This window comes from Ricinus communis, chromosome 10 (genome assembly GCF_019578655.1).
Source record: "Ricinus communis isolate WT05 ecotype wild-type chromosome 10, ASM1957865v1, whole genome shotgun sequence".
In the NCBI taxonomy this organism is placed as follows: domain Eukaryota; kingdom Viridiplantae; phylum Streptophyta; class Magnoliopsida; order Malpighiales; family Euphorbiaceae; genus Ricinus; species Ricinus communis.
The window spans coordinates 2,389,050-2,524,666 of NC_063265.1; the positions used below are offsets into that span (position 1 = coordinate 2,389,050).

A 135,617-nucleotide genomic window follows, 5' to 3' on the forward strand; every position below is an offset into this window, starting at 1 on the left:
CATACTATAATCATACCCTACTATTTCCTTCACATAAAATATTAATCATTCGAATCAAAATATCAACCATGCACGTAAATACAAATCACATTATAATCAAATACCATAATAAATAAATAAATAAAAATATATATTTACTTTTACGGGACGAGTGGCTCGGTAGAACCCTAAACCCCAAAATCTAGTAGCCATTCGGCTCTCTTAATCCAATAAGACTGGCGCCCCGAGAGCAATGCTCGACCAGGGACCTTACCTCCAGTCTGGTCACTTAAGTATCCAAATAAGAAATCTAGTAGCCATTCGGCTCTCTTAATCCAATAAGATCGCCCCCGAGAGCAATGTTCGACCGGGGACCTTACCTCCGGTCACTTAAGTATCCAAATAAGCCGGCCGAGAGCAATGCTCGACCAGGGACCTTACCTCCTAATTTACACAAATCAGCCCAGAGCCATGCTCGATCGGGGCAAACCCATGAAAATCTTATTACATGTCCATGATCATTACCGGTGTGCACACGGTCCTGATGTAACCCATCAGACGGCATGTTCTACAAGCCACATTTTCCAATTCGCAATCATCACATATAATAAATATCATTATCTGATGAACTCATCCAACACATATCGAAATAAAGATTAAATATTTAAGATAAAACAACGTGCAATTTGTGAGAGGAAAAATAATAACGTTTGTCTTATTATAACATACTAATAATAATATTTATATTATTTCAAATATTAATAATCAAGTGAAATCATTTATTTTGCGATACTAATAATCATATTAAGCACAAATTCTAAATAGTATATTAAAATCAGACTAGCAATAGCGCAAAGATTAAATGACTTTAACTCACAGGATTGGGCGACCTCCTAGCTCTGCTCCGGTGCCTCGGTAGGAGCGAGCCGAATGATGATCATCTAATCACGGAAAACAATTTATCAATACGTTGAGACAATCCATCATTAATCCTAGGTCTAGACTCTGCACAGAATCTCGACTCGGGAGAATTCTACCGAAAATCCGGCAGAACCTCCCCTACAACACGAACATTACCCCCCGTAAAAACGGGTCCAGGACCTGCCAGAAGAACACTTCAAATACTTAACGATTCAAACAATAGGAGTCGGGTCCCCAAACTTCACTATTTCCCGACTCCGCCACACAGCACAAAATACGACTATGGCAGGCAAATTGACAGACAAATATTTTTGACTCACAAAAATCATCAAATACTCAATATAATCCAATAGACACAAATTTAAAATCAAGGATTTCTAAGATCAACGGCCAGAGAAAATTACCGAGACACTCGGTCGACTCGCCTCCGGCCGCCGGAGTCCGATCGACGATCCGAACACACCAACGAACTCACAACGACGCGCTGATGACGATCCCCGCTTCCGATTTTCCGATCTGACACCCGATCATCCGGAGAGATTTGCGGACGATCTCGACCGTCGATTCGCAAACGAAGCCCGATCGCCACGAAACCAGTGCCATCGCGAAGCTTGAGCTGAGGAGAGTCGGGATACGTCCTCCGATCGTCCATCCTCCGCCGGATCTCGCCGAAAAAACCCAAAAACGCCGGCTGCCACCATTTTCTCTCTCCACCGGATCTTCCGTTTCCGGCCACCACTGTCGACACCGCCGCCGCCAAAACAAAGCCGAGGCCGAGAGGAGTCGATTGGCACCAAGATCGGCCGACCACCGACGCCGGAAGCCGACGGCAAGGAAGCTTCAGCCATCTTCCTCCTCGTCCGCCCGGTGCCAGCCGCTGCCCGCCACCCGCCCGGACAGACGGCCTCCTTCCTCCGCCTCTCTCTCCCCGACATCTCTCTTCCTCCCTTCTTCTTCCCCGATTTCTTTCCCTTCAATATCGACATTTGACCCCTGAACTTTTCCTTATTGCAATTTGGTCCCTCAACTTTCTTAATTACTTACAATTTCATCCTGCAGAACTCCAATTTAACCCCCAAACTTCTTTTTAGCCTTTCAATTAAGCCCCTAACTATTTAATTTGGGCCAAATCCGAATTATTGAAAATATACAATTACAAAAATACCCCTGACCGACATATTTATTTACGAAAATACCAAACTCACAAATTTCCATTAAAACCCCATAAAAATAAAATTATACTTTTAATCCTTATTCCAAAATAATCCTCCAATTAAATCCTACACACAATTAAATTAAATAATCAATTTCCAACTTAAAATTTAATACTACTAATCAATTATAATACCAATTCTCCTAAAATTCTTTTATAAAAACATCCTTTATAATTTCTTCCAAAATTTTCCAATATATACTTTTTACTTATATAAATATGCATTTGGAAAAAAAAAAAAAAAACAATTTGAATAACCAAAATATAATCATTTCTCAAATAGTTTAATAAAAATAAAGCTAAAATTACTTAAATAAAAACTTACTATTAAATATATATAAAAAAAATTCCCGGTGTTATATTATATAGACAAGGTCCTATCTAAATTTAATCACTTAGGAATTAAGGAAGCAAATACCAATGTTTCAAATAAATTGACAGAAAATTCTAGAAGGCCTGTTGATCAGTTTAGACTATGTTAGTGCTATTGATAGTCTAATGTATGCTATGCATTATACAAGACCTATTATTGCTTTTACTGTCTGTAAACTTTCAAGATTTACTCATAATCCTAGTACTGAATATTGAAGAGCCATTGGAAGAGTTCTTGGTTATCTTAAAAGGACTAAGTCCTTTGCATTGTTTTATAACAAGTTTCCTACAGTTCTAGAAGGTTATATAGATTCTAGTTGGATAACTAGTGTTAATGATAATAAATCAACTTCTAGTTGAATTTTCACTTTATGTGGTGAAGCTATTTCTTCTGCTACTAAGAAAAAGACGTGTATATCTTATTCTATAATGGAATATGAGTTTATTGCTTTAGCAACAGCAGGCAAAGATGCAAAATAACTAAGAAATTTATTGTTGGACATAGATTTGTGTCCAAAAGTAATGCCAACAGTTTCTTGCACTATGATAGTCAAGCAACAATGTCAAGGGCATTTAGCAAAGTTTGACATGCCAAATCTCGATAATAAATCTTAGGATAAGTACTCTGGAGTATGTAGATCTTACATAATCAGAATTACAAATAAAATTAATTACTTTAGGCTTGAAGAAGGAGAAAGTCAGATTGTCAAAAGAGAAGACTGCGGATGACCTAGCTGTCACTTGAAAGATTAAGTTGAGACTGTTAGTCTCGAGAGTTAATTAAAATCATATAATCTGAAAATAAATACAATATCCAAATATATAATTAAATAATTAATATAAATAATTACGAAATAAATAAAACACGTGTCATGTCATAATTCAAAAAAATAAATTTTTTACACATATAGGACGAGTACATCAACAAAACTCTATACTCCAATTCTATCAGCCATTCAGTTCTATTATTCCAATAAGGTTGGCGTCTAGAGAGTAAAGCTCAACCATGATCCTTAAATCCAGTCTGGCCACTTAATTAGCAGTACAACCGGCACCTAGAGAGCAATGCTCGACTAGGGTCTTTTCCACTGGCAAATCAAAATCCCGTAAGTCTAGAGAACTATGCTCGACTAGGGCATATCACATGATTATTCATGTGCTACCTGTCTTTGATTATACCGATGTACATGCAATCCTAATGTATCCCATCATGTGGTATATTCTACTATCGTCTCATCCCCAGATATAATACAATTATAACATCAATAATATTAAAAATAACATAAATCACAGACCATCATAGAATTACTCAATTTATTATTAAATACTAAAATCTTGTAGCATCGTTTAAATGAAATTATAGGTAAATGCAATATTTATAGTAATAATAATAATTGTGATAAAAATAGTGGCAAGTGAGATAATAATAATATTAATAACAAGAACGATGATGATAATAATAAAAATAAAATTAGTAATAATCATAAAAATTATTAATTAAATAATATTGCATTAAATAATGACATTGACACATGCACCGTAAATTATATGATTTTAACTCACAATTCTAACGACTTTTCCAAGCTGCTCCTACGCCTCGGGCGGAGCTGGCTGAACCACCGGATTATCTAATTATAGAAATAATTCAATCAATACAAATATTTCATAGTTAACCCTAGGCCTAAACTCACAGTATTAGACTATCTAAGAATTCCGACTTGAAAATTCAACTGAAAATTTGACAGAATCTCCTCTAAAATATAGACGTTTACCACCCGTAAAACGGCTCCAAGAACCTGCTAAAAACACTTCTAATAATTATTAAATATTTTATAGGAATCGGGTCACCATATCTGCATTAATTTTCCGACTTCGTAACACATCACAACACCATATTCAATAATAATAATTCAACTGGTTTAATTATTAATCTCAATAACCTCGTAATAAATTTATGGTGCTTTAGTTAATTATTTACAGCCAACTATTATTACAATCCAAATAATAATTAATTACATTAATAGATTCATACTATTTACAACTCAACTATTAATTAATTATTTTTAATTAATAATTAATTGAGTTAATATTTTTTAATAATCTCTAAATAATTTATCGGGTCCAAATAAATTATATCGAACCAAAAATTTAAAATCTTATGCGTCCTGGAAACACCAGGGTCCGAAAGCCAGTACAGTCAACTGTTTCGAATATGAAGGTGTCTACGTAAAGCATGAGACATGTAAAACCTGAATATGCAACAACATTCGCCTGAAACTCATCTGAAGCCACTGGATCAAGGCTGGAAAGTTTCAGCTCTGGTGAGGCTATATGGAGGTTGTTGGCAACGATTGAGGCGAGGTAAATTTGGTTCGAAGGCTTTGGAGGGTGAGGATCCTATTTCCTACTTCAGATGGAGTAATGGGCAGGGAGAGGAGGTTGATCCATAGGTGGCAATGAAGAGGAGAGTTTTTCTCCTCTCAAAACACCTCTTCCTCGACAGTTCCAGGTGGAAAGAATGGTAGGGATGGGCTAGTGACATCAAGGGCGGCTCACAACAAGCTTTAGGTGAAAATGGAAGGTGTAGGGGAGAGAGAGGTGATATACGGGGAGAAGAACAAGGGGAAGAGGGAGGAGTCTGATTGCAATTTTACAAAGTAGGAAAAATGTGTTTAGTCCCCCCTCCTAAAATAGATAGCTGCACTAACCCTTATATTTGATTGTTTTATTTGTTTTACACAAATATACATACATATATATACTTATATATAGTATTTAGTTTTAAACATATAATAAATTATAATTACCATCCAAGATAGATAATAAATAATACAATTTAGATCTATTTATATTTTAAGAACAAACATTCGTATTAAAACCACTTTAAATAAAATTTGAATTATTTATTTAAAATCACAAAATTATATTTAAAATTTACCAAATCAATATAATTTAAATATTTGTAACAATACTAATTTATATGGTACTTATAGTAATCAATTATTAAAATAATTATTAAATGCTAAATTTAGTACCGAGAATATTTATTCACATCAATGCCCCAAAACAAATGATTAAACGACAAAAATGCAACTGGTATCACCCTCCCAAAAGCTTTTTTCTTAAAAAAATTGAACCGCTTTTTTTAATTAAAAGAAAGAAAGAAAAGTTTGTCTCTAGGCATTGAGTTTTTTTTTTTTTCATCTAAACATTGAGTTAAATGTATGTTTCATTTTAAATTTTTTTTTATTGAAAATTCTTGTTATAGGTTTAGCACCTCTAAAAATTAAAATGAAATTCCGTCGCTATTGTCACACCCCGTAAGGAGCTTACTTGTTTGAGTGTAGAAAGTAGCTAGTGCCGCACGATTCATTGGTAGAAAGACCAAGTCCGTGACACTAAACATAGTATACACATTTTTGATGATAGACTAAAATTGGTATATATATTAATTAGATTTTCCATTGGACTTCATTTACAACTAGAAAAACTTAAATAGAAAAATACACCGAATTGAAATACTGATATTAGAATCATATAATACATTGGCAATCTATAGATACTATCAAATTTATTAAAATATTATAGCTAACCACCACTACTAAAAATTAAAATAGATAAAAAAGAAATAAATTGAAAAGTAAGATGATCTGTTTGATGGCGTTCATACATATATATCCTTCAACATAATTAGAATGAGAAAATGATTCGCTTAATAAAATTCATACCATGTATCACTAACCACAATTGAAAAGGCAAAATAATTCACTCGAAAATCACATATAAAAGTTTTTAGCATATTAAAATAACATAATTATAAATAAATTTTTCTCTTATTAAAATAGTATGAATAATACTATTTGTCTACATGTTTTGTTATAATATATACATTGCTATAATAAAGGAAAAATTAGAAAAAGATGTACTTTGGGTCATAAGAGATTAACATTATTATTATTTTTCTTGTAGCGTTATTAAATAGTAAGCCCTCTTTCAGTATCAAAAGAAAAAAAAAAAGTGTAAGTAAAAAAGAAATAAAATTTGGTCATAGATGAACAGTTAATTAGAAAATATAATTAGTTAATGAATAGGAGAGAGAATATAGAATGAGAAAAAAATTCATAGTCATTAGATGTGGAGGAAATCAACAGTGGAGAAATTATGTAAAATTATAAAGTTTTACACATGTGTACATGGATGCATTAAAAGTAAATATATATATATATATATTTTAAACAAATTTATCAAACACATTAGGCATATAAATTTTATTTGGCTAATTCATTATCTCATCCATGTCTTTTTCATATTTGATCTTTGTCACCCATGTATTTCTATTTTAACTAATTTCACATCCTAATTTTTTATTTATAATTGATTTCATTCCTGAAAATGCAAAAGAGAAGCATGCAGTGAACACCTGCTATGATATAGACATATTTTAGTAAAAATTAAATAATAACAGTTAAAAGAATATAAATCTCCAAATCACAAATGCTTAAATTGGAATAAAATCATTATAAAAACCTTTAGTCCCTCATTTTTTTGGTTAGAAATAGGATCACCATTCTTCATTATAAGAAAGTGGAGAAAGAGTGTTATATGCACATCACAATTTATAATGCCTTCACATGCTTCTCAGTGTTTAACAATACGCTCTTATTCTCACACTGACAAAAAATAAAATGAGATCGAATGTTAAAAATAATATTTAGGAATAAAATCAATTATAAATAAAAGTTGAAATATGAAATTAATTAAAATAGAAGTACAAGGGTGTCAGAGATCAAACATAAAAAAATATAGAAGTGAAACAATATATTAAGCCTAATTTTTTCCAAATTAGTATATGTAACATGATAAATAGATTTGGATAGAATCCATTCTTAAAAATTAAGTTCAAGAAAGAGGTTGTTCAATTCATACATGTACATCACATAATAACCAAATAACTTAGCGATAGAACTTATTTAAAAGTTAGCTCTAAGAAAGAGGATGTCCAATTGGACATCATAACAATCCAATGAGTGGTACGAATATAATTTCTAATACAATAAAAATTAATTTAATAAACGAATTACATGCACTTTATCATGGATAAACATATCAAAAAAAGTGAAAAGAAATTGAAATTTTTGCCGTTGTGTAAAAGATGAATCAAAAAAGTTAAACAGAAATACCATATAAAATTATGTATAAAAAATTAAAAATCATCTAAATGTAATAATGTAATTCTTTTTTATTTGATGGATATGTATAATAGATAATAATTAAAACTTGACTTGTTGAATCAATTTTTGTTTGATTTGCTCTGAATTGTGATCTGGATGGTAAATTTTTACCTCAAAGCAATGAATCAGGAATATTTAGGCTTCACAAGATAAAATTTGTATAACTTTAAAGCACTAATAATTAATCTCCTATATCAATGCCAATTGTCACCTTATAATTAATTCTTCCAATGCAATGATATAATTAAACTAGTTGTAACTCTTTAAAATATAGACTGATCTCTAATCTAATGTCACCCAAATAAATATTTGATCCCACAAACTGTGAGAGTGCTGCACACTTGCAGAATGATGTTCACATGAATGCCAAGGTTACCTGTTTTTCCTCCATAATCAGAGGCAAAAACTGAAAGTACATTGTTAGGAGTTGCTGAAGTTGGAAAGAAGGCAATCCCAATGTTTCTTACTTCATAGTTTAAATTGGGTCTATTTGACCCTTGGACATAAGTTCAGGGGCAAATTGAGCCTTGTTCATTTGCAAAGTAAAAATAAAAAAGATAAAATATCTCTAAAGGAAACATTTTTATGACTCAATAATAAGCAAATCTTTAAGAGGCATCACATTACATTACATTACAGCAAAGAACAATAAAGGATACAGCACAGCGTCACGTTCATGTGGATTTAGCAATTATGAAGTTTTGAGTAGATTTTGTCTCCTCCAATCTTTCAGCAACTAGAATTGTCAGGGAAATCATAATCCTATTGCATTATCTAATGTATATGTACCTGTTGAACCTGGAATTAATAATAGTGATAATAATTAAGGACTTGTGACAGGAACTTTCTGGCGCCACCTTCTGAGTTCACCTTCAACAACATTTTGTGCAGCTTCTGCCATCTCTGCTGACTTCAAAGCGATTTCAGTTGCTTCTTTAATTTCTTCAATTGACTTCAAATTCTCTTCCATCTTTCTCTCTGCTGCTATTTTTCTTTCATTGCTAGCTTCCACTTCAGTTATGGCATCTATCTCTTTTGCTTCAGCTATATTGTCACATTCCTCCACTTTCTTTTTTAACAACTCAAAATCCTGCAACGACATTTTTATTGTGTTATGATTATCAGAATCAATGTTTTCACTCTTCTGTTTTTCGGATAAGACTTTCATCTCATCGTGAGCTCTCCTTTCTCTTTCTTTGGCTTGTTCAACCATTGCAAGAACAATCTCTAGCTTCCTCTTTCCTTCTTCTACTACTAATCTACCCTTTACAGCTTCTTGCTTCAGTTTCTCAGAATTTTTGTTTATCTCTTCAGCTTCCCTTCTTGCTATTTCTGTTTCTGTTGATAGCTTCTCAAGCATTGATCTTTGCTCATCAGATAACCCGTCAGGATCTTTTCTTTCTTTAACAAGTTCTTTGACTTCTTTCATCTGCAATTCACCTTTCTCCTTCTTCACATCTTCTAGTTCGTTTTTAAGTGAAGTAACTATATTTCTAAGCAAAGCCTCTTGCTCGACAACTTCCTGAAGTGTCTTTGTTGCTTCATTCAGCTCAGTTGTTATAAATTTCACAGCGCTCATTTCGAAAGCATGCGCTTTTCTCATCTCTTCTTGTAAAGCTTCAATCCCCACAGTTGTTTCTACAAGCTTCACTTCAAGATTTCTTGTCATTTCAGGGTCATAGTCTTGCCTCAAAGACTCCAAATTCTTGTCCACTTCTTCTTTAGCTATTTTACAAGCTTGTATACGACCTTCTTTCCCTGCCACAATGCTTGCTATTTGTTCCTGAGCTTGTGCAGAGATAAGCTTTAATTGCTGGTTTGATTCTTGCATAGCTCTAATTTCTTTGGCAAGTTCAGTAACTCGTTGTGCGTTCATATTCGCCAAACGTTGTGCTTCTGCTGCCTGTTGAAACGAAGCCGATTTTGCATCCAAGGCAGCATCAAAATCCTGTCGAACTTTTGTCAGTTCTTGCTTTGCAAGATCAAGTTCAGTTACAATTTTTGTGTATTGCTCTCTTTCCTGATCCAATTCTTGCTTGCGAGCAGCATTTCCCAAGTGTTCCACTTCGAGTTGCTTAGCCTGTTTCTTAACAGCTTCTGCAACTTCAATTGCTGATAACTTAGACCCATTTGCAGAATTGAGCTTGGTGGTCAAAGCATTTAATGCTATCTTTGCCTTTTCAAGTTCAGAATTTGCTCGAGCGTTTACAGTCTCTGCTGTCTGTAATTGGAGCTTGTACTTTTCAAGTTCTCTTTGAGCCAACAAAAGTTGAGTCTCCTTGTCCAACACATTCTGCCACAATTGAGTGCACTTATCAATTGCAGAATTAAATAAGTTTCTTAAAACATATTTATGAATTTTTAATCATCAGGTTATCAGGATATGTTGATTTCCTTGTAAGTAGCAATTATATATATACTATACAAATGATTAACATAACTTGGCATGTCATTTTCTTTCTTCTTTTTCTTTTACCTCTGAAGAAAGCCTGGATTTCCTGGTTGTAGCCTTATCTTTATCCTTGGAGGTAGCTACTTCACCAAACAAACTAACAGCTGCTTTAACAGATTGAAATGGTGCTCTTGTATCAATCTCTCCCACCTCCACCTTCGGAGATCCTAAATTCTTGTTGTGGTCTGTTGAACGGATTTTTACCATTCTTTTTCTCCCTTTCAATTCTCACCTGCAAGAAATTGAACCCATGATTTTTATTCACAATGTTTAGAATATAATTGAAAGAAAAAGTAAGAATAAAAAAAAAAATCTCTCCAAAATAGATTACACATTTTGATGACACAAAATCATATCAAAAGTAAAAATAATAATAATAATAACCAAGTTATCTAACAAATGCTCAATGCAAGATAACCCTATTTGTAATTATGTATCAAGAGTAATAATTATGCACTATAAGACTTGACAATATTGAATTGAAAAATGAATTGAGATTAATTGGATGCATGATAATTTAGCAAACAATATGCAATAGGATTAAGTCACATGTCTCAACCCTATAAGCAGGCAGACTAATTAATAAAATAATTAAAAAGAGTTACAAAAATATTATAGAATCCAAAGAAGTAGCAAACAAGAAATGGTGTTCTATGAAGATCTAATCATAAAAGAATGCACAGGGTAATACCTGAAAGTGACTCAACTCCAATGAATGTGCTAACTAAAGTGAATGGATTTTCAAAAATATATTTTAAAAAAAAAAAAAAGAATTTCTTCAAGAAGCTATGAAAGAAAATAAGAAAAAAGAAAAAGTAAATTTTGCTGTTTTCAGTTTATATCTTCTGTGGTTTTTGTGTAGAAACCCCAAATTCGTTGGAACCAAAAGGAACTCCTCAAAGAGAAAAGGTTGCTTGTTTTGTGGTGTTGGCATTGTAGAATTCTGCTCTTTAGTATTTGCTATTTTGGATGTACAAGTTGCGAGTTTTGTGCAAGTTTTGATGGTCTAGTACAATCCCTACAAAATTTGGATTTTAAAGCAAAACTGACCTTAATTTTTAATTTTATTTATTTTAGTTTACTATTTGATAAAATTCAGATTAATAAATTTCTTATCATCTTACCACTAGACTAAGGGATCATTATTAAATCCTTAATTCAGTTTTTTTTTCTATATGATTGATATGGGAAAAAGAAAAAATTGGATAAAGAACAAGAAAAATGGATAATATTTAAAGGTAGAATATATTATAAGGGTTAAAATTGAAAGTCAGAATTATTATATAATTATTACAGATTCAATCACATTCTAATGAGCGATTAATTACTTTTATTTTAAAATTTAGAATTTCATCTTTTAAAATAGCAATGATTTTTCTTTTTATTTTGTATTTATTAGTTTTAATAAATAAATAATAAACAATTATTTTTTAGAGAGTTAAATGGTTATTTCCTCAAAGGAAAAATGAATTCTCTTTTTATAATAATAGTGATGCGAGTATGGAATTTTCTATGAAAGAGCGATCACAGAAATAAAATAATCGAACACACAGCTATAAAATATAAAATTGATATATAATTTAGCACCATCAATTAAAATATATTTACCACAAATTTTATAATCTCCCATTTTGTTATGACAATTCAAGCAAAACTGCAATATGCTTCTCATTAATAATCAGTTTTTTCTATCATTTTACCAAGATGTATTTATTAATTTCCATGAATGGAATATTTATATTGTTTGCGCTCTAAGAAAAGAAAAGTAGTTTACTGCAGAAAGTCTCTGCCGCTAATTATAAAGAATCCGTTGCTAATTCTGTTTGCCAACAGATTACCAACAACCCTAAAGGATCAGTCATGTGGTGGTTGTGGGTAAACTAAATAGCAACAAAATACTAAATCATTAGCAAATTAACAGAACTTCCAATCAGTAAAATAGTTTATTAAATCATCGGTCAAATGATAATTACTTTAAACATCATACAGTTTGTTGATGTATTTTCAATTGGTAATTTATCTGCAAATTAGGGAAAAAGATTCATTGACGGCTCTATTGCATGTCATTAAGAAAAAAGTTATCGATAATATCTATAAATTAATCAACTTTGAAAAAAATAAATAATTGATAATCAGTTTGTTGATACTTCATACTATAATTTAACAGCCATCATCATTGAAGTAATTCATTGCCAAGCTTTCATCCCTGACTATAAATTCAAAATCACTTCCTTACAAGTTTTCTCTGGCGACTAATTAGTTCTATAGAGACTTTGAAGCTTAAAAACGATTTTATTAATGTGTTGTCCTTCAACTCACATCAGGGAATACCAATCGTTTCACACATATGTTTTTTATTAAAAATTAAAAAGAATTGATTGTCTTAAAATAAAATTTATAAGAATTTGTTTATGATATGTTTAAGTTAGTACTTGTAAGTGCATGAATCGTTTCTATAGTAAAAGTAAGTTCACCACGAGGTCGATATGCCACTTATTATAAAGACTAATTATCAATACAAAATAATAAATGTCACGACCCCACCCGTTGACCCGTGACCGGCACTAGGAAATGGGTAGGCTTAAGGCCACCGAATCTCGTAGTAAGCTTGAAACTCACTAACTCAATCAAATCTCATCTCAAAATTAATATTATTAAAGCCATAAATTATCTTAATAGTTACATTCTACATAAATACTTCGGTCTGCCAGAAAAATTAGGCGAGACCCGAAACTCAGAAAATTTACAACTGATACTTCTACTATTACTACTGCGGAGAATCTAAGATTTACCAATTTACATACCAAATCAAATACATCACCCGATGATGAAGGAGTCGGGTTACTGAATAAGAGTCGCGGGAAGACTAACAGTCATGCATCTGAAAAGAAAAAGTAAATTGAGACTGTCAGTCTCGAGAGTGAGTTAAAATCAAATAATCTGGGGACTATTGCATTCTTCTCAGAAAATATAGATTATTCAAATCAGTATATTAAACCATGCACGTACATATAACCTATATTATAATCATACCCTATTGCTTTCTTCACAGAAAATATTAATCATTCGAATCAATATGTCAACCATGGACGTAAATACAATCTATATTATAATCATACCATAATAAATAAATAAATGAATAAATAAAAATATATTTTTACTTTTATGGGACGAGTGGCTCAGTAGAACTCTAACTCCAAATTCTAGTAGTCTTTCGGCTCTCTTAATTCAACAGGTCTGGCGCCCAGAAAGCAAGCTCGATCAGGGTCCTTACCTCCAGCCTGAACACTTGAATTCCAAATAAGCCGGCGCCCAGAGAGCGTTGCTCGATCAGGGACCTTAACTCTGGCAATCAACTGAACTCAGCCCAGAGAGCAATGCTCGATCAGGGCAAACAAATCCATAATAATCTTATATCCATGATCATTACCGGTGCGCACGCGGTCCTGATGTAACCCACCAGGTGGCATGTTCTACAAAAGCCACATTTCCCAAAATGCAATCATCACATTTAATAAATATCATTGTCTAATGAAATCATTCAACATATACCGAAATAAAGATTAAAAATTTAGGATAAGGAAACGTGCAATTCGTGTGAAAAATAATAATATATGTATTATTATAACGTTACTAATAATAATATTTATATTATTTTCAATAATTAATAATCAAGTGAAATTATTTATTTTGCGATACTAATAATCATATTAAGCACAAATTCTAAAATAGCATATTAAAATCAGACTTAGCAATAGTCCAATGATTAAATGACTTTAACTCACAGAATTTGGGCAACCTCCTAGCTCTGCTCCGGTGCCTCGGTTGGACCGAGCCGAACAAACGGACAATCTAGTCATGGAAAATAATTTATCAAAACGCTGAAACAATCGATCATTAATCCTAGATTTAGACTCCTAGGACTGACTGTCTAAGAATCATGACTCAGGAGAATTCTACCGAAAATCAGGCAGAACCTCCCCTACAACACGAACATGACCCCCCGTAAAAACGGGTCCAGGACCTGCCAGAAAAATACTACAAATATCCAACAATTCAAACAACGGGAGTCGAGTCTCCAGACTTCACTATTTTCCCGACTCCGCCACACAGCACAAAACACAAGGCAGGCAAACCGACAGACAATTATTTTTGACTCACAAATATCATCAAATACTCAATATAATCCAATAGACACACAATTAAACCAAGAATTCCAAAATTAACGGGCCAGAGATAATTACCGAGACGCTCGGTCACTCGGTCGACTCGCCTCCAGCCGCCGGAATCCGATCGACGATCTGAACACATCATCGGACTCACAACGACGCGTTGATGACGATCCCCGCTTCCGATTTTCTGATCCGACACCCGATCATCCAGAGAGATTTTCAGACGATCACAGCCGCCGGTTCGCAAACGGAGCTCGATCGCCACGAAACCGGTGCCATTGCGAAGCTTGAGCTGAGGAGAGTCGGGATACGTCCTCTGATCGCTCGTCCTCCGCCGGAGCTCGCCAGAAAAGCCCAAAAATGCGGTTGCCCCCTACTTTCTCTCTCCACCGGATCTTTCGTCTCCGACCACCACAGGCGTTGCCGCTGCTGCCAAAAGAAAGCTCTCTTCGAGGGGAGCCGATTGCCACAAAGATCGGAAGGCCACCGAATTCGACGCCGACCGCCATGGCCGCTCCGTCTCTCTCTCCCTCTCTCCCTCTCTCTCTTCCTCTCTTCTTCCCCGATTTTCTTTCCTTTCAATATCGACAATAAGCCCCCCAAACTTTTTCTTATTACAATTTAGTCCTTCAACTTCCTTAATTACTTACAATTCCATCCTGCAGAATTTCAATTTAACCCCTAAACTTTCCTTTATCCTTTCAATTAAGCCCTTAACTATTTAATTTGGGCCAAATACGAATTATTGAAAATATAAAATTACAAAAATACCCATGACCGACATATTTATTTACGAAAATACCAAACTCACAAATTTCCATTAAAGCCCCATAAAAATAAAATTATACTTTCAATCCTCATCCAGAAATAAATTTTCAATTTTGTCCTAACACAAAATTAATTTAAATAATAAATTTCCAACTTAAAATTTAATACTACTAATCAATTATAATACAAATTTTCTCCAAAATTCTTTTATAAACATCCTTTACAATTTCTACCATAATTTTTCCAATATATAATTTTACTTATATAAATATGCATTTGGGAAAAATTTGAATAACCAAAAATATATTCTACTCTTCAAATAATTTACTTAATTAATTCTTAAAATTTCTACTAATTGGGTATAGAAAAATAATTCATTTAATTGACTAATATTAAAATTTTCATTAAATCATTTCAAATTAAACCAAATAAAAATAAATTTTAAATTAATTTAAATAAAAACTCATTTATTAAATATATAAAAATTTCGAGTATTACAATAAAAATAAATCTAAACACTCTAAATTAGTATTTTTGAGAGAATAATATTAATAAAATAAAGTAACCAAACAATAAATAAATATGCAATGCAAATGATAATGCTTATGATTTAAAACTATATACTAAAGACAGTATTTAGTCTAACCATTTACTTAGTAATCTCCTTGTTTACTTTAAACCTAGATCTAACGAATGAGATGGTGATGTACATTTTTCTTTAGTCACTCAAACTAATGATGCAACTAAAATTTTTTCTACCAACATAGATTGAAGCAAAGTTGGCGTCTCTAATTCATTCAACTTAAATATGTTCATAACAATTACTATTGCTAAATTAATAGAATGGTTAACTAACAATAATAACTGAAACTAATAAAAATATGAAGGTAAAGAAATCATTTATTAAATAAATAAATAACAAAATTCATACAAAAGTAAAAGGGCTAAACTAAATACTTATGAAAACTAATTTAACATATTTAACCAAATGATTATGGTATTAAATAGAATGGCATAAAACAATAAAGTAAAAGCTTCATCGAGATCCATAATTTCTTCAAGTAGGAAGATAATTGATCATCACTCTCCACTCCTTGAAAAGCTCCTTATATTTTAAAAAAAATAATAAAAACTAAATTAAAGTTTTTATGGAAGAACTATAGACAAAATAATGGTAGACAGATATAGAGAATAGATAGAATAGAGCTCTCCTCCTCCTCCTCCTAGAACTAGATTTGTAGAGATATATATAGAAAAGAATTCTCTTCTAAATAAGTCTTCCTAGAGATAAGTATACCAAACATAAGTCTATCTAATAGATAAAAATATAAGTGTTTTTATCTCTATCAAATACTATTCCATAAATAACTCTTAATTTAAATTCTAATAATTATACAAAATGACTAAAATGTTCATTGTCTTGTAATTTTTAGCCAGACCTTGCAAATAGCAGTTTATGCATTTTAATCTTGGGCCTTGATACGAACATATCTAATTAAATTTTTTTCGAATATTTAGCTTCATATTTTCCTCTTTTTGCTAATATTATCTAAAAATAGACAAGTAAGTTTAAGTGAAATAAAAACACATATTTTTACTATACTATATATAAAAATTATATTATTAAAATTTTAAAATATTTAAAATATCTATATATAATTTCGACCTATCAGTTTACAATTAATAAAATAAATTTTTAATTTAATTTAATTTCAACGTACTTATACCCAACCCATTTATATGAGTTGCATATGAGTTGCAGGAATTGGAGTTTTTCCTAGATAATCCCTAGGTTACCTGTAGTGTGGACCACTCCAATATATGGATATCAAACATAAAATAATGTTTATGTCTACAAATGTGAAACAGTAAAAACTAGGTTTCAAATCATGTGGCAGGAATAAATAGATAAATAGAAATAAAGAAATTCTAGATTTTCTGACTACTTGTGAAATTTATCAAATCTTTTAATTTTAGTAATTCTAGCATATTGAGACATTTGTTTCATTCTTTTTAAAAACAATATATAATTATTCCATTAATAAGAATTCATAAACACATCTATAACATACATATAAAATAGTAGGTCAAGTTTTTTCGTAAAACTTCACTTAACAACATTTTATAAAGTCATATTATATAGAGTTTTAATAAACAAATATATATAACTTTAGTGTGGTTATATAATATTTTATTATATGATATTAAATACTAATCAAATAAAATAATAATAATAATAATAATAAATGCATTCTAATATAAACAAATAAAATGATACAATTAAATAATTATTAAAATAAAATGATAGCTAAATATAATAAATAAATTAGTAATTATATAATTTCTTAATTTATTATATATTTATTTTTTATTATTCTTTTATGACTATTAAATTTTAAAGTAATTAAAGTAAAATAGTAATATTAAGTACTTATTACCCGTGAATTAATAGCTAAATATAATTATTCTCTTATAATATAACATATTTATAATTAAAATAAGATACTTTAAACTAAAAATTTAAATCATAAGATTATTAATAATTATGCAGTACCACAAGTAAATAAAATGATATTACTAAATGTTATTAAAATAAAATGATAACTAAATATAATAAAAAATTAGTGATTATATAATGACACTAATTTATTATATATCTATTATAAATTTTTTAATTATATTTCATAACTATTAAATTTTAAAGTTATATAAATAAAATGATAATATCAAGTTCTAGTAAAATAAAATAATAATAAAGTAAGATTATTTTTAATAATATAATAGTTTTATTAAAATAAGATATTTCAAATTAAAAATTTAAATCATAAATTTATCAATAATTATGCATTAGTACAAACATATTGCTAGTCTTATGTCAATTATATTAATATAACTGTAAATTACAATTGTACATAAAATATTTTCCATAAATTATAATTCTACGTAAAATATATCTCGCTCAATAACGCTAAACATATATCAATATTATAATATTTTTTGATAAATTTAATTATTTGAACATTAGATTTAATTTCTCTATTTTATTCTCTACTCACATTAAAAAAAAAAAAAAACTCAATATCTACCCAATTGCTTTAACCAAATTATATATATGATATTTTAAAAAATATATAATTCTAATACTATATAATAAAAGAACAAAAAGAAAAGAGTATTTCAGATATTTTTCCTTGATATTTATCAAATAGTTGTTCATGTTTGCATCTTAAAGCACTCTTAAAGTTGCTAATCTATATATATATATTAAATTTCTGAAACTTAAATTTTTTTTTTTTTTGATATGTGTACTTAAATTTTGATGCTAATATGTGTACTATTTTTAACACATAAAATTCAAACTTAAATATAATTTTATAATTTTTTATTAATTTATTAACTAATAAATTATATTACTAATTAAATACTGACTAATAAATAATTTTCTAACAAGATAATGATACTAATTATATCCTAAAAAATAACATATTAATTATATTTTAATATTATATTAATTAATATATTAATTTTTAATTAAATAATAATTCTAATTCTAAAAATAACATCTTAAATTATATTTTTAATACTATATCTAATAATAAATTAATTTTTTAATTATATAATAAATTTCAAATTTTAAAAAATAATTAATATTATATTGATAGTATCAATTTATAAAATACTAAAATTAATTAAGAGATATTATTAAAATAATTTTTATATTATTCTAATAATATAAAATCTTAAAAAATTAAAAAAATTAAAATAATTAATTAACTATAATTTTTTAAAATATTATAAATTAATAGATATTAATAAATTTATTAAATTATATTTATCAACTTAATTTTATAACTATCATTAATTTTATAATTGCCGTTACATACCAGATACTAGTAATACATAATTTCAATGGTGCAATGGAAAACGCAAATCGTTCAGTCTCTAAATGTAAAACTATTCATTGCAGGCATGCCACTTAACAAGCATAAGGCCCCTGGGCAGTTTAAACTTTCAGCAGAATTCTGTAGTCATTGGAAATGAAATTAACTATTTATTCATTTGGTTCCTGACAACAAACTAAATGTGTAATGACAAGGAATTGAGACATTGATCATCCTAAGTGCTTCTTTAGAAACATCTCTATCTTCTTTGCTCTTTATATCATATCCATGAACATGATGGTAATATATATATATGTGTGGGAGTGTGTGTGCGCGCGTGTATAAAAGGGTACTCAATACACATTGATATTGCAATTCTTGTGTTCATATCCTCATCATGCAAAGTCTCTGATAAGTTGTATATAGCTTGGACCTATGTTTCAATAAACAATCAAGAATTAGATCCAGAATATCAGATTGACAAACAAGCTGAAAAGGTTCGCAGCTAACAGATGATTGCTTACCTTAGTATGGTAAAATACAGATTCCTTTATTCAGGTAACATGGATAAGAAATTGACAATTTCACAACAATGACCTGATGCGAGAGTATTTCATAACAATGAAGGTCCTATTGTTGCTACTGACCTGCAAAATGAAAGTTGTTCCATAATCACTCGATAATCAGCAAGGGGAGCATGTTTCTCTTTTTAACTTCTGATATTGGTGACGCTTGCATTTACGGAAGATCAAAATCTTTAACAGGGTGCATCCTAAGACCCAATGCCGAGATTTTGAAAAATGGATTGGCAGAATCAAAACATCTAAACTTCTATCTTGTTGCTGGTTCTGGAATAAGCTATTAGGTATCATCAACCAAAACACAACAAAACACATCCAAACCAAATGTCTAACATGCACAATGCTCCTGATTTTACTTGTTTTATTTTCCTTGAACTGAGCCTATATGGTCCCATTTTACATCACTTAGGTTTATATTTCTTGAGAAATAAGCCACTAACTGAGGGTGTAGAGAGCTTCAGCTCAACTTCATTAGAGTCAAGATCGAGCTTGAGTAACTCAAGTAACGAGTCAAATTACTCAACTCAAGTAGCTTGCAAGCATCACAGAGTATTTTGTTTCATTATACATTTACAAATAGTCTATATATTCTAATAATAATTTATAATACCATAAATCTAAAGGATTTAAATGCCAATTCAAGTTCAAACTAGACTCGTTGGAGTTTACTCGAGCTTCAAATCAAATTTGGCAAAGTTTTAATTGCACAGAGTGGAGTAAAGCTTGAGCTTGAGAATCTCACATGGCATATCTAGTTCAGTGAAGTTCGATTTAAGTTTCAAACCTCAAGTTTCCGAGTCAAGTCAGGTGTAAGTAATTCACTATTGACTCCACTCAGCTGGATTACACTCTACTGCCAGCTACTTCTTGAAAGCAGGAGAAACATTTTAATATAGTCATGTCATATTTAAATTTCACAAGGTACATGGATATTATTTTGTTAACACACTTCATCATAAAATGCAATTTTGGTGTCAAAGACACAGTTCAGATGTTTAGAACAAATACTTGAATTAAGTCTACTCGAGCAGTCGAGCTTTAAAACCTACAGGATCAAACCAAACTGATGACTTATCAATTAAGGCTAACCACATATGCTCAAGAAGTCCTGAAATTAACTAAAGAAACTCAGAAGCTACCTGTGCAAGGAAGTTCCAACTTAAGGCACAATCAATATGAAGTAACTGTTGTTAATTACAGATCTGTCTGCAAAGATTTAATGCTTTTATTTTAGAAATTTATGTACAAGTGTAATATGTCTTTCCTAGTTTAGAGTAGCCACCCACTTTTGCCCGGATTCCTAAATGCTAATTTCCTGGATGCTTGGGACTGATTTCCTGATTCTTTGTACTGTTAATTTTTTATTTAGCTAGTTGTATTCGCATAATTTCTAAGCTTTATATAGCAATGCGAGTCATCTGATTTCATCAAAGCACAGTAACATACAACTGCATTATACATAAGCCTTACCAAGTGTAGAGCGCTTACATGAGCTCAAGAACAAGGGCAGATGCCCCTCCTCCTCCATTGCAGATTCCAGCAACCCCATACTTACCATTTTTATGTCTAAGTACCTGCAAGATAATAATTAACCACATGTTAACGTTGGTGCTCCAAAAAATAAGAATCGCAAATCAATGTTTATGGGTCTCCCATCTATTAAAGCAGCTGGACTCTTTCAACAGATGGTTTTAACTTTGAGCGGCAAAGGGAAGGGGTCAGTCTAATAATAAGATAAATAGAAGACTGTTGTGGGTCAGCCTAATAACAAGAAAAGTAGAACACTACTTCACATCTGTAAGTGAGGAGAGAGAAAGAAAACACCAGTATTTAGAGAAATTATAGGAAAACAAAGGCCACCAATGCAGTAAACATAAAAGCAGCCTCTGTAAATTACCCCTAACAATGTGACCAAGATACGAGCCCCACTGCATCCTAATGGATGTCCCAAAGATACAGCACCACCATGAGCATTTACTTTTTCCTGCAATAGTAAGCCCAATAAGCTAATAACATTTCAACAAATTAAACAGTGAAAGCATGAGATGACAAGTGAATAGAACAGCTAAAGTACAACCCAACTTCACGAATCAAAGCACAATGACAATAAACAAAGAATCGAATGACTCACAGGATTAAGACCAAGTAGCTTTTGATTAGCAAGAGCCACCACCTGAAAAGAAGATTTTAGCAGAGTTAGCCAACAAATACAACTCAAATAAGAAACTGACGATAAATCTAAGAGCACAGTTTCTTACAGAAAATGCTTCATTTATTTCATAGTAATCAATCTGGGATTTGTCCAAACCAGCATTTGAAATAGCTTTGGGTATTGCAAGAGCAGGTGCAGTTGTAAATAACTCAGGGGCCTGTCCATGAAATGCTGTTTTAGCAATAAAGTTATCCAAAATTCTTCTCTGCAAAATCAAGAAAATATAGGTACCATTCTTTAAACTACCTGAGCAGCATCACCATATCCTTTTATTCTAGCAATCACTTGCAACCCAAGCTTAATTGCCATTTCTCCACTCACCAAAACTAACGCAGCTGCACCATCACTGTCAACAAATAGCTTTACCAGCAAGTTAAATTGATGATGGTATTTACAGAGTCCATTATGTGTATCTGGTTGTGCCATGAACTTGAAAGAATATACCCTATTTTAATGATATATTGATTCACAAACAAATGTATCGCCACAGACTCATATCCATAAAAATCTCAGACCAGTGGCAAATTCCAAAAACAACAAGCAGAATTACAGATAAAAAAATTGCCTGTAACATGCCAAGTTAATAATGTGTATAACAGAATTAGCCTTTTTGCTTAGAATTTCCACAGTAAGAGAAGATTGCCTTCTCTTTAGAAGACACCTTATAATCTTAATACACATTTCACTTTGTGTTCTGTCTTTATTTCAAAAGTCCTCAGTGTTTTCTCGTAGATATTGGATTCTCCTATGTCATTGGAAGAGGATGGTAGTATGACTCGCAATACATGCACTACATATCCAGTGCTTCACTAATGTGAACAGAATATAGAAGGATAGTTCTATTATATACTCTTATGTGTGTTACTTCTTCAAACCTTTTGCTATGTATTCCCAACTGAATATAGATCAGATCCATCAGATGAGAAACTCAACTCCACACTGCTGCTGAGTCATTGGCCTTATCCACCAAGAGATTCGTAGAATTTGTGTCAATTGTATTGGTAGAAATCCAACAAAACTAGGCAGATAGATGACCCCCTTTTCCTCTGCTAAGGGAGAGCAAGAAACAAAATCATATGATTTGTTTCTAAATCTGCATCCCATTTTAGATATGCTGATACTAAGAGTCCTGTCACGACTAATCAGTAAACATCAGTTGGCTAGGTCTTCCAATTGTGGCACATGCCGGTCTATAAAGACACTTGAAGCTTGTGATATTAGGCTACATTTCTTTGGTATCATTGAAAGAAGAGCATGCTAAAATTGCAAAAATTAACTCCTGCCCTTTCTAGAATTGAGGGTTATATTTCTTTTCCCTGTTCTAAAGGTCTTTCTCTTGCGAAAATCTGGTGTACTAGAGAGATTAGTTTATCAAATTTCTATCTTTGTCACTTAGCAATTTGTGTTATTTTGAGAAAGAATCCTCATACTCCTATCTTTTTACTGATTTTCTCATTCTTTTCTCAAACAAACAATTCCTTTCTTATTAAGGAAGGTAGAGAAAAAGTGGAATACCACTCATAAAATGCTTAGTACAATTTGCTGATCATTTTGCTCATAATGGTGATATTGTCCAAGGACAAGAGACAAGAAGCCGGTCCAGCAGAATGCATAAATTAACATACAGGCTGATAAACACAAAAGTTTTTTTCATCTCTAGATGCACAATGATAACAGAGAGAGATAGAGAGACAGAGAGAGAGAGAGAGAGAGAAAGAGAAGAACCTTATGCTAGAAGCATTTCCAGCAGTAACAGAGCCATCCTTCTCTTTGAAACTCGGTCTAAGCTTCCTCAGTTTTGCAGCATCAAACTAGTAGTTAAATAAGAAAGAAAAACAAAATGGACTTTCAGCTAGAAAAAATTTAAAAAGTCATAAAATTTTATTTACTTGATCAAATATAAATGATACATAAATAAAACATTAACTGTCCGAATTATTCGAGTAGGGAGAAGAAATGTGAATATATTTTAGCCTAAGTAAATATGACAATACAATAATCTGAAGCCATGTTGGCACAAAGGGAACTGGTAGCCTTCAGGGTCTAGACCCAATTAACATTTAAGATAATAGTATTGTTTGTCTTTATAAATTTGTATAATTGTCACAGAAACAAATTTATTGATTCGTAAAAGCAAATAGCTTTGTTTTTGGAAAGAAAGCGGTGTATAATAACAGTTCACACAACTTTGAGGTCTCCTCTGCATTACTAGATATTCAGTTATGCAGAGATAATTTCAGAATTAAATATGGTCTGGATGTCTCTTTACCTTTCCTAAGCCTTCATCCTTATCAATGATGGTTGATAATCTCCCTCGTCCACCAGAAACTTCAACCTAGCATGCAAAAATATTTAAGAGATTAATGCCAAAATTACACAAAAGCAATGATTTCCTCCACATCTAATCAAGATAAAATCATACTGGAACTATTTCCCATGAAAAAAGACCATCATTTTGTGCAGAAATTCCGCGCTCAAAGCTCCGAATGGCATAAGAATCCTGTAGAATTGGTAGACAAAAAAAACATCAAAAATTTACCAAGGTACATGTATACAAGAAAATGTAAAGAGCAATGGATATTTAATGATGTAGAACAGGTTAAGCCATCAGCATACAAAACTTTCATGTTGAGCCATCATGAGATTTAGGGAAGAAAATTTAAGAAGGATGAGTAGGACTAACGGTTTAAATTAGAGCTGATTATAGTGAAAAAAGATAAAGAGAGAGAGAGATTGAACGGCTGTTTCAGAAGCTCAGAGTAGTACCAAGGGAATGGTAGCAACAGAGTGAAAGAAGGGCAAAAGTGAGGAAAAGATTAAGAACACAGGCCCTCAGAGCTAATAAACTCAAAAAAATTTGAGTCTATGGAAAATCTTTAAGAAGATACCAAGTTATTGTATTCCTACTACTATTGTGAGCAGTTGCAATCACCTGTTAAGATATCATAATAAGCAAATACTGAGTAGGAATCAAACTTCTTGAAAATCTGATTTTTCATTTTTCAGTTGAGGTAGAATTTTTAAAGATTATACTGTTGACCTCGACTCATATAACAAGAAAGAAAGAACACCGAGTGAATCATAACACAGATCGGCATTATGAAATTGCCTGTGACCATGATAGAAGGAATATTACAAATGTAGACATGGACGTACTTAGCAATTTCACAGTAGATGTGGAAGTTATGCATATCAACAGGTCAAAAGATGTCAAAAGAACATCTATATGAAATGCAACCAACAATACCTGCTCTTCTCTTGTTATCGTATGCCGATCGGCACATAGTTCTGCACAAACTCCCATTCCAAAGTCATTATAAACATCCCACAGGCCATCCTTGAGCATGCCATCTATTATAGTATCATGTCCAAGCCGAGAACCATTTCTGTTTCGAGAACAGGATAAGAATGGACCATGGAATAGTTCTTACTATAAAATGAACTCGAAGCACTACAATTTAAAATATCCAAAAGCATCTAGCTAGCGCATTATATTATAACAGCAACCATGAAGCAGCAATGCTACAAACATTACCAAATCACTATATAAGAAATACAGCTTGTACAAAAAATGAAAACCTCTTCTTACTCAAACTCAGAGAGCTTTTTTTTATGATTAGGAGTGAACAGTAACATAGCTAAAGAAGAAATATCATATGTGATTAACCCGAGACAACTCCTTGTTAGAGAAAGGGCAGGCTGGAGCCAATTAATAAATCATTCTTAGAGTGCATTCAGAGAATGAAAAAAGCAAACCACATTTAATCTCAAAATACCGCATAAGAAGAGCTTGAAACTGAAAAGGTGAACTTGTTTCTGTTCACGGAAGAGTGTCCTTGAAGGAAAAAGTTGTGAGCTTGATCGCATTTAAGGTACCAAAACAAAAGAATGGATAACATGAAATGAAAATGCAAGATGGACATGATTATATGTGCCAGAACACAAAGAGTAGATTTGACCTGAGATGAATCGCAAAAAGCATGGACTTGAAAAAGGAAGGAAAATGTAGAAAAGGAAAAAAAAAAAAAAAGGTGGACTTAATCTCTTATGAAGTGTGCGAAGGTGGATTTAATACCATTCAGAGAACAAGTAAACTTGAAGTAACAAAAAATGGAATTGGAGTATTACTATTCATATGTGCAAAAAGATGGATTTGAGACACAGATTAACGGGCCTGACCATTATAACCACAATCAACTTCCAAGTAGAACCTAGTTGAAATTAACATGTAAGCTTAGCATTCACAAGGAGCCCCTCTTAAAAGTGCAATTAAACTTCTAACACCATTGGAATATAATTCAACGTGCAACTAACAACAGAAATGCAAACCTTGCTTCTGCAAGATACTTGGGGGCATTAGACATGCTTTCCATCCCACCAGCCACAACAATATCATTGATGCCTGCTTGAATTGTCTGTGCAGCAAGCATTGTCGCTGAGAAAGAATTAAAAATATCATCACTGTTTATCTTGATAACACCATCAGACTATTGTTGAATACAACAACGACATCCTCCAAAAGATAACGAGTCTACCTTTCATCCCAGATGCACAAACTTTATTAATGGTAGTACAAATCACTGAATTAGGTATACCAGCACCTAAGGCAGCCTGCCTTGCAGGAGCTTGTCCTAAATTTGCACTAAGAACATTACCAAAGAAAACCTCTTCCACAAGTGATGGATCAACTCTTGCCCTTTCAAGAGCACCTAAAATTTGCATAAGAGAAAAACATAACAATCGAAGTTCATATATATATAAATAAATAGATGACAATAAAGATTTTGTATTTCTATTACAATGAATAGCAATTGAGCCAAGCTTTGTAGCTGAAAGAGAAGAAAGGGAACCAAGAAAGCCACCCATAGGAGTACGAGCAACACCCACTATGCAAACATCTGCACTCAACAAACCAACAACTTTTCTTTAAAGAAAAACACAAAGATTAATAAAAAAGCAGGTGTTTTGGGAATAATCATGGATAATTGAGATTGAATAGAAGAAGAAGAAGAAAGGACCTCGAGGCTTTAAAGAATCAGTAGGAGCCATATTAGATGTTTTCTTTATATTGAAATAAAGCTGTCAAAATCAAAAACAAACAAAAGGATCATCAGAAATGGAAAGATAGATAGGAATTGAGGAAAAACAAAGTTGATTACCTGAATTTTTAGTGTAGAAAAATTGAAGGAGAATTTTCGCACGTCGTTAACCCAACTGGGTTCTTATATTAGCACAGGAGACAAGAATTGGAGAGGTTGATTTGAATAAATATGTAATAAGACTAATAACGTCATCAATCATATCATGATCAGGCATTGGAATGCGTAGCTCTCTCTCTCTCTCTGTAGCTGTTTCTCTTGATTGCTTTTCCCACTGGGTCAGGTAAAATGGATAAGTTCGTTACAGCATGGAAGAGTTTGCCAAATTTGTTTCATTTTACTGCCGCCTTCCCATATGGATTACATAGTCTTATTTTTATTTTATTTGGAAAAAGCAAATAGTAAAGAAGTGCGTGGGAAAGAACAGCGAGAGGAAAAAGATTAGAGGAGAGAAGAGAGAAAAGACTAGTTTTCAATGTTTTTATTTGGAAATAAGTGAAAACTGAGTTGGAAGAAAATCAAATAGAATAGAATTTAATTATATTTAAATAAATTACAATAAAAGTAAATCTTTAAATTTAAAATTATAAATATGTTCATTTTATATAAAATTTAGATGTAATTACTAAATAAATTCTAAATTTTACACTTTTTAATAATTTTATTTAATTATTTTAAAATTTTAAAATTAAATATCTTATTTTTAAAAATACTTCTCAATAACATTTTTAAAATTTTATAACGAAATAAATAACGTTGCAAGTCAATTCTATTTACTAGCATAAAAATTAGCGAGTCAATATAAAATTTGTTATATTTAAATGTAAAATATATAAAAATGTATGATATTTTTAATGGTCATATTATTAAGTTTAGGATAAATTATTTTTTTTGTTCATAATTATAATTCTTTTAGTAACCATAATTGATCTTATATCATTTTTTTTAGTTTGAAATTTTAAAAATTGTTATCTGAAAATATTTTTAAAATAAATCAAAAGAATGAGTATTTATTTTAAAATTGGATAAAGTTTAAAAACTATCGTATAGTTTGATGCTTTTACATTTGAGGGACGGAAATATATTTTACATCAAAGAAGTATCACATGTTTTATTTTCTTAGTATTTTTTAAGTACATATTTATATTTTTATTATTTTTCACATAATTTTACATATATTTAATATGAATTATTATTAAATTATAATTTTATAAGCAATGTGGCATTTATCAATACATCAAAAATTCCATAAATATATTAAAATTTTATTTTAAAAAATTATTTTTAAATTTGATTAAAATTAAAAATATTTTATCAATTTCTTATTATCATAAAATATCTAATTGGATGCTAAATTAATTAAAAATATTTATTTTATTAAATATTTATATTTTTAATAATATTTATAATCTAAAATATAAAAAAATATTGAATATATCTAAAAAATGCTAAAATAAGAAAATACATGTTACTTCTTTGAAACGAATAATATATTTGTTTCTCAAATATAAAAATGTCAAATTATAAGGTTATTTTTTAAAATTTATCCCTTAATATTTTAAAATAATTAAATAAAATTATTAAAAAATATAAAATTCAGAATTTAATTTTTAATTAGACCTAAAATCTTTAAGTAAAAGAATATAGTTTATCGAGTAAATATGCATATTTGAGAATAATTGTTGTAATAAAATTCTCTTTCCTTTCTCTCCAAATTAAGTTTATTGTATGTCAGTGGACCCAAATGACCACTTTTACAATTTTTCAATTTTTTTTCTCTTGTTTTTTAAATAAGAAAAGATTACAATCATTCTCTCACTTTGTCCTTCCACCCTTTCTCTCTTTATTATCTCTTTCACCTGCTTCCGACATATAGTTAAAAGAGTTCGAAACGTTTTTCAAAATGTAATCTATATACTATATAATAAAAATACTATAATGATGAAAACTGCAAATTCAATTGATTTGAACTGATGAAATTACTCTTGCCCAACACAGCAGCACCACACACCACAACAAAACGGCACCCTTTGTTAGTGGGTTACTTTGTCTTTCTACGGCCAACAAGATGCAACTTAGTAGGAGATGATGTTATTTTCGGCGTCTGGGATTCACAGTCCCTACAAAAACTAAAACGGTGTCGCCTTGGATGCAATCAAATAAAGAAGTGGGTGTAACACTAATGACCGAAATACCCACCAAATATACTAACAAATTGCACCGTTTAAAAAGACCTTAAGGTCATTACATTGGTACCAGGAAAAGACTAAACAACCCCTTCCCTGGAATAAAACACTACCATTTTATACACTTCCCCAAGACAAAGGCCAGTTTCATGCCCTAAATGCCTGAACCCTTCACCTGCCAAAAGAAAACCTAAATCCTTCTACTCCTTCCTTCGTTTTTTTCTTCTCTACTGCCTATACTGATTTACATTCATAGAAACCCTAGCCGTTACTGATGTTTCACACCTAACACCGCCTTCTCCCATTTAGTGTTGGTGAAATCTTAATTTTGGAAAACGGTTGGTAATAACTATTTGTTTTTTTTAACAGCTTTTTTGTGAATGAATGCAAGAATCAAAATGCTCGGCGGACCATATAACTATAATCATGTTTTTCATTTTTTATTTTAAGTTTTATTTATTTTCGGTTCGGTAAGAAATAGTATATTCTTTAAATTTATTATATACTATTTACATTCTAAATATTAAGTAGTTCAAATATTATTATATTTACTAATATGTGTTTTTTTGTATTTGCATACTTACTTTATTTGCAGTGTTCTACTACATCGCATCAATGTTTATATATAAAAGAGTTAATTGAAAAAAATTAAAAATATTTATATATAAACAGAGCTAAATAAATGCATTCAGCAGCAGATCGCGAGCTACGTAACTAAGTCTCTTATAAACTCTTTAAGAATTTTAAAAAGAACGTCCATCACTATAGACTGCTATAGCCCCTTAACTTTCAAAAATTCTTGATGTTTTCTTTAAATTTTTTATTTGATTTTAGCTTTAGCACCAAAAACAATTTCATAAAAAATGTATATTATCCTTTTTCCAAAGTTTTAAAATATAATTGAAAAAAAGAAAAACTAGTTTTGACCTCCACCAGATAGACTTTTTAGCTTCATCACTGTTTGTTGTTCCATTAATCACCTAGTCATTCCTAGCTTGTTGTATTAATTTATTTTGTTCTTTTATTTGATAAGGAAAATAAATAAAAATAAAATATCAATCTCTCAAATTCACCCATAACAATTAAGTACTTTTAAGATCCCGAAAAGTTGTAAATAAAATATGATTTTTTGAATTGATTCGTTAAACAACTATTCATAAGGCATCATTGAATAAATTCTTGATGACTTAAAAATTAGTTAAAATTGATGTTCAACTTAGAAATAGCATCTAAAAAACTGATACGAAATTGACCTTAAGTTCTTATAAATATCATTTAACTTCACATTAACTAGGGTCGGGTGAGAGAAGCCAGCAAATCAAAACAAAGGACAGAATGAAATATAAAAGAAACAATTATTTCTGCCAATGGTTTCATTTGCAGTATTAGTATAGAATCTGTTAGGTTCAAACTAGAACTTCAGATATGGGCTTGGAATAATTTCTTTTTAGCATATAAAGCTAAAATAGTTATGATGATAAAAATGAATGAAATTTTTTAATAATAAATGGTCATTAGTGGATTTATATTTCCCAATTAGGATTGATGGATTAAGTAAAGAGTAATAGATTGATAGTGGAATGTTACTTGAGGTGGCAACATATGTAGAAGATACTTTCTTTTATTATATCGAAGATATATTTTATTTTACAATTATTAGGATAATAGTTTTCATTTAATAGGAGGATAAAAATGAAATATGACATGAATATGCATGTACTCTTGCGTGAGTAAGTTAGAATATAACAATTTAATTTTACCTTTTGTTTGTAAATTTAATATCTCAAGTAATCATTTATATCCTAATTTTTCTCTCTCTACATATTTTTTACAATTTTTACAAATCACCATTACCTTCCTTTAATTATTATCTCTTTGCATATGTTTATAAGAAGACTTCTTTGTTAAAGTCCAATTCACTTGGTCTCCTAGCCACTTTTTAAACTAGCTTAAGATACTAACTTTTTCTTCATTGGCTATTATGACTGAATTGTAAGCTGAAGCTTGTTAGACATGGTCTGTGCTTAAAGATTGGAGCTTGAAGCACATAAGGTTCGCATCGGCATAAGTGATGAAGCTCTTTGTTTAGAGTTTTAGTTGAATAACTGATCATGAGTTGGAAGCTATCAACTTGAAGAGTTAAGTTGCTCTCCTAGCCACTTTTTAAACTAGCTTAAGATACTAACTTTTTGTTCATTAGCTATTATGACTGGATTGGAAGTTAAAGCTTGTTAAAAAGATTTGTGCTTGAAGATTGAAGCTCGAAGAATATAAGGTATGCGTCGGCACAAGTTATAACACCCGGAATTTTTTTTTTATATATTTAATAGTAAGTTTTTATTTAAGTAATTTTAGCTTTATTTTTATTCAAGTAAACTATTTGAGAAATGATTATATTTTGGTTATTCAAATTATTATTATTATTTTTTTTTTTCCAAATGCATATTTATATAAGTAAAAATTATATATTGGAAAATTTTGGAAGAAATTATAAAGGATGTTTTTATAAAAGAATTTTGGGAGAATTGGTATTATAATTGATTAGTAGTATTAAATTTTAAGTTGGAAATTGATTATTTAATTTAATTGTGTGTAGGATTTAATTGGAGGATTATTTTGGAATAAGGATTAAAAGTATAATTTTATTTTTATGGGGTTTTAATGGAAATTTGTGAGTTTGGTATTTTCGTAAATAAATATGTCGGTCAGGGGTATTTTTGTAATTGTATATTTTCAATAATTCGGATTTGGCCCAAATTAAATAGTTAGGGGCTTAATTGAAAGGCTAAAAAGAAGTTTGGGGGTTAAATTGGAGTTCTGCAGGATGAAATTGTAAGTAATTAAGAAAGTTGAGGGACCAAATTGCAATAAGGAAAAGTTCAGGGGTCAAATGTCGATATTGAAGGGAAAAAATCGGGGAAGAAGAAGGGAGGAAGAGAGATGTCGGGGGAGAAAGAGGTAGCGGAGGAAGGAGGCACAGCTGTCGGGGCCGTCCGGGCGCGGTGGCAATGGCGTCAGGGGCGGCAGCCAATGACCAATGGCGAGGAGGAAGATGGCCGAGAAGCTTCGGCCGTCTTGCGCTTCCGCGTCGGTGGTCGGCCGATCTTGGTGCCAATCGACTCCTCTCGGCCTCAGCTTTGTTTTGGCGGCCGGTGTCGGCGTGGTGGTTTGGGAAGCGGAAGATCCGGTGGAGAGAGAAAATGGTGGCGGCCGGCATTTTGGGTTTTTTCGGCGAGATCCGGCCGGAGGATGGACGATCGGAGGACGTATCCCGACTCTCCTCACCAAGCTTCGCGATGGCACTGGTTTCGTGGCGATCGGGCTTCGTTTGCGAATCGACGGTCGAGATCGTCCGCAAATCTCTCCCGGATGATCGGGTGTCGGATCGGAAAATCGGGCGAGGGATCGTCATCGCGACGTCGTTGTGAGTTCGTTGGTGTGTTCGGATCGTCGATCGGACTCCCGTGGCCGGGGCTATCTCGGTAATTTCTCCGGCCGTTGATCTTAGAAATCCTTGATTTTAAATTTGTGTCTATTGGATTATATTGAGTATTTGATGATTTTTGTGAGTCAAAATATTTGTCTGTCAGTTTACTGCCATAGTCGTATTTTGTCTTTGTGTGGCGGAGTCGGAAATAGTGAAGTTCGGGGACCCGACTCCTATTGTTTGAATCGTTAAGTATTTGAAGTGTTCTTCCGGCAGGTCCTGGACCCGCTTTTTACGGGGGGTAATGTTCGTGTTGTAGGGGAGGTTCTCACGGATTTTCGGTAGAATTCTCCGAGTCGAGATTCTTAGGCGAGTCACAATTCCAGGAGTCAGACACAGGATTAATGATGGATTGTCTCGGTATTGATAAATTGTTTTCCGTGATTAGATGATCCGTTCATGCATTCGGCTCGCTCCTACCGAGGCACCGGAGCGAGCTAGGAGGTCGCCCAATCCCTGTGAGTTAAAGTCATTTAATCTTTGCTATTGCTAGTCCGATTTTAATATGCTATTTAGAATTTGTGCTTAATATGATTATTAGTATCGCAAAATAAATGATTTCACTTGATTATTAATATTTGAAATAATATAAATATTATTATTAGTATGTTATAATAAGACAAACGTTATTATTTTTCCTCTCACAAATTGCACGTTGTTTTATCTTAAATATTTAATCTTTATTTCCGATATGTGTTGGATGAGTTCATCGGATAATGATATTTATTATATGTGATGATTGCGAATTGGAAAATGTGGCTTGTAGAACATGCCGTCCGATGGGTTACATCAGACCGTGTACACCGGTAATGATCATGGACATGTAATAAGATTTTCATGGGTTTGCCCCGATCGAGCATGGCTCTCCGGGCTGATTGTGTAAATTGCCGGAGGTAAGGTCCCGGTCGAGCATTGCTCTCGGTATGGCTTATTTGGATACTTAAGTGACTGACCGGAGGTAAGGTCCCCGGTCAAGCATTGCTCTCGGGGCGCCAATCTTATTGGATTAAGAGAGCCGAATGGCTACTAGATTTCTTATTTGGATACTTAAGTGACCAGACTGGAGGTAAGGTCCCTGGTCGAGCATTGCTCTCGGGGCGCCAGTCTTATTGGATTAAGAGAGTCGAATGGCTACTAGATTTTGGGATTTAGGGTTCTACCTGAGCCACTCGTCCCGTGAAAAGTAAATATATATTTTTATTTATTTATTTATTATGGTATTTGATTATAATGTGATTTGTATTTACGTGCATGGTTGATATTTTGATTCGAATGATTAATATTTTATGTGAAGGAAATAGTAGGGTATGATTATAGTATGATTTGAATAATCTATGTTTTCTGAGAAGAAGCAATAGTCCCTAGATTATTTGATTTTAACTCACTCTAGGGCGGAGGGCCTCCCATTTATATTTTTTTCGATTCGTATTTAGTTCTCCATGACTCTTGTTCAAGAATCCGACTCCTTCATCATCGGGTGATGTATTTGATTTGGTATGTAAATTGGTAAATCTTAGATTCTCCGCAGTAGTAATAGTAAATGTATCAGTTGTAAATTTTCTGACCTTCTGGTCTCGCCTAGTTTTTCTGGCAGACCGAAGTATTTATGTAGAATGTAGCTATTAAGATAATTTTTGGTTTTAATAATATTAATTTGAGATGAGATTTGTTTAAATCAGTGAGTGTCAGGCTTACTACGGGTTTCGGTGGCCTTAAGCCTACCCATTCCCTAGTGCCAGTCACGGGCCCACGGGTGGGGTCGTGACAACAAGTGATGAGGCTCTTTATTTAAAGTTTTAATTGAAGAATTGATGATCAGTTAGAAGCTAATACTTGAAAAATTAAGTTGTTTTAAGGTTATTCTTGAGCTAAATATAACTTTTTAATTTTTTAATTTTGTTCACTATTTTAATTTCAATTTCTAAAGTTAGTACCTCTACCACATCTCTAAATAATTCCATGATAGGGTTAGTAGCTAATCTTTAATTTTATTAAGTTGCATGGCGGAGTTACTTCAAAAGTCATGTTGGGTTATCTTAATTTTTTTGTTTGATGTTTGAATTGAATTATTTGTAACATAATCTGATAATTGTTAATTAGAAATATAAAATTTATAAACTCTAATTTGTATATTTGTTATTAGATAACCCGGAGTCATTAAGCGCAACGGATGGAGCTTAGTTTTGGAGCGTCTTACTATGAGTAGTATATTATACATATATGTACGTATATGCATTTTCTCCTCTCCCCTTTGCAATAAACATGCGTTTAAATACGAATGAGATTGATGAGTGTAATGACCCGGAACTAGATCACATGAGATATTTTCTGCTTTGGCCCCCACTGGCCTTACAGTTTTGTCCCTTTGGTGGGTTCGAGAACTTTCCAAGAGGTCCTCCATCCTAGAATTTCTCTAAATTAAGCACGTTTAACTTTGGAGTTCCTACAACTCCACAGCCAAACAATCAAAAAGCACCTCATGTGATTAGTTCCAACTCTTTACAAATATGTTATCAACCATTCCCCACCCCATTTTAATATGCAATTCGATTCATTCATGTACCCCCGTACCTTAGAGTGTTGCCATCCTAGAAGCCTACTAGAAGCCGCTCATTGTCTAGGCATCCTATCTTTGCCTCGGCGTCCACTTCCTGCCCTCGTCAAACCATTTCTTCAGGCCAGGCTATCAAATGCCTATTAGATTCCGCCTAGTTCGTCCTTGAACCATACATCTACTATAGGGGTCCTGCTCTAATACCATTTGTAACGACTCAAAAGTAAATCACATGAGATATTGTCCGCTTTGGCCTCCATTGGCCTTACAGTTTTGTCCCTTTGGCGGGTTTGAGAACTTCCCAAGAGGTCCCCCATCTTGGGATTTCTCTAAACCAAGCACGTTTAACTTTGGAGTTCCTACAACTCCATAGCCAAACAACCAAAAAATGCCTCATGTGATTAGTTCCAACTCTCTACATATATCTTATCAATCATTCCCTATCCTATTTCAATGTGCAATTCGTTTCATTCATGTACCCCCGTACCTTAGAGTGTTGCCATCCTAAAAGCCTACCAGAAGCCGCTCCTTGTCTAGGCATCCTATCTTTGCCTCGGCGTCCACTTCCTGCCCTCGTCAAACCATTTCTTCAGGCCAGGCTATCAAATGCCCATTAGCTTCCGCCTAGTTCGTCCTTGAACCATACATCTACTATAGGGGTCCTGCTCTAATACCATTTGTAATGACTCAAAAGTAAATCACATGAGATATTGTCCGCTTTGGCTTCCATTGGCCTTACAGTTTTGTCCCTTTGGCGGGTTCGAGAACTTTCCAAGAGGTCCCCCATCTTGGGATTTCTCTAAACCAAGCACGTTTAACTTTGGAGTTCCTACAACTCCATAGCCAAACAACCAAAAAATGCCTCATGTGATTAGTTCCAACTCTCTACATATATCTTATCAATCATTCCCCATCCTATTTCAATGTGCAATTCGTTTCATTCATGTACCCCCGTACCTTAGAGTGTTGCCATCCTAGAAGCCTATCAGAAGCCACTCCTTGTTCAGGCATCCTATCTTTGCCTTGACGTCCACTTCCCGCCTCGTCGGACCACTTCTCTAGGCCAGGCTGTCACAATGAGACTTAGTAATTAAGATGATATACGTGCATGCATTATGTGAAAAAGTAGATTTTAACTGCATAATGAGATTGAGTTAGAACCTCCTTGACGATGGGGTAATATTTGGAAATAGGCACATGCTTGACAAGTAATATTAATCTACAAGTGCTTTGCTATTGTTATTTTGATTAGTGTTGCTTGTTGTTTATTGATGTTAATGTGATTGTCTGTGTTTGTACCTTTATTATGATGTTAATCAGTCGTCAGGAAAAAATACTGCTACTATCCAAATAGACTGATTTGACAGCAAAAGTGGGGACCCTCTCAGTTTATTGGAGGATGATATTCTTAGTGGATCTAGAGGGCTCGAAAGTCAGATGTTCAAAGAATTATCATCCACGAGACTTCGAAATGAACTTATAAATTTTCAAAAGTATTATAAACATTTTAAAAAAGATTGAAACTATTTTAGAAATGGTTTTATCATTTTCATAAAATTTTAAACTTTAGCGTTGTGTTTGATAGTCTTTCAGTACACTTCACATACATCGAGTCGCACGTGTTCACTCATGCATCATATAAGTTTCATGTTAAATACGTTGAGTAGCATATCGGACGGTCGGCCTCAGACATAATGCTGTAAGTTTTAAACAAAGCGAAAATGAAAAGTATACTAAAATATATTTTACTGAGAATTATTAAAGTATATTGAATGGTTTGGACAAGACTCGATGGATCAAAGTTCTCTGTATAGATGGCATTCGGCACTCGAGACGTCATAGTAAACTGTATGGTGATTGCGAGTGTAAAATAATATGATTGGTTATCGGTGAATTATTTGTAATTGGTTAGGGAGACTTCAAATAATAATTATTGTGTCACGGTTGTGTGGATGCTCAAAGAGGTTTTAAATAATATAGTGTTAGGGATATTGATGGGTCTAGGGTGTACTCATAGAAGAAATTTATAATAATTTAAATTTTATCATTTAATAATAAATAATAGTTATTTTAAATGATTGTTTTACAAAAAAATTATTAAATAATTCGAGTTTAATTGCAGTAGGCTATACTTTAATATTTAAGAATTTTAGATAAGTTAAATCCTTAAATTTAATTTCTTTTGTACTTAAAATTAGATTGATATTTCTTTATAATAATAAAATTTGGAAGAGGAAGATATTATATGAATTAATTTTTTTTAATGATAAATAGTTGTTAGTAGATTTATGTTTTCCAATTAGGATGGATGGACTAAGTAAATAGTAATGGATTGATTGTGGGATGTTACTTGAGGTGGCAACATATGTAGAGGATCCACTTTCTTTTACTATATTGGAGATATATTTTATTATATAATTATTAAGATAATAGTTTTCATTTAATAGGAGAATAAAAGCGAAATATGGCATAGATATGCATGTATTCTTGCATGAATAAGTTAGAATATAACAATTTAGTTTTACTTTTTGTTTGTAAATTTAATATCTTAAATAATTTTTATATCCTAAATTTACATATTCAAATAAGAGTTATTTTAAAACATAGGAGCAGTGGTTGATTTGGTCCGATACAATATGATTAGTTCTGATACCATTGTTTGCTTTTGAAATCAATATTATTTACAAAATTGTTATCTAAAACACTGCCATCAATATATAGAATGTATTTTTCAAATCCTTATATGTTAAAATCGTTTTCCAAATTGTCTCACTTTTAGATTCTTACGATTCAATGAATAATAGCAATAAAATACATCCTCCCTCCATGATTTATTCAATTATGACATTTCCTCTTTTATGGTGCTCCATTGATTAAGTTTATTTAAAAGACAATTTGAAACATACTTATAATAATATATATAGTGGTGCGAAAAGGAGAGGAACAAATGAGGTTACTGATATGGTCTTATTAAGTATGTAGTTAATTGACTTAATTTAGTCATTATTAATTTAATTTAAAAATAAATTATATTAATAATTCATTGAAGATAAGTGTACTTCTAAAAGTTCAATTCCATTAGAGTTTTCAATCATTAAGTATAATTCAATCTAATTCTAGAATCTTAAAATTGTTATTTTATAATACATGCTTGAACTGCTCACAATTTAGTTTAAAATATTTTTTTATAAATAATTAATTACTATTTTAGTTTTTGTATTTATATTAATCACCTCAGATCATTATTAGAAGAAATTAGGAAAAAGAACTATTAGCAAATATTATTACTATTTTAATATGATATAAGTATTTATTCTATATTTCTACTTAAATTATGTTAATTTAGTTAAAAATATCAAATGCGTAATCATATAGATCAAAGTTAGAGTTGGGTGCAAATCAAATTCGAACAGTAAACACGTCAATCCATGTTAGTCAATTTGTAGCTATTATTAAAATATAAAAAAAGTTTCTAAATAATTTTAATTAAAATAAAGAAAGAAATAATTACTCTATTTTATGGAATGGAATGAAAATATTATTTCATGTTATGAATCATATTGAACAGATAAAATAAAAAATAAAAATATTTTAAAAGGATAATATAAATTAATATGAATATTGTATTGCATAAAATAAATATATTTATCATTTTAATATAAAAAAAATTTAAGTAAATAAAATATTTTATAAACAAACTAAAAAATTCTTAACAAGAAAAAGAAGTTTACGGAAAAAAGAAAAGGGAAAGCAAAAAGGCATAGTGGCTCCCTGTTGTTCAAAACATTGAACGGTGATTATGATCTGTTTGACTAAGCTATCGCCAATAATTGGTAGTTTGCAGTTAATAGCTTATTGATAATTGTGTTTGATAAAATTATCTATAGTTGTTGTCGTTTATATTTTTAATAACGTAGACATTAATTTAATTATTTTTTTCCTTTTTATTAAAGTGCAACATTACTTATTCTTATAAAATAATTTTATAAAAAAATAACAATTATTTTATTTTAATATTAAATTAGTATTTTTAAGGGATTTAAGAAATACTTTAAATTGTTGTTTATTTATTTGTAAAAGAAATTCAAATTAAGTTATTTTAAATTAAAAGTAAAAGAATAGTAAATAAGATTAACTAAATAATAAAAGGTTAATTTAGTTTATTTATATTAAAATTAAGAGTTGGTGAGAAGTTTCAAATTTGTGTTGTTGTAAATTGAAGCCATATAGCTGTCGACTATTTTACTGAAAAATTATCAGTTATTTTCCAATAAAAATGTCAAACACTTTTAATTTTAAAAGGTTTTAAGTGGCTCATTCATCAAGCTAAAATTAATACCTAGTTGAAATTGAGTTACCAAAATAATTTGTGTTCTCTTTCATATTTCTTATTAAATTTAAAGATTAGATTTTTTAATTTATAAATTGTGTCTTTTGACTAGATTGGCTGATAAAAAAATTTAATAAAGAGAATTAATTATTATATAAAATTAAATCTAAGAGAGCATTAATTTAAGTTTCACAGAAATGCTATTAAAATATTAATATAATCAAAATAATCAATTTCAAATCTCTTTTAAGATGAATGTACGTTTTTAAAAAGATAAATCACATATAATTCTGAAAAGTTGTACCAGATTATATCCTCTGGATAAGCATCTAAAAATAATGACTACATGATTTATGGTGAAGCTCTTACATTAACAAATCATCCTTAATTTTTCTTTCCCTTTTGCTCTCTGGTTAGATTTAAAATTACTCTATCTATCTATTATTCACATCAGATCTTAAATTAATTTCTCTTGCTATTATTGTGTTATATACACCAAAATCATGATACATAAATCAATTTTCACAGAGTTTTCCAAAATAAAAAGGGAAGATTATTGTTCGGGTTGATAAAAGGCAATTGTAACTTTGAGCAAAAAGATAACTCATATATAAATTGAAAAAAATGATTAAAAACTTAATTTTAGGTAAAGAAAGTATAGCTCAGCTAATAATTATTTTATTAAAAATAGATCATTATTCGAATAAAATAATTAATTATAAACTCGTGCACAGTCATATTCAATGGATATATAATAAAACTTTGATAAGATATGAAAAATGTAAATGGTGAAAAAGATCATTAAACATAATAGGAAACATGATGTAAGAAGACCAATATATATATACTACTAAAAATTATTATTTTCAATTATAGACGATTAATGATCATAGAGTACTAAAATGTGTACCAAAAAGAGACGAAGAAAAAACATTAAGAAGTGAAAAAATAATAATGACCACGAGAAGCCTATCTGAATAGTACTCTAACGGTAACTTTTGCATAGTTGCAACCGGTGGCGTTATTGCACACTCTATTTTGTTAAGACAAGATAAAAATAAAAATATTTAAATTTAAAATACTATTTTACTCATAATAAAAAGTTATCAAGTTATACAAAATCAATGAAATACCATATAAAATACTTCTCAAATTTAGTTTTATTTTTTTATATTAACCTTTCCTCTCTAATTTACTTTTATGATTATTATTTTCAAAGTTCTTATTTGTTAGTCCTTTTAATAATTTCTAAACATCTTTAAGAATAACTATTATTAAAATATAAAAATAAGTTTCTAAATAATTTTAATTAAAAAAAAATAATTACTCTATTTTATGAAATGGATTGAAAATATTACTTCATATTATGAATCATATTGAACAGATAAAATAAAAAAATTAAAATATTTTGAAAAGATAATATAAAATTAATATGAATATTGTATTTCATAAAATAAATATACTTATCATTTTAATATCAAAAAAATAACTTAAGTAAATAAGATGTTTTAAAGACAAACTAAAAAGTTATTTTCTTTATTAGAGAAAACATGAAAAATATTATAATTGGTTATGGTGAAAATTTTATGTGTCCAATGATATTTTTATTGTCCCGATTGACGAATAAAATATATATATTTTTTATGTTAAACATAAGTTTTCTAGTTAGAATGTGACAATAAGACTATCTAAATTTTTTTTTAAAATTTTCATTTGCAATCTTATTAAAGTTGTATATCCTTTCTTAATAAATTCAGCGGGAATCATTTTCTCATTGATTAATATAGAAATGCTAAGATAAAAATCGCGATTACCATACAGTTTATTGTGACGCCTCAGGCGTCAACTAACTATTGTTCGAATGTAATCCATACAGAGAACTTTGATCCATTGCAAGTCTTATTCGAACCATTCAAAGTACTTTAATAATTCTTAGTAAAATATATTTTAGTATACTTTTTATTATCGCTTTTTGTTTAAAACTTACATCATTATATCCGACACTAACCGACCAACATTCCACTAACATGAAAATTATATGATGCATGAGTGAACACATGCGACTTGATACATGTGAAGACTACTGAAATAGCATCGGACACAATGTTCAAGTTCAAAACTTAGAGAAAATGATAAATCAATCTTAAGAATATTTTCAATCCTTTTTAAAATGCTTATAATTTACTTTTCAAGATATATAGATTCATACCTTATCTATAGGTTTATTTCAGAGTCTGGTGGATCATAAATTTTTAGACATCTGACTTTCGAACTCTCTAGTTTACGAATATGATCCTCTTCAAAACCGAGAGGGTCTCCCCACTTTTGCTATCCAATAAATCTATTTGGATAGCAGTAGCATTTTTTTCTGACGACTAATTAACCTCATAATGATACAAACACAACCAACCACATCAACTTCAATAAACAACAAGCAACAATAATAGTCAGAATAAGAATAACAAAGCACTTCTAGACTAGTATTACATGTCAAGCCTGCGCCCATAGTCCAATGATTGCCCCATCATCTAAGAGGTTCTAACTCAATCTCATTATACAATTAAAATCTATTGTTTACATAATGCATGCATGCATATCATATTAATCACTAAGTGTCATCAATCTCTTTCGCATTTAAAGGCATGCTTAATGCAAAGGGGAGAGCGGATAATGCATATACATATATAAACAATATATTACTCACAGTATGATGCTCCATAACTAAGCTTCATGCGGCGCGCTTGAGAACTTTGGGTTATCTAATAAAAAATAGACAAATGAGAGTTTACAAATTCTTAAGTTCTAGTCCTATTACCCATCCCCACATGCAATACATACTACAATTCTCATCACACTGTCACAAGCAATTCAATTCAATCATAAAAAAAATAAAGCAATTGAAAGAAAAAAATTAAAATATCCCAACATAGTCAATAATCATCATTTGAAGTAACCTAGAGCTCTTACTCACTTCATCATGAAACTTAATAAAATTAAAGATTAGCTACTAACCTAATCATGGAATTATTTAGAGATGATATAAAGGTACTAATCTTAGAAATGGAGTTGGATTTGATCAAAGAGGACTTTACCATAGACATCCATAGAGATAACTAGAGGTAGAGGATGGTGAATAGTAAAAATTGTAGAGAATATGTAGAGAGAAAAAAAAACAATTACCATAAAAATGCTTACTTGAGATATTAAATTTAAAAATAAAAGAGATATAAATGCCAATCAATGGGTTATGTATCTGGTGAAAATGCCAATCAACTTTACAAAGATTTCTTTCTGAGATTTTATCAAACTCTTATGATCCTGCACAAGTTTACACAAGTCCTGAGTAGCAGCAGTACCTATTCCAAAGCTTTAGCAATTAATGCACGTTGAGATAGTTGCTGCTCATAAAGCTCCCGGAATACTCGGTATTTGGCATCATGATACTGCTTCAACTTTGGGTCTTTTGATGGATGAATAACCTGGAAAAGGGTCAGGTTAATTACATTGACTCAAGTGGATATTAATAAAAAAAAATACATGACGACAGAGTAGAACAGTTTGCACAAGTCTTAATCCTAGGTTAGCAGCTACTTACATTTTAGAATATCCCAGGTTAGCAGCTGAGTCCTCTCGCTTGCACCCTATTTTATTTTATATAGTAACATACAACTCCTATTGATTTTGAAATTAACGGAAGCCAATCCATGTACGGTTGACAATAAAATAGCAAGTTGTTACTAATCAAACATACTAGATAACTATTCAAAACATATTGACTAGTAAAAGCAGTACTGCGTCGAAAAATAAATTAATGTAGTTTAAGGCTATGCAGAGGTGGTTATTAATGTAATCAAACTTCAACCAAATGATTAGACCCAGTGCTAAAATATGGCATAAGAAACAAAATGCAAATGAAAACTCATTTAGGCAATTTCTACAACTTCTTCTCTATAATACATAAAACACCAAAACTTTGAAGGAGCAATGAGGTAAAGTCTGCCATGGGTTGTCGGATTCTACTATTAACTTCAAGCCTCGATCTTAAGCAAGGGCCTTTAGATTTATTTATTCACAGCTGATCTATAAAATTTTGTAGCATAATTGAGGAGCAATTTTGTAGCATTTTGTAGCATAGTGAACATTGAGACAGGAGCAATTTTGTAGCATTTTGTAGCATAGTGAACATTGAGACTTCACCATACATTATATCAAACTAGGAAAAAAATAATGAGAAGAAATTGCAGTGGCAACAATGAAACTTTATGAAGGCTATCCATTAATCAAAAAAATGCACTATAATTTTAAAATCAGTGAGAAAAATTTTAAGATGTGAAAAATATAAAGAGATTATGAAGATAAGTACCAATAATATCTGCATATTCTTGAACAAACACAGTTTCTTGAAAGGCCACTACATGCAAGCAGCATGTCACCTGCAAGGGAAGAAGATATACAAGAAAGAACAGAAAGTGTTAAAACAAATTACATATGGAAGTATAGCCATCATTACACTAACTAAGAAACACATAGCTGAAAATATAAACAACTACATTATAAAACAAATCTCATGATAATACAAATCAACTGAAAGTTTGATATGCAGTTATATATTTAAACATAATATAAAACATGTCATTACAGAAAAATAAATGCGTGAAGATTAAAAGCAATGCTTCTTACTTTGTGACCATGAGCATTGCAATGCTCCACAATATGGTGTGTATCGTATGCAATACCCCGCATGGTAGCAAGGTATGAAAGAGCCAATTGTCTATCACTAATGTAACGGGTCATGCCACAAATAATTCCCTTTACCTTTGGATATGCCACAAGAGATCTGTAGCATAAAGAATTTAAAAGCTCAATGATTAATAAAAAAAATTGGGCACTATAACCTGAAAGGGCCTTATATTCACTAATCGTTTACCTATTTCCATGAAAGTCGGGAAGGACATCGTTTACCTATTTCCATGAAAGTCGGGAAGGACATGTACATCTTGTGTTAAAGAAGCAAATGCAGCGTTTAGGTCATCCATTATAGTCCTCAAAATATTGTTCAATAGTTCGAACAATTAAATGTATGGAAGACAAGTAATATATGATCAAACATAGTTATTAAAGGTGCATAATTAGGTGTATGCTTGAGAGACGTGACATGCAAAAGAGAAGAAAATAAAAGAATAAAACTTCTGAAAGAAATTGAAATTTTAGACAGACGTATATATATTTATATAATCAAGAAGAGGAACACTCTCCATGATCCCTACACCACCAGCATAAGCATCAAGCAGTGAAGTCCCAACAGGAGTTCTAGCTTCAGGACCTAGTTCCTAAACATATAGGCAAATACTTAAAATAAATAATATAGAAATGTCTCATAGGTTTATGGTTGAAAATAATATATCCATTTTGCAAAGCCTAGATAAAGGTTATGTGCCAAAATTTTAGCATTTAATCAAATGCGACTTGGTCAATGGACCTCAACGAAGCACCATCTGAAATCAATGTGAATTCTTCAGTATAAAATTTCTTGCCTTTGCAGCTGCAAGAGTCAAACCAGAACCCAAAGAATGACCAGGGAAAGCTACACTTCATCATGTTTGATGTCAGCACGTGTGTCGCCCAGGACCTTTTATCATGACTTCTGCCCGTTGCATACCTTGATCCACTACTGTTCGAATAGCATTTCCTACTGCGGTTTGAGCTGCAAATGGCGTTCCTCTTCTTGTGCCCCTGAATCCATAAGTGCCGGCGTGCTTTGCTTCTGTTTTTATAGATACAGAACTATGTTTCAAATTGTATAATAAATAAACTTTATCAATGTGCATCATAAAAGAAGAAAGTGTTATAATCAGATAAATCATGGAGGAGAGGGTGTACTCTATTGCTATGCTCATTCAACATAAGAATCTATAAGTGACACAACTTGTAAATCAGTCTTTAACATAAGTTCTAAAAAACACTTTCCTTATGTTGATGGCAAGTTTTAAATAAAGTATCATGAAATTGATATCAAAACTAGTGCAATAATAAAAGATCTAATCATATTATATCAGACTGCATCGGGCACCACTTTTAACTTAAACTAAGGGCTTAAATCCCATAAATTCTTGTATAGAAGCATGTCAGATATTCATTGAATTAAAAGGGGTAATTGCAATTTTCCAAACTAGACAGCAATCCAAAGAAACAAGGAAGATCCCTAATTCTAGTTTAGAAAATTCTCTCCGTGTAGTCCCTAGAAAAATGGCCATAGGTCAAGATCCGACCGTTGGATCAAAGTGCCATTTTATACCCATAAACTACAAAGACAGGAAACAACATACCCAAAAATCAACCATTCATGTGTCGTAGAATTTGGCATATTAATTTTCAAATTTGACTGTCAAGAAAAAACTTAAAACAAAATTCAGGGCTTAAGCAAACAAATATTAAAATCAACCTTTAATTACAAAACCAAAGCTCCCACCAGCAATGTATCAACAAATATATCACATACTAATCATAGGCATCAAAAAAATAGATTTTCTCAAGCAATTAATCAGCAAATATATCACATACATAATCAACAAACTGTCATCTATGATAGATTTCCGAGGCTCTACTCAAAATTGTCTCAAAAAATTCTAGGAAGCATTACTAGTACCATCTTTTCCATATCACAAGGAAATTAAGTCTAGTTTCATTTCTAATTGGTCTTCTGCCATTTGGAAAGGTGAACAAAGAGGACTAAATAAAACATTGTGAATCATAGTCGTAGTTAGATTGACCATAAAAATCTAATACTCGATTTTACTTCCAAAACAGCAGAATTAGGCCTTCCACAAAATAAATAGTTTTAGAGGATGGATCAAAGTTTCTATAGGTTCAGATTTCGCCTCATTTGGAGTTGTGGAACTCTAGATAATGCTCAAACAAGTGGACTGTCACACACGGGACTGAAATCCGAAATTCCAATCAAATTCACACTTCGAAGGAGCAACCTAAAATTTACATAATTTGGCATAACACCAATCTAACATCTCATGCCACAATACAAAAATTAAGCCATAAACACAAAATCAAACATGGTACAGTCAATAATCATCATTTAAAGTAACCCAAACCCTTATTCACTTCATGCAACTAAATAAAATTAAAGAATAGTTACTAACCTAATCATGGAGATAGTAACAAAATAAGAAAATTAAGAAGTTATAATTAGCCCAAGAATCATTCTCAAACAATGTAACTCTTGGAGTTGATAGCTTCAAACTCATCATCAGTTCTCCAATTTAAACTCTAAACAGCCTTCGACTTCGCTTGTGCCAACCTAATCCTTATGTACTTCAAGCTTCAATCTTCAAGTATGGATCAAATCGTACAAGCATCAATTTCCAATCCAATCATAATATCACATGCCTAAAGGATGGTGAACAGTAAAAATTGGATTTAAAGAATAGCTAGGAGAGCTATGGAGTTGGATTTAATCAAAAAAGCCTTTACCATTGACATACAGAGTGATAATCAGAGGAAGAGGACGGTGAACAGCAAAAAATGTAGAGAATATATAGCGAGAAAAGAAAATTAGGACATAAATAGTTACTTGAGATATTAAATTTAAAAACATAAAGAGATATTAACTAAAACTAAATTGGTATGTTCTAACTTACTCATGCAAGAGGACATGCGTCTCTACAATATCCACAATCCACGCCATATTTTCACTTTAATCCTCCTATTAAATGAAAACTAAACTTTTTTCTAAATAATTATCTAATAAAATAAATTCTTGATATACTTAAAAAATAAGTGCCGTCTATATATTTTGCCACCTCAAGTACCATCCCACTATCAAGCTATAACCGTTTATTATTAACAGAAAAAGTATTAACTCATATAATATTTTCCTCCTCCAAATTTTGTTATCTCATGAAAAATCACTTTAATCCTTAAATCCAAAATTAATTAACAATATACACATAATTTATTTAAAATTCAAAAGTAAAAGTGTAAACTACTACAATTAAATTCCAATCATTTAATAATTTTCTCGTAAATAATCATTTAAAATAACAACTCTCACCAAAATAACCCTAACACTATGAAATTACTAAACAATAAAATTTAAATTGCTGTAAATTTTAGTATAATTTTTCATTTTCTCTTTATTTTAAACTCGCATCATTGTGTCTGAGACCGACAACCAATATGTTACTCGATGTATTTGACATGTGAATTTTATGATGTATGAATGAACACGTGCGACTCAATACATATGCAGACTACTGAAAGATCGTCGGACACAAGGCTCAAGTTCAAAACTTAGAAAAATGACAATGCTATTTGAAAACAGTTTCAATCATTTTTTCAATGCTCATAATATTTTGGAAGCTATATAGAAACATCTTTATATATAGGTTCATTTCAAACTCTAATGGACCATGATTCTCTGAATATTGGACTTTTGAACCCTCTAGTAATCCATCAAGAAGGAAAGTAATTTCTAAGTAGAATAAAGAGAATGAAAGCCCAAAGGTTCAATCCTCTGAGTAAAGAATCACTCATGCTTACTTGTTGTAGAATGTCAAAGTTATTACAGAACACCCTAACATAAACAATATGATAAAAATGATAAACATAAAACATGTTATTTTTCTATCAATTAATGACCAAGATAACAGTAGAAACCTCTATTAATCACCTAAAAAACATAGCTTTCTGTAAATTAAAGCACAATAAAAAGCTAAATATTTGTTGTGCTGGATGTATGTATATTTTGTTAAATGTGTAATATGATCTGCACTGTAAATTTTGACAAGAAGATTAATTTACTGGTAATTTTTTTGCTTCTATAATATGACTACATCTCCCAAAGGACATATAGATAACCGAGAAGCAACCAATGATATAGAAGAAAAGAACAATTGGCAAAAAAGCATTCATGCAAGTTGCATGTTTGAATCTTACTAGCATACATGGAAAAATTACGAGGGGCAGTAGCCTTACAACCCGTGAAAATTAAGCTACTCCCTCCTAGTTTGTGTCGGAGAGCATTTCATATGAAAGTTCAAGATATAATACAAGTAGAATCATGAAAGTATTGATATGAAGAATCAAATTAGTCATTGTTTTAAGCAACAACTATTAAAAACAAAGAGATCTAACTATTGCTTAATATAATTATTATATCAACATATTTAGTTACATTATGTACAATTTCCATCCAACATCCAAATTCCAGTAAAATCTCATCCTAGCAAACCCATTAGCATAAAAATGCACAAGTCTCATGCGTTGGCAAGAAAATATATGGTTTCTGTTTTTTTGTATTGTGATAAATATTAAATTCAAGCAGTTGCCATTTATAATTGATACCATACTAATATCATTTCAGAAATTTAAACATGTGCAAGTTCAATATCAAAACTTTAATTAGAGAGACAAAGAAGAAATAATGTTAAAATCACACATTGTCTTCATACAAACAAAACATGCAAAAGATACAATTTACTAACTTTTACATTTCAATCATCACAAATTTTATTTATTTAAAAGGGATGCTTTTTTACTGTGTGAATGCTCCACAATATGACGTGTACCATATGCAATACCCTGCACGACAGCAAGGTATAGAACATCCAATTGTCTATCACTTATGTCAAGGATCATGCCACAAATAATTCCTTTTGCTTTTGGATCTGCAGCAGGAGACTTGTAGCATGAAGAAGTTAACAGTTCAAAGATCTATAACAAAACTTAGGCACTATAACCTGAAAAGGCCTTTCATCACTAATCATATACTTGTTTCCATGGAAGTTGGGACGGACATGTACATCTTGTGTTAAAGTAGCAAGGAATGGAGCCTTTATGTCATCCATTATAGTCCTCAATTTATTGTTCAGTAGTTCAAACAACGATATGTCTGGAAGACAAGGAAAAGTGATACAGGATCAACCATAGTTATTAAAGGTGGGGGCTCAGTGGTGGATGTCGAATCCAACAAAAATAAGTTTCTACTCTTCAAATAAAAACAACTTGTAAATAATGACAAGTAGGGTCGAATCCATAGAGATTGGTAATATTTATTTCTTTAACAAAATTCAAATAAAATTAGGGGGGTTTTAAATTTGGAATCAAAACAAATTAAACTAGAAATCAATTAGAAGTAATAATAAAATTTGAGAAGATAAATCAATATGAAAAAACTCCAACTTAAGGTATAATCTCAGTTTTAATTCATTGAATTGATCATTGATGCAAATATAATTTCCAAATCCATTAATAAATTGGTTATAATTGTTGAGAAGCTCTAACAACCTAATTTCTCCTTAATTTTTCGTTAATCAATGGAAGCCATTTGATTAATTCTCTTATTGAATAAACAACCCTAGAAAAGCTTTCAAGATTTAATTTACCAATAGCAATGCAATTTAGAGAAATCCAACCCTAGCCAACAAATACATAAGATGAATTCATTTAGACTAGATCATGTATCCACATAATATGGGTATGTTATTCTACCACTAATCATTAGAATAATTAAATAATTACGGATTTAATATTCTAATTTGGCATAGACTATCTTGATAATGGAGTAATAGGCCTTTTTACACAATCAACAAAAATAAAATTCCTAATAGACATAGAAGATACATGAATATTAATAGATTTGAGAAAATAATGAAGAACAATTAAATCTCACAACCCATATGAATTCAAACCTTAATTAACCTTGAGTTGGAAAGAAAAGAATTCAGCCACATATAATTGTTGTAGAGAAAATAAAGCAAAGAAGGAAAACAATGGATGATAGGAAGAAAACTAGTTTGCAGCCCCCTTTTCTCCAAAACCTAAAAAAAACTCTCTGTCTCTTTTTATCTTTTTTTTTTATATAGGAAAACTTGGTCCCTAAGAATTCCTAAAATAGCCTTAAGTTGTGAGGGTTTTTAGTAAATAAACATTTTCAAAAATAAATTAAAAAGTCACATGGCAAATAGTATCACTTTAAGCTTTTTTCACAAATTCGGATTTCCTGAATATGCCGTGGCACGCCTAATCAAGTGATCTTCGCCATCTTTTCTCCATTTTATCCAAAATTCTCCAAAGCATCAATCTCTATGAAAACTCATCAAATATCATCCTTTCAGCTTCATGTTGCATCAAAGTTTTCCTTCTAACATGAAAATCAATAATCACATTTAAAATCCATAATTAAGCATAAATACTTCAATAATATCCAAGAAAATATGATAATTAGTATGCATAAAATGCACACTATCACTCAGGGGTGTGCTTGAGAGACGTGAAGTGAAACAGTGAAGAAAATAAAGAATTAAACTTTTGAAAGAAATTAAAATTTACACACACATGTACATATTAATACAATCAACAATCTCTTATTCATAACAAATGTTTGACAAAAACCGAGTAAATAAAAACTTAATGCTAAGACACATGGCACAATTAACAATTTAACTTGGCACAAAGATAATGGTAGCATCAATAATTTAACATGGCATAACTAAAAATCAACATGAAAAGGAAAAGTTATTTTGCTGCTTGTAAATGTAGGATGTGAGGTTTCCAAAAAAGTAGAGAGAAGAGGAAAGAAAAAAAGAAAAGAGGTTGTGAGAGCCAAAGAGGACAGAGAATTGAGGGACAGCAGAGACAGAATCAAAAGGTCAAGGACATCGTTTTATGGATTGAGCTAGTGAAAGAGTATAACAAATGAAAAGCAAGAAAAGAAGGAGGAACTATTTGGGTTTAAAAAAAAATAAAGGTAAAATTGGAGTGAGAAGAATAGAGAAGGTCGACTAAAAAAGAAAACATAGAAGAAAGATGATGACAGAGAGATAGAGGAGAAACCGGGTATCGTGATGTAGAATAATTCTAGCAAAGAACCTTTTATCCGCCCGATCTAAAAGCAACATGGGTTTCTTTCTTTCTTATAGTTGGTTTTTTTAATTTGGTATGCGTGATCTTCATAAGTTCACTTGCATATTGAGATTAATGTTGGAGATTGTATAAATATGGAAACAGTTTAAAGAAAAGGGAAAAGACAACTTTAAACTAAAAAGCTTCAGGCCTACATCTCCCACCTTTTAGTGTTTGAGGCGTTAGGGCTTGTGCCTCGTGCACCTTTAACAACTATGGGGATCAATTAAGCCTCAATACTATGTAAAAAAGCATTAAATATAATTTAGTTAAAATGAATATGCCGGAAATTGATATCCTACTCTAAGAAGCGACGGTTTGCAAGGCGGGAGAAGCAACATGATTTTCTATGATGTAATCTAATAATGCACCGTAGCACTCTACCCACCCTCTGCGCCGACTGTGGGGATCATCCGAAATTAAAGAAAAGAGGCCTTGAGGTTAAGTTCAGCAACATATTGCTGTGGACAAATAAACGCTGACTTTTGATTAAAGTATGATAATATGTTTGCATGTCTGCACATCCATTGTCTTAAAAATCATTTCATTGTAACGTTCATAATACTCTAAAATGATAGCCTGCCAAAGACTGTAATAATTTTCAGAGAGACAGATATTAATATTAGAAATTGTAGATGTTACCTGACCAAAAAGGTCCCCAAACCCCAGGAATGAACAGCTTGCTCTATGATACAACCATATGACAAGTAGAAGTACCACAGACTAAAGCCATATGATGACATATTGCTTCCTTATCATGCTCCTGGAAAGAAAAAGTTTATAAGAAAGTGAGGAAGTATCTTTTTCCGTCATGCGACTTAACAGATAATAAAGGTAATGATCTATCTTTCATTCCAAATGACATAATACCTTTAACATCGGAATCTATATCGGGAAGAGGGAATACTCTCCATGATCCCCACGCCACCAAAGATGAGCATCAATCAGTGAAGTCCCTACAGGAGTTCTAGCTTCAAGACCTAGTTCCTAAACATACAGGCAAATACCATAGGTTTATTGTTGATAATAAATAAATCCACCCTCCACAGCCCAAATAAAGGTTATGTGCCAAAAGTTTAGCGTCTAATCAAATATGTTTGGTCAATGGACCTCAACGGGCGCCCACTTGAAATCTATGTGAATTCTTCAATACAAAATTTCTTGCCTTTGCAACTGTAGGAGTGAGACCAGAGGGAAAGACAAATTTTATTATTATAAAAAAATATCAACCTAGTTCTTAAGTACAAAAGAAATTAAATTTAAAGACTTAACTTATCTAAAATTCTAAAATATTAAAATAAAGCTGATGTAAACCTTCTATGGAAGAGAAGATTACACGCCAAGATCAATACTTATAAGGTTTGCCAAAAGTTATTTGCGGAACTATCACCCTTATTTATAAAGAAATAAGATCAATAGCTATAATGAGATGAACTTAATTAATCCTAGAAACTAACAATTTAATAGAATTAAATTAAGGTAGAAGTGAAATCAAAACCTAAACAATAAGCTTTAATCTCAAGAACACTTAAAGAAACTCTTTAAGCAAAAGCAAGGTTTTCTATTCAATTAAAGATATATGTATGCTTTTGCAGAATTACATAGCTCTATTTATAGAGTTTAAATAATCCTAATCCTAATCCTAGAATGACTAGGATATGCGGCCAAGACTCCTAAATAAATAAAACTTGAAGTAAAAGAGTAGCAAACTCCTATTTTGACTTGGACTTGTTAAAAGAAGACTCCTATTTTGTTTTGGATTTTGACTTTGAATATTCAACCTTGGACTTGGGCTTTATGTTTGGGCTTGAAAACAACATAAATAAGATCTGATATTCATGTCTTCACGTTGGGCTTTAATCCATGAATGAAATACAATTAATCAAAGTTGAATCTTGATCTTCTAAGTCTAACTCGCTAACCTTGCGAACACAAGGCAGCCTTGAATCTCTTGCTTCTAGCTCGTGTGATTGGACCCTCATACTTCAATGGATCCCTTCGTGGCTTGCTTGGTGGTGAAGGATTAGCCTTGATTTTATCAATAGCCTACTTCAATTAAACTCGAGTTATTTAATAATTTTCTCATAAAACAATCATTTAAAATAACTATCAACAAAATAATCAAAACCCCACGAAATTATTAAATAATAAAATTTAAATTATTATAAATTTCTCTTATAAGTACACCCTAGACCCATCAATATCCCTAACACTATGTTATTTAAAACCTCTTTAAGCATCCACGCAACCGTGACACAATAATTATTATTTAATGCCTTCCTGACCAATCACAAACAATTCACCAATAAGCAATCATATTATTATGCACTCGCAATCACCATACAATTTACTATGACGAATCGAGTGTCGAACGTCATCTATATATAGAACTTTGATACATCGAGTCTTGTTCGAACCCTTCAATATACTTTAATAATTCTCAGTAAAATATATTTTAGTATACTTTTCATTTTCACTTGGTTTAAAACTGGCAGCATTATGTCTAAGATCGACCGACCAATATGCATATTTTTTATAAGACTGATTAACACAATATTAAATATACGAACACACACAATCACATCAACATCAATAAACATCAAGCAACACTAATCAAAATAACAATAACAAAGCACTTGTAGGCTAATATTACTTGCTAAACATGCACCTATATCCGATGATTACCCCATCGCTCAGGAGGTTCTAACTCAATCCCATTTCGCAGTTTAAAATCTACTTTTTCACATAATGTATGCTGCATATCATCTTAATCACTAAGTCTCATCAATCTCACTCGTGATTTAAACGCATGCTTATTGCAAAGGTGAGAGGAGAAAATGCATATATATACATATATGTATAATGTACAATGGTGATGACGCTCCAAAACTAAGCTCCATCCATCATGCTTAAGTATATTATACATACTTTTCATTTTCACTTTGTTTAAAACTTGCAGCATTATGTCCGAGACCGACTGACCGATATGCTACTCGACGTATTTGACATGAAACATATGTCATGCATGAGTGAACACGTGCGTCTCGATGCATGTGAAGTGTACTGAAAGACCATCGGACACAATGCTCAAGTTTAAAACTTTGCGAAAATGATAAAACCATTTCGAAAATAGTTTCAATCTTCTTTAAAATGCTTATAATACTTTTGGAAATTTATATCTTCATTCGAAGTCTCGTGGATCATAATTCTCTAAATATCTGGCTTTCAAGCTCTCTAGATCCATTAAGAATATAATCTTCCAGTAAACTGAGAGGGTCCCCACTTTCACTGTCAAATCAGTCTAATAAAAAAAGATCAAACATAGACAATCACATCAATATCAATAAACAACAAGCAACACTAATCAAAATAACAATAACAAAGTACTTGTAGACTAATATTACTTATCAAGGATGCCCCTATGTCTGATGATTACCCCATCGTCTAGGAGGTTCTAACTCAATCCCGTTATGCTGTTAAAATCTACTCTTTCACATAATGCATGTGCGCATATCATATTAATCACTAAGTTTTATCAATGTCATTCATATTTAAATGCATGCTTATTACAAAGGGGAGAGGAGAAAATGCATATACATACATATATGTATAATATACTACTCACAGTAAGACGCTCCCAAACTAAGCTCCATCCGTCGCGCTCAAAGAGCATGGGGCTTTAAGTGTGAAGCCATTCCTACGGTGGAATCAATAACAAGTTGACAAGAAAATCAAAAATCAGAGGCATCATTTATTTTCAGAGCTCTGAACTATTGTAAAATCTTTGGGCTATGTACCTAGTGAAAATGCCAATCAACTTTACAAAGATTTCTTTTGAGATTTTATCAAACTCCTATGATCCCGCATAAGTTTCCACAAGTCTTGATTAGCAGCAGGACCTATTCTAAAGCCTTAATTATTAATGCACGCTGAGATAGTTGCCTTCATAAAGCTCGTAGAATACTCGTGATTGGCATCATCATACCGCTTCACCTTCGGTCTTTTGATGGATGATTGACCTGGAAAGGGTCATGTTAATTAAACTGAATCAAATGGATATTAATAAAAAAATATATGATGATAGAGTATAATAGTTTGCATAAGTATTAATCCCAGGTTAGCAGCTACTTACATTTTAGAATATTGGTTTAATGTTTAATCAAGTGAAGCAAGCTGCATATACCACCCCCCACAGTCCTCTCAGTTTACAAATATTTTTATATAGTAACATACAACTCTCTATTGTTTTTGAAATTAATGGGAGCCAATCCATGTACCTTTGACAACAAAATAACAAGTTGTTACTAATTCAAAACATATTGACTAGTAAAGACAGTGCTGAGTAGAAAAAAGAAATTAATGTAGTTTAAGGCTATGAGGTGGTTTATTAATGTAATCAAAACTTCAACCAAATGAGTAGACCCGGGCAGTGCTAAAGTATGGCATAAGAAACAAGTAAGTGAAAATTTATTTAGGCAATTTCTACAACTTCTTCTCTATATTACACAGAAACACCAAAACTTTGAAGGAGCAATGAGGTAAAGTCTGCCATGTGTTGCCGAATTCTACCATCAACGTCAAGCCCCAATCTTAAGTAAGGGCCTTTAAATTTATTTATTCACAACTGATCTATAAAATTTCGTAGCATGAGTGCTTTGCAGGTCAATAATATTGAAGTAATACTTCCTTCAAATTCCTTTGGTCTGTTTATTAATATCCATACTAATTTTTGGTGGCAGTAATGGGATGAACCAAGAGAAAACAATGACTAATAGAAATTCCAGCAAAAACAGAAATGCACAAAAAAAAAGCTGCATTATGTTTTGACTCACTAAAAACCTCTCCTCTAATCACTTATTGTTTTATACCTAGTTATATGTTATGAAATGTATGAATTGAACTGAAAATTCAGAAGCAAGAGCTCATGCATACCTGATCGGCAGCATTCAGGGCCTTCATGGCCTCACTGAAAGTGGCATATTTTTTTTTGCAGCAGCACCAACCTAATAGCATAGACTCACTTTCTCGTGGTAGTACAATAGGGCACCTTGCACCAATCATGAAAAAATAAGCATTAAGTTGGTTAACATGGACACAACACTGAAAAAAAAAACTATTATTCTCAAAAGTAGTCAGAGCAAGCTATCATAGACTTACAATACTGAATTTAGTGCATATTTCTTTAATTTTTATACATGTTGTAAAAGAAAAATTTGTCTGCACATCAACCCGCTTAGTTCTTCCAACTCTGAAACTCAACGCCAACCTTTTTGGTAGGAACTATCCAAAATTCAGTTTGAGATTCCATAAACTATTTATGTAACACCCCCATCACATGCTAACCAATAAACATTAGCCAGGAAGCATACAAGCGTCGTAGAATATATACTACAGGTAGATAGGTCAATATGTAGGTTGTTAAGAATCCAGACACAAGGTTATTAACATATAAACATATAATTATACTTAAACATCATTTAACAAGTATTACAAACATTTTCTTATGCCTTATAAGGCATACTTCCATATATATCACATAACTGCATACAAAAATGCATCGGAGGAGACTTCACAAACCGGCCCAACTTGATGTAATCGCTAAAAGCTAGATTCTCGCATACAACCAACGGATGCACTACTATTTACAAACCTGAAAAGAAAAATTTTGAGAGGAGGTGAGCCTCCAGCCTCAAGAAATAAATAATCAACATAATCTATATCACATACACTTAATACAATTTCCACCCAATCACATAACTTTCCATGATATTCATAGTTTAGGTATAAAGTCATACCATTCTACTCAATTCATTACAACCATCATAGAAGAAATACAATTCAACAATTATGGTTAGTTCTCACGGCTTGTGGATCCCCTTTAATGTGCTGCCCGCCTCATCCTCACATATCACACACGTAAGCCGCCCGCCTCATCTCACATTATACACTATTATAGCCTCTCTAGGCTTTAGCCTCCCAAGGCTTTATATATATATATTCTTTTTCACAGTGGGAATCCACCATTCACATGCACATATGCACTTAACATCACAATTCAATCATTTCACTTATATCATATTTCAGCAATAACAATTGTTCCACTCAACACCAATCATTTCCATCCCACCATTCAAACATAAACAATATTAAGCAAACACAACCATTTCATGGAAAATTTGATTAAATATATGAACATAGCAAATATTAACTATTTACTTACTCAAAATATACTTATTCCTTTAGCATATAAGAACATCCTTTCTCCACAACTTCCTTTCCGTGCCTTTGAGTACCACAACACATTCATCAATTCACATTTTATGCATATTACAAATATTCATATAAATGCGAGTTCTAATGCATTACAATATCATCCCCTCTCTAATTCATAGGTCTAACTCTTCCTCTAAGACTCCCCAATTACTGTTTTAATATCCTATAAATATTTTCCCATCTAGTTAAATACCAATTTAACTCAAATTAACATCAATAAATTGCATAAAACTAATCTCCAACAATTCTGTTTTCTAGACAGAATTTAGTACCAAGGTATATTTATTGCTGGGCAACATTGGCTTAATACAACTCATATTAAATACACATATCCATTTATGCATCTAGTTTCATCTCCAAGAAGAATTACTCAATTCCGACTTCTATAGATTTAATTATTTTCAAATTCATCGAGTAAGGGTCATACAGCTAGTTGAACCCGAGCAGCAATCTGTTTGCTCAATTTAAGCAACCAAAACGGCAAAAATAGCAAAATCACAAAACTACAAAGTTATAGAGGACTCTTTAAAATTTCCATAGATACCAATTAAGCTTAATTTGGACTTATATAACCCATGTTATGCCTAAAATACAGAACATCAAGGTTGCTGGAATTTTGACAGTTTTCTATCTTAACATACTTAAACTTAAATCAAGCTTAATCTTTATGCAATCATTCAATACTCTACTAATTCATAATAATCAGACCTTTAATTAATCAATGAGAGCATCAAATGAAGTTTTTCCAATTTGTAATCAAGAACCCTAATGACAAATTAATAACACTCAAGTAACAACTTACCAATTTTAGCTTTTGGGTTGCTAATATGCTTAAATCCTTTAGCTTTAGCTTGGCTCCTTCAATAGTTGGCAAAATCCTATCTTAATCTTAAGTTTTTCTAGGTATTCCACTCCTCTCTCTTATTCCAAATTTTGTGTTTTTGGCCATGTACGAATTTTAGAGAAATGAAGAGGTAAAATGAGCTTGTTCATGGTTCCAATTTCCAATATTCCTCTTTTAATGCCACCACCTACTAAACTATTTTTATCACCCTAAATTAATTCTTACTAACCATATATAGGTACTAACTTTTAATTGTATCTTTTAAGTCCAATCTATTTACCCAACCTTCAACTATTGGTTCAATTAAGTCTTAAGGCTTAATACACATAACCCAAGTACTTAATCAACTTATCTAAATTAATAATCTAATATCATGCTTCTTATTCTCTACTTATAATTAATATATATCTGTTCTCATAAAATAAAAATATTATTGATATACCATCATATGCCCAATGATTAAATGTAAATGCACATAACATGGATGATGAGAAAATGCAAAGGCTATAACTCTCCTTCCTTAAGAAATTTCGTCCCCGAATTTTAACAACTCACCAACATTGCAATAGAATAGATGCAGATACTTCATCTCATATGCTCTTCCACTTCCCAAGTTGCTTCTCTTGGTGAATGATGACTCCACTTAATTTTGACCATAGGAATGTCTTTCTTCTCAATTTCTTAACCCTTCGACCAAGAATTTCTACTCAGCTCTTCCACATATGTTAACTTTTCCGTGATTTCTATCTCCGGCCTCGGAATGATATGACTAGGATCCGATCTATATCGCCTTAACATAGAAACGTGAAAAATATCATGAATAAAAGACAACTCAGAGGTAATGCTAACCTATAAGCCAATGGTCCAACTATTTCAATAATTTCATAAGGTCCTACATACCCTTGGACTCAATTTCCCTTGTTTACCAAACCTTAATATTCCTTTCCATGGTGATACCCGCAAGAAAACTTTATCACCCATAATATATTCCATTTCCCTTCGATGCAAATCAGCATAACTCTTTCTATCATCTGTGCTACTTTCAAATTCTTTTAACTATCTCTATTTTATCCAATCGCTTCTTGTACCAATTCGGACCTTCAAGTCGCTCTTAAACCTTCAACATTCCAAAGATAATCGGACTTCTACATTTCCTCCCATACAAAGCTTCATAAGGAGCCATACCGATACTAGAATGAAAACTGTTGTTATACGCAAATTCCATCCGTGGTATGTAATCATCCCAGCTTACCCTTGAACTCAAGTGTGCAAGCCCTCATCATATCTTCTAATGTCCGAATAGTTCTTTCCGATTGCCCATCTATTCGAGGGATGAAAAGTCAGACTGAAATGAAGCTTAGTACCATATGCTTTCCGCAAACTCTCCTTAAATGAGAAGTAAATCCGGGATCCCTATCCGATACAATAGATATTGGCACACCATGCAATCTAACAATCTCAGAAATATACAATTCAACAAGTTTATCAAGTGAATCCGCTTTGCTTCATGTGTAAGAAATGAGCACATTTAGTAAGTCGACCAACAATTACCCAAATAGCATCATGCTTGTTAAATGTACGCTGCAATCCCAAAACAAAATCCATAGTAATCTTATCCCACTTCCACACAGTGTATAGATAAAGAATGAAGTTTACCGCAGTGCCCGTGCTCTCCTTTCACTTACTGACATGTCAAATACTTACTCACAAATTCCCGCCACATCCTTCTTCATCATTTCGGCCACCAATAATAAGGCTTCAAATTTTTGTACATTTTGGTACTTCCAGGATGCATTGCATAAGGTGCATAGTGCGCTTCATGCATGATTTCCTTCTCAAATCCCCTACATCGTGTACACATACACGAATTTCTATTCAATAACACACCATCATCTTCAACACAAATTGTGTATTCTTTCCTTCTTGTACTCTACCCTTCATCCCTTTGCAAATAAGAATCTTCTACACTGCGGTCTTTAATTTTATCTCCAATCAAAGGCTTTACTTGTAATGTGGCTAATGTGATCATCATCATAAACATAAAACTTCACATCCATAGCTCTAAGTACAACTAAATATTCTACATTGTAACAAATCATACTTGAGAAATTTTCCACCGACTTCCTACTTAAAGCATCAAAGAATAACATTTGCTTTCCGTGATGATAATCAATAGTGCAATCATAATCCTTCAAAAGCTCAATCCATCTTCGCTTGTCTCATATTCAACTCTTTCCGTAGGGATATATTTCAAACTCTTATGATCAAGAATATCCGAAATGTCTCCCCGTGATAAATAATGTCGCCATATCTTCAATGCATGTACAATACCGCTAATTCAAGATCATGTGTAGGATAATTCAGCTCATGAGGTCAGAATTGTCTCTGAAGCATAAGCTATAACCTTCCCATGCCGCATTAAGACACATCCAAGTCCTTGCCTAGAAGCATCAAAGATATACAACATAACCTCCATTTCTCACATGGCAATGCGAGTATCGGTGGTAGTAGTAAGCCTTTTTCAACTCTTGAAAATTTTGATCACATAACTCCGTCCAATCGGAATGACACATTCTTCTTTAACAAAGTCGTTAGAGGCTTAGCAATAATCGAAAAATCTTTTACAAATCTTCTATAATAGCCTAACCCAAGAAAACTTCAACTTCGTAAACATTTCTAGCGGCTCCCATCTAATAATTGCTTTAATCTTTGATGAATCCGGGTTGCACTCCATGTTAAGAAATAATATACCCTAAGAATGCAATTTCCTCCATCCAAAACTCGTGATTTGTTGAATTTTGCATACAACTGCTTTTCCCTCAAAATCAGAAATAATTCTCAAGTGTTGTTCATGCTCTTCCGGGCTTCTAGAGTAAATCGTAATATCATCAATGAACACAATAACAAAGTGATCTAAATATGGCTCGGAAAGTCTTGTTCATCGCTGACATAAAGCAAAGTAGGAGCATTTGTTAAACCAAATGGCATCACAATAAATTCATAGTGCCCATACCTTGTTCTCAATGCTGTCTCGGCAATAGATTTCTCTTCAACCCGGAGTTGCCAATAACCCGATCTTAAATCAATTTTAGAGAACACAGCTTGCACCTTTTAACCGATCAAGCAAATCATCAATTCTCGCAATGGATATTTATTCTTCACCGAATCCCATTCAATTGCCTATAATCAATACATAATCGTGATACTACCATCCTTTTCTTCACAAATGAATCGGTGCTCCCAAGGTGAAGTACTTGGCCCGATGAAACCTTTATCAAGTAACTCTTCTAATTGCTTCTTTAATTCTTTCAATTCTAATGGAGCCATTCATGTATGGTGCAATGGAAATAGGTGCGATTGTGGATGATGTCAATCTCAAAATCAACCTCTCGATTTGGTGGCAAACCGTGCAAATCATCTAAGAATATGTTAGGAAATTCTCTCGACCACTCTGGAATGTCTAATACCCCTGGACTGACCTTAGTAGTATCTATAAAACTAATTAGATATGCTTCACATCCATTTTTAATTAATCGACATCGCAATACCTACTGAAATCAAACAATTAGGAATTGTCTTCCTTTCACCCACCATTACTATTTTCATTTCTCCTTGTATTTCCATAGCCACTTCCCTTCGCTTTACAATCAACAATAGCATGATTTCTTAACAACCAATCCATCCCCAAAATAACATCAAACTCTCTAAGATTAATAACAACCAAATCCGCATGTAGTTTGACACTATCTACTACTACGTGACATGATCTCACTATCGTATTTATCGTGATAATACCCCGCAGCATAGATACATATATATCATAACCTAATGCCTCTATATTAGCATGAACATGCGATGCAAAATCATGTGATATGAATGAACATGTGGATCCGTGGATCAATAAGAACATGTGCATCGGAATCATGAATAGAAAGTATACCAAAGAATAACAATTTCGTGTGCTACAAATGCTTCATTTCTAGTAGTAGCAAATACTCTAGCTTGTGTTTGTGGTTGACCAACTGCTCGATGGTGTTGCCGAAATAGTTAAACCTCCTCTGCCACCTCTTCCTCTCCCGAACTAACCGGAATATTTTCACCAACACTACTTTGACCCACCGATAAGATTCTCCAAAGATTATTTCTTCCTCATAGGATAATCTCTAGAATAATGTCCCGGCCTACTACAAGTAAAACATACCACCGGTCTAGGTCCCCAACATTCTCCAAGATGTCTCTTGTTGCACGAGGACAAACAGAGCAAACCTCTCTGGCCGGAACTTGTCCTCCTCAAGTCCGGATGAATTGTATCCACCTCTACTATAAGGTAATCGTGGAGGATCTACTAGACCGACCACCAAACCTCGTCCACTTATAACTACTCACTGTGAATTAGAGCCTTAAACGAAGAAATACTAATATGTCTTGGAGGATTACTATAAGCACCAATGATCTTCTTCTTTTAGCTTCCATAGTATTCCTTTCAAATGATATTTCTTCAGCCTCTCAAAGCGCCTTCAATCGAGGCATTGTAATTATGAGGTTTCACCGCCATTTTCTCACGAATGTCAAGCCTCAAACCCATCTCAAATTTCTTCCTTTTCGGTTCTTCGCTGGCTATTTCTTCCGGGTGCATACTTACATAATCTCACAAATTGAACTTCGTACTCTTGCCGTCCCGACATATCATTCTGCTTCAATCAAGAAATTCAAGCTTCTTTCCGCCTCTATAAATTTCCTGGAGTATACTTCTCAAAGAAATTCTCTCAAGAAATCATTCCAAGTCAAAGTGATTGGTCGATCTTTGCTTCTTACAACTGCTTCCCACCAATCAAGTGCATCTTTTCTATTAAAGATATCGTATATAGAAGCCTTTGTCTCGGATGTGCAATTAAATCTATCCAACACCCTTTCCTCAGATTTCGTAACCATTCCCTCGCCTCAGCAGGATCAGAGTACCTTGAAAAACATTAGCACCTTGTTTCCTAACTCTTTCATAATTCTTATCTATCACAGCCTTTTGTTGTTGAGTCCGAGGCCGTGCTTGTTGTTGAGCTCGCCCGCTTGCATCGGAAATCCATAAACTGCTCCATAACATTTTGTACATCTCGATTGCGGCAAGATTTTCAGAATGTAACTCATGCTCATCATGTTGATCATGTTCAGATGCATTTTCATGACCATGCACAGACTCTAATGACTTATCCGGGCCATGTGTTCTCCTTGTCTCTCCATCTATATATATGAAATGTAAATATTCGCCTAAGTTCAAAGAACATATATCATATGCTTAATGATGTGCAACATGAATCTACTCCCAATGAATCTAATCCCTCTCCGATACCACTAAAATGTAATACCCCCATCACATGCTAACCAATAAACATTAGCCGTGAAGCATACAAGCGCCGTAGAATATATACTACGTGTAGATAGGTCAATATGTAGGCTGTTAAGAATCCGTGACATAAGGTTATTAACATATAAACATATGATTATACTTAAACATCATTTAACAAGTATTACAATATCTTCTTATGCCTTATAAGGCATACTTCCATATATATCACATAACCGCATACAAAAATGCATCGAGGAGACTTCACAAACCGCCCAACTTGAGAATCGCTAAAAGCTAGACTTCGTGATACAACCAACGGATGCACTACTATTTACAAACCCGAAAAGAAAAATTTTGAGAGGAGTGAGCCTCCAAATTTCAAAGAAATAAATAATCAATATAATCTATATCACATACACTTAATACAATTTCCACCCAATCACATAACTTTCCATGATATTCATAGTTTAGGTATAAAGTCATACCATTCTACTCCAATTCATTACAACCATCATAGAAGAAATACAATTCAACAATTATGGTTAGTTCTCACGGCTTGTGGATCCCCTTTAATGTGCTGCCCGCCTCATCCTCACATATCACACACGTAAGTCGCCCGCCTCATCTCACATTATACACTTTTATAGCCTCTCTAGCTTTAGCCTCCCAAGGCTTTATATATATATATATTCTTTTCATGTGGGAATCCACCATTCACATGCACATATGCACTTAACATCATAATTCAATCATTTCACTTATATCATATTTCAGCAATAACAATTGTTCCACTCAAGACCAATCATTTCCATCTCACCATTCAAACATAAACAATATTAAGCAAACGCAACCATTTGGCGGAACATTTGATTAAATATATGAACATAGCAAATATTAACTATTTACTTACTCAAAATATACTTATTCCTTTAGCATATAAGAACCTCCTTTCTCCACAACTTCCTTTCCGTGCATTTCGAGTACTGTCATCAACACATTCATCAATTCACATTTTATGCATATTACAAATATTCATGTAAATGCGAGTTCTAATGCATTACAATATCATCCCCTCTCTAATTCATAGGTCTAACTCTTCCTCTAAGACTCTCAATTACTATTTTAATATCCTATAAACATTTCCCATCTAGTTAAATACCAATTTAACTCAAATTAACATCAATAAATTGCATAAAACTAATCTCCAACATTTCTGTTTTCTAGACAGAATTTAGTACCAAGGTATATTTATTGCTGGGCAACATTGGCTTAATACAAAAATCTCATATTAAATAGACATATCCATTTATGCGTCTAGTTTCATCTCCAAGAAGAATTACTCAATTCCGACTTCTATAGATTTAATTATTTTCAAATTACTGAGCAAGGGTCATACAGCTAGTTGAACCGGAGCAGCAATCTGTTTGCTCAATTTGAGCAACCCAAACGGCAAAAATAGCAAAATCACAAAACTACAAAGTTATAGAGGACTCTTTAAAATTTCCATAGACACCAATTAAGATTAATGTGGACTTATATAACCCATGTTATGCCTAAAATACAGAATATCAAGGTTGCTGGAATTTTGACAGTTTTCTATCTTAACATACTTAAACTTAAATCAAGCTTAATCTTTATGCAATCATTCAATACTCTACTAATTCATGATAATCAGACCTTTAATTAATCAATGAGAGCATCAAATGAAGTTTTTTCAATTTGTAATCAAGAACCCTAATGACAAATTAATAACACTCAAGTAACAACTTACCAATTTCATCTTTTGGGTTGCTAATATGCTTAAATCCTTTAGCTTTAGCTTGGCTCCTTCAATAGTTGGCAAAATCCTATCTTAATCTTAAGTTTTTCTAGGTATTCCACTCCTCTCTCTTATTCCAAATTTTGTGTTTTTGGCCATGTACGAATTTTAGAGAAATGAAGAGGTAAAATGAGCTTGCCCATGGTTCCAATTTCCAATATTCCTCTCTTTAATGCCACCACCTACTAAACTATTTTTATCACCCTAAATTAATTCTTACTAACCATATATAGGTACTAACTTTTAATTGTATCTTTTAAGTCCAATCTATTTACCCAACCTTCAACTATTGGTTCAATTAAGTCTTAAGGCTTAATACACATAACCCAAGTACTTAATCAACTTATCTAAATTAATAATCTAATATCATGCTTCTTATTCTCTACTTATAATTAATATATATCTGTTCTCATAAAATAAAAATATCATTGATATACCATCATATGCCCAATGATTAAATGTAAATGCACATAACATGGATGATGAGAAAATGCAGGCGTTACAATTTAAGCTAACAATTCAAGATTGAAAGACTTTCCTATATTCACAATAATTAATAACTAGTGAACGTTGAGACTTCACCCATACATTATATCAAACTGGGAAAAGAAATAATTAGGAAAAATTGCGACCGAGGTAAATGCAAGTAAATGCACATGTATCAACAATTTTTGGTGCAATGGTTGAACTAGATAAGCAACAATGTAGCTACAGCAGGGGCAAGAATATATACTGTTAACCAAATTCCAATCTTTTCCTTCATCCGAATGCCAGCACATAAACCAACCATCTTATTTTTAACTCGTCTCTGCACATGAACATCGCACGGTGGCATAAATGAAAATTCACATGCAAAGGCTATTCATCGATCAAAATAATGCATACTAATTTTAAAATTACAGAGAGAAAATCTTAAGATGTAAAACAATAAAAAGAGTGAAGATAAGTACCAATAATATCTGTATGTTCTTGGACAGACACATAATTTTTTGAAAGGCCACCACATGCAAGCAACATGTCAATCTACCAGGAATAAAGATATGAAAGAAAGAACGGAAAGTTTTAAAACAAATTACACTTCGTGATATAGTCATCATTCCATTAACTAAGAAACATATAACTGAAAAGGTAAACAATTACAATATAAAACAAATCTCCTAATAACACTAGTCAACTAAAAATATGAGGTCCAGTTATATGTTTATACATAATATAAAACATGAAACTGCAGAAAAAAAAGTGCATGAAGATTGAACGAGATGCTTGCTTAATATGTGACCATGAGCATTGCAATGCCCCACACAATATGGCGTGTACCACATGCAATACCCAGCACAGCAGCAAGGTAACAACCAATTATCTATCACTTGTATCAAGGGTCATACCACAAATAATTCCCTTTGCTTTTGGATCTGCAGCAGGATACCTGTATCATGAAGAATAGCTCAAAGATCTATAACAAACTCAGGAACTATAACCTGAAAAGGCCTTTCATCACTAATCATATACCTATTTCCATGGAAGTTGGGAATGACATGTACATCTTGTGTTAAAGCAGCAAGGAATGGAGCTTTTATGTCATCCATTACAGTTCTCAATTTATTGTTTAGTAGTTCAAAAAGTGATATGTCTGGAAGACAAGAAAAAGTGATACAGGATCAACCATAGTTATTAAAGGCCGGGGCTCAGGGGTGTGCCTGAGAGACGTAAAGTACAATAGTGAAAATAAAGAATTAAACTTCTGAAAGAAATTAAAACTTACACACACATATACATATTGATACAATCAACAATCTCTTATTCGTAACAAATGTTTGACAAAAACCGAGTAAATAAAAACTTAAAGCTAAGACACATGGCATAAATAACAATTTAACTTGGCACAAAGATAATGGTAGCATCAATAATTTAACATGGCATAACTAAAAATCAACATGAAAAAAGAAAAGTTACTTTGCTGCTTGTAAATGTAGGATGTGAGGTTTCCGAAAAAGTAGAGAGAAGAGGAAAGAAAAAAAAAAGAGGTTGTAAGAGCCAAAGAGGATGTAGAACCGAGGGCAGAGATGTAATCAAAAGGTCAAGGACATTGTTTTATGGATTGAGCTAGTGAAAGAGTATAACAAATGAAAAGCAAGAAAAGAAGGAGGAACTATTTGGGTTTAAAAAAAATAAAGGTAAAATTGGAGTGAGAAGAATAAAGAAGGTAGAGTAAAAAAGAAAACATAGAAGAAAGATGACGACAGAGAGATAGAGGAGAAACCCGTATCGTGATGTAGAATAATTCAAAAGAACTTTTTATCCCCTTCCGATCTAAAGCAACATGGGTTTCTCTCTTCTTATAGTTGGTTTATTTTAATTTGGTATGGTTGATAGAAATGTACCTTAGGTTTATAGCTGATAATACTTAGAAATGTACTATAGGTTTATGGTCGATAATAAGTAAATTCACCTCCATGCCCCAAATAAAGGTTATGTGCCAAAATTTTAGCGTCTAATTAAATATGTTTGGTCAATGGACCTCAACGAAGCGCCACTTGAAATCTATGTGAATTCTTTAATAGAAAATTTCTTGCCTTCGCAGCTGTAGGAGTGAGACCAGAACCTAGAGGATGACCAGGAAAAGCTACACTTCGTTCTGTTTAAATCATATGATGCCAGGTTGCCACTGTAAAGAAGAATAACAAATTGTTAAACGCGGAACTAAAATAATAATGTTTGAAGCTAACACATTGTGCTTTGCTTTTTTATAGTTAACTAGCTTTACCCACATAGCAGCATGTGAATATTAATAGTTGGACTCGTTATTGTCCACATAATAAAATGTAAAACAACTATTAAATTTAAAATAAAAATAAATACTACAAATTGACTAAAATGGATTAACGTGTTTACTGTTCGAATTTGATTGCACCCAACTCTAATTTTGACCCATGTAATTAAGCATTTTATATTTTTAACTAAATTAATATAATTTAAGTAGAAATATAGAATAAATACTTATATCATATGAAAATAGTAATAATGTTTGCTAATAGTTCTTTTTCCTAATTTCTTCTAATAATGATCTCAGGTGATTAATATAAATACAGAAATTGAAATGGTAATTAATTATTTATAAGAAACATTTTAAGCTAAATTGTGATCAGTCCAAGCATGTACTATAAATTAACAATTTTTAAGATTCTAGAATTAGATTGAAATATACTTAATGATTGAAAACCCTAATGGAATTGAACTTCTACAAGTAAACTTGTATTTAATGAATTATTAATATAATTTATCATTAAATTAAATTAATAATGACTAAATTAAGTCAATTAACTACATAATTAATAAGACCATATCAAGAATTTCATTTGTTCCCTCCTTTCGCGACTACTATATATATTATAATAAGTACGTTTCAAATTGTCTTTTAAATAAACTTAACCAATGCAACATCATAAAAGATGAAAATGTCATAATTGAATAAATCATGGAGGGAGAGTGTATTTTATTGCTATTGTTCATTGAATCATAAGAATCTATAAGTGAGACAACTTGGAAAACGATTTTAACATATAAGGATTTGAAAAATACATTCTATATATTGATGGCAGTGTTTTAGATAACAATTTCGTGACTAATATTAATATCAAAAGAAAACAATGATATCAGAACTAATCACATTGTATCGGACCGAATCGGCCACTGCTCCCATGTTTTAAAATAATTTTCATTTGAATGTGTAAATTTATGATATAAAGATTATTTGAGATATTAAATTTACAAACAAAAGGTAAAATAAAATTGTTATATTCTAACTTACTCGCAAGAATACATGCGTATCCATGCCATATTTTGCTTTTATCCTCCTAATAAATGAAAACTATTATCCTAATAATTGTCTAATAAAATATATCTTCGATATAGTAAAAGGAAGTGTCTCCTCTACAGATGTTGTCACCTCAAGTAACATCCCACTATCAATCCATTACTGTTTACTTATCCATCCATCAAAATTGGAAAACATAAATCCACTAACAACCATTATTAAAAAAAAATTAATTCATATAATATATCCCTCTTCTAAATTTAATTATTATAAAAAATATCAATCTAATTCTTAAGTACAAAATAAATTAAATTTAAAGACTTAGCTTATCTAAAATTCTAAAATATTAAAGTATTGAAATTAAATTAGAGTTATTTAATAATTTTCTCGTAAAATAATCATTTAAAATAATTATCAACAAAATAATCAAAACACTATAAAATTATTAAATGAGATAACCGTTAAATTATTATAAATTTTTCCTATGAGTACATCCTAGACCCATTAATATCCCCAAGACCATGTTATCTAAGACCTCTTTGAGCATCTATACAATCGTGACACAGTAATTATTATTTAAAGCCTCCCTGACTAATCACAAACAATTCACCGATAAGCAATCATATTATTATGCACTCGGAATCACCATACAATTTACTGTGATGCATGGAATGTCGAACGTCATCCATACAGAGAACTTTGATCCATCGAGTCCTATTCCAACCGTTCAATATACTTTAATAATTCTCAGTAAAATATATTATAGTATACTTTTCATTTTCGCTTTATTTAAAACTTGCAGCATTATGTCCGAGACCGACCGACCGATATGCTACTCGACCTATTTGACATGAAACTTATATGATGCATGAGTGAACACGTGCGACTCAATGCATGTGAAGTGTACTGAAAGACCATCGGACACAATGCTCAAGTTTAAAACTTTGCAAAAATGATAAAACCATTTCAAAAATAGTTTCAATCTTCTTTAAAATGCTTATAATACTTTTAAAAATTTATAGGTTCATTTTGAAGTCTCATGGATCATAATTCTTTGAACATCTGACTTTCGAGCCCACTAAATCCTCTAAGAATATCATCCTCTAGTAAACTGAGAGGGTCCCCACTTTCACTGTCAAATTATTTATTTGGATAGTGGCAGTATTTTTTCTGACGATTGATTAACATTATAATAAAGATCAAACACAGACAATCACATCAACATCAATAAACAACAAGCAACACTAATAAAAAACACAATAACAAAGCATTTGTAGACTAATATTATCTATCAAGCATGCGCCTACGTCCGATGATTACCCCATCATCTAGGAGGTTCTAACTCAATCCCGTTATGTAGTTAAAATCTACTCTTTCACATAATACATGCTCGCATATCATATTAATCACTAAGTCTCCTCAATCCCATTCGCATTTAAACGCATGCTTATTACAATGGGGAGAGGAGAAAATGCATATACGTACCTATATGTATAATATACTACTCACAGTGAGACGCTCCAAAACTAAGGTCCATCCGTCGCGCTCAAAGAGCTTGAGGCTTTAGTGTGAAGCCATTCCTATGGAGGAATCAATAAAAAGCTGACAAGAAAATCAAAAATTGGAAGCATCATTTATTTTCAGAGCTCTGAACTATTATAAAATCTCTGGGCTATGTACCTAGTGAAAATGCCAATCAACTTTACAAAGATTTCTTTTTGAGATTTTATCAAACTCCTATGATCCTACATAAGTTTCCATAATTCTTGATTAGCAGTAGGACCTATCCTAAAGCTTTAGCAATTAATGCACGTAGAGATAGTTGCTGCTTATAAAGCTCATGGAATACTCGGTATTTGGCATCATGATACTGCTTCACCTTGGGATCTTTTGATGGATGAATGACCTGGAAAGGGTCGGGTCAATTACACTGAATCAAATGGATATTAATAAAAAAAAATAACGGTAGAGTAGAATAGTTTACATAAGTATTAATCCAAGGTTAGCAGCTACTTACATTTTAGAATATTGGTTTAATGTTTAACCAGGTGAAGCAAGCTGCATAAACCACCCCCACGGTCCTCTCAGTTTACAAACTATTTTATATAGTAACATACAACTCCTTATCGATTTTGAAATTAATGGGAGTCAATCCATGTACTATTGACAATAAAATAGCAAGTTGTCACTAATTCAAAATATATTGACTAGTAAAGGCAGTGTTGAGTAGAAAAACAAATTAATGTAGTTTAAGGCTATGCAGAGGTGGTTTATTAATCTAATCAAAACTTCAACCAAATGGCTAGACCTGGGCAGTGCTAAAGTATGGCATAAGAAACAAAATGCTATGAAAAATCATTTAGGCAATTTCTGCAACTTCTTCTCTATATTATACAGAAACACCAAGACTTTGAAGGAGCAATGAGGTAAAGTCTGCCATGTGTTGCCGAATTTTACCATCAACTTCAAGCCCCAATCTTAAGCAAGGGCCTTTAGATTTACTTATTCACAGCTCATATATAAAATTCCTTGGCATAATTGCTTTGCAGGTCAACGTCATTGAAGTAATACTTCCTTTAAATTCCTTTAGTCTGTTTTTCTCCTTTTTTTTTCTTAGAGAGGTGGAGGGAGGTGGCAGTAATGGGATGAACCAAGAGAAAATAATGACTAATAGGAATTCCAGCAAAAACAGAATGCACAAAAGAAAGGCTGCATTATGTTGTGCACTCACTTAAAACCTCTCCTCTAATCATTTATTATTTTATACCTAGTTATATGTCATGAAATGTATGAATTGAACTGAAAATTCAGAAGCAATAGCTCATGCTTACCTGACTGGCTGCATTCAAGTCCCTCATAGCCTCAATAAGACTGGCATATTTTTTGCAAAGAATAAAGATAGACTCACTTTCTCGTGGTAGTAAAATAGGGCAACCTGGACCAATCATGAACAAATAAGCATTAAGTTTGTTAACATGCACACAACACTGAAAAAAAAAACTATTATTCTCAAAAGTAGTCAAAGCAAGCTATCGTAGATTTACAATACTGAATTTAGTACATATTTCTTTAATTTTTATACATGTTGTAAAAGAAAATTTGTCTGCACACCAAACCCGCTTAGTTCTTCCAACTTTGAAACTCAACACCAACCTTATTGGTATGAACTATCCAAAATTCAGTTTGAGGTTCCATGAACTATTCAAGCTAACAATTCAAGATTGAAAGACTTTCCTAGCATATTCATAATAATTAATAACTAGTGAACATTGAGACTTCACCCATACATTATATCAGACTGGGAAAAGAAATAATAAGGAAAACTTCCAGCAGAGGTAAATGCAAGTAAATGCACATGTATTAACAATTTTTGGTGCAATGGTTGAACCAGATAAGCAACAATGTAGCTACAGCAGGGGTAAGAATATCCACTATTAACCAATTCCTAATCTTTTTCTTCATCCAAATGTTGGATCAGCACATAAATCAACTGTCTTTATTCATCCAGGGAAAGCTACACTTCGTCTGTATAAATTATATGATTACAGGTTACAAGAAGAAGAGTAAAATATTAGTAAATGCAAAACTAAAATGATATGTTTTTTCTTTCACAACAAATCCGCACAGTTCTCCTAAATCTGAAACTCACTACCTCCCTGATGCAGGAGAAGGAAAATATCAAGAAAAAGGGAAATCATACCTCTCAGTCAGATGGCTAGACTGTTCAAATTTAGCCGCAAGTGGTCTGAATGAATCATACTCAACACTCCAGCTTTCTTTTCCTTCTCACATCTGGAATGGAATCATGCAGCTAAGTGAAAATTGATAAACCAGTCATAAAAATTTTAGTGTGTCCCCAAAGTTATCAATATTTACAACCTCATCTACTCGTCTACTCATTCAAAATTTCCATCTGAATCAGGGTAAAAAAGGAGAAATCATCACAGCCATGACAAGAAGGCATTAAGAAATAAGATTCCTAAACTGCATCATTGCATAGCAATAATATTTAACAACGCTGGCAAGTATCAACTCTTCATATAGAAATTCATTGCTTACTTCCATATGTTCCTCGAGTAAAACAGAGAGAAGGAAAGTAATTTCTAAGTAAAATAAAAAGAATGAAAGCCCAAAGGTTCAATCCTTCTGAGTAAAGAATCACTCATGCTTACTTGTTGTAGAATGTCAGAGTTATTACAGAAGTCCCTGACATAAACAATATGATAAAAATGATCAAAATAAAACATGTTGTTTTTTTATCAATTCATGACCAGGATAATAGTAGAAACTTCTATTAGTCACCTGACAGACATAGCTTTCTGCGTATGAAAGCACAATAAAAAGCTAAATATTTGTTGTGATGGATTTATGTATATTCCGTGAAACGCTGCACTGTAAATTTGATAAGAATATTAATTTACTGGTATTTGTTTTGCTTCTATAATATAACTACATCTCCCAAAGGACATATAGATAACCGAGAAGCAACTATGATATGGAAAGAAAAGAACAATTGGCAAAAAGGCATTCATGCAAGTTGCATGTTTGAATCTTATTGGCATACATGGAAAAATTACAAGGGGCGGTAGCCTTACAACCTGTGAAAATTAAGCTACTCCCTCCTAGTTTGTATCGCAGAGCATTTCAGATAAAATTTCAAGATATAATACAAGTAGAATCATGAAAGTATTGATATCAAGAATCAAATTAGTCATTGTGTACAACATATTTAGTTACATTATGTACAATTTCCATCCAACATCCAAATTCCAATAAAATCTCATCCTAGCAAACCTATTAGCATAAAAATGCACAAGTCTCATGCGTTGGCAAGAAAATATATGGTTTCTATTTTTTGTATTATGATAAATATTAAATTCAAGCAGCTTGCTATTTATAATTGGTACCATACTAAAATCATTTCGTAAATTCAAATATGTGCAAGTTCAAAGATCGAACTTTAATTAGAGAGACAAAGAAGAAATAATGTTAAAATCACACGTTGTTTTCATAGAAACAAAAAGTGCAAAAGATACAATTTACTAACTTTTACATTTCAATCATAACAAATTTTATTTATTTAAAGACAAAAGCAGGCAACAAGTAGTTGATATAAGATTTCGACAACTTATGAGGAAAATGAAATTATAATACTTATCCTTTTAAAAATATATATGCACGCATATATTCAAACACAATGGCAAATAAAAATCAGTTAAAAATAAATAAACAAATAAAAGTCCGACCTGAAACCTCGTCTTCCATTTCTAATAGTTGATTAAATAAATGTGACGCTTCCTCTAGAAAAGAAATTGAAAATCTGAAATATTAAAACTAAAATTTAAAGAAAATCAAATAAATTTTAATGCAATTGAATTGACAGACTAATAATAAAAGATAATTTTCGGTATCACCATAAGTACGTGTTGTGTGATTAAATAACACTTCTTTTTTATGGTGAGATCGCCACATAATTTTGTCTATGGAAGTAAATATATTTAGTTTGAAAACAAAGAAAGAAAATTAAATATTAAAATTTAAATTATGATTCTTAGTACTGAGGAAAATGTTACCATGAGAAGAAATTAGAGATGCAAGAAAGCGGTTAGAGTCCTCATTGTTAAATTAGTAACGACACCGTTGGAGTGCATTAACATCAACATCATATTTGCCTCTTCCAGCTTCATCAGCTTATCATATCCCCTTTTGAATAATTCTTTTTTCAATTTATTTTTTCACGAAATTGAAGCAACAAGTAGTACTGTATAAGAAAGGGAGAACCTTTTTTCTTGGCATAAAACCCCAACCAAACAGGGTAGTCTCCTATTTTTTTGTCAAGAATAATACATGAAAAACTCTAGCAATTGGAAAAATAAAATAAAAGAGAAAATATCTTTTTATCTTGCCAACATAGTCAAAATTATAGAACAATAAAAACTATTAAAACTTCAATAAAACAACAAAATAACCAAAACCCATTAAAGAAAAAGCACTAAAAACTATCAAACGATGTGGTACTTTTTGGGATGTTGCTCAAGATTTAGAAGTCAAGAGTTGTTTTTTCTTCTCTTGTTTATAGTACTGCTACAGTTGAAATAGGTTTGTGTTAAATATGTAGAGAGAAAATGTTAAAAATATATGTTTATCTTGAACAATTTTTATTAATTTCCCATTTCTGAAATAAATTATTGTTTTCTTCTTCTCCTGAGACCAATCATTATTTAGCAGCTATGTTATGGCTTTCGCTAATAAAGAATGAAGATTAGCATCCCTACATGCTTAGTGAAAATATAAAATATAATAATCTAGTAAAAGTATAATTCCTACTCCTGTAAAATATTTTCATACTGACCAAATAAATTTTTACCCAAGTGTATGTAATAGTACTATTGAAGAGTCCAATCAGATCTAGTTCCTCTTATTGGCCATCCTGATTTTGTATGTCTTCTAGCTGCGGTGATTCCAAATTTTGGGTGTTTGCATCTTGTTGAACCTCCTGTTGTGGGCCTTGTAGGAGCAAATACCGATGCGAAACAGAAACACAGAAGCAAAAGTTACAAGAACTGAGTATTATCATAAGAAACCTGCTATGGTTTATGAAGTCGCCGAACCAACTTCTGCAAATTAGAATAAACAAAATGGTATCAACACAAAATCAAACCAAAGAACCATATTTTAATGTCCATCAACACAATTATCAGATATCAGGTAGCATCACAGAAACAAGAGCTTTTAATTGGAATGATCAAGAAAAAGAACAGAGGACAGGGTATTGTGATTACTAATAAAATTGAGGATTTTCACTCCTATGTTGCAGCGGATGAAATATGGAGACAACCTGACAGTTGGGCTTTTTTGCTCTGCTTGAATCAAAGGATTATTTTTTCAAAAATTCAAAAATTCTACTAGTGGAAGAAAGGGAGATTATTTTTTTCCTCGGCACAAAATCCCAACCAAACAGGACATTCTCCTGTTTTCTTTTTTTCAAGAATAACAAATGAAGCTCTAACAATTGGAAAAGTAAACATTTTTTTTTATTTTGCCAATAGAAATCCGAAAACTGATTGCACACAAAAACTTCATTAAACCCATTTGAAGAATAAGAACTAAGAAATATGAAAAGACATGCTAGATTTAGAAAGTCCAGATTTATTGTTTTCTTCTCTTCTTCCTATGACTACTGCAATATGCAACAGATTTATGTCAAATGCTTAAGAATAAACCCATTTCCCCGGTTTAAACAAGAAAGTTACAACAATAAAACTAAATCTACAGAAGAATAAGTAGCATGCAGGAATAAGGAACATAAGAGAGGCATCTTGATTAAACTGAAATTAAGGATTTCAGCCTTAGGAGAATAAATAATTTTTAGTAGTATATTTATCGATCCTCTTACAACATGTTTCCTATTATGTTTAATATTCTTTTTCACCATTTATATTTTTCATATCTTTTCAAAGTTTTATTATATATCCATCGAATATGACTATGTGCACGAGTTTATAATTAATTATTTTATTCGAATATGATCTATTTTTAATAAAAAAATTATTAGCTGAGATATACTTTCTTTACCTTAAATTCAATTTTTAATCATTTTTTAAATTTATATATGAGTTATCTTTTTGCTCAAAGTTACAATTGCCCTTTATCAACCAAACAATAATATTCCCTTTTTAATTTGGAGAATTCTATGAAAATTGACTTATGTATCATGATTTTGGGTGTATATGATACAATAATAGCAAGAGGAATTAATTTAATGTCTGATGTGAATAAATAGATAGATAGAGTAATTTTAAATCTAACTAGAGAGCAAAAGGGAAAGAAAAATTAAGGATGATTTGTTAATGTAAGAGCTTCACCATTAATCATGTAGTTGTTGTTTTTAAATGCTCATCCAGATGATATAATTTGGTACAATTTTTCAGAATTACATGTGATTTATCTTCTTAAAAAATGCACATTCGTCTTAAAAGAGATTTGAAATTGATTATTTTGATTATATTAATATTTTGATAGCATTTCTCTAAATATTGAATTAATGCTATCTTAGATTTAATTTTATATAATATTTAATTCTCTTCATTAGATTTTTTTTATCAGTCAATCTAGTTAAAAGACACAATTTATAAATAAAAATAATAATTTAATCTTTAAATTTAATAATAAATATGAAAGAGAACACAAATTATTTTTGGTAACTCAATTTCAACTATGTATTAATTTTAGCTTGGTGAATGAGCCACTTAAAACCTTTTAAAATTAAGAGCGTTTGACATTGTTATTGGAAAATAATTGATAATTTAAAAAAAAAGCAATGTACTACAAACTTCAATTTACAACAACTCAAATTTGAAACTTCTCCCCAATTCTTAATTTTAAAATGAATAAACTAAATTAACCTTTTATTATTTAGTTAATCTTATTTACTATTCTTTTATTTTTCATTTAAAATAACATAATTTGAATTTATTTTACGAATAAATAAACAAAAATTTAGAGTTTTTTTTAAATCCCTTAAAAAGACTAATTTAATATTAAAATAAAATATTTATTATTTCTTTTATAAAATTCTATTATAAACAATTTATAACAGTAAAGGTTATTTAATATATCGTTCAAGAATAAGAAATACCATGAATTTATAAGAGTAAAGGTCTAACCAACTAAGTGGCTAGTTCTAGTCATTGTAGTATTAATTGGATTCAAACTTAATTTTATTAATCGGACTCTACACTTTCTCGCTCATTTACTCCTACCTTAATCAAATTAATTTCTACTATAATGTATTCTTATATAAGTATAAAAAGATGAATTAGAGTTCAAAAACACAAAAGAATTATTTTTTGTTTTATTATTATATTAATTCTTACATAAAAAATATATTAATATTTACAAATGTATTTAAATGTAACAAAAGTTATTCAAAATTATCGTAAATTATTTTATTAAAAGTAGTAAAATAAAGAATAGGGACATCTGCGGGAAGAAGCGTAAAAGGAAATCTTCTAAATGTCTCTCCATCTTTATCCTACCTGAACTCCATTGCTATTTCTGCCTTTTGAAACGGTCCTACAAGGCAAATTATACGGGGACCCGAATACCCCTTGCATTGTGTACTCGTGTCCAAAGCACTGCTGTTTTATTCAAATGATGGGGCAAAATTTAAATGGCACATGTGAGACAATTTCTTATCCAAAATAATGTCCCATCCTGTTTTTGCCGATTTATAACAGAATAGTGATCTTCTTTTTTTTTTTTTGCTGTTTGGTGCTATTTTGTCTTCTTCATTCTCTATTTTTTATCATTCAAACTTTTGAATCGATTCTTTTCTTTATTCTTTTTCTTAGCTTTTATTCTCTAGTTCATAATTCTGTTAATTCGTTCTTTTCTTTCTTTTTTTGTTCATTATAACACAATTTTGTTCTTCATTCCTTTGCTTCTTTCTTTTTTTCTTCTCATTGATAGATTTTTATGATATGAAATTCTTTATTCTTTCATTTTTTTGTGATAGAATTGATTGATAGAGGATTTAATGGATGAAAATCTGAAAATTTTGAATCAATAGAATAATTGTGCAGCTGAATATTCAACTACTAAAAGAATATTATGATTATTGTCTAGAAACTACAGGTTCATAATGCTCATAATTTTAGTTTCATTATCGAAAAGGAACAGGTTCATTATGTACATGATTGAGGTTCATTATTATAGGTTCATTATGTTTGCACTATAAGTTTATTACATATGAAATACATGTTCATTATTTATAACATTTAGTTTCATTATGTTCATAGTAATAATACATGTTTATTATTGAAATAGAATAGGTCTATTATGTATTAAACTAAGTTTCAATATGTTTTCTATTTTTACAGTTGATAATAATAACAATGCAGCTGTTGAGGATTTATCTGGACTGTCTGTCAAATTTGTTGGTGAAGCTTATGATTTATACAATAGGTATGCATTCAGAGTAGGTTTAGTATTAGAAAGAGTAAACAAAGATTTAGAGCAGATGACAAAAGAATATAAATGAAAAGATTTTGTTGCTCAAAGGCTCGAGAAAAAGAAAAGAAAATAAAAAAAATAAGTGTTATTCGAAACTTGATATTCAATCTGGTTGTAAAGCTTCTATTTAGTTTGATATTGATGAAGAATGAGTTTGGACTATAAAAAAGATGAAAAAGAACATAATTATGAGCTATATCCATCAAGTAAAACTTATTTGCTTCGTTCACATAGAGGAGTTACAAAAAAATCAGTTGAGTTATTTTAAGCATTTAAAGAAAAGTGGAGTTGTTGTTGTTGATGGTACTAGGTTGCTAAAAAATCAATCCTGGAGGATCACCATTTATTAGTTTTATAGTTAAAGAAGCTTATACTAATTTAGCATTACAAACATAAAGAAATTGGATGGCACCAATTCGAATGCTTTGATTGAAATATTTAGAAAAAGACAGTTAAATGAAAATGACTTTTTCTTTGATTTTGAGATTGATGTTGATACAAGATTTATATAATTTTTTTTAAGAGATGCTTAGATAAGATAAGATTATGAGACGTTTGGAGATTTGTTAGTCCATGATACCATATATCGCACTAATAGATATAATATTATTTGGGGCCTATTTGTTGGTATAATGCATCAATGTAATGTTTGGTTGTGGTTTTCTATTAAATGATAGAATTGAGTCCTTTGTATAGCTGTTTAGTACCTTTTTAAGATCTATGGGAGGTAAACATCCATAAAAGAATAATGACAGATCAATCTGTTATTATGGCTGCTGTAATTTTTATGGTGTTTCGAGACTCATATCGTAGATTTATATTTGGCACATAGGAGAGAACTCAAAGAAGAACATCAAGTGCTTAAGAAGTTAAAAAGAATTTGTAGAATTATTCAATTATGCTATGAAGTATATTGATACAGAGGCATAGTTTGCATTTTATTGGATCAGTTATTTCAAATGAACCTGACTTTTTTACTAATTGTTTTAATGAACCTGTAATTATTTTGTCATGAACTTGCAGTTATATTTTACTAAACTGAAGTTATATTCCAATATACCTGCAGTTAAGTTCCAATAAACCTGCATTTATATTCAAAAGAATGAACCTGCAGTTATATTTTAATGAACCTAATGTTATATTCCAATATATAAGCATTTACATTCCAATGAACCTACAGTTATATTATAATAAACCTGCAGTTACATTCCAATGAACCTCCAGTTATATTTTAATGAACCTGAAGTTATATTCCAATATAACTACAGTTATATTCCAATAAACCTGCAATTAAGTTCTAATGAATCTTCAGTTATGTTTTAGTGAACCGACACTTATATTTTAATATACCTATGTGTTTTCTTCAGGTTAGTAACAAAATATTATTATCACAATAATTCTTGGATACGAAAGTTATACAAGTTTAGAGAGAAGTGATGTCCTGCTTTTAATAAAGACTTTTTTCTAGTAGTATTTTATCATCATAAAGGAGTGAGACTATTAATTTTTCGATGTCTAAGAAGTTGTTTAATACTGCTATACTTTGTGATTTTTATTATTGTTACACTTATTTCTTTTTCCAGTCTTGAACGTACCAGACTTTTTACAGTGTAATGACACCAATTGAACTCCTTAATTTCATTGAAATTGATTAGAGAAAATAGAATACTATAGTTTCATTTTCTACTTTAGGGGCCCTTCAGCATAGTAGAGACAACAAAAATAGTGGACTCTCTCTTGAATTCATCATCATGATCTCCTTTGTTCACTATTTCATCAGTCATACTTCTTGTTATAGGACTACCAGAAGTTACAGCTCATCTTTTCCTCTATTCTTTCAACAACTGATTATATTTATTGTTGTCATTATCCCATTTGGCTTCTACAATGATTTTAGGACCACGAGAAATAGCCAATATAGAAACTGCATCCTCCTAAGTTAGCTTAAGTTTTTCTTTCTCTAAAACTAAAGCACACCTACAAAAATCAAAATTCTCTACAATGTATCTACTTAACTGTCCATGACATTCACAGAACATTAATTTTAAAAGGCTGCCAAAGCTAATGTCTTCAGCTGCTTAACGTTGCTCTAGTGACAGTCTCTTGATCATGTTGGACAAACCAGATGAAGACATCTTGGTAGGTATGACAAATCTAACCTCCTTTTCTTTATGTTTTATAGGTTGTGATTTAGATGTCTCCTTTAGTAATTGTTCTTCAGAAGTAGAATCAGTATCTTCATCTGATTCTTCTGCAACCACTTTCTTCCCTTTGTCAATTATTGAGCATGTTTTGTATCTCTTATTTTGCCCTTGAGTTTGTCGAGTTGTAGTAACTTCTTTTCTTTTCTTAACATTTTTACTCACATCAGTAGCAACAACTTGCTTTGATTTCTTTTATTAAGCATGTCCATTTTCGTTTCCAACACTATCAGTAGTTTTGTTCTTCATAACATTAGTCAGAGGAATATCCCAATCTGTGCTATCATTATTAGATTCCTCAGTTATGGTCCTCTTTTTTGCCCTTGTGGATTCTTCTTACTGAACTTTTTTCTCTAAGATATTTTTTCTATCCATTTTTATCTTGCAAAATAATAATTACTATAAATAAGAGCTAATAATTCATTAAATGGATTTTATTAATAATGAACCTTATATGATTAATAGATGAATCTGTAAGTTTTAACTAATGAACATGCTATATGTGCATAAAAATAAATATGTATTCATAGGCTATAATAGATTAGTTCATTATCTTTAAATAACAAGTTCATCACAGTATAACATTAGGTTCATCAAATATTTTAACATGTTGAAACAACATATTCAGTATTCATAGATTATAATGAACATGTTTATTATCTTCAAATTACAAGTTCATCAAATTATCACTTAAGGTTCATCAAATATTTTATACATATCGAAACAACAGATTTATTATTCATAAGTTATAATTAACAGGCTTATTATCTTCAAACTACAGGTCCATCAAAGTATCATTTGAAGTTCATCAAATATTTTATACATATTAAAACAACATATCATTATTCATAGGTTATCATGGACATGTTTATTATATTCAAACAATAAGTTCATCGCCGTATAATATTAGATTAATAAAATATTTTATATGTATTGAAACGACATATCCATTATACATAGGTAATATAAGTTAAAATCATATCCTATTGGTATCTTATAGGTATACTTTTAGTATTTTTTTTAGGACGAAATTAAAAAAAGTAAATTCATAATAATAGAAATTAAAAAAAAAGTTTCAGTATCTTTTAGGTATACTTTTAATATTTTTTTCTAACGAAATTATAAAAAAAATAAAATGATATAAAATAAAAACTGAATTTATAATAATACGAATTAAAAATAATATCATTCCAGTATCTTATAGATTTACTTTTAGTATCTTTATCTTTCGATATTTTGTAGGTATATTTTTAGTATTTTTTTTAACGAAATTCAGAAATAATATAAAATAAAAACTGAAGTCATAATAATGTAAAATCTTAAAAAAAAATCCTTCAGATGTCTTATAAGTACACTTTCATGTAATATGCAAACTATGCTTTTTGAAAAGTTTGTTTCTTTTTTTTCTGAAATTCCTAATCATGCAGCTTATCAATAAAAGAGCAGTCGATATTATGCTTATTTCTAGCGTAGAAACAAAAAAATTCAATTTCTTGCTCCTTCGAAAATTCTCAATATGTACTAACAGAAAATTGATATAACTTGTCGACACAATTACACGATAAAAAATGAATAAGGAATACAGCTTCTAACAAGTGAAGTTTGAACTAGGACATGCTGCATTCTCGAGGGAGTCCTTGTGGGAACGTTTTAGTATCAGTGCAGTAATTATATATCATATAATTCTTCTGCACCTGTTGCAGCTTCTCTTGACTTATTGAATCAAGCTCCTTTGAAAGCCATGAATTTGTTTTAGATGATGAATTTCTATCACAAGAAGATGCTCCATTATACCAGATACAAGCATTGGCATTGAAGTTCCTATAGGAAGCAGTGAATGGAGCTTGACTCCAATCTGTCTTGACAAATCCACCTCTTGTAGCCCAGTAATCAGCATTCCATAGACTAGAGTAAATCCTCATTGGTTGATTCTTTGGGAATGGAACACTAATGCTCTCCATGTTCTTGGACTCTCTAATAGGAGTCCCATCAACAGAAAAACTGAAACGCAGGTACAAAATAACTTCAATATACATTATGTAAATATGCTAAATGAGACTACAAGATTTTGGTATGACGGGTTTGCTTTAATTGCTTACATGATACGCCGAGGATTTCAAAGAATGGAATAGGTGTGGAAATCTGCAGTTGCGTCAAACCATAAATAGAATTGTTGCTCTTCGTTACCTTTGCCTTGGCTAAATACACAAGTATGAAGAATGTAAGGATCACCACTCAGATTTCCCAAGAACTCAAAGTCTATCTCATCCCATGTGGACCCTTTCGAGGATAACTGCAAATTCAAATATTTCATTAGTCAAATGAGCACAAACTTCTAAATTGAAGCCATACAGTAGCTGCATATATCTGGAGGAAGTTAAGAATTTACATAGTAGGCAGTGACAGTGCCAGCAGAGTTGCTAGTGACAAGCTTGAGCTGCATATCAATCTTTCCAAAAAGATACTCATTCTTCGACTGAAATCCAGAGCCAGAAGCTTTGTCAAGGTTAAGGGTAAGAAGCTGGCCATTGTTGAGTATCTTAGCACGACCATCTCCCCAAGTGATATCAAAGTCTTGGATGAAGTCACCAGCAAATTATACGAGCTAATTGTAAGAGAGATGATCAATGAGAGTGCTGAACCCCTCTGTGCAAGCAAGAAAAGAAGCCGTTGAGCTTGTTCTGTACTGAAGGAGAAGTTATTTTCCTCTATATAGAAGTGAAATGATGGATTGGCAAGGTTCTTAAGGTTTGTATTTATAATACAATTGTTCCTTGGAGGGATAAGAAATGAAACAAGGAAAGAGGGTAATTACACAGGAAGGTTCTATGTCAGAAGATGTGACCAGTTGGCTTTGATTATCGAACAGTGGATTTAATCAATGGCGAACAACAAGATGCAACTATTAGACGCAGTTTGAGTTTAGATCTATGATGAAAACAGAGAGAGAGAGAGAGAGAGGCCCTGCAGCAGGACCCAACTTCTCTTCACCAAACATGGAGGTTGGTGTGTGGGTCTTTTACTTTGGCACTTTCTTTTCCACTTTCTTTGCTTCACCTAAACCCACCACCACCTCTCCTGTGGAGTCGGTGATACTTTCATTACGTTATATTCAATTCTACCATTCTAACATTTATGAACGAAATATGGCCATAGGTTTTAGAAGATTATAATAACTTGGTTGATTCAGGGAGTGGGGAAAAAAACAAAGTATACGTTCGAACATGTAATATGAAAATTTTATTTTTTCCTTTTTGCCTTTGTTATTTAAATAAGAATAAATAAGAATAAATAAAATTTATAAATAATGTAATTAATTTAGAAAAATTATAAAAAAAATAGTAAGTTTAAACTTAAAAAAAATTTACTAAGAAATTAGCTAAAAATATTCATTCTACTGAAAATTAAATAAGAGATTTCAATCTCTAATTGAAAAAAGTTGAAAGCAATTATATTTTTAAATATAAAATATATATATATATATATATATATATAGTAATCTTTGTTAATTATAAATAAGGATTATTCTAAAAAATTATATATATTTTTATTTTATAACAAATTTAAAAACATACTACATTTATCTTTTATCTTTTTGAATTCAATCAAATTTGACTCAAATTATTTTTTTGCAATCCCAACCTGCACAGTTCTCCTAACTCTGAAACTCACTATGAACCTGATATCAAGAAAAATAAAACTTAAAGAATCACGAGATTTAGTGTTTTGGTCTAATTTTTATAATTTCAACACCCAAAAGGTATTTCCATAATTTCTAGCTTTGCAAGGGGAATTTCTGTAATTTCCAGTTTTGTCGGAACAATAGTTAAAATTCATTTTTAAAAGTCTTTAATTATTTTAAGTGCGAATTAGAAGTTTAACTTAATTTAGTAGTGGTAGGATTAGTTTAGTCTATAAATATCTAGGCTTATAACAATTATTATTAAGAGTTTTCCAAATTTATTAACAAATATTTCCTGCAAATTGTTGGTCTAGAATTGTGTGTTTTAATCTTCTTTAGGCATGATCCGAAACTTTCTAAGTCTTGACTCTTAGAAGTTTTCTTGTCTTTTCTTTTCTATTCCTCTATTTCATAACGGAATTTCTGCTAAATCAGATATGAAATTCAATCTTAACCTTTATTTTTTTAAGAAATCAACATAGAACCGGTTTCCTAAATTCGTCCTACATCAAAGCCTTATTGGTATGAACTATACAAGGTTCAATTTGAGGTTTCATGAACTATTCAAGCCACCAATTCAAGATTGAAAGACTTTCCTAACAACGTATATTCACAATAATTAATAACTAGTGAACATTGAGATTTCACCATACATTATATCAAACTGGAAAAAGAATAATGAGAAAAAATTGGAGTGGCAGCAATGAAACTTTATGAAGCTATCCATTGATCAAAAGAATGCACTATAATTTTAAAATCAGTGGAAAAAATTTTAAGATGTGAACAATATAAAGAGATTATGAAGATAAGTACCAATAACATATGCATATTCTTGAACAAACACTGTTTCTTGAAAGGCCACTACATGCAAGCAGCATGTCACCTGCAAGGGAAGAAGATATACAAGAAAGAAGAGGAAGTGTTAAATCAAATGACATATGGAGGTATAGCCATCATTCCACTGACTACGAAACACATAGCTGAAAATATAAACAACTACATTATAAAACAAATCTCATGATAATACGAATCAACTGAAAGTATGAGATGAAGTTATATATTTAAACATAATATAAAACATGTCATTACAGAAAAATAAATGCGTGAAGATTAAAACCAATGCTTCTTACTTTGTGACCATGAGCATTGCAATGCTCCACAATATGGTGTGTATCGTATGCAATACCCCGCATGGCAGCAAGGTATGAAAGAGCCAATTGTCTATCACTAATGTAAAGGGTCATGCCACAAATAATTCCCTTTGCCTTTGGATATGCAATAAGAGACCTGTAGTATAAAGAATTTAAAAGCTCAATGATTAATAAAAAAAATTGGGCACTATAACTTGGAAAGGCCTTTTATTCACTAATCGTTTACCTGTTTCCATGAAAGTCGGGAAGGACATGTACATCTTGTGTTAAAGCAGCAAATGCAACATTTATGTCATCCATTATAGTCCTCAAAATATTGTTCAATAGTTCGAACAATGAAATGTCTAGAAGACAAGTAATATATGATCAAACATAGTTATTAAAGGCGCATAATTAGGTGTATGCTTGAGAGACGTGACGTGCAAAAGAGAAGAAAATAAAAGAATAAAACTTTTGAAAGAAATTGAAATTTTAGACAAACGTATATATATTTATATAATCAATAAGAGGAACACTCTCCATGATCCCCATACCACCAGCATAAGCATCAATCAGTGAAGTCTCGACAGGAGTTCCAGCTTCAGTACCTAGTTCCTAAACATATAGACAAATACTTGAAATAAACAATATAGAAATGTCCCATAGGTTTATGGTTGACAATAATATATCCACTTTGCAAAGCCTAGATAAAGGTTATATGCCAAAATTTTAGCATCTAATCAAATGCGACTTGGTCAATGGACCTCAACGAAGCACCATCTGAAATCAATGTGAATTCTTCAGTATAAAATTTCTTACCTTCGCAGCTGCAAGAGTCGAACCCACCCTGAGAATGACCAGGGAAAGCTACACTTCATCCTGTTTGATGTCAGGTAAAAAGAAGAGTAAAATATCGGTAAATGCAGAACTAAAATGATATGTTAAAAGCCAACAACATTATGCTTTGCTTCTTTTTTTATAGATACAGAACTATATTTCAAATTGTATAATAAATAAACTTTATCAATGTGCATCATAAAAGAAGAAAGTGTTATAATCGGATAAATCATAGAGGTTAGGGTGTACTCTATTGCTATGCTCATTCAACATAAGAATCTATAAGTGACACAACCTGGAAATCAGTCTTAACATAAGAAGTTCTAAAAAACACTTTCCTTATGTTGATGGCAAGTTTTAAATAAAGTATCGTGAAATTGATATCAAAACCAGTGCAATAATAAAAGATCTAATCAGATTATATCAGACTAAATCAGTCACCACTTTCAACTTAAACTAAGGGCTTAAATCTCATAAATTCTTGTAAGCCTGTCAGATATTCATTGAATTAAAAGGGGTAATTGCAATTTTCCAAACTAGACAGCAATCCAAAGAAACAAGGAAGATCCCTAATTCTAGTTTAGAAAATTCTCTCCAGGTAGTCCCTAGAAAAATGGTCATAAGTCAAGATCCGACCGTTGGATCAAAGTGCCATTTTATACCCATAAACTACACAGACAAGAAACAACATACTCAAAAATCAACCATTCATTTGTCGTAGAATTTGGCATATTAATTTTCAAATTTGACTGTCAAGAAAAAATTTAAAACAGAATTCAGGGCTTAAGCAAACAAATATTAAAATCAACTTTTAATTACAAAACCAAAGCTCCCACCAGCAATCTATCAACAAATATATCACATACTAATCACATGGCCTCAAAAGAATAGATTTTTTCAAGCAATTAATAAGCAAATACATCACATACATAATCAACAAACTGTCATCTATGATAGATTTCTGAGGCTCTACTCAAAATTGTCTAAAAAAAATACTTGGAAGCTTTACTGGTACCATCTTTTCCATATCACAGGGACATTAAGTCTATTTTCATTTCTAGTTGGTCTTCTGCCATTTGGAAAGGTGAACAAAGAGGACTAAATAAAACATTATAGATATGTTTATCTGTCAGGTCAGATTGACCATGAAAATCTAATACTCAATTTTACTTCCAAAATAGCAGAATTAGGCCTTCCAAAAAATAAATAATTTTAGAGGACGGATCAAAGTTTCTATAGGTTCAGATTTTGCCTTATTTGGAGTTGTGGAACTCTAGATAATGCTCAAACAAGTGGACTGTCACACACGGGACTGAAATCCGAAATTCCAATCAAATTCACACTTCGAAGGACCAACCTAAAATTTACATAATTTGGCATAACACCAATCTAACATCTCATGCCACAATACAAAAATTAAGCCATAAACACAAAATCAAACACATACCAATAATCATCATTTAAAGTAACCCAAACCCTTATTCACTTCATGCAACTAAATAAAATTAAAGAATAGTTACTAACCTAATCATGGAGATAGTAACAAAATAAGAAAATTAAGAAGTTATAATTAGCCCTAGAATCATTCTCAAACAATGTAACTCTTGGAGTTGATAGCTTCAAACTCATCATCAGTTCTCCAATTTAAACTTTAAACAGCCTTTGACTTCGCTTGTTCCAACCCAATCCTTATGTACTTCGAGCTTCAATCTTCAAGCATGGACCAAATCGTACAAGCATCAATTTCCAATCCAATCATAATATCACATGTCCAAAATTACTAAACCCAACTCATGCCAACAAGAAGTTAGTATCTTAAACAAGCTTAACGAATAGCTAGGAGAGCTATGGAGTTGGATTTAATCACAAAAGCCTTTACCATTGACATACAAAGTGATAATCAACAGTAAAAATTGTAGAGAATATATAGCGAGAAAAGAAAATTAGGACATAAATGGTTACTTGAGATGTTAAATTTAAAAACATAAAGAGATATTAACTAAAACTAAATTGGTATGTTCTAACTTACTTATACAAGAGGACATGCGTCTCTATAATATCCAATATCCATGCCATATTTTCACTTTAATCCTCCTATTAAATGAAAACTAAACTTTATTTTAAATAATTATCTAATAAAATAAATTCTTGATATACTTAAAGGATAAGTGTCCTCTACATATTTTGCTACCTCAAGTACTATCCCACTATCAAGCTATAACCGTTCATTATTAACAGAAAAAGTATTAACTCATATAATATTTTCCTCCTCCAAATTTTGTTATCTCATGAAAAATCACTTTAATCCTTAAATCCAAAATAAATTAACAATATAATTTATTTAAAATTCAAAAGTAAAAGTGTAAACTACTACAATTAAATTCCAATTATTTAATAATTTTCTCGTAAATAATCATTTAAAATAACAACTCTCACCAAAATAACTCTAGCACTACGAAATTACTAAACGATAAAATTTAAATTGCTGTAAATTTTAGTATAATTTTTCATTTTGTCTTTGTTTTAAACTCGCATCATTGCGTCTGAGACCGACAACCAATATGTTACTCGATATATTTGACATGTGAATTTTATGATGCATGAATGAACATGTGCGACTCAATACATATGCAGACTACTGAATGACCATCAGACACAAAGCTCAAGTTCAAAACTTAGAAAAATGACAACGCTATTTGAAAACAGTTTCAATCATTTTTTTCAATGCTCATAATATTTTTGAATCTATATAGAAACATCTTTATATATAGGTTCATTTCAAACTCTAATGGACCATGATTCTCTGAATGTCGGACTTTTGAACCCTCTAATAATCCATCAAGAAGGAAAGTAATTTCTAAGTAGAATAAAGAGAATGAAAGCCCAAAGGTTCAATCCTCTGAGTAAAGAATCACTCATGCTTACTTGTTATAGAATGTCAAAGTTATTACAGAACACACTAACATAAACAATATGATAAAAATGATATACATAAAACATGTTATTTTTCTATCAATTAATGACCAAGATAACAGTAGAAACCTCTATTAGTCACCTGACAAACATAGCTTTCTGCGAATTAAAGCACAATAAAAAGCTAAATATGTGTTGTGCTGGATGTATATATATTCCGTGAAACATGTAATATGATTTGCACTGTAAATTTTGACAAGAAGATTAATTTACTAGTAGTTTTTTTGCTTTTATAATATAACTACATCTCCCAAAGGACATATAGATAATCGAGAAGCAACCAATGATATAGAAGAAAAGAACAATTGGCAAAAAAGCATTCATGCAAGTTGCATGTTTGAATATTACTAGCATACGTAGAAAAATTATGAGGGGCAGTAGGCTTACAACCCATGAAAATTAAGCTACTCCCTCATAGTTTGTATCGCAGAGCATTTCAGATGAAAGTTCAAGATATAATATAAGTAGAATCATGAAAGTATTGATATCAAGAATCAAATTAGTCATTTTTTTAAGCAACAACTATTAAAAACAAAGAGATCTGACTATTGCTTAATATAATTATTATATCAACATATTTAGTTACATTATGTACAATTTCCATCCAACATCCAAATTCCAGTAAAATCTCATCCTAGCAAACCTATTAGCATAAAAATGCACAAGTCTCATGCGTTGGCAAGAAAATATATGGTTTCTGTTTTTTTGTATTGTGATAAACATTAATTTCAAGCAGTTGCCATTTATAATTGATACCATACTAATATCATTTCAGAAATTTAAACATGTGCAAGTTCAGTATTAAAACTTTAATTAGAGAGACAAAGAAGAAATAATGTTAAAATCACACATTGTCTTCATAGAAACAAAACGTGCAAAAGATACAATTTACTAACTTTTACATTTCAATCATCGGAAATTTTATTTATTTAAAAGGGATGCTTTCTTACTGTGTGAATGCTCCACAATATGACGTGTACCATATGCAATACCCTGCACGACAGCAAGGTATAGAACATCCAATTGTCTATCAGTTATGTCAAGGATCATGCCATAAATAATTCCCTTTGCTTTTGGATCTGCAGTAGGAGACCTGTAGGATGAAGAAGTTAACAGCTCAAAGATCTATAACAATACTTAGGCACTATAACCTGAAAAGACCTTTCATCACTAATCATATACTTGTTTCTATAGAAGTCGGGAAGGACATGTACATCTTGTATTAAAGCAGCAAGGAATGGAACCTTTATGTCATCCATTATAGTCCTCAATTTATTGTTTAGTAGTTCAAACAGTAATATGTCTAGAAGACAAGGAAAAGTGATACAGGATCAACCATAGTTATTGAAGGCGGGGGCTCAGGGGTGTGCCTGAGAGACGTGAAGTGCAATAGTGAAGAAAATAAAGAATTAAACTTCTGAAAGAAATTAAAATTTACACACACATGTACATATTAATACAATCAACAATCTCTTATTCGTAACAAATGTTTGACAAAACTCGAGTAAATAAAAACTTAATGCTAAGACACATGGCACAATTAACAATTTAACTTGGCACAAAGATAATGGTAGCATCAATAATTTAACATGGCATAACTAAAAATCAACATGAAAAAAGAAAAGTTATTTTGCTGCTTGTAAATGTAGGATGTGAGGTTTCCATAAAAGTAGAGAGAAGAGGAAAGAAAAAAAAAAGATTGTGAGAGCCAAAGAGGATAGAGAACTGAGGGGCAGTAGAGACAGAATCAAAAGGTCAAGGAAATCATTTTATAGATTGAGCTAGTGAAAGAGTATAACAAATGAAAAGCAAGAAAAGAAGGAGAAACTATTTGGGTTTAAAAAATATAAAGGTAAAATTAGAGTGAGAAGAATAGAGAAGGTAGAATAAAAAAGAAAACATAGAAGAAAGATGACGATAGAGAGATAGAGGAGAAACTGGGTATTGTGATGTAGAATAATTCTAGCAGCAACCTTTTATCCCCCTTATGATCTAAAGCAACATGGGTTTCTTTCTTTGTTATAGTTGTTTTTTTTTTTAATTTGGTATGCGTGATCTTCATAAGTTCACTTTCATATTGAGATTAATGCTGGAGATTGTATAAATATGGAAACAGTTAAAGAAAAGGAAAAAAAAACAACTTTAAACTAAAAAGCTTGTGCCCACATCTCCCACCTTTTAGTGTTTGAGGCGTTAGGGCTTGTGCCTCGTGCACATTTAACAACTATGGGGATCAATTAAGCCTCAGTACTACGTAAAAAAGTATTAAATATAATTTAGTTAAATGTATATGCTAGAAACTGATATCCTACTCTAAGAAGCAGCACGGTTTGCAAGGCGGGGAGAAGCAACATGATTTTCTATAATGTAATCTAATAATGCACCAGTAGCACTCTACCCACCATCTGCAAGCCAGTATTCAGGGATCATTGCTACAGGAATTAAAAAAAAAGGCCATGTTAAAGTATTGATGCTACCATTATCTTTGTGCCAAGTTAAATTGTTAAAATTGTGCAATGTGTCTTAACATTAAGTTTTTATTTACTTGGTTTTTGTCAAACATTTGTTACGAACAAGAGATTGTTGATTGTATCAATATGTACATGTTTGTGTAAGTTTTAATTTCTTTCAGAAGTTTAATTCTTTATTTTCTTCGCTGTTGCACTTCACGTCTCTCAGGCATGATCCTGTATCACTTTTCCTTGTCTTCTAGAGATATTGCTATTTCCACTACTGAACAATAAATTGAGGACTATAATAGATGACATAAAGGCTCCATTCCTTGCTGCTTTAACACAAGATGTACATGTCCTTCCCGACTTCCATGGAAATAGGTATATGATTAGTGATGAAAGGCCTTTTCAGGTTATAGTGCCTAAGTTTTGTTATAGATCTTTGAGCTGTTAACTTCTTCATACTACAGGTCTCCTACTGCAGATCCAAAAGCAAAAGGAGTTATTTGTGGCATGACCCTTGATACAAGTAATAGACAATTGGTTGTTCTATACTTTTCTGCTGTGTAGGGTATTGCATATGGTACACGCCATATTGTGGAGCATTGCAATGCTCATGGTCACACAGTAAGAAAGCATCCCTTTCAATCTTCATCCACTTTTTTTTTTGTGCAGTTACATGTTTTATATTATGTATAAACATATAACTGGACCTCATATTTTTAGTTGACTAGTATTATTAGGAGATTTTTTTTATATTGTAATTGTTTATCTTTTCAGTTATGTGTTTCTTAGTTAATGGAATGATGACTATATCACGAAATGTAATTTATTTTAAAACTTTATGTTCTTCCTTTTATATCTTTATTTCTGGCAGATTGACATGTTGCTTGCATGTGGTAGCCTTTCAAAAAACCCTGTGTTTGTTCAAGAACATGCAGATGTTATCGGTACTTATCTTCACTCTCTTTACTGTTTACATCTTAAAATTTTATCTCTGTAATCTTAAAATTAGTGTGCATTATTTTGATCGATGAATAGCCTTTGATGTGAATTTTCATTTATGCCACTGTGCGATGTTCATGTGTAGAGACGAGTAAAGAATAAGACGGTTGGTTTATATGCTCATCCAACATTTAGATGAAGAAAAAAATTAGGCACTGGTTAACAGTGGATATTCTTGCCCCTGATGTAGCTACATTGTTGCTTATTAGTTCAACCATTGCACCAAAAATTGTTGATACATGTGCATTTACTTGCATTTACCTCTACTGCAATGAAGTCTCAATGTTCACTAGTTATTAATTATTATGAATATGCTAGGAAAGTCTTTTAATTTTGAATTGTTAGCTTGAATAGTTCATGGAACCTCAAACTGAATTTTGGGTAGTTCATACCAGTAAGGCTGGTGTTGAGTTTCAGAGTTGGAAGAACTAAGCGGGTTTAATGTGTAGACAAATCTTTCTTTTACATGTATAAAAATTAAAGAAATATGCACTAAATTCAATATTGTAAGTCTATGATAGCTTGCTCTGACTACTTTTGAGAATAATAGTTTTTTTTTCCAGTGTTGTGTGCATGTTAACAAACTTAATGCTTATTTGTTCATGATTGGTGCAGTTGCCCTATTGTACTACCACAAGAAAGTGAGTCTGTGTTTCCGTAAAAAATATGCCAGTCTTAGTGAGGCCATAAGGGCTCTGAATGCAGCCGGTCAGGTATGCATGAGCTCTTGGTTCTGAATTTTCAGTTTAATTCATAACTTTCATGACATTTAACTAGGTATAAACCAATAAATGATTAGAGGAGAGGTTTTAAGTGAGTGCAAAACATAATGCAGCTATTCTTTTGTCTGTTTTTGCTGGAATTCCTATTAGTCATTGTTCTCTCTTGGTTCATCCTATTATCACCACCTCCCTCCACCTCTCTAAGAAAAAAAAAAGAGAAAAACAGACAAAAGGAATTTGAAGGAAGTATTACTTCAATGACGTTGACCTGCAAAGCAATTATGCTAAGAAATTTTATAGATCAGTTGTGAATAAATAAATCTAAAGGACCTTGCTTAAGATTGGGGCTTGAAGTTGATGGTAGAATTCGGCAACATAAGGCAAACTTTACCTCAATGCTCCTTCAAAGTTTTGGCGTTTCTATGTAATATAGAGAAGAAGTTGCAGAAATTGCCTAAATGAATTTTCACTTGTATTTTGTTTCTTATGCCATACTTTAGCACTACCCAGGTCTAGTCATTTGGTTGAAGTTTTGATTACATTAATAAACCACCTCTACATAGCCTTAAACTACATTAATTTGTTTTTTCTATTCACTGCCTTTACTAGTCAATATGTTTTAAATTAGTAACAACTTGCTATTTTGTTGTCAACGGCACATGGATTGGCTCCCGTTAATTTCAAAATCAATAGAGAGTTGTATGTTACTATATAAAAAAATTTGTAAACTGAGAGGACTGTGGGGATGGTATATGCAGCTTACTTGATTTGATTAAACATTAAACCAATATTCTAAAATGTAAGTAGCTGCTAACCTGGGATTAATATTTGTGCAAACTATTCTACTCTATTGTCAGATATTTCTTTTATTAATATCCATTTGATTCAGTGTAATTAACATGACCCTTTTCAGGTCATTCATCCATCAAAAGACCCAAAGGTGAAGCAGTATCATGATGCCAAATACCGAGTATTCCTAGAGCTTTATGAGTAGCAACTGTCTCAACGTGCATTAATTGCTAAAGCTTTGGAATAGGTCCTGTTACTGCTCAGGACTTGTGTAAACTTGTGCAGGATCGTGGGAGTTTGAAAAAATCTCAAAATGAAATTCTTGTAAAGTTGATTAGCATTTCCAACAGGTACATAGCCTAGAGATTTTACAATAGTTCAGAGCTTTGAAAATAAATCGTGCTTCCGATTTTTTATTTTCTTGTCAGCTTGTTATTGATTCCACCGTAGGAATGGCTTCACACTTAAAGTCTCAAGGTCTTTGACTAGAAAGTTTCGAACAATCTTATATCTTTATGAACTTATGATTCTACGGGAATTAAATGGAAGGAGAAAAAGATTCCTTGATATCGCACTTTGCATAATATTTAAATAAACTGTATAAAGAGAAAAACAAACTATCAATGTGAACAAAAGAAATTATAACAAGAAAAAGAAGTTTACGGAAAAAAGAAAAGAGAAAGCAAAAAGGCATAGTGGCTTCCTGTTGTTCAAAGCATTGAACGGTGATTAGGACCTGTTTGGCTAAGCTGTCGCCGATAACTGGTAGTCTGCAGTTAATAGCTTATTGATAATTGTGTTTGATAAAATCATCTATAGTTGTTGTTGTTTATATTCTTAATGACGTAGACATTAATTTAATTATTTTTTCTCCTTTTTATTAAAGTACAATATTACTTGTTCTTCTAAAAGAATTTTATAAAAGAAATAACAAATATTTTATTTTAATATTAAATTAGTATTTTTAAGGGATTTAAGAAATACTTTAAATTGTTGTTTATTTATTTAAAAAACAAATTCAAGTTAAGTTATTTTAAATTAAAAATAAAAGAATAGTAAATAAGATTAACTAAATAATAAAAGGTTAATTTAGTCTATTCATTTTAAAATTAAAAGTTGGTGAGAAGTTTCAAATTTGAGTTGTTGTAAATTGAAGTCGACTGCTTTTCTGAAAAATTATTAGTTGTTTTCCAATAACAATGTCAAACACTCTTAATTTTAAAAGGGTTTTAAGTGGCTCATTTACCAAGCTAAAATTAATATCTAGTTGAAATTGAGTTACCAAAAATAATTTATATTCTCTTTCATATTTATTATTAAATTTAAAGATTAAATAATTAATTATAAACTCATGCACATAGTCATATTGGATGGATATATAATAAAACTTTGAAAAGATATAAAAAATATAAATGGTAAAAAATATCGGAAACGTGTCGTAAGAGTACCGACATATATACTACTAAAAATTATTTATTTTTCAAGAGGACCAATATATATACTACTAAAAATTATTTATTTTCAATTGTGGACAATTAATAATCATAGAATTCTAAAATGTGTACCAAAAAGAGAGGAAGAAAAAACACTAAGAAGTGAAAAAATAATATTGATTACGAGAAGCCTATGTGAATAGTACTCTAATGGCAACTTCTGTCATAGTTGCAATTAGTGGTGTTATTGCACACTCTATTTTGTTAAGACAAGACAAAAATAAAAAATTTTAGATTTAAAATACTATTTTACTCATAATAAAAAGTTATCAAGTTATACAAAATCAATAAAATACCATATAAAATATTTCTCAAATTTAGTTTTATTTTTTTTGTATTAAACTTTCCTCTTTAATTTACTTTTATGATTATCATTTTCAAAGTTCTTATTTGTTAGTCCTTTTAATAATTTCTAAACATCTTTAAGAATAGCTATTATTAAAATATAAAAATAAGTTTCTAAATAATTTTAATTAAAATAAAAAAAATTACTCTATTTTATGGAATGGATTGAAAATATTACTTCATATTATGAATTATATTGAACAGATAAAATAAAAAATTCAAATATTTTGAAAGGATAATATAAAATAAATATGAAAATTGTATTGCATAAAATAAATATACTTATCATTTTAATATATAAAAAAAAAACTTAAGTAAATAAGATGTTTTAAAGACAAATTAAAAAGTTATTTTTTTATTAGAGAAAATATTATAATTGGTTAAGGTAAAAATTTTATGTGTCCAATGATATTTTTATGTCCCAATTGACGGATAAAATAGTTTTTTTTTTTTATGTTAAACATAAGTTTTCTAGTTAAAATGTAATAATAACACTATCCAATTTTTATTATTTTCATTTGCAAATTTATTAAAGTTGTATTTCCTTTCTTAATAAATTCGGTGGGAATCACTTACTCATTGATTAATATAGAAATGCTAAGCTAAAAATCTTTCACTTTTAAATTAAAATTTTGAAATTCCTTATAAACTAGAAATGTAGTAAATTCTAACGGTAAAAAAAAAAACAAGGATTTTCTTTGAATTTGAGGAAGAGGAAAATGTAGCTAATTAGAGAATTTTTTTACTGTTGATGAGTAATATGGATCCATTCTCATAATAGCATCTGAAATGTTCTTTTCCCTCCATTCTTTTCCTTTCACCCAGTTTTGAAACCCACAATGAATCCTGTGATTCTCCTAGTGCTGAAATCCTCAATTTCAGTTTTAATCAAAATGTCTCTCTTTTGTTCCTTGTTCTTGTGATGCTACCTATTCTTCTGTAGATTTAATTTGATTGTTGTTACTTTCTTGTTTAAACCGGGGAAATGGGTTTATTCTCAAGCATTTGACATAAATCTGTTGCATATCGCAACAGTCATTGGAAGAAGAGAAGAAAACAATAAATCTGGACTTTCTAAATCTAGCATGTCGTTTCATATGTCTTAGTTCTTATTCTTCAAATGGGTTTAATGAAGTTTTCGTGTGCGATCATTTTTCGGATTTCTATTGGCAAAATAAAAGAAATTATTTATTTTTCCAATTGTTAGAGCTTCATTTGATATTCTTGAAAAAAAGAAAAGAGGAGAATCCCTTTTTAGTAGGGGTTTTGTGCTGAAGAAAAAAAAAATCTCCCTTTCTACCACTAGTAGAATTTTTGAAAAAAATAATCCTTTGATTCAAGCCAAGCAAAAAAGCCCAACTGTCGGTTGTCTCCATATTTCATCCGCTGCAACATAGAAGGAGTGAAAATCCTCAATTTTAGTAGTAATCACAATACCCTATCGTCTGTTCTTTTTCTTGATCATTTCAATTAAAAGCTCTTGTTTCTGTGATGCTACCTGATATCTGATAAGTGTGTTGATGGACATGAAAATATGGTTCCTTGGTTTGATATTGTGTTGATACCGTTTTGTTTGTTCTAATTTGCAGAAGTTGGTTCGGCGACTTCATAAACCGTAGCAGGTTGCTTATGATAATACTCAGTTCTTGTGATTTTTTACTTCTGTGTTTCTGTTTACTATCAGTATTTGCTCCTACAAGGCCCACAACAGGAGGTTCAACAAGATGCAAACACCCAAAATTTGGAATCACCGCAGCTAGAAGACATACAAAATTGGGATGGCCAGCAAAAGGAACTAGATCTGATTGGACTCTTCATTAGTACTACTATGTACACTTGGGTAAAAATTCATTTGGTCAGTATGAAAATATTTTATAGGAGTAGGAATTATACTTTTACTGGATTACTATATTTTGTATTTTCACTAAGCATGTAGGGATGCTAATCTTCATTCTTTATTAGTGAAAGTCATAACATAGCTGCTAAATAATGATTGGTCTCAGGAGAAGAAGAAAATAAGAATTTATTTCAGAAATGGGAAATTAAGGAGAACTGTTCAAGGTAACATATATTTTTAACATTTTCTCTCTACATATTTAACACAAACCTATTGCATACGTAGCAGTACTAGAAACAAGAGAAGAGAAAACAACATCCCAAAAAGTAGCATGTCGTGTGATAGTTTTTAGTGCTTTTTCTTTAATGGGTTTTAGTTATTTTGTTATTTTATTGAAGTTTTGATAGTTTTTGTTGTTCTATAATTTTGACTCTCTGTTGGCAAGATAAAAAGATATTTTATCTTTTGTTTTATTTTTCCAATTGCTAGAGTTTTTCATGTATTATTCTTGACAAGAAAACAGGAGACTACCCTGTTTGGTTGTGGTTTTATGCTAAGAAAAAAGGTTCTCCCTTTCTTAAACAGTACTACTTGTTGCATCAATTTTGTGAAAAAATAAATTGAAAAAAGAATTGTTCAAAAGACGATATGATAAGCTGATGAAGCTGGAAGAGTCAAATAGGATGTTGATGTTAATGCATTCCAACGACGTCGTTTCTAATTTAGTAATGACGACTCTATCCGCTTTCTTACATCAATAATTCCTTCTCATGGTACCATTTTCCTCGATACTACGAATCATAATTTAAATTTTAATATTTAATTTTCTTTCTTTATTTTCAAACTAAATATATTTATTTCCATAGACAAAATTATGCTGCAATCTCAACATAAAAATGAAGTGCTATTTAATCACACAACACATACCTATGGTGATATCGAAAATTATCTTTTTATTATTAGTCTGTCAATTCAATTGCATTAAAATTTGTTTGATTCTCTTTAAATTTTTATTTTAATATTTCAGATTTCCAATTTCTTTTCTAGAGGAAGCGTCACATTTATTTAATCAAATATTAGAAATGGAAGACGAGGTTTTAGGTCGGACTTTTACTTGTTTATTTATTTTTTAACTGATTTTTATTTGCCATTATGTTTGAATATATGCGAGCGTATATATTTTTAAAATGATCAGTATTATAGTTTCATTTTCCTCATAAGTTGTCGAAATGTTATATCAACTGCTTGTTGCCTGCTTTTGTCATTAAATAAATAAAATTTGTGATGATTGAAATGTAAAAGTTAGTAAATTGTATCTTCTGCACGTTTTGTTTCTATAAAGACAATATGTGATTTTAATATTATTTCTTTTTTGTCTCTCTAATTAAAGTTCTGATACTAAATTTGCACATGTTTGAATTTCTGAAATGATATTAGTATGGTACCAATTATAAATTGCAACTGCTTGAATTTAATGTTTATAACAATACAAAAAAATAGGAACCATATATTTTCTTGCCAACGCATGAGACTTGTGCATTTTTATGCTAATAGATTTGTTAGGATGAGATTTTACTGGAATTTGGATGTTGGATGGAAATTGTATGTAATGTAACTAAATATGTTGATATAATAATTATATTAAGCAACAGCCAGATCTCTTTGTTTTTAATAGTTGTTGCTTAAAACAATGACTAATTTGATTCTTGATATCAATACTTTCATGATTCTACTTGTATTATATCTTGAACTTTCGTCTGAAATGCTCTGCGATACAAACTAGGAGGGAGTAGCTTAATTTTCACAGGTTGCAAGGCTACTGCCCCTCGTAATTTTTCCATGTATGCCAGTAAGATTCAAACATGAAACTTGCATTAATGCTTTTTTGCCAAATTGTTCTTTTCTTCCATATCATTGATTGCTTCTCGGTTATCTATATGTCCTTTGGGAGATTTAGTTAAATTATAGAAGCAATACAAATACTAGTAAATTAATCTTCTTGTCAAATTTACAATGTAGATCATATTACACGTTTCACGGAATATACATAAATCTAGTACAACAAAATATTTGGCTTTTTATTGTGCTTTATTTCGTAGAAAGATACGTCTGTGAGGTGACTAATAGAAGTTTCTATTGTTATCTTGGTCCATAATTGATTGAAAAACAACATGTTTTATGTTTATCATATTGTTTATGTCAAGGTCTTTTTTAATAACTTTGACATTTTACAACAAGTAAGCATGAGTAATTCTTTACTCAGAGGATTGAACCTTTGGGCTTTCATTCTTTTCATTCTACTTAGATATTACTTTCCTTCTCTCTGTTTTACTCGAGGAACATATGGAAGTAAGCAATGAATTTCTATATAAAGAGTTGACACTTGCCAGCGTTGTTAAATATTATCGCTACGCAATGATGCAGTTTAGGAATCATATTTTTTAATGCCTTCTTGTCATGGCTATGATGATTTCTCCTTTTTTACTCTGATTCAGATGGAAATTTTGAATGAGTAGACGAGTAGATGAGGTTGTAAATATTGATAACTATGAGACACACTAAGACTTTTATGACTGGTTTATCAATTTTCACTTAGTTGCATGATTCTATTCCATATGTGAGAAGGAAAAGAAAGCTAGAGTGCTGAGTATGATTCATTCAGACCACTTGCGGCTAAATTTGAATAGGTCTAGCCATCTGATTGAGAGGTATGATTTCCCTTTTCTTGATATTTTCCTTCTCCGACATCGGTGGGTAGCAAGTTTGATTTAGGAGAACTCAAGGATTTGTTGTGAAAAAATTTATCTTTTAAAACATGTATTTTAATGAAAAATGCACTAAATTCAAGATCGTAAGACTATGATAACTTGCTCTTGAGCTTACTCTTTATGTGTAGCTCGTTCGCTTAGTTAGAACCTAGAAAGTGCTACTTTATTTTAGAAATTCGAGGATGGACTTTTATAAGGGTGGAAGATTGTAACACCTAGATGTCCTGGACCTCAAGATCAATCTTTGGTCCGATGGGTCTATGGGTACTTATAGGAAAAATTTAGAGTAATCTAAATTTTATCGTTTAATGAATTCGTGTTGATATGTTAGGACTACTTTGATGACAGAGTTGTTTTTTTAAACATTTTTATGAGAAAATGATTAAATAATTGGAATTTAATTGTAGTAGTTCATACGTTTTATTTTAGAGTTTTAAATAAATTAAGCATATACAGTTAAAATGGCACTTTGATCCAATGGTTGACTTATGGCTATTTTTCTAAGGACTACCCAATAGATTTTTGTAAACTAGAATTAGGGATCTTCCTTTTTCTTTGAATTGATTTCTAGTTTGATGATTGAATTGAATTGGTTGCGATATAGTATGATGAAGATTATTGTGTTTATTGTATGGGGATGGGCAATAGATAACCCTAATTTGTCTATTTATGATTAGATAACCTGAAGTCACTAAGCATGGTGCATGGAGCTTATTTATGGAGCATCATACTGTGAGTAGTATACTATATACATATGTATGTATATGCGTTATCCCCTCCCATTTGCATTAAGCATGCCTTTAAATGCGAATGAGATTGATGTTACTAAGTGATCAATATGATATGTGTGCATGCATTGTGTGAAAATTTGATTTTAATTGCTTAGCGGGATTGAGTTGAACCTCCTAGACGATGGGGCAATCATCAGACCATCTGTGTTGAGGGTGCAAGCTTGAGGAATAATATTAGTCTAGAAGTGCTTTGTTACCTCGACTATTGTTGCTTGCTGTTTATCAATATTGATGTGATTGTTTATGCTTATATTATTTTGATGCTAATTGGATAGGGAAAGTAGGGACCTCTTGATGTCCAAGAGATTCTTGATGGATTACTAGAGGGTTCAAAAATCTGATATTCAGAGAATCATGGTCTATTAGAGTTGAAATAAATAATAATTGACTGAAAAACACTGTTATGTTTATTCCATCTATCTCAAGGTATTTATACAAGATACCTAGACCTATTTAAGGTAGTCAACTATATAGAAATAATTACAAGAAAGGTAAGTCAACTATATAGGAATAATTACATGAAATAAATAGAGGAATATTACAGCTATAATTAATAGGAATGAGGGCTTTCCTATAAACGGATGGACAAACAGAGGTAGTTAATAGGATTTTTTCACATCTATTAAGGGCAATCATTCAAAAAAATTTGAACAATTAGGAAGAATGTTTGCCATATGTTGAGTTTGCATACAATAAGAGTATTCATACTACAACAAATTGTTCACCTTTTGAGGTTGTATATGGGTAAAATCCATTAACTCCTATGGATTTATTACCATTGACCATTAAAAAGGCTAATTACGAAGACAAGCAAAAGCCTGAATTTGTTAAAAGCTTACATGAGAGGATGCATACTCAAATAGAGAAAATAACTCAACAATATGAAAGCCAACACAATAAGGGTAGAAAGTATTTGAACTCAGTAATTGGGTTTGGGTGCATTTGAGGAAGGAAAAATTTCCAAGCCAAAGGAAGTCTAAGTTGATGCCATAAGGAATGGGCCATTCCAAGTCCTTCAAAAAATTAATGACAATGCATACAAGCTAGACTTGCCAAGTGAGTATGATAATGTGAGTGCTTCTTTTAATATTGATGATCTTTCTTTATTTGATGTAGGTGATGAAGTTGATAGTGAGGCTTATTCAAGGACGAATCCCTTCAAAGAGAGAGGGAATGATGCAACAAAAACAAGAACTATAAATGATCCTTTAAGCATTTGAGGAGGTCTACTGACAATATCCAAGTCCAAAAGGATGCAAGAAGATTTTTTGGGCTTAATTAAAGATATTTGGAGTGTTCAAATACAACAAGGCTCAACCTGAAGGCTTAGGAGTGCAAAGAGGGATCAAAATCATCAATTTAGTGTGATAAGTTTGGGCTGAACTTAAGGGTCCAATCCAATTTGGTGTAGGTGATGAAGTTGACAATGAGGCTGATTCGAGGACAAATCCATTCAAGGAGAGAGGGAATGATGCAACGAAGACAAGAACTATAAATGATCCTTTGAGCATTCGAGGAGGTCCAATGACAAGATCGAAGTCTAAAAGGATGCAAGAAGCTTTGTTAGGCTTAATTAAAGACATTTGGAGTATTCAAACACAACAAGGCTCAACCCAAGGCTTAGGATTACAAAAAGAGACCAAAATTATCAATTTAGTGCAATAAGTTTGGGCCGAACTTAAGGTCCAATATAACTCATTTGAAGCCTTTTTATTTGCATTTCTAGGTCTTATTAGGTATTCTTAAGTAAAGGTGCAATTAGTTATCATTTGGAGTTACAAAATGCATGTAGATGATTAGTTGCCATTTGTGAGTTACAAAATGAGTGCAATCAATGTAAAAGTAACCATTTTTAATGAGTTTTAAGTGGAGATTAAAGGGAAAAACATGGGAGCTAAAAAAACATACATTTAGGGTTCTTTATCTTGTTTTGGCTATAAATATCAAAGCAAAATTCGTTTGTAAATAATCCATTAATCAATGATCATCTTTATTTGCTCTTTGTGAGTGTTTTTACTTAAGTTCTTGCACAAACTTTGAATTTATAAACTATCTTTTAGTTTGTGGCATTCTCTAACCATAGTGTCATGTTTGATTCTTAATTTATCAAATCAAACTTGGTTTATGGCATTTGAAGTTGAATTCAAGTGCTAGTTTTCCCTAACTTCACTTAAGGAGATCTTTGGAATTTAGAATCATCTTGACTGGAGGGTGTTTTCTGGCATTCCATATGTATCATAAACACACGTGTTAAGTTAAAGTGTTTGGAAGCGGCAATCATAGGCACCGATCTAATGCTTGGACAAATGCGAAGAAAGAAAATTAGTTGACCGAGTATTGATATCAGTCTCCGAATGATCATGGATGAATCTTTTGGAGGGAATTGTGAACGATGAGAATTAAGGCATGCCAAAGTTTTCCTATTCAAGAATTGCACCATTGGAGTCTCCTTCATTCCTTGTTCCTCTAAGCATGAGGACTCTTGATTACACAATGATTGGAGTAAAGAATCATGGGAGCACAATTGACAAGCTTGACTGGTGGCATTGGGGCGTGACTTGATGATCAAGTAGGAGAAGATGCATATCCACGTGCATGATGAAGAAATCACGTTACTCTTGATTAATCCAAGCGGGAATGCATGCATTTTGATGTTTGGGACGCATATAATGAAGTAATTTGAGCCGAAGTGTATTAAGTATGCCTGCACGGATTTCCCCATGCGAGTTTCTACCGGTATTACACTTAGGTTTGCGTCTCGTCTTTGCTTGATCATCAATTCACACCCTAATGTCATCGGTCAAGACTGTGTTTCCATGATTCCTCACGCCAATCCTTGTTTCACTAGGAGTCCTCATGCCTAGAGTAATAAGGAATGATAGAGACCCTAATGGTGCAAATCCTTAATTGGAATATTGGAGCATGCCTCGATTCTTAATTAGAGAGATTAGAAAGACTAGAACGAGATGCATAAAAGAAATTAACAAAATGACACGCATAAAGGATATGAACAAAATTGAGAACATAGGTATGATTTCGAATCCAATAAGGAAAGAAATCACAAGCACTTTGATGTTTTCCATACGGTGGGGTAAGGATCAAATCCAATTGATTTAAAGACAAGGGTACAAAGAATAGAAAATAAATGAAGGACATGAAAGATAAGTCTAGGTTTGCTAGTGCGAGTTCTGATAAGTTGGCAAAGTTCTTAAAAGAGCCCATAACTTGATCTCGCACATGGTAGAAAACTAAGATAATATGCTCACTAGCCTTAAATATTCGGTTGCATAGCACGCATTCCATAAAAAGAAGAAACTAAAAGCTAAATATGAATAAATCAATAAAGGAAGATGAATAAATTAAAGTCAAATCAAGAAATATAGAGTAGTTGGATAGTCAACAAATCTCATTGTCTCAAATTTAATGAGCTAGCTTAATGAAAACAAGGAAAAATTCACATAGGCATGCCTAGTAACATTCCAGCACAAATTACTTCATTATATGCATCTTAGACATTAAAAAGCACGCATTCCAGCTTGGATTAAGTGATGGCATCTTGATTTCTCCCTTAAGCGTGTGGATTTGCATCTCGTCTTGGTTGATCATCAAGTCACGCTCCAATGCAACTAGTCAAGCTTATCAATTGTGTTCCCATGATTCCTTAAGCCATTCCTTGTGTCATTAGGAGTCCTTGTGCCTAGAGAAACAAGGAATGATGGAGACCCCAATGGTGTAAATCCTGAATCAGAATATTGGGTGTGCCTCGAGGAAATCCACACGCGTAAGGGAGAAATCATATTATTTTCAATTAATCCAAGCATAATACAAGCGGGAATGTGAGCATTTTCATGTTTGGGATGCATATAATGAAGTAATTTGGGTAGGAGTATAATTAAGTAAGTGCACGTGAATTTTTCATTATTTCTTCATTAAGCTGGCTTATAAATTTTGGGACTAGGAGAGTTGTTGACCAGTCAACTCCTCTCCAATTCTTGATTTGACTTTAGTTTATTCATCTTTCTTTATTTATTTTTCCACATTTAGGTTCTAGTTTCTTCTTCTTATGGAATAAGAGCTTTCTCACTATGAAAACTGCATGCAACTGAATACTTGATGCTACTGAGCATATTATTTCAGTTTTCTACCGTGTGGGAAATGAAGTTATGGGTTCCTTCAAGAACCTTGTGGACTTATCACCACTCATACTAGTGAACATAGACTCTTCGCTCAGTCCTTTCTTTCGTTTGTGTTCTTTGTCTACCCTTTTATTTAAATCAATTCGATTTGATCATTGTTTGTGTTCTTTGTCTACCCTTTTATTTAAATCAATTTGATTTTATCATTACGCTTAGCCACATCGAAGAGAACCAAAACTTTTGATTTCTTTCCTTATCGGATCTGAAATCCTATCTATGTAATCATTTTGTTTATCTATTTTGTGCCTCTCTTTTTAATCTTTGTATAGTATGATGATTTTGTATTATTTAGGGAGCATAAACATGAGTGTTAAGTGAAAGAGCGTGGAAGTGGCAATTTTAGGCACTGATCCAATGCTTAGACAAATGCGAACAACAAAAATAAGTTGATCAAGTATTGATATCATTTTTCGAATGATATCGAATGAATCTTTTGGAGGAAAGAGGGAATGATGAGAATCTAAGCACGACCAAATTTTTTGATTCAGGATTTTCACCATTAGAGTCTCCATCATTCCTTGTTCCTCTAGGCATGAGAACTCCTGATGACATAAGGATTTTCGAAACTAATATTCCACAAGGTCAGCCTATCAGTCTCTTTTTTCCATATTTCACAGATCAACATTCTTACAGGACAAACTGGCTCATAATTAAGTGTTTTTTTTTCTGACAGAGAGCTGGCTGCAAAATTAAGACTCCAGAAAGTTGTATCATCATTTTATATGAACATGAAATTCAAGATTTTACATTTACATTTCCTTCTCCCAGGTCACTTTACAACAACTCAGTAGCATAAGCTCAGCAAGACCTGAGTGGAGCAGTAATGAGAAACAACAGTGCAAAAGAAGACAATTTTTTTTCTCAGGACCTTTTAGAGTACATGCCTAAAGGTAAGGTTAATTCTAGTCGCCTCGGCTTTTGCACGCTTAGGCACAGAGTGAAGCCAATCCCTTTGTGTATTACCTTTCATCACCAATAGTGATCCATGCTTTAGTGTGAAAGAATGTTGATCGACATGGCTGCTTTTCTTTAATCGTTTTCTATCAGGTTCATCATCACATCTTCTTTCTGCCGCTAGCACCAAAAGACAACCATCAAATTAAACTCCAGCTAATCAATTTACAACAATGAACATCTCGAATTGATAGAATCAAAACCATCAAAACAAACCAGCACATGCAGGATTACAAAATAAAGTAGAGTCATCAGCTTTACAGTTCACAATCTCTCAAACATGAAAACTAACAAAACGAATCGAGATGATTCAGACATCTCACAGTACCTTTCGATTTACTTTGTCTCTTCTTCAGCAAGAACTCACGTTCACATCCAAAGGAAACGGAGGCAATTTCTGGAGTTGGTCCATAAAGTTTCTCATCATCAGCATGCCAACCAACATTGTCATTCCCCCCTTTATACCTATTAAGCAGTAGGCTGTTAAATCTACTCCCAGGAAGTGCTCTATGAACCTTCAGGGTACAAGTGAGAAAAAGAAAACAACCAATGATCATTAATTCCGAAGAGGAAAGAAAAAATAAACAAGTCAGAACGAATAATCAGTAGGATTTCTGGCAAAATATTTTGGAAACAGCATTCTTACAGCTTCCAAAATGTCCTTCAGTGGAGGATAATCATCCCAGGAGTAGACATGCGGCTTATATCCACTGTAAATCAATTCTGGCAATCCTGGACTTGCAACATAACAAGTGTCCCTAGGCTGCAGAGATGAGTATACCTTGTACAATTAGCAAAGACATGCAAATTCACCAACAAACATACTGTGAAATGGAAAACGACTCAACAATAATTAGTACTCAACATAAATTATGCATGGTGAGCAATAATTTGCAGGTACATGTCTGAGTTTTCCAGCCAATTCTAAAGTTTGTTCAATTATTAGACCCCTAAAAGCAGGAATATACCTTAATTTCTTAAAAGATATTAACATCCCAAAGAATAGCCACTGGCTGCACCACAGAAATCTTGAAAAGTTTTACGAGAACACAGGAGACATCCCTGCATTTGTCTACACAATATTTTTCATACCTATACCCATGAAAGTAACTACTAAATATGATCATATTAGCATACACAATACAAATGCTGAAACAATACTCGGTATTCTCAACCCAACCTCCTTTTCCTCCATCACCTTTTCCTTGCCAATCAACTACTAAGTTTACTCTAACCCTTCTTTTCTACAATTCAAACTAAAACATGTAACTCTAATTCTTTGATTCTAAATCCCCTATCCAAATACTACATTAAATATGCAAAAGTTAACTAAACATTAGGTGACAATAACATGCTCAATTGACTTCTGCATGCAATGAGAGTAATACAAGAAAATTCCTCTCAAATTAATGTTATGTATAGTAGACAAAAACTAATTAAACAACACCACAAAAAACAACCCAAAGATATTCTCAGATAAAGAAAAACAAATTTACAATGTTAGAGAAAAAGGGAGAGAATAGAGATAAAACCTGAACACATGAGCGACCAAAGATACGAAGAGTGGGTCTAGTCCAAGGGATATGAGAGTCGAGATAATTGAAGAATTCCCATGAGTCATCAAAAGATAAAAACCTTGGGATGTAGAGAACTTCACTTCCATTCCCAAGATCTAAGGTTTTTACTTGTTTTTCCTTTTCATCTCCCCCATTAGCTTTAGGATTCCTTGGCTGCGACACTGGCTTGAACTTGGAGCTCATTGCACCTATACCCACCAGTTTTTAACTTTTCAAAGCTCCCCTCACATGTGTTCCCTTACCTACCTAGAGATTGTCCATTATTACAATATAAAGATTTTATTTGTGAATTTTAAACAGGAGAAATAGAAAGAAATGAGTATTACGATAAACCTCAAGCCTTTATATCAAATGTCTATGTTCTGTAGAAAAGATTTTAAGGATATTAAAGATATTGTTGTGCACTAGACATTTGTTTTACAGCACAAAATTTGAACATGTGCATCAAATTATTGTATTTCCAAATACTACCAACAATTATAAAAGTGGTCATACAACATTTGTTTCTTGACAACAAATCCATCATTCCATCACTCCTAAGATAACGAGAGAATCTCACCATGAAGGAGTTAGACAGAGATGGATGGGGAGGGAGAACGTGACAACCACTTGTGGTTTAACGTTAAAGGTAATTCTGTAAATTGTAGTTTGCAGCAAGGTGAAGCTACAGTTGTTGGTGAAATGATTTGACAAACAAATATTAGTAACTTGATGCAGAATTTGTCCTATAATGAATGGGAGAAACTTGTTGACAAAAAAATATTTGCTGATCGAGTAATTGTTATTGGTGTCTGTTTTTGGCAAGATTAATAGTGAGGGGCCAAAGAAGAAGAGAGGAGAAATAAATGAATAAATGGCTAACCATGTTTTCTACTGAAACCAATGGCTATCTTTTCTACATATGGCTCGTAAAAGATAAAAAATAGTAAATTAATAAAGAGGAACTGGATGTAGCACAAATTAAATCCGAGGCCAAAAATTATTTAAAATGAGAGTACAAACATAATCCAATAAATTTTAAACAATTTCAGATATTTTCTTATGGAAAGCATAGCAGGTCATTATAGGTTTTACAAACAATTATAGAAAGCAAAATGATTCATACCTGGTTAGCAAATTTTTAAAGATTCAAAATATGCTACCAAATTATTGATATATTACCAGTATTAGAACAAAAAACAAATCATATGTTTTACCACTAAGGTAGCTATGTAACCTTAGAAACACATTGCAATTCTCTCACTAAATTGGCCAAAATTTTAAAAAATGTCATAGGTTAGAACTTAGGTATCAAATTTAAGAAGATAGAATAAAATTGAAAAATGTGCAAGGTTTTGGCTATTTTTTTCTTCAATCACATCAGGGCTAGATGATATGTCATCTTAACACTGATATTAGAAAGATAAACTTGGACCCGGAGAACAATGTACTCTCACAAATATTGAGGAATGTATACCCACTAAATGTGAAGGAAGTTATGTATTTGTTTTGTTTACATTTCCACCAATATAATGCATTTATGAATTGATAATTGTGAGAAAGTTGCAATCGGAAGTTACTATCCAACTACGTTTTGCATTAAGGTTCAGTCACTATGGACTCTCGTCATGCGTGGTAGCGAGCTCAATATATGTTTCTGCGAAAAGGTTAGCTATAAGAATTAGGGAGGCAACTCTAATATAAAGCAGTTCAAAATTCATTTAGATCCCACAGTAAGAAAGCCCAGAGAATCACATAAGTGCTTAAAGACTTACAGTTTAACTTTCAGTCCTCTTTTTGTTTTGAAGGTAACTAAGAGTACCCCAGACCCAATGCCAACACTCTGAAAGAAGAATTATCATGATGAAGATTAGCATCAACAAAACCATAGAAGATTCAAGACCAAAAACAAAACAAGTGATCATATTACAATCTTAAGCAATAATAAATGCATCGTTATTATGATGTTGCATTGTTATTAGCATAGACGAACGTGCAAGAGGAAAACTTCATCTGATAATTTTAACAAATACCTAGTAAGCATTACGCATTGCAACAACAATCACCGTTAAAAATTTATCATGATTAAAAGAACCAACAAGACAGAGAGGAAAAGGCAAAGGTTTACCATGTGTGAAAGATGTATGAATCAAGAAATGCAACCCACAAACCATTAAAATTAAAAAGGGAAATAGGGTGAAGCAATCTAACCAGGGTTTTATCACAAAAGGAAAAAGAGAAAAAGAAAAAAAAGCAATCTAACCTGAGAGAAAGGAGGAGAGATATTCTAGCGGTGGCAATGCGTGACACGTTTTCTCTATTTTTATTTTTCTAATTTAAAAATAAAATTTTCTTATTTTTACAGAAAACTTTAGAATATATTATTTATTATTATATAAAAAATTTATTTTTTATTTAAATATATAAAATAAATTTAAAATAAAAAGATTATTTCAATTTAAAAATAAATGACCTTTTATACATAAAAGAATATATATTATATATCTTTTCAATTATAATTTCTGAAAACATGTAAAAATAGTTTTATTTTCATTTTTGAAAAAAATAACATAAGTAAATACAAAATCTATACACATTTAAGATTGTAACTTACTTTCTCTTTTTTTACAAGATTTTTTTTATATCTTTAAAATTTATTTAAATTATGATAAATTAAGATTTTATATTAAAAAATTATTAAAAATAATAATATTATAAAATATTAAAATAATGCATTAACTATCCTAAAAATATATATATTAATTAGTATTAATAGTGTTATTATTTTATATTTAATCATTTTATTACTTTATATTTTTTTTCTCATTTTATCTTCATAAGAGTTATTTTAAAATTTTTAATCCATCTTAGAATTAAAAGTTTAATTTATTTTAAAAAAATTATATAATTCTTTTCTGATTTATTTAATTATTTCGAATTCTTTTTCTTACTCACTTGCATAAGAATTATACTAAATTTTTGAATATATTTTCAAATTAATTTTTATATACGTTTTATTTGATTTCATAAAAAAAAATTCTAATTTCATATTTTAATTTAACGACTTGTATTACATCCGTGTTAATATTTAATTCACATAAATATTTTAAAGCTAGATATATAAAGGGATCATTGAACTTGTTCCATTTTTGTAATTGGCCTTCTAAACTTAATTTTGATTCAATTGGACTTCTCAATTTTATGACTTGTTAGTTTTAGTCCCTCTATTAACGGTAGTAATAAAAGATTAATATTCTCATTGACAGTGTCACTTATAATGGGCAAAATATATAATTGAACTATTGAACTTGTCTTATTTTCGTAATTAGTTCCATAAATTCAACTTTAATTCAATTACTCATATAAACTTCATGAGTTGTTATATTTAAATCCTCCATAGACAAAAGTTAAGCGCTTTGAATTAACCTCTTGTGAAAAGTGTGTTCTATTAATTCTAATATATTATTATTATACATTAAAATTATTTTATTAATTTATTAAATAAAAATATATATTTTTCAAAAGACCAAAATAAACTGTTGTAATCCTTTAACTTTTTTGTCATCAAGTTCTTCTTTTTATTCTTATAGGTTATTGCCCACACCAGTAACTATAACAATAAAATATTTAACAGATCTCAAAAAAAAATGACAAGTTTTGTTTAGGAACTAAAATTCATTGTTTTACTTTTTTATTTTATTTACTTATTTTATATTTTAAATATATTTTTTTTTTCGAACTTAAGTATTTTTTAAATAGCATAAAACACATGCCTTCAATATTTGTGTTTGAAAGATTTAAAAATAATAATCAATAAAGTTGAGAGGTCCAATTGAATTTAAGTTGAGTTCATGTGCCAATTGTAAAAATGAGACAAGTACAAGAGTCATTTATGTATTTAGCTGTTATTTTATATTTTAAATCTATTTTTATTTTATTCAACTTTACACATTTTAAATGGCATAAAATATACATACATAACATCTGTGTGATTGAAGGGTTTAAAACTAATAATCCATAAAATTGAAAAATCCAATTAGATTAAATTTGAGATTATGGGACTAGTTGCAAAAATAAGACAAGTTCATCCATTTATATATTCAGCTATATTTTATTCATATAGAATGACTTTCGCCTAAAGAACAAGCACTAAACTGTTTTATTACTGTAATTAATTTATTAATGATTATTCTTTATTTATATATTCTATTTTCATCTTCAAATATAATTAAAGTACAAGTAAGAAAATTTTTAAAAAAAATATTTTTAAAATTGTATTATAAAATTTACAATTCTCAAATAATAGAACTTTCAATTTATAAAATAATTCATAATCATTTATTTATTTCGAATAAAAATGTAATACTTCTTTTATATATTAAAAAAATTCAATTTCATATTTTTACATAAACTTATATTTATATCTGAATAATTTATTTTTAATAATACTACAAACGTTCATATTAATTTTAATTCATATAAATAATTTATTTATGTAAAATGACTTCCGTCCAAAGAACGGGTATTAGGCTAGTTAATATATGAAAGCAGTAATTTAACATTATGATATATTATTTGACTCCTACATTATTTTTCTTAATTCTTAGAAAGTTAATCTATTTTAATATATTTTTTTACTATTTTATAGAGTATTATATTACAACTTTAACACCTTAATTATGTAATTATTTTATATAATTTTATATCTTTAGATACTTTCTTATAATTTCTATTTTAAATAATTTTTAAATTATTACAATATAAAGTAACTTAATTTTAATTCTAATTGTTTTATAATTTTTCTTTTCAAATTCTTTTTTATAATTCAATTTTTCATTAAAATGTTCTAATTTTTTATTTTTATAATAAAATTATTATTTCATTAATTAATTTTTTTAATCATCGCATTTTATACTCATTTACTATTTCATTTCTCTTTTCATTTTATCTTATATATACTCTATTGATATTATTTTAATATAATTCAATTTTAAGTAACTTTGTTGATAGAATCTAATTTTTATATTAATAAATAAAATATTTTTTTATTTATTAAAATTAATTTGTAAATATAATTTTTTATGCATCTTATTGAATTAAAAAATAAAATAAAATATCTATGCTAATATATTTTTTCAATTCTTAAAAAGCTGTGACTATAATTGTGATGTTTAATTATCGTATAAGAATAATGAAAACTTAATAGTCTATTTAAGAGGGTGTATTCAATTAAGACTTTTAAAGATTTTGATAAAGTTTAAAAGTCAGGATGTATTCAATAGTGATTTTAAAAATTTTGTATAAGTCAACGGGATATTCAATATAGACTTTTAAAGACTTTTAAAAAGTCTATAAAAATTAGAAGGTATTTAATTATAACTTTTATAAAGTCTTTAAAAGTAAGGTAGTATTTAAAAAGTCATTGACTTTTATAGACATGAATTTTCATATACTTTTAATGATTTTTATGCATTGTTATAAATAAAAAATTTCAACATTTCTCTTTCACATTTCATCAATATTTCAGTAGATTTTTTTTTTAAAACTCATCTTTTTTCTTTTTATATTTTCCTGTATTTTCGTCTTTATTTCTCTTTACTATATTCTTCATCTTAAAAGATATAAGAAATTAGATAAGACTTTAGAAGTTAAAAATTATTTACTAACAATAACTTTTTGTACTCGGACATATAAAATATTAATTAAAATTTTTAAATTTAATTTTAAAAGTGCCCTCATAAAAATATGAATTTAAAATGAAGCATTTAATAAATTATTTTAAGCAAACAACCCCACCATATATATAATTTTAGGTTTTATTAGAAAGATTATTTGGATAATTTCTTTTTCTGTTGGTAAGCATAATTATCGGTTTAAGTATTTATCAAATAATTTTTAGTAAGCGTGATTATTATTGGCTTAAGTATTTATCAAATAAGTAATAAACCTAATATAAGTAATATGACATGATTTTGGTAGTTTAATTGGAGACAAATTGTAATATGATAATTTCTTTTTAAAAAAAAAAATTCTCTTGATACAAAAAATAGTATTTATGTTATGAGATAAAAAAATTTAAAACTAGTATGATTTTAATACAACAATAAAATGAAGTCTGTTATTTTGCATATAACATTATATGGAATAATGTTTAAAGTAAACGTGAAAAAATGAAGAAAATAATAAATCGAAATTATTAAATTTATTTTTAAATAGTTAAATAATAGATAAATAATAGTTTATAAAAATTAATAAAAGTCTATCAATATCTATAAAAGAATTTTTAAGTATAGTATGTGAAAGTCATTCATTAAATCATAAACTCTGTAAAAGTTATTAAAAACTCAAGAGTTCTTTAAAAGTAATTCATTTAAAAAAGTCTATAAAAGTTTTAATTAAAAACATCCTCCTTAAATAATTAAATAATAGATAAATAATAGTATGTGAAAATCAATAAAAGTTTATCAATGTTTATAAAATTATTCTTAAGTAAAATCTGTAAAAGTCATTCATTAAATCATAAACTCTGTAAAAATCATTAAAAAGTCTTTAATTAAATACACCATCCTTAGTGTCATTTGAAAGCACATATTTTATATTTTCCATTTCAAACTCTTAGTTATATTGTCTTTAAAATATTTTTTATTCTTATTAGAGTTAATTGACACTTAACAATGTATTTAGTGTTATTTGAAGGAACAATTTTTTTATATTTCTCTTTTTTTTAACCTCTTAGATATATTTTTTTAAAGATTTTTCTTATTCTCATGAAAATTAATTATTTAATTAATTAAATAATTATTTTTACCTTTTTAATAGTTATATATTTACTCGTTTATTCTTTATTTCTCATTTTATTCTATCTTACACCTTAATGTATCATTCAAAATTAATGATAATATTTTATTATCTTTTTATTATTATTTTAAATTTATATTTTTAATAACATTATTTCATTATTGTTAAAATAACCCGCCTCATATACAGACATTAATCTATTTTTTGATCTTTATTAGCAATTGCTGCATCAGTTAATTAACAATTGCTGCATCAGTTAATTAACAATTGCAGTATCAGTTAATTGGTGTTAATGTTGAAAAGAGAAGAGGAAAAAGAAGTGTATGGCATGGCATTTTGTGGGTCTACCTCTAGAAGACGTAGAAAAAAATGTTTAAATAACGGGTGTTAAATTTTCAATTAAAAGAGGTGCTTAAATGACAGTAAAAAATTAATTTTGTGTTTAAGTTCGCTAAAAAATAAATTAAGAGGCTAAAAATACAAAGGGTCAATAGAATAAATTTAAAATTCAGAAGCTTAATAAAATAAATTAAAAAATTCAAAGACTTAATAATGAAATTTTCTATTGAAACCATTTCCAGCCATAAGATCACAAAAAAAATAATGTGGCTTCCACATAACATGTTTTTACCATACTAATCTTTCCTAACATTAAAAAGAAAAGAAGAAGAAAGAAAAGCAAAAAACTGTACACGAAAAATTGCTAAATTTGGTGCAATTTCTGTTACAAAAGCATCCTTTTCTATTACATAACAAGCAAATTTCACAAATAGATGATTCATCAAATTTTTAGAAAGCAAACATACTTCTGAACTAAAGTAGATTATGTTTCACAATGCATTATGAACCACACCTTTTTTATGGCCAAGTTACTAACCCAACTGACTGAACTTTGCACGAATCAAGATTAAGCTTCTGCTATGTTTTGAGTCCATTCATCTTAATTTCTTCAGAAATTTTGACAAGATCACTCATAACAGTAAACTTATATTCTACAACAATTGATAATATATTATGTTCCTTGAAATGGCAATTTTCTTTTTTACATAGCAGATAGATTTTGTAGATTACCTGCAAAATCTTAAAATAGAATCCAACAAACATATGTTGTTCAGAACTTCATCAAACTCGATACCAATTTGAAAATCACACAAACTTGCACACCTGCGCAGCTCAGAGTAAAGGAATTTGGTCCTGCATGAGCCAGCTCAACTATGTACTAATGGTGATGCTTCAGGTAACACTGAAAAAATCTAGTTGATGCTTCTGAAAGGGTAAGACCAGGAAAAGACAGCCTACAGATACATCTACCTCTCCAATCAATGTCGCAAGTCTATCCCTAGGGCAATCCTAAGCTTCTATGCTACCTTGAAGAAGCAACAGGAGGATTAACTAACTTAATCTTTAGTTCTATCTCCCCAGACTCAACCGCACAGAGCCTCAACCAAACGCTCTGAACCACCTCACCATCAATACAGCTAATTGAGCTTTCTCTAGCAAGACAGTTATCAGTGTCTGGGACAACCTTTCTTAAAATTGTTTCACCCGAAGAAACCTGCAGTATCTGCTTCAATCTAGCAGCAGAGGCTATGGGTTGAAGGCTGATATGAGCATGTCCCATCTTATCATCTGCCTTGAAACGGTCTTTATCAAATACTTCCTGTTGAAAGAGAAATCTAGTCATATGCCACAAAAGTCTACCTAAGACGACGGACATATTCAAACCACTTCATCAGTTATATAACAAACAAATGCACAAAAAATGCGTAGCTCCTGAAGGACACTACTAAACTTTACCAACTGCCAGTTGCCCTACTATTTTTTCTTTTTGACTCAATAGACAGCCAAGTTAAAAATTATTGTTGGCCCTCAGAGCTACAGTTGTTTTTGTTTACAAGTGTGAAATCTTAGCTATTCATTAGGATGGACATCCCACTATGGGGCCCATTGCATTGAACAACCGATCTTGTGCAGAAGCAACAAGTGGAAATGTGCTTTGCAAAATTCTTTTCCTCAACAAAGGCACAAACTCAATGAGCCACTAATTATCTATAGATCAACCTTAATAAGCTAGAAACAACCTATTCAACTCAGATTTTTTATAAAAATAAAAACTGAAAATAATAGAATAAATTGTTATCAGTTCAAGAAATTCTGAACTTACCAAACTTAGAACTCCAATGGGTTCTGTGAGGGAGAAACTTAGCTCTTCATTCCAGACTGGATTAAGGCAACTGTTAATAACTTTTGTCTTCAAAGTCTGGTACAAGAGATATGAATAACTTCAATAACAGAAGAGCAAAACAATCATTTGTCCTCAAGTCAAATCGTGAAGCAAAAGCTGCAAAGAAAAGATATCGTAAAAGCAAGAGCCCAAGAACTTGGGCTCACACCAGAGCGTGCTAGTTGAGAGAGATCTATGATGAGAAATAATATGAAATGATAAGGAGACTTGGTCATTTAGCAGGATACTAATGCAGCCAATCATCCTCCTAAGGGAAACAACATGGTCTTATTTAACAAGTCTATCACAAACTAACCACATTGTATCCTCTAAAGTAACCAAATTCACTGCATTTATGATCATGAGGCAACAGGCCTTCGCATCTAAGAATAGAGAATTGATAAATCATCTATAAAACAGGACAAGAAAAGGAATCATAGAGCTTAATAGAATCACCTGATTCCCCAGCTTGACCACTACATAAGGATCACTGCTCTTGAAATCCCGGATAACCAACCTTTTTCCTCGCACGACAGTCACCTTTAGCAATCCTAACTGCTCTCCCATAGATCAGAAGTAAGAAAATGCCACAGTTTCCAGAAAGAAAACTAACACTGCAAAGTACAGAGCAAAAAGGAATACTAAGAAATCCTATCAGAAGGCAGTCTTATACACTTCAGAATTAAATGAAGGGGACACTGTGCATCTCACTATATATATATTCACTCTTCTTAGCTACCCAAACAATATAAGATCCACATATAGATAGAGCATGCTAGACACACATGCTTGAGGAAAAAGAAAAAATACTTATATAAAGGGTTCAAAGAACATTACCCAGTTTCTTAAGCGACTCAATAGAAGTATAACTAATCACTAGAAAGGGAAAAGAATTTGAAAAAAGAAAAAAGAACAGAACCCATTAAAGCAAAAAAAAAAAAAAAAACATCAAAGCAATCATATAGAGAAAATTCAAACAGACATAGATTCGAGGGCAAAACAATCAAGAAAATTACCAGAAGGAATTAGCTCAAAGCACACAATAAATGTTAGTTTTAAAAGATTCAACAACTATAGAACTAATAGTATTTACATAAATCTATTGAACTACAGAGAAAGAGAGAAAGAGAAGACCTTGTGGATGAGGGCAGACCACAAAGATAACTTTATACCAAAGGAGATGGAGAAGATATAGAAGGTAAAGAAAAAGAAAGGCAATTAGTACAGCAGGTGAACTGTTTCTTGATTAGTAGTATAATCAAACCAAAAGCAAAACCCTAATGAAGAAAATGGGCTACACCCAATTTGAACTAAAAGATATCCCAACAATCTGAACACTGAAAGTGAAGTGTGTAAACTTTTTATTTAGATATATGAACACCAATTAAAGAATGCACCTTTCAATTCATGGGTTTCTTTATTTCTGCTCTTTACAGACAAGAAAAAGAAATCTAATGAAAAAAAAAAAGAAAAAAGAACTTACCACACAGAAATAAAATGATAAAGATTTTCAAGAATTTTAGTTTGGAATATCAGTCAAAGATCAAAGCTTTACAGTCTTACACTCAATAATGATAAGAAAGAATGAATATAAATGCCAGATGGTGAATTCATAGCGCAGAGTCTTTTTTGGAATTTGGTCTTTTTGTACTTTGACCAGGACCAGGTCTGAGCTTTGACCAATCTTTTGTTTGCCACTCCATTGCCAATTTTACTACTCTTTTAACATTCTTCTTCCATTCCACGTTTTAGTATTGAAAAATGACATAATAAAAAAGAAAATCAGAATCTTGTTTTCTAAAGGATCTGTTATAGAATTGTCTATAAAATTTGCTTGCATTTCAACCCTTTTATCATCATCATCGTCAATCCAGGATTAATAGAACGAGAATTATATAATTGATTTAATTGCTAATTCTGATTCCATTCAGTATTTTTTTTTTATTGTTGATATTACAATCATATTAATAAATTTTAGCTAACAATTTTTTGAAAGTTAAAGTTTCATATCAAAATATGTTGTTAAAATCAACTACATATTAGACTAGCAATTTATTTATACTAACACACTATTATTATAAACTTTTGATCTAAATTTTTAATTTAAAATATCTTATTTTTATTATAAACATATTATATTATAGAATAATAATTGCATTTAGCTATTTTAATAAATATTTAATATTATTGTTTTATTTTAATAACTTAAAATTTAATAATAATAAAAAATATAATATATAGTAAATTAGTGGCAGTATATAATTAATAATTCTTTTATTATATTTAGCAATCATTTTATATGATTAGTATTTAATATCATAATAATTATTAATGTAACCATATCAAAGCTACATATATTTTTATTAGAATTCTACATATGATGTGACTTTATAAAATGTTGGCAAGTGGAGTCTCCGGAGAAAACTTAGCATATACTTCATATATTATAGAAATTATAAATTATAGATTTAAAATAAATGTATATTGTGTATGGTTAAAATTCATTTGCAAATCTAAAAATTTATGTACTTTGAATGAAGTGAAAGTTAATTTAGAACTCTACATAATCAAATTTGAGTAAAATTGGTTATAGCTAAACTAATATCTAATAAAATAGGCACAATTTTTAAATAAATTTCACATTAATAAGTCAATATATTCCGTAATATCAAAAAAAAATTTTAACTTTATCATTTCCATTTTATTTTCTTTTTCATTTTTTTAAAATAAAATGATTATTTAATAATTTTAACTAGACATAGCAATAAAGTATTTAATAATTAAGTTAAAATAAATTCATAATATATTTGATAGTCCAATTCATATATAGTTATTTAAGATATTTTAGAATTTTAATAATATATTATATATATATATAATATGGTGGAAATATATACTTTTACCTCACTTTAGTTTTATTGTCTAATTTCATATATCATTAATTGAAAGGGAAAAATATGGAACTAAAGATTTACAAATTGGTTTAAATACGAATGTTGTTGTCAAAATCCAGAATTAAGACGCTTGGACTCCTATTCAATAGACCGGGTCAAAAATTATAAGATCCAAAGGAGAATTAGTTATTCTCTTTGTAATTATGAACTATTATTAATTATTTATTTTATTTAAAATAATTAAGAGTTGTTAACAGATAACTCTTAGAAATTTTATATTTAGAGGAGAACTCTATAAAAATAATCTCTATAGAGCCACATAAGTATTGGAGCTAGATACACAACTCATACAGTCTGCATCTATCTATTATTCTTATTCCCGTAGTTTTCTCTATAGTTCATTTTCTTCAAACATTTTAGTTTTAGTTTTTTTTTTTTTTTTTAAGATCTAAAAAAGGCTTTCAAGAAGTGAAGAGTGAGAATTAATTATTTTTCTACCTTGAAGAATTCTGAATCTAAAGGGAGCTTTGATTTCCAATCTTGTTTTTATGTTTTACTATTTAATTTCTTTATTAACCTATCTATTATTTTTAGTTATCATTGTTGGTTGAACATTATATTAATTCAATAATTATAGTTGTTATAAAAATATTTAGGTTGAATGTATTAGAGACACCATCTTTACTTTAATCTATATTGATATAAGAAACTTTAGTTGCAATATTAGCTTGAGAAATTAAAGGAAAAGGAATATCACCATCTCGTTCATTAAGTTTATGTCTAAGTTTAAAATAAAAGATTACTAAGTATTTGGCTATGCTAAATACTATTTTTATCATATAATTTTCATTAATCATCTCATTTACATATTTATTCTATAGTTTACTTTATTTCTTTTATGATTATTATACTTTTTTAAATTATTGGTTTAGAGTATTGTGATTTTTTTTGTGTGATAATTAGTTTCTATAATAAGTGATCTTATAGTTTCTTAAGAGATCGACCTTATAATGAATTTACTGCTTACAAATTGCGAATACTAATTTACAAAGATCATGGTTATGATTTAACATTTTAAATTCAACTACATTTTAATTATAATTCTAGTAAGTAAAAGATATTAATTTTAAGGGAATGTTTTCTTTCATATAAGTAATGCTCATATTTATTTGAGGAATTTTGTAGTAACTAGTTTTTCATTTTATATATTTGTTCACCGTATTAACTCCATATATGTGTATAAGAATGATTACTAAATTAACTAAAATATAATTAGCACAATTATGAAATCAATACAATAATGATAGATAATTAAATTTAATAATTTATTGTAATTTATATTTAAATAATAGATCATTATTTCTTAATTAAATTAATTTTTTCTTAATAAAGTGATATATTCGAATTATATATTTTAAGGCTTAATTGTCAAAAAAAATCATATATTTTACACTTATTATCAAATTTAATATTAATTTTAAAATTTTTAAAATTTTAATACTGTACTTTAAGATTGATTTAATTTTAATTTTTAATAAAATTATCAGTCAAATTGATGTCCCATGAACTTTGATGATTACAGAAAAGAGCAAAGCCAATATTAGAATTATTAATAATTTTTAATTTTTTCGAACTCATTTAAAATATATTAAACTTGAACCGTTTTTTATCACTAATATGATTTCATCGAGCAAAACTTAAACAGTGTTGTATTCAAATCCTCTCGAACTCGTTTTCACTCCTATTAGTACCACAAATTAAAGTGGGAGTGAGAAATCATATTTATTAGTGATATAAGCATCATCATATACTATAGTTATTATTACTTTTTAAAATATAAAAACTAAAATTAAAATATATGGGTGAATCTTTAGTCCAAGTACATAGTATATTTATCTCAAAAAAATTTAATTGTATATAATTATCCATTTAATTTTGGAAATATCCTTTATTAAGAAAGAAAATACATTAAATAAGTTATTTTATCTGTTATTAAATTACTATAGATATTCCTTTCTATAGGAAATAATGAATATTATCATTACACGTTTTATTCAATTATTTTGATGAGAGATTAAATATTGATTTACTTTTAAGAAATGAATAATTTATTTTCTGATTATATACAAATCTCTTATCCTAAATGATAATATATTGTGATTTTATTCTTAAATTAAAAATACTTTTACCCTAAAAAATAACATATAATTTAGAAAATAAAAACAACAATATTATTATATCTATAAAATTAATTTATATTATTCCAATTATATTACTAATAAATAATAAAAATAATTGTATTTTATGATATATTTAATAATAATTTAAAATGAGTTTCTTATCTATTACCTTTCATCATTCTTATATATAGTTACTAGCAATATACTTGTGTTAATGCATAATTATTGATAAATTCATATATAAATTATTAGTTTAAAATATTATATTTTAATAAAAATATTACATTATAAAAATAATTTATTTAATTATTATTTTATTTAATAACACTTAATATTATCAGATTCCTTATATAACCATAAAATTTAATAGTTATAAAAAATAATTAAAAAATTATAATACATATATGGGAAATTAGTGTCATTATATAATCACTAATTTTTTTTATTATACTTAATTACTATTTTATTTTAATAAGCATTTAGTAATATCATTTCATTACTTGTATTAATGCACAATTACTAATAATCTTATAATTTAATTTTTCACTTTAAAGTATTTTATTTTAATTGTAAATATAATATATTATAAAAAATAACTGTATTTAGCAATATTTTACTCTAATAAGTATTTAATATTACCATTTTAATTTGATAATTTTAAAATTTAATGGTCATAAAAAAACAAATAAAAATATATAATGAATTAACGACATTACATAATCACTAATTTTTTAATTACATTTACTTATCATTTATTTTAACAAATACTTAATTATATCATTTTATTTTATTAGTATCTAATATTAGAATACATTTACCTATCATTTTATATGCATTTAATACCATTGTAAGGCTGAAAACTGTCTTTAGGCAATTGTGGCTTAAGCTTCCCACTCCATTTTAAATGATGGAATACCACGGACAGTGGTGCCACCAGCTTGGTGAAAGTTCTTTGTGGGCTATCTAGTTTGGGTTATGGTTTTGTCTCGGGTTGGGGTATATCTTCAAAAAGTTCATGACCTCATCTTCATTAAAATCATGGATAATTATGGACACTTGGTTTGGCGGTGGTATGTTGTTGTAGTTTGACAAAAGGTTTTCTCTGGTACTGGGTTGGTCTTTTCGGCATTAATAAGGTTTTGAATTTCATGTTTCAATCAGATGTAGTTATCTGTGTGGTGGCCGAGTGCTTGGTGGAACTTGCAATAGGTGTTGGGTTTGTAACTATGTGCATTTGGGTTTGGTAGATTTTTTAGGGTAGTTGGTTGGAGCATTGCCATTCTGTACTAACCTCTCAAAGATCTTTGAGAGAGGTTGTCTGAAGTTGGAGAACTTCCTCGGCTGCTGGACAACATTCATATCTAGAGTTCTATTCCATCCAGCCTCATAGTTTGATCTTTCGTCGGTTCGCACAGTGTTCCTTTTGTCATTTTTTATTTCTTTAACCTGAAGCCCGTCATTATACAAGTCCATCAAAGTCTTCGGGTTCATCATCTGAAGACTTTCAATCCAACCAGGAAGAATATTTTGGACCACCATACATACTTGGTCCTTTTCGGAGAGCTTATTCTTCATCAACCCAGCCTTATTTCTCCACCTAGTTAAAAAGTCAGAGGACTAGTTTGATTTTTATTTGGTAGACTTGAGATTCCTAATCGAGACTTTCAACTAGATACTATAGTCATATTGCTTAACAAAAAGAATTACACAGATCACGCCATTCAACTTTAACAGATTTCTCTAGACCATTATACCAGTTTACAGTAGGTCCTTCTAGTGATAGCATAAATAGCTTGACAATTTGATTCATACTTAGTTGTGTAGTTCCTATAATAGTTACATATTACTTTAAATGAACTTCAGATCACCAGTGCCATTGAACTTGTTGATATCATGCATCATGAACTTTGCAGGCAGCTTGTCTTCACCAGTCAACATTAACTCTTCAAAATCATAGGTTGGGTCCAACCCTTTGATTTCCAACACACATTGCATCTTATCAAGCCTAGCACTTAAGCTATTTATAGCTTTATTAGTGGCAAAGGTTGTTTCCCTTTTGGCTTGATCTAGCACGTATTCGTCAAAATCTCAGAAATTTAGGCTATTCCTCTTCTAACTTCAGCATTATCATTAGCAGCAACAGTGGTTGCAGCAGCAGTCTCAATTACAATTGTAACTAGGTCAATAACAGTAGGGGGATTAACCGGTCAATTGGAGCAGCAGGTGAGGCTTGGTTCACAGCCATCCCAGCCAAAAGCTGTTCGAGTTCCTCCCAGATCACACCCCTTAGTTCATCGATAACGACATTCTTGAGGATCTTAACATCTTGCTCATTAGCATTTTCATTGGCCATTTTAGATGTAGCTTCAATGGTAACTTGACACCTTAGTCTTTCAAGAAGCTCTAATACGGTTCAAATCCTTAGAAAGATGGATACTTTTTCCAGCCTCCCAATATCTTGCCTCTTCCTATTTAAAGGAGAATCTATATGGCTAAAAGAAGATTAGTATGATACATGCGATGTATGACGCACGTGATATGCACAAAGAGAAGAAAAAGAGTTAACACACACATTAATATATAAATCATCCTTTTAACCTTATTACTCATGCACATAGTTCACAGTAGGTCTTTTCTTCTCTAGAATTTTTTGTCAAGGCTTTTTATCAATAGGGGATAGTAGGCCTGATGCGGATGCCATAAGCTCTCAAAGCAGATTTAAAACAAATAAGGTAATGTTTCTCATTATAAGCATAAAAGCTTGCATATTTTAGGCCTGGCGCATGATTCCATATATCTTTAGGCCAAGACTTTCTAATACTTGGGCTTAAGTACTTATAAAGAAGAACATCTCATATAGCAAGTAATACGGTTCCTAAGGGAGATTGCTACTATCATTACTGTAAGTTGAGTCTTGGGTAAAGATAAAAGGTTCCTATAAGTAAAATGTGTTATTCCTTGCCTCGTCTCCTCACTCAAAGATCTATGCAACAAAGGAAATTTACTCATTACTTATGAGTGACGGTTAGCCAGTGTCACAATTCTAGGGTTCGAGTAGAAACAAAAAACCACTAACTAACGCCATCGGGACTGTAAGGATGCACAATGTGTGAAAGTGTAGCGATGCAAGAACCACCCGTTAAATAATGAAATTAAAGACAGACATATACTGGAATTAGCTTCTCTTATCCTCAGTGGAGTAGCCACTGTGGGCGGCAATTTCAGCGCACACCCAAGTGTCTTTGGAACACTTTTACTAATGAGTAACGCTTCTCGATTCCATAAGAAAGCTTACGTCACAAATCCAGAGATGGATCCGGAAGCCAACTTCCTTATTTATGTATATTTGTCTTTAATTTAGTATTTAACGGGCTATTCCCTATAAATGCAGTATAATATTTGTACACATTAAGTACTACAACATGTGAGGTCTGCCTAAATTCTGCCCTTTTTATTAAAGCTAGCCCAATACTTAAACTTATTAACCTAATTTACTAGTCAGTTATGTACAAGGCCTATCTGGTATAGTCCAATTACATCTTATACTTTAATAACCAAGCATGTTAAGCCTAATTCACTGCTTTTTAAGATAGGCCCAATTAAGTGATATTAAATTTAGATATGGCCCAATTATTCTAACTAAAGCATGGTAAAACCCACTAGGTTTATATTAATTCTAGATTTTTCATTTACTATTGATTAGCCTAGTGGACTACGATTTTCATGTTGGGTCCAATTTTAAGGTCTAAAGTCTGTGTGATCCATTTTACTTAATTAATCATGTTACACTTATTTAATCATACAATAAACAGAAAAAAGTAAAAAATAAAGTACAGATTAAATCTAGCTATTACAACCCACATACAATTAAAAATGAAGAGAAAAAACGCCTCAAATCTAATTACAAATATGAATACATAAAAGGTCGAAAATTAGAGTTTTAGGGTGCTGAGCAAATCAATTACGGGTGTAGAGCCGATCGGCTCAACGCAGAGTCCAATCGACTCTAAGGTTTTGGTTAGTGTTTTTAGCAGTTTCTTCCTCGATTTGATCTCCTTGGAGCCAATCCCACATATACAGGAGACAAAAGATCAATTAAAATCATGCAAAACTAATAGAAAATATAGAATACATGGAATTGAATATAAAGCCTAAGCAGAACATGCAAACCCTAGAATACTTAAACTACTAGTAGACAAAATATCATATTTTGATCATGCAATCCTAAAACATTTAATTATGAAAAACTTGAAAGAATTATGGATCTAATAATTGAATCATGTTATTAATCATTAAAGGGAAAATACAATCAAAATCCTACATGTTCTTATTATCATATTCAATTCCCAACAATGTTCTTATATCAATTCCAATTTCCAATAATGTTATGACATGTAATCACAAAGAAAATCATAAAAAATATAAATTAATAAAATAGAACCTAATCATGTTTCTATAAAAGCATTAGAAGAACTAATTTTGAAAGATGATGGTGGATGTGGGGGAACCCTCAAGTTGTCACCGTAGTTGAATCGAAGATCGGTTGAGGATCCAGTATTACTTAGGATATAAAAAGGCTTCTATCTTCTCTTTAAAAAAACAAACTCTAAAACACTCGGGACCAAGATGCATGGTTTCAAGATCTTTAAGAGCCTGATCATTGACAAGATGGTTGAACTGAGTATCAAGGTAAAAGAGAAGATCATTATCAAGGTTTAAGAGCTAAAGCTGGAAGATCTCATCAGCCTACCTAAAGACTAGAATATGAAGAAGTTAGTTGTTGTATTGAGAAGAATATAATTGATGTTTTTAAATAAAATAATTGATGTAATAACTTTTAGACTTTATAAGGATAATGACATTTTTGCTTCTAAGATCAATGATATCGAATCTAATTTTGCTTACTTATGTGATGTTCTTTTTTATGGTAATGTGCATCTAAATGATCATGACATGTGTGTAAGCACATGTTTTCTTAATCTAATTTTGCTTCTTCCAGGTCTGGTGGGTTGAGGACGATCGAATCCGAGTTAGGGTTACAAGTAATTAAGCCAAATATTGCTTTTTGAAATCAAATCGGACTAAATCAATTAAGAAAGTTAAATTTTGGGGACAAAATTGAACTTTAAAAAGTTCAGGAACTAAATTGCAAAAATCCTTAACAATTGCCAACCCAGAGTCAATCGGCTCTGCGTATAACCGATCAGTTGTATATAGAGCCAATCAGCTTAGTGCAAAGCTGGCCGTCTCTACACAATTTTGATTGCCCGAAACTTGGTTTTAATATTTTTTTTTGATATTTTCTTACATTAAACATCAAAAATTGTTAAAATACACTTTCTAGAAGGTTTTTATAATTAAATTGATTTTTATCAATAATTATTGTTAAGAAGTTTTGATAAGTCCTTTAATTATTGATAATTCTTTTGAATTATTAATAATTAAAGAGAATATTTATCTTAGCATCTAGGGCTTCTTCTTTCCTTCTCAATAAATAGAAAAGGAAACCTTATGCCAAGTGGTTGGCAACTTTAAGCATAGGAAGATTGGTAAGTTGACATACTATGATTTCTAAAATCCAAACACCAAACCCTAAAACACTCTTAATTCCTACTCAATATTTGGATAAATCTCCTTCTCTACTCTTGGGATTCGAGGATCTACACAATATGTTGACAACCTAAGGGTTTCTAAACTTATCATATCCTCATCCTCCCTTCTCTTTTTATGATTTTCCTTATGTATTTAGTAACATACTTAGGATTTATGTGATAAATTTCATCTGATAATTGCTTTACATGCTTCACATGTTTAGATCTAGGATTTTCATGATATTTTTATTTGAATTTATATTATTTATACTAGATTTGTATAATAGAGTTTTGAATATGATAATCTATGTTATAAATGATTACATCAACATGTTAGGGTTTTCTTTTAATTCGATAATTCATATGTGTTTGTATGATTATATTTAGATTCTTGTCATTGGATTCACATGATTAGTTTAGATATGTTGATTCTTAATGCCTTTTTAGAAAAATTTCCATATTTAGTGAATCTGCTTGTTTACTGTAAGTTCATTTAAAGTCCAGTCATATTATTTTGTCCTAGAAATTAGTTATTTCACGTGTTGTATTGCATTTTATACGCGTATTAACCAATGTTCATGTGTTTTTATGCATGTACATCAATTGCCTAGGGATTCAAAGTGTCTATTCATCAAATCTAGCCTAGGAATGCCTTTAGAGCCGATCATCTCTATGACACATCCAATCGGTTGTTCGTTTTGCTAATTTTTAACGATTTTCATCTGTTTATTGCATATATTTATTAATCTTAAGTTATTTAGTTGTAGGAGAGTTATAATAGCTTATTTTTTCTTGCTTTTTGCTTATTTTCTTTATGATTTTTGATAGAAAAATACATGCTTGTTTGTGTCACGACCCCACCCGTGGGCCCGTGACCGGCACTAGGGAATGGGTAGGCTTAAGGCCACCGAAACCCGTAGTAAGCCTGACACTCACTGATTTAAACAAATCTCATCTCAAATTAATATTATTAAAGCCACAATTTATCTTAATAGTTACACTTTACAAAATTACTTCGGTCTACCAGAAAAACTAGGCGAGACCCGAAGCTCAGAAAATTTACAACTGATACATTTACTATTACTACTGCGGAGAATCTAAGATTTACCAATTTACATACCAAATCAAATACATCACCCGATGATGAAGGAGTCGGATTACTGAATAAGAGTCGCGGGAGAACTAACAGTCACGAATCTGAAAAAAACATAAATGGAGACTGTCAGTCTCGAGAGTGAGTTAAAATCAAATAATCTAGAGACTATTGCTTCTTCTCAGAAAACATAGATTATTCAAATCAGTATATCAAACCATACTATAATCATACCCTACTATTTCCTTCACATAAAATTTTAATCATTCGAATCAAAATATCAACCATGCACGTAAATACAAATCACATTATAATCAAATACCATAATAAATAAATAAATAAAAATATATATTTACTTTTACGGGACGAGTGGCTCGGTAGAACCCTAAACCCCAAAATCTAGTAGCCATTCGGCTCTCTTAATCCAATAAGACTGGCGCCCCGAGAGCAATGCTCGACCATGGACCTTACCTCCAGTCTGGTCACTTAAGTATCCAAATAAGAAATCTAGTAGCCATTCGGCTCTCTTAATCCAATAAGATCGCCCCGAGAGCAATGCTCGACCGGGGACCTTACCTCCGGTCAGTCACTTAAGTATCCAAATAAGAAATCTAGTAGCCATTCGGCTCTCTTAATCCAATAAGATCGGCGCCCCGAGAGCAATGCTCGACCAGGGACCTTACCTCCAGTCCGGTCACTTAAGTATCCAAATAAGCCGCTCGAGCAATGCTCGACCAGGGACCTTACCTCCCGGCGAATTTACACAAATCGTGAGAGCCATGCTCGACTGGTGGCAAACCCATAAATATCTTATTACATGTCCATGATCATTACCGGTGCGCCTTGATCACGATGTAACCCATCAAAGTGGCATGTTCTACAAGCCACGTTTCCCAAGACACAATCATCCATTTAATAAATATCATTGTATAATGAAGTCATTCAACCATATCAAATTAATGATTAACAATTAAGAGTAAAACATCGAGGTATTTCGGGGTGGAAAATCGATGATATTTGGAATTATTATAACATTACTATAATAATACTCATATTATCTTCAATAATTAATAATCCAAGTAAAATTAATTACGTTGAGATATTAGTAACCATGTTAAACATAAACTTCCAAAATAGCATATTAAAATCAGACTTAGCAATAGTGCAATGATTAAATGACTTTAACTCACAGGATTGGGCGACCTCCTAGCTCTGCTCCGGTGCCTCGGTTGGAGCGAGCCGAACAGACAGATCATCGAGGCTCGGCGCTCGGTCCGACTCGCCTCCGCCGGGTCCGATCGGCGATCCGAACACACCATCGGACTCACAACGACAGCTACCGATGACGATCCCCGCTTTCGATTTTCCGATCTGACACCCGATCATCCGGAGAGATTTGCGGACGATCTCGACCGTCGATTCGCAAACGAAGCCCGATCGCCACAAAACCGGTGCCAATGCAAAGCTTGAGCTGAGGAGAGTCGGGATACGTCTTCTGATCGTCCATCCTCAAGCTCGGAAAAGCCGAAAAACGCGGCTGCCCCCTACTTTCTCTCCACCGGATCTTCCGTCTCCCGGCCACCACAGGCGTTGCCGGCCGCCAAAAGAGAGCCCTTGCCGAGAGGAGCCGATCGCCACTCGACTCGGCCGTACCAACCCGCCGAAGCGGCCTCGAAGCCATTGCTCCTATCGCGATTTCACATTGCCAGACGTATCGCTTTCTTGCTACGCTCACCGACGCCAATCCGCGACGTGATCGGCCGCCACCGGTGGCAATAGACACCGGCTCCTCCTTCTTCACGTGCGACGCCCGCTTTCTCTCTCTCTTCCTCTCTTCTTCCCCGATTTCTTTCCCTTCAATATCGACATTTGACCCCTGAACTTTTCCTTATTACAATTTGGTCCCTCAACTTTCTTAATTACTTACAATTTCATCCTGCAGAATTCCAATTTAACCCCCAAACTTCTTTTAGCCTTTCAATTAAGCCCTTAACTAATTAATTTGGGCCAAATCCGAATTATTGAAAATACACAATTACAAAAATACCCCTGACCGACATATTTATTTACAAAAATACCAAGCTCACAAATTTCCATTAAACCCTCACAAAAATAAAATTATAATTTCAATCCTTATTCCAAAATAAATTTCCAATTTAGTCCTAACACACAATTAAATTAAATAATCAAATTCCAACTTAAAATTTAATACTACTAATCAATTATAATACCAATTTTCCCAAAATTCTTTGATAAAAACATCCTTTATAATTTCTTTCAAAATTTTCCAATATATAATTTTATAAATATGCATTTGGGAAAAAAAAAATTTTGAATAACCAAAATATAATCATTTCTCAAATAATTTACTTGAATAGAAATAAAGCTAAAATTAACTTAATAAAAACTCACTATTAAATATATAAAAAAAAATTCCGGGTGTTACAGTTTGACTGATACCTAAAAGTGATCCATCTAGACTTAGAGCTTGTAATTGGACTTTGGCATACAATTTGTAACCCATTAGGTTAACAAGATGGTAATTGGGTCTAATTATAAAATTCAATTATATTTATGTGGGCTTTGCCATGTTAAATAAGTAAACTAACCCATGTATGTAGAAAATAGCACAGTTAGAATTTTAAAGTTGATAATATAGACGTAACATTTTAAATTGGGCTAGACTAAGTGGGCCTTTGCATAATTGAGTAGTCAAGTAGGTTAACCAATAAAATGGGAGAATATGCCAGACTTAATAAAAAATATACTAGAATTAGGTGGACCTAACATGTTGTATTGCCTATATGTAGAAAATTATTGTGTTACATTTATAGAAAGTAGATCATTAACTAATAAAATTAAAGGTATAAATACATAAATAAGGAAGATGGTTTCCGAATACATCTCTGGATGTGGCGAAGCTTTCTTATGGAATTTAGTTATACCACGTAAGAAGTAAAAGTGTCCTCGTAATTTTACCCAGGTGGCGACTCCCTTTCTTTGTGCTAGTCCCTGTGACCAGTTAGCATGTTTTCAATTAAGTTGAAAAGCATTGCAGTATCGTAGTCACTAGAACACTTAGCTATGCACTCGAAATCGTTGCCCACAATGTGCATATTTGATATTAATTCTATACAAATTGATTAATTTAATTGATGCACAAATAAAAATCCCAGGAACATCTTTATTGCTCATGATATAACTTCTGAAGAGAGAAGAGAATTTGAAAAAAATATTAGAAAAAGAAACAATAAGAAAAAATGCAAAAAGAACAATAACAGAGGAGAAAGACATACATGGATGACGTGCCAGAATCTGCATAACCTCTTGCTCCTTGGACCGTAATGTGCAGCTGCTGGTAAGTTAACCCAAGGCAACAGACCCCCAGTTCTAAGAAGAGATCCAGTCGAAAGTCTTATAGGGGGGCTAGGTAATGCAAATTCAATAGTTCTCAGAGTCGCAGAATGAGGTAGTCCCAATAAATAAAATAGAAAGGTGAAAGCCATTTGATCAACCTCCTTAGTAGAGCGGGGAGTACATCTCTTATAGTGGAGCAGGATGCACTGATAAGCCAGGTAGCATGTGTTCTTGCGTGTGGGCAGAAGCCCAAAAGTCTATAATATACTAATCCTGAGCATCAGACTTTTGATCGTGGATTGCATCATCGAAGGGTAATGGGGATACCTTAGAAGTCGATACGCATGATAGTAATAAATGCAAATGGAGATAGAGTCAGCTCCCCAACTAGTGTGTGGAATGTGTTGATAGTGTGATATGTCCTCTTAACAGTTGAAGGAACTGTAGCCACAAACCAATAGGACCCGGTATTTCCAATCCTAGCCTGCACAACACTCAGAAGCTCATCAAACCACTTGCAAGCCCCATAAAAGCTACTAGCGAACTGGATCAAGACCATATCCGTTTGAAAGTTTATAAAAATCTAGGTTTGATATGTGTTATAGTCAAAAATCAGGTATACACACTAAATTTTTTTCAAGTTTTGGAGTAAATTAGTATGTGCATGCTAATCCAATTTGTGTAGAGCCGATCAACTGAGCACAAAGCTGATTGGCACTATGCATAGTCAATTAGTTGTTCATGTTAGAGCAGCCAATTTTGGCTCTAAATTCATGTAGTTTTTTGATATTTTATACATTTTTAAGTGTAAAGTGACAAGTACATCATCGACGGTAGAAAAGACCCGATTTGTGCACAATTTGGCCAAAAGAAGAATTTCTTCCCTTTCACCAAACCCAAGTCATTTTAGCATAAAATTGCAATGAGAAATCCTATTTCAAGGTAAATGAGGTGCATCCCAACGATGTAGATGAAGAACCAGACATTTTGAGACAGAATTGAGCAAATTCAGTTGAGAAATGAGAAAGAAAGTAAGAAAGAAGTTAGAGAAAAGGATAAAATGAAAAGAATGAAGGAAATAGAAGATATATCTCTTAAAAGTGGCAAATTGCCACTTTAGTCCTTGACCGCCAAATTATATTTTGGCTATTGGCCAACAAATTACTAGCTTGGTCCCCGAAGTAGGAGAAATTACTATCCTTTAACCCGAAGTAGAAATTATCCTAGAAAACAAAGAAAAATACTAGTTCAAAATATGGAAATGGAAAAATACTAAATCACAACCTAATGCGGAAATCATAGCTCGCTTCCCGAAGTAGAAGACAACTAGGAAACGTTAGATAGACAACAACAAAACTACATAACTCTTAAAAATTTGAAGAGACGAGCGAAGTCCCTAAGTCCAAGCTAGATAGAAAATCTGCACCGGGTCATTTTTAGAAGAAAAAACCACAAAGCTGTAGGAATTCTCCACACACAATTTACTCGAAAAGAGATCTTTGAGATGTCATGACCTACAAAGTGAAGGTTTTACAACTTTTATATCCTCTTGTCGTATCTTTGATATTAATGATTTGTCTCGAATTATTTAACCATGAACATATTTATAAATCTTGACAAATCGAGGACAAACTGTAAACACCATTTTTCATCAAAGTAAATACTTACATTTCTTATCTAAGTAAATATAAATATGGGAATTTTTATTTTTTTCAACTAGTGCTAATTGATAGAGACATATATGAATTAGTACAATTATTGGTAAACGCTATGTCTAAGACTTAAAAATATATTATATTGATTTTGGAATTTTTGATTACTCCTTCCGACTCAAGATATTGTTGGAATTACAGAAAATCTGATGATGCAAATTATTGTTGCCCCGAGTCTCATGGAACCGAGAAAAATCAAGGTCCCAATTAGAATTATGAGTAATTAAGCCAAAATTTTACTTCTCAAAATCAAAAGGATCAAAATTGGATTAAATTGACTAGAATAATCAAGTTTCGGGTCAAAATCAGTCAAATGGCAAAGTTTTTAGGGATTAAATAGAAAATGTTCACAAATCTGCCAACCTTCAAATCCAATTGGCTTTGCACAGTGTCAGTTGGCTCAAAACTCGATTTTTTATGTCGTTTTTAGTGTTTTCGATTTTAAATTCCTATAATTGTCAAGATTAACTTTCTAGAAGGATTTTGTTAATAATTATCTAACCTTTTGATTATTTATATAATTAAATTGATATTTATCAATAATTATTCCAATTATTTTTAAAAGCATGTATTTATC

General features: G+C 31.1%; 6 protein-coding genes and 1 pseudogene across 26 annotated transcripts; all 7 read right to left on the minus strand.

The window, feature by feature from the left end:
- Positions 1-8,159: 8,159 nt before the first annotated feature.
- LOC8280757 (WEB family protein At1g12150) lies at positions 8,160-11,109 on the minus strand. The gene is made up of 3 exons (XM_002522831.3): positions 10,860-11,109; positions 10,193-10,400; positions 8,160-10,009 (listed from the first exon to the last, which is right to left on the minus strand). The coding sequence occupies exons 2-3, from the start codon at positions 10,373-10,375 to the stop codon at positions 8,540-8,542; spliced, it is 1,653 nt and encodes a 550-aa protein (XP_002522877.1). The 5' UTR covers positions 10,376-10,400; positions 10,860-11,109; the 3' UTR covers positions 8,160-8,539.
- An 8,027-nt stretch (positions 11,110-19,136) lies between these two features.
- Positions 19,137-27,241, minus strand: LOC8280756 (probable acetyl-CoA acetyltransferase, cytosolic 2). 3 transcript variants are annotated; one of them, XM_002522830.4, is made up of 16 exons: positions 26,942-27,239; positions 26,801-26,861; positions 26,582-26,680; positions 26,318-26,491; positions 26,112-26,217; positions 25,030-25,168; positions 24,205-24,282; positions 24,052-24,117; positions 23,508-23,593; positions 22,029-22,128; positions 21,829-21,939; positions 21,702-21,743; positions 21,468-21,554; positions 21,041-21,144; positions 19,514-19,636; positions 19,137-19,422 (listed from the first exon to the last, which is right to left on the minus strand). In XM_002522830.4, exons 2-14 carry the CDS (start codon positions 26,829-26,831, stop codon positions 21,055-21,057), a joined length of 1,209 nt encoding a protein of 402 aa, XP_002522876.1. In that variant the 5' UTR covers positions 26,832-26,861; positions 26,942-27,239; the 3' UTR covers positions 19,137-19,422; positions 19,514-19,636; positions 21,041-21,054. The 3 variants fall into 3 exon arrangements, with proteins under 3 accessions (XP_002522876.1, XP_015577103.1, XP_048225577.1); XM_015721617.3 differs by having other exon boundaries at positions 21,059-21,144; positions 26,942-27,238; XM_048369620.1 differs by lacking the exons at positions 19,137-19,422; positions 19,514-19,636 and adding an exon at positions 19,646-19,837 and having other exon boundaries at positions 21,059-21,144; positions 26,942-27,241.
- A 14,689-nt stretch (positions 27,242-41,930) lies between these two features.
- On the minus strand, positions 41,931-56,415 carry LOC125371312. Its single transcript, XM_048379985.1, has 2 exons — positions 56,287-56,415; positions 41,931-42,917 (listed from the first exon to the last, which is right to left on the minus strand). The coding sequence occupies exons 1-2, from the start codon at positions 56,413-56,415 to the stop codon at positions 42,795-42,797; spliced, it is 252 nt and encodes an 83-aa protein (XP_048235942.1). The 3' UTR covers positions 41,931-42,794.
- Positions 56,416-71,228: 14,813 nt separating this feature from the next.
- Positions 71,229-92,712, minus strand: LOC125368599 (annotated as a pseudogene).
- LOC125371313 (probable xyloglucan endotransglucosylase/hydrolase protein 25) lies at positions 83,660-84,290 on the minus strand. Its single transcript, XM_048379986.1, has 2 exons — positions 84,050-84,290; positions 83,660-83,953 (listed from the first exon to the last, which is right to left on the minus strand). Exons 1-2 carry the CDS (start codon positions 84,101-84,103, stop codon positions 83,777-83,779), a joined length of 231 nt encoding a protein of 76 aa, XP_048235943.1. The 5' UTR covers positions 84,104-84,290; the 3' UTR covers positions 83,660-83,776.
- Positions 92,713-107,370: 14,658 nt separating the features above from the next.
- On the minus strand, positions 107,371-111,518 carry LOC8282858 (DNA oxidative demethylase ALKBH2). 13 transcript variants are annotated; one of them, XM_048370138.1, is made up of 7 exons: positions 111,455-111,515; positions 110,967-111,034; positions 110,772-110,848; positions 109,168-109,458; positions 108,282-108,398; positions 107,964-108,150; positions 107,371-107,755 (listed from the first exon to the last, which is right to left on the minus strand). In XM_048370138.1, the coding sequence occupies exons 4-7, from the start codon at positions 109,393-109,395 to the stop codon at positions 107,553-107,555; spliced, it is 735 nt and encodes a 244-aa protein (XP_048226095.1). In that variant the 5' UTR covers positions 109,396-109,458; positions 110,772-110,848; positions 110,967-111,034; positions 111,455-111,515; the 3' UTR covers positions 107,371-107,552. The 13 variants fall into 13 exon arrangements, with proteins under 13 accessions (XP_048226095.1, XP_048226091.1, XP_048226096.1 ...); XM_048370134.1 differs by having other exon boundaries at positions 111,320-111,456; XM_048370139.1 differs by lacking the exon at positions 111,455-111,515 and adding an exon at positions 111,225-111,242.
- A 5,445-nt stretch (positions 111,519-116,963) lies between these two features.
- On the minus strand, positions 116,964-119,954 carry LOC8261748 (protein C2-DOMAIN ABA-RELATED 11). 7 transcript variants are annotated; one of them, XM_048370153.1, is made up of 5 exons: positions 119,697-119,782; positions 119,348-119,377; positions 118,670-118,827; positions 118,154-118,249; positions 116,964-117,649 (listed from the first exon to the last, which is right to left on the minus strand). In XM_048370153.1, the coding sequence occupies exons 3-5, from the start codon at positions 118,778-118,780 to the stop codon at positions 117,353-117,355; spliced, it is 504 nt and encodes a 167-aa protein (XP_048226110.1). In that variant the 5' UTR covers positions 118,781-118,827; positions 119,348-119,377; positions 119,697-119,782; the 3' UTR covers positions 116,964-117,352. The 7 variants fall into 7 exon arrangements, with proteins under 7 accessions (XP_048226110.1, XP_015583398.1, XP_002533397.1 ...); XM_015727912.3 differs by lacking the exon at positions 119,348-119,377 and having other exon boundaries at positions 119,777-119,954; XM_002533351.4 differs by lacking the exon at positions 119,348-119,377 and having other exon boundaries at positions 119,697-119,840.
- Positions 119,955-135,617: the final 15,663 nt, after the last annotated feature.

Excerpts from the sequence above, each read along its gene's own strand:
- LOC8280757 (XM_002522831.3), bottom strand. The coding sequence starts at position 10,375 with ATGGTAAAAATCCGTTCAACAGACCACAACAAGAATTTAGGATCTCCG. Across the intron at positions 10,010-10,192 it reads AATCCAGGCTTTCTTCAGAG|AATGTGTTGGACAAGGAGAC; the intron begins GTAAAAGAAAAA and ends CAATTGTGGCAG.
- LOC8280756 (XM_015721617.3), bottom strand. The coding sequence starts at position 26,831 with ATGGCTCCTACTGATTCTTTAAAGCCTCGAG. Across the intron at positions 23,594-24,051 it reads AGGATGAAGGCTTAGGAAAG|TTTGATGCTGCAAAACTGAG; the intron begins GTAAAGAGACAT and ends TTTAACTACTAG. Across the intron at positions 21,744-21,828 it reads AAATAAATGAAGCATTTTCT|GTGGTGGCTCTTGCTAATCA; the intron begins GTAAGAAACTGT and ends TCTTCTTTTCAG.
- LOC125371312 (XM_048379985.1), bottom strand. The coding sequence starts at position 56,415 with ATGATTGGTGCAAGGTGCCCTATTGTACTACCACGAGAAAGTGAGTCT. Across the intron at positions 42,918-56,286 it reads CCCTGAATGCTGCCGATCAG|GTTATTCATCCATCAAAAGA; the intron begins GTATGCATGAGC and ends ACCCTTTTCCAG.
- LOC125371313 (XM_048379986.1), bottom strand. The coding sequence starts at position 84,103 with ATGCAGCTCAAGCTTGTCACTAGCAACTCTGCTGGCACTGTCACTGCC. Across the intron at positions 83,954-84,049 it reads GCACTGTCACTGCCTACTAT|TTATCCTCGAAAGGGTCCAC; the intron begins GTAAATTCTTAA and ends TTGAATTTGCAG.
- LOC8282858 (XM_048370131.1), bottom strand. The coding sequence starts at position 109,395 with ATGAGCTCCAAGTTCAAGCCAGTGTCGCAGCCAAGGAATCCTAAAGCT. Across the intron at positions 108,151-108,281 it reads TGAAGGACATTTTGGAAGCT|GTTCATAGAGCACTTCCTGG; the intron begins GTAAGAATGCTG and ends TGTACCCTGAAG. Across the intron at positions 107,756-107,963 it reads GAGACAAAGTAAATCGAAAG|CGGCAGAAAGAAGATGTGAT; the intron begins GTACTGTGAGAT and ends TTTTGGTGCTAG.
- LOC8261748 (XM_015727912.3), bottom strand. The coding sequence starts at position 118,780 with ATGGGAGAGCAGTTAGGATTGCTAAAGGTGACTGTCGTGCGAGGAAAA. Across the intron at positions 118,250-118,669 it reads TGGTCAAGCTGGGGAATCAG|ACTTTGAAGACAAAAGTTAT; the intron begins GTGATTCTATTA and ends CTCTTGTACCAG. Across the intron at positions 117,650-118,153 it reads CCATTGGAGTTCTAAGTTTG|GAAGTATTTGATAAAGACCG; the intron begins GTAAGTTCAGAA and ends CTCTTTCAACAG.